This window comes from Melanerpes formicivorus, unplaced genomic scaffold (assembly GCF_026170545.1).
Source record: "Melanerpes formicivorus ecotype bairdi unplaced genomic scaffold, bMelFor1.0.p_v2 SCAF_105, whole genome shotgun sequence".
Classification (NCBI taxonomy): domain Eukaryota; kingdom Metazoa; phylum Chordata; class Aves; order Piciformes; family Picidae; genus Melanerpes; species Melanerpes formicivorus.
The window spans coordinates 831,837-975,188 of record NW_027142457.1 but is presented as its reverse complement, the minus strand read 5'-3'; the positions used below and the strand labels follow the sequence as shown (position 1 = coordinate 975,188).

Below are 143,352 nucleotides of genomic sequence, written 5' to 3'. Positions count from 1 at the left end.
TACCGCAGGTTGCTGCACGCAGAGCCTGTAAATCTCAGGAAAGAAGTGGCCTGAGACATTTACACGGCGAGCCCGGCGACCGAGCGCTGCCAGCGTGTCAGCGAGCCGCTGGAAGACGGACAGCCTGCGCGCCGCTGGGAGGACAGGAAACATCGAGAGTTTCTGCAGCGGTGGTTGGCCTGAGATAATACCATTGTATGAGGAGGCTGAGCGGCCTCTCCCAGCGCTGGGAGCCCAGGGCTTGGCGTCTGGCTGCCTGGCCCCCAGCCAGCCCGGGCCAGGGCGCTGCGGGGAGGGCGGCTGATCCTTGGCGCTCCACGCACAGCCCGGGCCACACCTCAGCTCGCAGAGGAAATCTGGCCAGGGCTCCAGACTTTATGACTTTTTCTTTACGAGGGACTGCCTTTCTTTTTTTTTTTTTCCTTTTGGTAGTGGTATTCACCCTGGGCTCGCAGGGAACTATTTAAAGTCACAAGCAGTAAATGAGCTGATGACAGGATTATTGGGGAAAGTCATATTTGCTACCCCAAAACGCACATTACGTTCCTCTCGCTTTGTCAGACGGTGGCAAACCGCTGTCACCACTGCCCAGCACAGAGATGTGCTTCAGCAGGCAAGGTCTCCAATCTTCTTTTAATTCTCAGTCCCATTTAATTCTGTATGTTCTGTTTAAACCAGACATTGTTCTTACCACACAAAGGAGTTCAAGGATGTGGCATCAGGGTGTTCCCACCCACCATTTGCTCTGGTGGAGTTAGAGTCGCTGAAAAAAGCCCCACTGAGTCTCCATGAAAAGATTATGCTGGGTATGTTTTTAAATCACACGTTCCAGGAAACCAAAGATACTCAAAGCTGAATAAAAAAATTCCCTTTAAAAAAAGCTATGTGGAAAAAAAACCCAAACAAATAAATGAAACAACAAATATAATCAAGCACAGCCACCACAGAATCACCAAGGTTGGAAGAGATTATCAAGTCCAACCCACCTTACAGAATACAGAATTAAGCAGGTTGAAAGAGACTTTCAAGATCAAGTCCAACCCACCTTACAGAATACAGAATTAAGCAGGTTGAAAGAGACCTTCAAGATCATCAAGTCCAACCTATCACCTAGCACCATCTAAGCAACTAAACCATGGCAGTAAGTGCCTCATCCAGTCTCTTTCTAAACACTTCCAGTGATGGTGACTCCACCACCTCCCTGGAAGGATGGATCTGCTGCCTTTGCTCCAGAGAAGTTAACATTTTAGAGTTCAGGCAGCTTTCCCTAGAGCACCTCTCCTATGCCTTCTAACCATACATTTGCATGCATACATAAGTGCTCATCATGCTGAATTTAAGGATCTCCTTAAGTGTTCTGTGGGAAAGGCAGCAAATGGAACAGTACTTGTAGCTAATTAGTGAGAACACCAATATTTGCCTTTCATTTGCCAACAGATGTCAGACAGTTATTAGAACCACTATTACAAATAAATAAATCTATGCTAAAAAAAAAGAGTGATGAGTAAATCTGGGCAACCTGATACATCTTAAGGTCTTAAAAAGTTGAGCTTTGGAGGTGATTGCTCGATTCACACATAAAAAGGCCACTGCTTATTTTTGAACAATTAAGAGACAAGTATACATGTTTTTTCTTGATTCCTCTAGAAGCTGAAGGAGGAATATCCCAATGAGTTAACCTCTTCCTTATCCCACATATTGTTTCTGTGCAGTGACAACGTGGAAAACCTGCCAGCAGCCTGTAGTAACCCTGCTCTGTGCACCCCCCCGATAGTCTCCTTTGGACGGATCCAACTGGTCGTCCAAAGATCCAGTAAATATTTGCATGCGTGGAGTAAGGTTCGCGGCACCTTCCGTGTAGAGCTGGTAATAAGACACAACATCTCAGCTCTGTGTCAACAGTGGAAAACAAACAACGGCTGCTAGTGGAGAACACCAACTTCCACGCAACACTCTGCGCTCAGGAACGCATGACCGTGACCTACACGCTTTATCTCGCTTCGATCTGCATTGTGAAAGCACAGACTGCAGTGGTGGCTGCCCCTAGCGTGGGCACTCTGGTCCTAGGGGGATCTCATCGATCCTCCTCTCTGGGTTTCTTTCTGATCCCTTGCACCAGTTGATGTGGCCACAATAGAAATTACATGATGGAAGATGAGGTATATCTGTGCAATTGTTGGTCTCAAAAAGACATGCCAGCTCTACAATTCAGCCTGCAGTCCAAGGGTAAACACGAGGGCTGCACCTATACTAGTGTTAGTGGTAGGAGTCAGAGGAATTAGTCAGCAAGGGGCACTATAAGCTTGGGCACTGAACACATTAAAGTGCAGTCCCATTTAATCAAATGCCTGAACACAGCCTTTCACCCTGTACACCTATTTTTCAGTCCAGGAAGAATCCAACTTAAACAATAGCGGCAATATTTTTCTGACTGAGCTCAGGCTCCTGGTCTGCCTTGCAGTCTCCCACCCATTCTGAACACCTGCAGAATAATGTGTGTTTCAATAAATTACACGACTCAAACAGTGAGAAATACTTTGCTGAAGGGAAGTAGCTCTGTACAAGAAGTTAAATTACTTAACTAATCTGAGACTGAAAAGAATTAAAACCAGGTCTTTGCAAATTCCTTAACTAAGACTAACTAAGACTAACTAAGACCCTTCTAGTGTGGGGTGTCCCTGCCCGTGGCAGGGGGGTTGGAACTAGATGATCCTTGTGGTCCCTTTCAACCCTGAATGAAACTATGAAACTATGAAACTATAATGCAGTACCCTTATTGTTATTCTTTTCTGCAGCCTCCTGCAGAAAGCACTTTGGACTCCAGCTTCTTTTTTGATCTACTCACTTTTCACCAAGGAATGTGCTGCCCAGGGAGGTGGTGGAGTCACCGTCCCGGGAGGTGTTCAAGAGGGGATTGGATGTGGCACTCGGTGCCATGGTTTAGTAGTCAGGAGGTGTTGGGTGACAGGTTGGACTTGATGATCCTTGAGGTCTTTTCCAACCTTACTGATTCTATGAGCTACACTTCTAAGTATCTTAGCACCAATATTTGAAAACCAGTAGTCCATATCTGAACTGAAATGTAAAGGAAACCGAACTATCAGAGGTCAGCCAGAAAATATTCTCCATTTCCTTGCCCACTCTATTTCATTGACATAAATCTGAGATTTTTTTTTTCATGGTTTGACAAACCCCACAACCCAGCTTTAAATGCCAAGACAGCCCAAGTTTGTGAAACTTCAATGAAACTCTTGTAGTTTTTGGCAGGTTGGGGATTTCTTCTGGAGCATCTCCAGAAAGTAATTCTATTACAATGCATTGCACAGCCCTGCTGATGATGCAGACTGTATTTGTCTAGAATTCAAAGGAATGTGAGAAGCAGATTTTGTTCTATCACTTCTACAGAAGGTATTAAGAGCAGCTTGCCAAAACATGCAGAAAGAAAACAAACAAACAAATTCCTTGATAAAATAGGTAGCTTTCCAACAGATGAGGTCTGGGATGGTGAAAGGAGGAAGTGACTAAAAAGGAGCCATGCCATGGCAAGGAACAGGTGTAAAAATAAATGTTTATCATCAGCTCAAGAAGGATTACAACAGTATGTGGTTGGAATTCTTTCATCTCTGCCCTTTCACCCACACAAGTCTCAGGCAGAGCATTACAGGGTTCAGGTATGACAGACTGAGTGATAATATTAGACCAAGGTGGTTGGCAAGGAATTTTGTGATCAATGTCTCGCAGTGCTTGGTGGCTTCAAGACTGCCAGGAAGTAACGTGCAACAGGGCAGAAATCAATATCCAGATCTGCAGCTAAAAGATCACATGGCCCTCCATCAGCAAGAAAAACTCTGCAGAGCACTGGATAGATCGGGGCAAGAACAAAGCTGGGAGCCAAAGCTTCGATGTTGTTTGTGATTACAAACCAGAGGCAGTTTATCAAGTGATTTTAAAACATATTTCTCAAACTCTTTGCAGCTGCACATCAGCATCACAACTGCAGCTTTTCCCCTCCCCTCCATGTTCCCAAGGTTCTCCTGGGTTTTCTCTTCTTGTCAGCGCTGCTTTCTGCTCCACCACCCCCCAGGTCTTTCTGTCACCTCCTCACCTATCCCTACACATTCTGGCAGCGATTTCTGCCCCAGAATTTTCTCTCCTACCTCTGCCTCTTAGACATCTGCCCACTGGTATCTTGAGCAACACCAGCATAAAGCCCAAGCTATTAAGCCCTCTTGTGGACTGTTACAAGGGGACCAAGGAGAGCTGGGTGAAGGGAAAGACTGATTGAATTTTCAAAGGAAAAAGGGTGAAAAAAGGGGGGAAAAGGAAGGAAAAGGACACAGGAAAAGAAGAACACCCCCCCCCCCCCAAAACAAAACTCCCTACCATGAGCCAGACACTCAGAGGAAATTTTCCATCCAAACAATTTAAGTAAGGAAACAGAGATGATCTTAAAGTGGGAGGTATGGACACTTGGGCTGAGGCCTGAGAAAGTGCAAAGTCTGATCCATTCCAGTATGATCACTATGATGTGATCCAAGAAGGAAATTCCAGAAGAAAATTCCAGCAGCAAAATTAAACTACAAGTTCTCTGCCCAAAGATGTGACCTGCAGGGTGATTTTTCCTCGATACTGCAGGCCAGATTGAAAATGCAGATGGTTTTGAATTTCTTTGTTCAGAACCCAACACCTTATGCCTTAGAAATAGACTCAAAGTATTGGCAATCTTACAGCTGAACAAGATCAAAGATACTTAAGAGACAGAGCCTTGAGGTAACAATAGTAGCAAAACCCATCCTGGAGTCCTAGATCATGACACCGCTCTTCCTCTCCTTTTTGACCTCATATATGTGAGGAGATGAGAGGAAGAAGCAAGGGAGGAAAAAAAAAGAGGTGGTCTGTAATATGAAGGCAGAGAAGAAAAAATTAGAGTTCTGCATTGCACTTGCTCATGTCTGTGTCTCTGTGACAGCTACCTGGAGCTGAGCAGTCCCAGAGAAGGTGCTCTTCCTCTAGGAACAGGTGAATTCTGAATGCCAGGGCATGAGGTAGGGATAGCAGGGGCAGCATTTCATTAGGAGTAATAATGGATCTCAGGACTCCTGGGCATTTAAAAATGCATCTACAAAGCCACTTTTCTCTCCTGCTTACACCTTCATAGTTTCCAAGCATGCGACAGTTGGACTTAACAATTTCTTTCCAACCAAAACAATTCTCTGATTCTACAATGTAGGACTAAACCTCCTGATCAAAGACAACCTGTTCCTTAATGACAATCAATGCTATTAATTTCATTTAATTTCCTTTAACTGCACAAGCAGTGAAGAGAGGCTGCCTGGAAGAATGTCATGAGTTTATGTAGAGAAGATGCTCATTTTGAAGCAGCAGGCACATGGCCCTCCATGTTGTTTTCATATCCCCAGCTATTCTTTACAGGAGGTGCTGCCCTGTCCAGGCAAGGGTAGTGTAGCATTACCCCCCTTGTTTGTACAGTTCTCCAACAGTAGCAACCTGTGCTAATTTTTTTGCAGAGGCTCACAGAGTCATTTTGGCACACATTTAACACAAGCAGGCCTGGTCTTGTACTCTTAGCACAGGCCAGGCTCCAACAAATCAATGAACCAGAAACTTGCCTGGCTTACAACAAGAAAATGCATGGTTTCATTACATTCTTTAATACCTACAGAAAGAAGAACTGGAAAAAAAAACTCCTCATTCAAAGGTTAGTTCTTCCATTCTCAGCTTTTTCATCCAGGTGAACAGGTCATACACCTCCATCAGCTACTCTCCCAACAGTTTTAAGATAAAAATGAGAGCACAGGTTCCAAGTGACAAAGCTACAAGAAGTTGGTTTTCAGTTTTACAAACAGAAGTGTGAGAGGGACCCAGAAAGCTTCATTCCTTAGCTTTTCTAAACTGCTATCAAAGACAACTGCAAGAAGATGACAACAGATCAGCAGCCACCACCCCCATCAAAAAAAGCCCCACAAGCCAACAACCGACTCCTCAGTCTGCTCATACCAAAGTGAGCATGCTGACATTTTCATGTGGTTGACTAACTTTTCTTTATGGCTACCATAAATTCACCTTGTTATAATTACTGTCAATAAAATTAATGAAATTACAGGCTGCTCAACAAAAGGAATATCAATCTGTAGCATTTTATTGGGTCAGTAAGACCTTCATTTATCACCGGTACATTTTGTGCGAGGCAGAGATTTGGCTCACGGTTTGTAGCTACTGTAATCTCTTAAAGCTACATTCCAGGATCTTAGGAACATCTCATACACTGATTCTGCTTCCTTGAGCAAGAAAAACCTTCTCAAATTGAGCAGAACTCCTAGAGAATTTTCTAAACATTTAGAAAACCTTTGGTCCTGAGCCAAGTGCAGAAGGAACAGCAGTTTGAGAACTAAAATGCAGCAAATTTTCAGTAGCTGCCCACTGGAAACGCATCTTCATAGTCTCATAGTGTCAGTCAGGGTTGGAAGGGACTACAAGGATCAGCTAGTTCCAACCCCCCTGCCATGGGCAGGGACACCCCACACTAGATCAGCCTGCCCAGAGCCTCATCCAGCCTGGTCTTAAACATCTCCAGGGGCGGGGCCTCGACCACCTCCCTGGACAACCCATTCCAGTGCTTCACCACTCTCATGGTGAAGAACTTCCTCCTCACATCCAGCCTGAATCATCCTCATGGCCCTTCTCTGGACACGTTCTAGCACATCCATATCCCTCTTGTAATAGGGGCTCCAGAACTGGAGGCAGTACTCCAGGTGGGGTCTCACCAGGGCTGAGTAGAGGGGGAGGATCACCTCCCTCGACCTGCTGGGCACACTTCTCCTGATGCAGCCCAGGACCTGATTGGCTTTCTGGGCTGCAAGTGCACATTGAGAGCTCCTGTTGAGCTTTTTGTCCACCAGCACCCCCAAGTCTCTCTCCTCAGGGCTGCTTTCCAGCCAGTCCCTGCCCAGCCTGGATTTGTGCCTGGGATTGCCTCAACCCAGATGCAGGACCCTGCCCTTGGTCTTGTTGAACCTCTTGACTATAACCCTTCTTAAAAGGGGGTGTAAGGTTTCCAGCTTCACAGCAGCAAGCCTGAAGAAGCCCATACCCCTCTAGTTTCCTATTTACTAAAAAAGTGAGGAGAATGAACTTTTTTTTTTTCCCATTTGTGATACATTTTCTTCCTTTTAATTAGTCACACAAAGCCCTTTCCAATATTTGAAACCCCATGAGCAGCACACATTCAAAAACTAGAGCAACACAACGACGTTTTCTCTTCCTGTGGTATGGGAAGAAAAAAGTTCTTGGTGATTCCATGAAAGGCTTTAGAGATACTCTGCCATTGACTGGCTGGTGCTCTGGTGTCAGAATCTAATTCTTGAGCCCCAAACAAAGCTGACAAGAGGACACACACTTTTGAAACTTTGGGTGATCTTACCTTCAAAACTCTCTAGGTGCTTTCATAACCTGCCTTCCATTTTCAGCCATACCCTAGGCATTGAAGAATTCAAATTTCACTGAAAGTCAGCAGGACTTGGAGTTTATATTACACAAAATCCCAGACATTACTTTAAAAGCCCAGCAAACCCCAGTCAAACACACAGCTCCACAGGTTTTATGTCTTTAGCCAGACTTCAAAATATTGTATTTACTTTCTAGTGCTTTTCCCCCCAACCTTAATGATTCTATGATTCTGCTTTGTAGATTCTTCTGACTTTGCTTTAGTCAGTTTTGGCAGGTTATAGCTAATGATCACAAGTTTCTGCCAGCAGTCTGAGCTGCTGCTCACTGAAATGACAAAGGCCTGCTCCTAGTCAGCTTTTTCTTTCTGATGCGGCAGCTTTCAGTATTCAGTATCACTAAGGTTGGAAGAGACCTCAAAGATCATCGAGTCCAACCTGTCACCACAGACCTCATGACTAGGGTAGGGAGGACACTACTGCCCACTGTAGGCTTGAACTCACAACCTTCCCATTAAGGGTCTTATGCACTACCAACTGAGCCATGTAGAGGTAGAGTAAAGCTTCCACTTCTAAGTAGGAATCAGATAGGAACTTCACTCTTGAAAGACATTATGCCAAATAAGACAATAAGCCTTATGGACAATCAGCCTCTATGGAGAGCATCCAGAACTGAAACCCAAAAGTTTATTGCAGTGGATTGGAGCAGCAGCAGTCAGTCATGCCATCTTTTTTTGTCCCCTCACTAGCAGAAACCTGCTGTGGGAAAAAAACATTTCTCAACCCAACTGTTTAAAACAAGGCAGAGGCAGACAAAATATGCTGTGCTGAGATGACACATCTACTGTACATCCTCTGGCAAGCAGGCCCCAATATTCTAGACAACACATAAACAAGTGTCTTTTTACAGAGGGACAGAATGGCTCCAGTTCCAAATCATAGCTTGCAATAACAAAGCAGGGAAGTGAAAACTCCAGTTTATTTACAAAGCCTACGTGCTACAAATGACAGAGATAAAAGCCTTTCCAAGAAGAAATTCAAGGAACCTATCAGCTTGTAGCCTTACAGTGCTCCCTTTGATATACATTAAAAGTAAAGATACATGTGTGCTGTAAAGCAGTTGTAAAACTATGCAAGTGGTACTTTTGAAACCTTACCAAAGAAAAAGAGGATATTAAGAAAAAAAACTGAAGAGTTTCTATATCTATCCTGAGAAAGTGAAAGCTGTTCCAGGGATTACAACTTCAGCCTTTAAAAGAGAGAAATCTGAAGGTTTTTCTTGGCTCAGTATTTTTGTGGGTCAACTACCAAGACAACAAAAAAGCCAAGAGGAGGAAGGAGCTTGCTGCAGCCAGCAGAAGGTGACAGGAGTGTGGAAGGGGAAAGAAAAAGTAAAAGGTTATACAAATCAGATGGTCCTGCAGAGTTTGCACCTCCTAAAAAAATCTCCTGTGCAGTTTTGCCATCCTGTTAATTTATTTTCAGCCCTTCTTAGCACATCAATCATTTGGATAGCACTCATGAGCATTCTTGTTTACAAATCCATTGAATTAAAAAGCCCCCAACAAATCATCAAAAATCCAGGATGTGTTTTATAGGTGTTCAAAGTCGACTGTCATGCTTTCTAGCTTTTTAATCCATGAGAGAATTCAGGCTATAAACCTACCTTTGTTCTGAAAAATCTGTTTTTCAAGTTCTCCTGCCAGCAGAAGGAGAAGCTCTATGAAGGTACCAATAGCTTTGTTGTCTTTTATCTGCACCACAAAGAGGTTGATCTGACACTAATTCACATCTAACCACAGGATTTAAAACATCATCATCAGATGTTCCTTGCTAGAGCATATCCCATAGCCACTTTCTTTCCCAAATCCTTATGGCACACTCTTTAGACAAGAATGTTAGTATCACCACAGTTGTATTCCCAACATCACATGGAAGCTGCCTAACACCAATTTTTGCAGCCCAGGAGCTGGCTTTAGCTGATTTGGCCTCACTTCTTTCTTGCTCACCTGTGGAGAGCAGCTGGGTGTGCTGCTGAGAAAGGATTTCATGGTGTCCTTGGGAAGAGAGCCTGTGTCCTGCCATACAAAGGTGAAGTTATTAATCCTCTCTCCCTAGCTACAACAAGAGAGACAATAAACAAAATCCTCCCTTCCCTAAAATCCACATTTTCTCTGTGGGGTCTGGAAAGGGCATGGCTGAGCACACTGGTCAGACTTGCCCTCCATGCACACCTCCTTCTGGAAGCTTCTCCAGAGCCTTCTCCCATTCTTCTTCACAGGCACCAGCCACGCAACAGGTCTTGCTGGCTTTACCAGACTTTTAGTCTCATCTTTCTCAAGAAAACCCTGTTCAAAATCAGGAAAGCAACATCAATGTGCAAAAGCCTTCCATTCTGAATCTTTCCTGGCAGCACAGAGGCACTGAGGACCATTGTCTCCTTTCACCTCCTGGACAGGGCTTGGGTCTCTCATCTCAACAGCATCCCATCACTTCTTCCCTTTGGGAATCAGTCTTCATCCTGCATTTTCCTTACTTTTCCTCCAGCACAGACCTTTCCAGAGGAGTCTTTCAGCAGAGGGTGGAAGGAGGGAGCAGCCATGCCAGCTGAGGTGCTTCCAGCTCTCTCACAACTGGACCCAGCCAGCTGCTCCTAAACACAGCCCAAGCTGGAAGCAGACAGCACTAACTGACCTCACCTTGGGCATCTTGGCCATCACAAACCACACCTCTTTGCTAGAAAACCGTGGAGCCACCATCCCTGGCTATGTGTAGACACCTCAGTGTCTAGTGTTGGGCTGAGAGTCAGACTCTTTAAAGGTCTTTTCCAGCCTTAAGGATTCTATGATTTGATGTAAAATCAACACTAAAACACAGGAAGGATTGAAGATACCCAAGTTTTGTGCTAAAACCTGGGACTTCACCTCTATTTTTTCCACCAACACTCCTCTAAACATGCTATTTGAATACAAAATAGATCTTGCTAGAAGCTTCTAACTAAATTTTGTTGTTAGAAGGAAAGAAAATCTGATGAGATAAGTACTTAAAAATTTAGCACCCAGCACCTTCTTTTTGATCATAAATATTTCAGGGGAGGGGAAAAACAGTAACAGAAATTCCTGAGATTTTTCCCAGTTGAAAAAGAAAGAAAGAAAGCGGGGGGGGGAAAAAGGATCTACAGTTTATTTTATTTCACACTTGGCTTTCAGTTAACAAAGGCACAACATAGCCCAAATCCTTTTGGATATTACGTGTGAAGCCTTCCCTTATTTTCGGACAACTGCACCTTGCCTGCAGCTGGTTTGTAGGAAACTATGTTTAAATAAAAAAAAAAAGCCAATTATATTTCAGGTATTCCAAGGGAAGTGGCCAGGGAGGTGGTTGAGTCATCGTCCCTGGAGGTGTTCAAGAGGAGATTGGACGTGGCACTTGGTGCCATGGTCTAGTCATGAGGTCTGTGTTGATAGGTTGGACTCGATGATCCTCGAGGTCCTTTCCAACCTAAGTTATACTGTGATAAATGACAAGGATATTCAGCAGCCACTGGCAGGGGCAAAAGCATGTTGTGATTGGGATTTTAACACATCTCAGAAGCCTGCTGCCTGAGATAGCTCTGTCATTACGTACTCGCGCATCTATTTCCCCTCGGTGTTTTTGTTGGAAGGATGGCACGGTATTTTGAAAGGAACGAAGAAAAAGGGTTTGCAGAGGAAACTCCAGCAGCTGGTCCTGATATGCAGCAACTGGACACCGAGACATATGAGCAAAAGGCACAGGTTGTATGTTAAAAAAGTACTGAAAGCGTGGTGCTAGTGGTTTAAAGCTTTACAAGTAGATTGTGAGAGCGTGTGTTATTGTTGTCCTGGAGGTAGTCTGAATCTCCCCCTTGACTGCCTGAATTACACCACGTGTGTTGGTCTTCCTGGTTGTTTTGGGAGGATGAAGTTTGCTTTTCTGTGTAAGGAGAAGAGAATATTCTCTTCAGATCAGAAGCTGTTTCTGCTCCCCAGCGCAGACACAGGTGAGGACGTTGCCTCTACTGGCATTTCCCACCCGCTTTCCAGTTGTGTTGTAAGAACATACATGTCATGCTCCCTTTGTTTCTTCTGATTTGGGCAACTCCTTTGGTCATCACTCAGCTGAAGCAATAAAAACATCACTGGAGCTTTTGTGACACTGCAGGGCACTCAGGACAGGGTCTATCTCCAAACAGGGAACTACAGGACAGTGTTAGACAAGAAATGCAAAGAACTCTGCCATATATCTTCTTTCTGGATGAACAAGCTTCCCACAGCATGACAGGATTTCCCCACTGACTATCAGAAACATTGGTCAACACCTTCTTTCAAGCAGTGGAGCAGTAAAGTTGCTAATAAACAGATTGAATTCTAATGTACAAGGTTAAAAAAGGAGGAACAAAATACTGAGATCTTCAATTAAGATGAACTGGGACAAATGAAGTATTACTATCCTTTGCTGCAATCTTCATAAGCTACAAGCAGGCCTGGTAACAGGGTAGATGAAGACTTAGCTAAAGAAGGCTTATAGAGAACATAAAGGCTCTGAAAGCATCTGAAATATTGTTTATATTGCTCTAATTCACACTGGAAGCTACTTCCACTCATATCTAGTGAAGAGTCATTATCATGCCAATGACAGATCACAGAATGCTAGGGGCTGGAAGGGATTTCGAGAGATCATCTAGTCCAACCCCCCTGCCAAAGCAGGATAACAACAAACAAGGATGTAACCCTAACAATCACAAGCCTGCGGCCCCCACTACCTGCTAAGACCACTGCTTACAGATAAATGCACATTTAAGATAAAAAAACACTTAAGAAAAAGATTTATCATTTGCATAACGTTGCAACACCGAGAAAATAGGACAACATCTTCCTTCGTGAGTGAGGTTCAAACATGCCATGTAAACTGCAGTGATTTTCACAGAAAATGCTGTACTTCAGCTGAAGCAGGGAAATGACACAGATGAATGAACTCCTGCAGTAAAAGGCAGGGAGAAGTCCCTGTGTTGGATGATGCTCCAAGGACAATAAATAGTTCCTGGAAGAAACCAAGGTCAGCGTTCTGCAGGGTAACTGCTCTGTAGCTAACTCTCAAGGCACCACTACAAATTGAAAGTTCATAGAATCATAGACTCAATAAGGTTGGAAAAGACCTCAGAGATCATCAAGTCCAACCTGTCACCCAACACTTCATGACTAACCAAACCATGGCTTCCAGTGCCACGTCCAATCCATTATTGAACACCTCCAGGAATGGTGACTCCACCACCTCCCTGGGCAGCACATTCCAATGGCCAGCAACTCTTTCTGGGAAGAACTTTCTCTTCACACTGAGCCTAAGCCTCCCCTGGTGCAGTTTGAGACTGTGTCCTCTTGTTCTGGTGCTGGTTGCCTGGGAGAAGAGGCCAACCCCCACCTGGCTACAACCTCCCTGCAGGTAGTTGTAGAGAGCAATAATGTCTCCCCTGAGCCTCCTCTTCTCCAGGCTAACCCCCCCCAGCTCCCTCAGCCTCTCCTCATAGGGCTTGTGCTCGAGAGTTGAGAGATGCAGGCAAGATCCCAAAGCCACTACTGCTCCTCCACTGCCTCAGAGTTACCAGCTTTCTTAAACTGGTGTGAGTGAGTCAAAAAATGAGGTTTGAGAGCCATTGTCCTTGCCCAAAGCCGAAAATAAGTCCTACTGTAAAACAAACGTAATTAGGTCTGTGCAGGAAGGAACACATCCAGAGCGATCATGGAGCTGGTTGTAATCAATGACCTTTTCTGAAATACCTTGAACTCTTTCTTTTGTTGATGGGCCTTTCTAAAAGTATACTGGGAGCCATAGGCTTCTGGCTTGTACCCATTTTAAACACGGCTTATCGCCCAGCACTACAATTTGTTATCAGATGACCCTGTGCTCGTATACAAACACAACCACTATCAGGCACAGACAGGCTATAATCTGGCAATAACTTGAAAAAAAAAAAGATAAAGAAAAAACACCACCAGAAACAAACACAATGTGTAGGGAATATTAATAAACTCAAGGGATTCTGGCACAGAGTGAGACTGCTCCTAAGGCTTTAGAGGGAGGTTCCGTGAGACATGATAAAAGTTCACACTAATTTTGGTTCTGCTCCCTGTGACAAAGTGTCCTAAATTGGTACAGCCACATTAAGTGCTCTATTTAGAGCAGCTCAAGGTCTTCTCTTGCCTTACCTAGCTTTTGCAAATGTGATGATTGCTGTGTATTATGGGATTCTGTTGTGTCTGATAAGTTAATAGACCCTTCATAGAATCATGGAATTGTTAGGGTTGGAAGGGACCTCGAGGGTCATCCAGTTCCAACCCCCCTGCCATGGACAGGGACACCTCACACTAGATCAGGTTGCTCACAGCCACATCCAGCCTGGCCTTAAAAACCTCCAGAGATGGGACTTCCACCCTATTTGTACAAACCCAGCCATTTAATTAGAACCATTATTCTTGCTTTGGAAGAAAGGAAGCATCTCCTTTAGCAGAGACCTTTCTAGCATACATTGAAGCATAAGTTTGTCACATTGAGTTCTTCAGCACCACTAACAGGATCCAGATTTTCTAAAAGCAGTCCCACATAACAAGATGTGCAGTCTAATACAGTAACTATGAGCAGCTACCACAGTTTGGGTTCAGAAGAGAATAGAATTAACCAGGTTGGAAGAGACCTTCGAGATCGTCGAGTCCAACCTACTATCCAACACCATCTAATCAACTAACCCATGGCACCAAGCACCCCATCCAGTCTCCTCCTAAACACCCCCAGTGATGGCGACTCCACCACCTCCCTGGGCAGCACATTCCAATGGGCAATCATTCTCTCTACAAAGAGCTTCTTCCTAACATCCACTCTAAAGCTCCCCTGGTGCATCTTGAGACTGTGTTCTCTTGTTCTGGTGCTGGTTGCCTGGGAGAAGAGACCAGCCCCCACCTGTCTACAACCTCCCTTCAGGCAGTTGTAGAGAACAATAAGGTCTCCCTTGAGCCTCCTCTTCTCCAGGCTAAGCAACCCCAGCTCCCTCAGCCTCTCCTCACAGAGCTGTGCTCCAAACCCCTCCCCAGCTTTGTTAATCTCTCATGACAGTACCAACTCAGAAAATACACTAGTGAATCATTGTCTGCTTACTCTAAAATGGAGATTATTTCCTTGCCTCACGAGAACATAATGAAAATAAACCCCAGGTATGACTAGGCAGGTATCAGCTACTTCAGTGACAGGTACTGAGTAACCAGCTGGATGGCAATGAAGAGGGAATCTAACTGCAATTTGTCAGCATAATCTCCAAAGGGTATGGTGACATTTCACTGATTAAAAGTGCCTGTAACAAAGAGACTCATTTATACTGTTCAGTGAAAGCCATGGCTGACTTTTCCAGGGGCACAACATGCTAAACACAAAGGCCATCAAATACTCATTTAAGCTTATGTTGATTAGTGGTTTTTTGTCTGTGTGGAAGAACAATATCTTTGCCCAATTGCAAGTTCATCTTCCTTGACCTGGGTAGACTTCAATTAATTTCTCACCCTTTTCTGCCCATTCATCTGCCACAAACCATGAGGACCACCAAGCACACAATCTCTCTTCTCATACTGTATCAAACTATGGGATCCAGAGGCCATAATAACTACAGGAGGACACAGTGAAGTGTCCAACACCTAGTCTGAGCAGACAGTACACACATTTTCCTTTATATTACTCTTTAGATTGCTTGGAATGATTATCCTATTGCCTCCTCCTACTTTTTTTAGGTCAAACCTTGCAGCACATTCAGGTTATATCCCCAAAATCCAATCCCAGAAACTTTGGCCAGTGTGTGTGGCATTAATGAGGGCCACCTAGGAATTATGCTATGGAAATAAATGGGATTCCATTTAAATGGTGCTTGTTCTTCCTAACCTTATCCCTCAAGCTGATGCAGGAGCTCCTGGAACACTTCAAGCTTTGACATTTCAGTGATAGGCTTACTTCGGAGAGCATGGAAGGTTTTAAGCCACTCAATACCATTTTTGTTTGACATGTGAGGCACATTCTGTTTAAGGGTCTCAGTAGCTTGTTTGCAAAATTGGTTGAACAGAATCAACATTGATCAGAGAAGAGTTTGATTTTTAGAGAATGCAGTCTCTGCACTAACCCTTCATCTAGGTATTTTGACAGAGAGACTCTTCTCTCATCATTACCATGACATCATTGATTATAATATTCCAACTGACTAATCAGGAAGGAGGCTATGCCTAAACTGGATGAGGTTATGACTCTAAACTATTGTTATCTTTTTCTGCTAAGGAAAGATTGGGTCAGGGAACTCCCACTCAGGAATTCTCTCTTTTGCCAGCTGAAGGGAGGCTGAAGTGCCAGTTCAAGCTGCTTTATCACAGATGGTGGTAGATTGCACCCGTGCTTAGGCTGTGAAATAAATCCACTGATTGTCTCTTACAACCATTAAATGCTTGTGCTTGAATAGTACCTACAGTTCTCATAGCACCTTTACAAATGTGGGACAACACAATCCTTCTCTAGAGATACTTATTATGTGAAACTAGCAAGAGGTGATATGGGGTGGGGGGCTGTTCAGGTTGGACATTAGGATGAAGATCTTCATAAGGGGGCCTATAAGAAAGCTGGGGAGGGATATCTTAGGGTGTCAGGTAATGGTAGGACTAGGGCGAATAGAAAAAAAATAGAAAGGGGTAGGTTCAGATTGGATGTTAGGAAGAAGTTCTTCCCCATGAGGGTGGTGAGACACTGGAACAGGTTGCTCAGGGAAGTAGTGGAAGCCTCATCCCTGGAGGTTTGGAAGGCCAGGCTGGATGTGGCTCTGAGCAAGCTGATCTAGTGTGAGGGGTCCCTGCCCCTGACAAAGGGGGGGGTTGGAAGTAGATGATCCTTGAGGTCCCTTCCAACCCTGACAATTCCATGATTCTGTGATTCTTCACCATGAGGATGGTGCTGCACTGGAACAGGCTGCTGCACGGGGAGTGCAATTACACTGGATTTTGACACATCACCTTCATTTCTTTTACCTGCTGAATTTCTCCATTATTCTCCTTCTCAAGTGTTTAGCTCAAGGAGACACATTCCTCAACTGATCTAAACTGACACAGAGCTGTTAATGTTATGGAAGTGTTGATTTCAGCATCCTGAGAGATGGCTTCTCAGATTGCAGAGAAGCAAACCTAAAGGAAAGAGGAGAGTTTTCCTTTCCCCTTCCCACCCCCGCCCTTATTTATTTCAAACAACATATTTAAAAGAAAGAAAAACAAAACAAAAAAAAGAGAGAGTATCAGAAGGAAATTACTGGGTGATGTGCAGATGATAGTTGTTTGGAGATGTAAAGGTAAGGAGATTTCCATTTACCGAATTTAAACGCATTCCAAGTGGCACAGCCAGGACAGTGTCAAGTTTTTCGCCGCGATAAGGCTCGAGGCAGGAAGCCATGAGAGGTCAGGAAGGAAGCACTATCAGGCCTGAGAGAGGACCAAACAGCAAAAGGGAGCAGCAGAGCCTCTTGCAGTTGGGCTATGTAACAACTGCAGTATTTTCCAAAGATAAACAGCTACAAGAGCAAAAGCTCAGCTGCCAGCCCCTGAAGCCTACTGGAACAGAAATCAAATCCTTTCTTTGCTCTGTTTGTCTTTTGCTTCTAGCAGCTTTGTCAGGGGAAGAGGGAAGGAGAGGAAGGCAACAAGGAAAGTAATATTTCACATAAGCTTCTCTTCTGGATGGAGACTGTTTGTTTATAGCAATTCAGCTTGACCCTGCGCACACCAAAGGAAATGCCTTTAATGCTGGTTTTGATCCACCGTGATCCAGAGCTGAACCTCAGTGGCTTAGTTTGCACTGGTACATTTCCAGACATCATAGCCAGGTGGGGGTTGGTCTCTTCTCCCAGGCAACCACCAACAGAACAAGAGGACACAGTCTCAAGCTGTGCCAGGGGAGGTTTAGGCTGGAGGTAAGGAAGAAGTTCTTCATAAGAAGAGAGATTGGCCATTGCAATGTGCTGCCCAGGGAGGTGGAAGTCACCATCACTGGAAGTGTTTAGGAAGAGACTAGATGAGGCACTTGGTGCCATGGTTTAGTTGATTAGATGGTGCTGGGGGATAGGTTGGACTTGATGATCTCAAAGGTCTTTTCCAACCTGGTGAATTCTATTCTATTACCAACATCATCTGCTTCCCATATGCTGCCTGATGGGAGAAAGCAAGATAAAGAGAAAAAGGAAAGCTCTTCCCAAGCTTGGTGTGTGAAAGAGTCACACACAGTGAGATGCCCTGTGTTGTTCCTGTGTCTACAGCACCAAAGCTTTTTAAAGCTTTTGGTTAGAGAGTCCAGCTAAACAAGGCTGGGTTTCCCATCCCATGAGATGAAGGGATTTACATTTTCTTTCAGTTCCACGTTTTATGTATTCCCTTTGAAAATGAGACAGACAAGCAGCAGGAGAGACTTGTCTGCTCAACTGGTCATTCACTTGCTGTTTCACCTGATGAGGTTGAAGTTCTTGCTCTGCTCTTCACCTATATTGGAAAGGAAACTGGAAGAAACCAGGTGACCTTGGTAGCTTTGAGATGTTGTCTCTAAGTAGACTAGAATAGACCAGACCGGGCTAGAAGAGACCTTCAAGATCGTTGCATCCAACCTATCATCCAACACCACCCAAGCAACTAAACCATGCAACCAAGCACCCTGTCAAGTCTCCTCCTGAACACCTCCACCCCAGAATAGCTGATAACTAGAAGAACAACCAGAGCAGGACCAGTGATCATGATGATGAACCAGACAGTGCTAAGATCTGTCCTAGAGCTTATTTAATATTCTTCTTGTCTTATTCAGGGGACACCAAGCAGCCTAGAGCAGGTGATTGTCTTTCTTGGCCACACTGTGAGTTTTATAGGATTCTGCACATTCCTCTGATTTTAAAAATCAGCATAAAAAAGGAAAGAAAGAAAATGTTGTATCCAGATATTCCTCAGTAGCTCTGTATTTAACTATATATCCATAGAGCCAGCTAATGCAGAAACACGTGGTGACATCCCAGTGGTGCTGTGACTCTTGGGCACAGAGAGCCTTCAGTTTTGTTGCTACTAGTTTATGCTTACACAGTTAGATGGAAGCCAAACAATTTGCTATTGTATTAAAGCCATCTGAAACATAAAGGGTGCAAGCCAGTGCCCACTGCCTTTAATGAAAGCAGGATGCCAAAAATAGTACCAGCTCCAGCAAGCTGTCTAAAAATACAATTGCTCACAAGTGAACTTGTTGCACACGCTTTGGGAGCTGGGCCCAACTGGGTGCAAAGGAGCTCATTCCCTTTTAACTGCTGGGATTGCTCTGCTGTGCTCCCTTAAGTTATGGGATAGCAATCAAGAAGATTATCTAATCTATAGGGAAAGTGAGAGCTGTATTCAGTATTCCTAAGGTTGGAAGAGACCTGTGGCCTCACGGTATTACAATTCTCCTATAGGCAAAGCAGAGCCTGCAGCCAAGAACATCAAGCCAACCTGACTCCTTCCCCCCCTGCCCCCAACCACAGGACTATCATAACTTTCTTATTTTCTTGGACCTCTCCTGGAGCAACTCAAATGAAACCCCACCACAAGTAAGAGATTTATTAAAAGGACATATGGAAACATTTGAACTTTTCAACAGGACCATGCAAGGTCTCAACCTTCTTGAGGAGGCTGCATACTCTGAGCAATTTGCTTCTTCCATTAAACCCAGGACTGTTTTCTGAGCCTGCTGGATTATTTGGTCACTGTCAGCCTGAATTTCAAAGCCCAGCAATGCAGGGGAAGGGAAAGAGCTTTTTCTGAGGAGGTTACAACTGAGCAAAGCAGAAAAAAGTTGGTCAGCAACAAGGACATGAAGGTTTGGTTCTGTTTTGGTAGGGTTTTTTCTTTTGACAACAGCTGCTTATTAGAATTTTCACTAAGGTTTCACTGATAAAGTTAAGAAACAGTCTGGAAAAGTATTTGGATTAATATAAGAACACTAATGTGAAAACAAAAACATTTCTGAAGTCTGGGGCAAAACAACAGTAAGAAGGTGGCATTGAGACATGTAGTAGGTGGCTCAGGGGAGACCTTATTGCTGTCTACAAGTACCTGAAGGGTGGCTGTGGCCAGGAGGGGGTTGGTCTCTTCTCCCAGGCAACCACCAACAGAACAAGGGGACACAGTATCAAGCTGCATCAGGGAAAGTTCAAGCTGGAGGTAGGGAGAAAGTTCTTCACTGAGAGGGTTGTTAGCCTATGGAGTGTGCTGCCCAGGGAGGTGGTGGAGTCACCATCTCTGGAGGTATTCAAGAGGGGATTGGATATGGCACTTGGTGCCATGGTTTAGTTATGAGGTCCATGGTGACAGGTTGGACTTGATCTTTGATGTCTCTTCCAGCCTTAGTGAATCAGTGATTCTATGAAACATGAAGCTGGGCTGCACTGGGGGAAGTAAAGAAGGTATTATTCCTGTAGGAAAGGTGCCTGGGGTTTTAATGTTCATGAACACATTTGTCCACATGCCTGGTTAAAATGCAGAGGAGAGATTTGTTTCATAGTCCTTTGTCAGGCTGCAGCACTCTGCCTTTCTATGCCCACTTCGAACACAAAAACGTTTAATCAGAAAAAGTCCTGCCCAGGTCAGGAGGAATATAAAGAAAGATTCAGACATCTGAAAATGCATCTCAAATACTCTGCAATTTCATCCCCTTTAAGAGTCAAAGCTCATTCCTGAGGGAGAAAGGTGAAAAGAAGTTCACTTCTGTAAAAATTACCTACCTGAGCTGCCAAGGTCAGTGAGACCTCTCCTGGGTTGAATAAGTACCTGTAGGGCAAAAGAGCCAGACAGGGAGGTAGCTTTAACTTATGAAGCTGCTAAACATCAAGGAGTGAATGTACAGAGCTAAATTCTGTATGCTTTATAATCAAGTGATTCCATTGCCTCAACTGTGTTTGTACAGAAGAATTTGCTTTGTAGCATGACACTTTGTCTAAAAGTTCTTTGTCGCTGCTGTTCACAGCAAATTTGTGCAACTCTGTGTGGCACTTCTGTAATGGGAGAGTTAGTGGAGCCTGACAAAACCTGGCCCAATTTTGCATCAGGCTTTGAGCAAAACTAGGGCAATTTCTGGCATGATCTGCAGACTGTTATTAAATCAGAACTGATGCAAAATGGGCTTGGTCCACCCAAAGCTCAGAGTGAACATTTTCACACTTAGTTGAACTTGGTCATTGAAGTAGAGCTTAAAAGCAGGCCAAAGGAAAGGAATTGGAAGTTTACCCACCAATCCTGCAAGTCAAAGCTAGCAAGGCTTTTGGAAAGCTCTGCCAGCTATCAGCTGTGATGCATATAGCTCCCTCCATATATGGAAAGTTAATGTTAATATATCATGAAAAGAACAATATTGTCTGTGGTGATATGTTCCAAGGCATCAAATTTAGCCTTTAATTTTTCTTTCCTCAAATTAAAACTGACTGCTTACCTGCCCTCTGCAAGCACTTTACTCTGTGCACAGGTAGCAGAGTCCTAGACTAGATTAGAATCTGAGACATGCTGTACAAATCCAGGCAACATCCACGTTGCCAAGCAGACAGCTCTCAGTATCATGCTCCACAAACACATCCTTTTTCCTTTCCATGCAGAGAGGCATTTTCCAGACTACATCCAGCAGCAGGTGCTCTAGAACATGTACTGTAACACCTGATTAAAAGTGGTACAGTGACATGGAATTCAGGTGACAAAGCTGGAGGCCAGAGGAGCTGAACTTCTTGTAAGGAAAAAACAGAGGAACAACACTACACTGCCTGGAGGATACTGCATGAATGTAAACAGAAATAGGTCTAACTGCATAAATTCTTCAGTCCAATGACAGGGCTCTTCCCTGATGCTCTCATCCTTATCTATGGTCTTCCTAAAAGTCAAACAAGAGTTGGTTTCCATGTTCTGAATCACCGCCACTTCATTCCTGTTGTAAAAGACGTTATCAGGCCAGATACAACGATTTTCCTGCTACCTCTGGTGTGCTGTTATAGAAATGGTTTGAAAAACATGCCTTAGTTCACTTCTGGGAGCAGAAGACATCTCAACTGAAAGTGTAATTAAAAAACCCAACCCTGAACAGCTGGATCAAACATTATCATTCCTCTGTTAAAGCCTGTGTCAAAGTGAGTACGTATCACAGAATCAATAAGGTTGGAAAAGACCTCAGAGATCATCAAGTCCAACCTGTCACCCAACACCTCATGACTACTAAACCATGGCACCAAGTGCCACATCCAATCTGCTCTTGAACACCTCCAGGGATGGTGACTCCACCACCTCCCTGGATAGCACATTCCAACAGCTGGATACAGTGGATAAAGACTGTGCTCTAGTGGAGGCACTTTAAGATATGACAACAGTTTTCCTCTCCTGTTTCTCTGTCAGAGATTGTTATCCCCAGAGCATGCACTCACTCTTTAGCAATTCCAGTTTATATCACCTTATCTGGCCCAGCTGAGCAGGCTGATGCACACCACTGTGTATTGTACTATGAACTAAGAAAGTCTGAGAAGGTGGCACACATCCCTTCGGCTGTCCTGCTGCAGGTGCTAACCTCTGCAGGTGCAGATCCACCAGACCTAGGTCTGCCATAAATCAGAGCCTGACCAGAAAGTATAACACACAATGTTATTCCACTCCTAGAATGGCTTCAACTCTACTTTACTGTAGAAGATTAAACCCCCTTTCCTTCTGCTTGAAAACAGGAGTGGGCTGAATGAGGGGCATAAAACTGTGTGGTGAAAGATTTAGTGGCTAGGCTGTTTGCCATTAGAATTTGGGTTGGAATTTTAAGGAGCTTTCAGGAGACTTCGAAGATAATGATCTGAAGCCACAAAATTCCTCCAGGCATTTCTCCATCCCACTATGCCCTGAGGCAATAACACCACCCTCTGTGTCCTTAACCTGTCCCTAAATGCTTTTGTCACCAGACTGCTTTGTAGCAAAGTGAAATTGAGGGCTTGAGAGAAGTGCAAGGTTGTTGGACACATAATGGGAAAAGGGATTATTTTCCCCAGTATTTTTAAAGATAAAAATCAGCAGGGAACTAATGATGCTGTGAGAGACAGTGACAAGTGTTCAGTAAGAGGGCAGCTGAGTTTGGAGTGTTTCTTGCAATCCTGTTGATGAAGTCACAGACAACATTTTGCCATTCATCCTCTAGCCTCAACCCCATAAAAAGGGCATTCACTCCTTTGCTATGCTTGACAGTGCAAGCCCAGAGATGTGGGTACTATAGGGTAGTACTGAATGCAGAAGACTGGTGACTTGGCCTGGAACACAAGCCCTAGAGAGGCTGAGGGAGCTGGGGTTGCTTAGCCTAGAGAAGGGGAGGCTCAGGGAAGACCTCATTGCTGTCTACAACTACCTGAAGGGAGGTTGTAGCCAGGTGGGGGTAGGTCTGTTCTCCCAGGCAACCAGCAACAGAATGAGGGGACACAGTCTCAAGTTGTGCCAGGGGAGTTTCAGGCTGGATATTAGGAAGAAGTTCTTCACAGAGAGAGTGATTTGGCATTAGAATGTTCTGCTTGGGGAGGTGTTGTGTCGCCATCCCTGGAGATCTTAAGGAAAAAAGTGGATGAGCCATTTAGTGCCATGGTCTGGTTGACAGGCTGGAGTGGATGATCTTGGAGCTCTCTTCCAACCTGGCTGATTCTATGAAATCTCTTGAAGAAATGCAGCTGTCAGTCACACCCTCCTGAGACAGTGAAGCAAACAGGTCAGTAAATAACCAAGCCACTCCTCCCTCATCCCAGCCAGCAACAACAGGCATGTGGATCGCATCTCATGATCCTGAGCATAAGAATAACAACTACCACTGTGCCCATCTTGGGAGCAATCCTACTCCATGGAAGTCACCTGTTTAACTTTTCTTAGTACATAATGAGTGAAGCTTAACTATTCCCCATTCATACCAAGATTTTCACATGGGAACCCCAGACATCATCCTTTTATTTTTGGTGTTGTTTGCTACCGAGTTATTTACTGTGCTATATTCCTGAGAACTTTCACAGGAAAGAACAGTGGCTGACATCTGGCAGAAATATAGACAGCTATGCAGATTATAAACAGTGTGATCTATCACTTTTAGCAAATATATACCAGAACAAAAGACATTAAGTTGAAGCCTAAATGGCAAAACATAGATGGCAGGAAGAGATCAAAGAAATCCTGCTCTTTGCTATGTGAATAGAATAGGTGAAATTACTATACAAGGAAGAGTCTTATATAAAATTAGCATTGATATGTTTATCCTTGTTTTGAATACAGCTTTGTTTGAACTGAGAAAAAAAATCATAAAGCAGCCAGCAGTGCTCTAGAGTGGGTATCCTTTATTGCTGTATTATGCTTTCAGGAAAGATTGATTTCCACCCTCTCCTTTTCTTACCCCCTGCCATCAAGCATAAAGGTTTCTTCTACTAGCACATTTTTGTTCATTTGAAAGCATTGAATAGAAACATTACATAGGAGCTTGCAATCAAATAGATGGAGGAAAAAAAAAACACATTTCCTTCTTCAAAATCACATTGAAGAGCACATTTTAATCAAGCACTGTATTAGAAGATAACTGAAAACTAAGGCTTTCATCTCATTAAGAGCAGAACTCTGTTTAGGCAGCTAGGAGATTCTTTAAGGGTGGCAGAGGCTGCAGTGATGGACTGCACAGTCCAGCAGCCACTCCCAACTCACACACCAGCAACCAGCACTGCAATCACAGTATCACAGTATAACTTAGGTTGGAAAGGACCTCGAGGATCATCGAGTCCAACCTATCAACACAGACCCCATGACTAGACCATGGCACCAAGTGCCACGTCCAATCTCCAGGGACGATGACTCAACCACCTCCCTGGGCAGCCTGTTCCAATGACGAATGACTCGCTTGGTGAAGAATTTCCTCCCCTAAACCTCCCCTGGCGCAGCTTGAGACTGTGTCCCCTTGTTCTGGAATAGGCAATAGGCAGGGCTGAAGGCTCCAGACTCTATGGCTCTGTTGGGAAGCCTTCACTAGGACTCCCTCTATTTTCCTCTGCTAAAATGTAGATGATTTTAAAAGCCCTGCTTATGAGTTGAAATGCCCCAAATCAGGACTTCTGTGAACATACCAGGAAAATACACAAATAGAATAGAATAAACCAGGTTGGAAGAGACCTTTGAGATCATCACATCCACCCATCATTCAACCCCATCTAGGACTGGCTTATTTCTTCTCTCCTAACAGCACACCCAGCTAGGATTTCCTCACTGTTGATGCAAGACATTATTGCTGTCTGACTGTGCCTTTGTGCTAGTGCCATAGGATCAGTAAAATAAGACCTATGCGAGTGCCTCAGATATTTCAAGAGTGGATCCAGCCCAAACCATTGGCAAATTGGGCTTTAAACAAAACTGGCTGATTTTTGTAGTGAAGTAGGTATGATGCATGTATATATCCCATTTTACACTGGGCAAGTGGTAACTTGCCAGAGTCAGAATGAGTAACAGAGCTACTAATTCTTCACCCTGATTCAGTGGAGTATCTGTCAATGTCTTAACCAAGCTTGAGTTCTGGCTTAGTTTTTCTGCATGGAATTGTTTCAACACAAAAATGCGAAATTAAGAGTAAATATCCAACTTCCCTCTCTTGCACAAAACCAGAATGTTTTTATCCTAGCCAGGTGTGTTTCAGACTATTAAATGTTTTATTGGTAAGGTCTGCTTGGCCAGCCCCAGTTTACAGGAAGTGATATGTGGAACCTAGTTCTGGTCTTGAATTCTGTTCTTGACAGCATCCTTAGGCTCCCTATGCAATAGATACCCACTGAGAACCATTCAGGCCAGGTACCTGAAAGGAGATTGCATCAAACCAATCCATTCACATGTGGCAAGTGCAAAAAGAATTGTACATACACCCAGGTACACTTAAGAAGGATATTGAGACACTTGAGAAGGGCAACGAGGCTGGGGAGAGGTCTGGAGCACAAGCCCTATGAGGAGAGGCTGAGGGAGCTGGGGTTGTTTAGCCTGGAGAAGAGGAGGCTCAGGGGAGACCTTATTGCTGTCTACAACTACCTGAAGGGAAGCAACCAGGACCAGAACAAGAGGACACAGTCTCAAGCTGCACCAGGGGAGGTTTAGGTTCGAGGTGAGGAGAAAGTTCTTCCCAGAGAGAGTTGTTAGCCATTGAAATGTGCTGCCCAGGGAGGTGGTAGAGTCACCATCGCTGGAGGTGTTCAAGAGGGGACTGGATGTGGCACTTGGTGCCATGGTTTAGTTAGTCATGAGGTGTTGGGTGACAGGTTGGACTTGATCTCTGAGGTCTTTCCCAAACTTATTGATTCTATTCTAATATCTCCTAGAGAAACCAGCTCTGGTCTCCACCTCACAAAAAGCCTTACAGTCTATGGAAGAAAATTCTGGACACTACTCTGTAGAGATAGCCAAATCTTAGCATTGTATAAGGTCTTTGGAAACTTTTCTTCTTTCTTATCTCTGTGTAAGTTCACTAACTTTTTTTTTTCCTGCAGAGGTTTTTCTGTCCTTGGCTGGCAGCCACACTGAAACAGCTGAACATCTTGATTATCAACAGCTTCAGCTGTATTTCCATCCTAGAAATAATTTCTTTCCTGACTCAGGTGGCAATTCAGCCACAGAATAACAGGAAAATGAACATATGCTTCCAAAAGAGTATAAAGCTTGTGACATTCGTGCCTTTGGCAAGAAGTCTGAGCTGAAGTTTGGAGACCTGCACTTAGTTTTCACACTGAAGGGCTCAGAAGGTGCCCAATCTAACTCACTGTGTTGATACAAAATTATATCTTTAACCTCCTGAATCCTTCTTCCTGTGTTAATGGTGATAGCAGTAGTGATCACTGTACAGCTTCCTTTTAGTGGGAATGAGTGTGACTATCAGAATATATCAGCAGTTATTAATGAAATGTAAGCCTTCTGAAGAAAAATGTTCCATTGTCCAAGCTGAGAGAAACACAATGGTTTGCATGCAAGTGTGACTGGACATTTGGCATTTAAGTAGCTCTTTGTTCATCACCACCAGCTGGTTCCTATCTTTTGAAATGTGGGGTTAATAATACACATCCAGATCAGCAAGTTTGCCCTAGAAAAAGGATCACTCTCCAGCATCCCTGAACTCAAATCATTAGTGCATCTAGAGAAAGAGGATGAGTGACTAAGGAAGAAATATTACCAAGAACTCTCCCCCAGGTTGAATGGAAAATAATATTTAAAACTAGATCCATGACTTTGGTTGCCTTTTTCAAACCCTAAAGGTGCAAACTCTGCTTAAAATGCCTATGCAGGTGCTGCTTCTGTTGCAAAAGATGCACAGATACTACCTCTGAAGAGCAGACACCAGCTTGTAAGAGATGATCTCATTACCACTTTTAATTTCAACAGTATGGCCTTCATAAGCACCAGAACAAGAGGACACAGTCTCAAGCTGCACCAGGGGAAGTTTAGGCTGGATGTTAAGAAGTAGTTCTTCCCAGAAAGATTGGTGATTGGCCATTGGAATGTGCTGCCCAGGGAGGTGGTGGAGTCACCATCACTGGAGGTGTTTAAGAAGAGACTGGCTGGGGTGCTTGGTGCCATGGTTTAGCCGATTAGATGGTGTTGGATTACAGGCTGGACTCAGAGGTCTTTTCCAACCTGGTTAATTCTATTCTAAAATAAATTAAGAGTAAAGGCTGGTTGCCTGCTGTGTAGATGTTTAATTCCATTAATCAGAGATAAATTAAGAAGAGAACTCTAATAGCAACTAAAAGCACCACACTGTTTTGAGCAAGATTCATTGACATCTCTTCCATGCAGCTGTTTTCTCCTAAAGCTTTGCTAACACTTGCAAATGTTTTGTACTGTTGCTGTTAAACCAGAAAGTTGGTATATGACTGCCCCTAAAGGACACTGCTTTAACAGCACTGAAGTACTTTGTCTTTTTAGTACAATCACTGATCCTCAAACTGCACTGAAATGTGCTCTAAAAGGAGTAGGAAGTTGTCAAATATTCCTAGATACAGGTAACTAATAAGAAAACTAAGTTACTTTTCTTCTTACTGGATGAAATTTCAACACCTCCCATAAAAGCGTTAGTGTTCAGGCTTGGGGACCTAATTGTGCTTGGGCAGAGAACAGGTATCTTGCTTCATGATTTTTTTTACTAAGCAACAAAGAAACAGAGTCACTACAGAGCCCTAGGGTCACTGAGGTGCCTGCTTTTAAACGGTGGAATTCATCCCAAAGATGTGGTTAGTTAAGGATAGTTATCTACTCCAAGGATCGTTGAACAGAGGGAGAGTCACCCTCCCAGTTTAGATACTTAGTCTCAGCCTGAGACACAAATTATCCCTGGCCATAGAAGGACTATTAAGCTTCAGAAATCTGATAAAATGGGATGATTTTTTTTCCCCCTTTACAACACAATCTTAAGACCTTTTCCCACCACCAGCCCAGGACAAAGGCTGGGCATTAGGGACATGTCTTGGTTCACTGTACTGGAAAGAATGAGCTTCACTAACCAGAGCATGGTAATTAGAAAAGAGGCAGAGAGAGAAAAGGGCTGGAGAGAAAGGAGAACTGTATCATTCCCCACAGAGTAGTGCTCCTACAAAGCTAGGCTAATAAACAGACCAATTAATGTAGCTAGAAAACAGAGAAGATATCAGGCATATATAGGAAGTTTTGTGTCTGGAAGACTGCCTGGTCTTTCAACTTCTTTAGTTGTTCTAATGAAAACCAAACAACCATCCACTATTTTTTTCCTCTTACTCCCTCAATCTGTAAATGCTGTGGAGAAGATAGTGGAACACCCCTGAGTCTTCATAAAATGGCTGTGGGGTTTGGGGTTGCTTATGTTCCTTGTTTGTTTTTCTTTGGGGTTTTGTGTGGGTTATTTGTTTTTCTTTCCCCTGTGTTATTTTATGTAGTAGCTCTAAATATAGCAGTTAAAGACAAGCTTTTGACCCCTTGAGGTCTCCAGACATTTCATTTTGTTTGATAAGCTTCTGTTTAGACAGAAAAATTCCTGGAGGATCTAAAATTGTCTTTTCATTTGTGGTTGGAAACCAGTTCATTTTGAGTCAAGCCATTGCATCTTGTCGGGTGTGGAAGCATTTACAACAAACCACTTGAAGATCTGCTGGCCACAAATTCCCTCTGCAGAAGTGGAGTGGCTGCTCTAGAGGACAATTCAGAGCCCTGCATTACAGATCCACTTGACATAATCCTGCATCAGAATGTCTCTTCCTGAGTAAAAAGCAAGGCTAAGGAGATTAGACAGCAAGTAAGAAACCTTCATGAGAGGACTGAAACTGGGTAGTGCAAGTGTTCTTCCTGCTGTCAAATAGTTGGTATGAACAGCTTTCAATACCATAAGGAAAGACATTTCACTACAGTCTAACTGGCAGTGACAATGCTGTCATCAAAGCAATAAGGCCATGAGACAGATTTAATAGCCTTATACTAAGCCATGTGACACACTTTTTAGTCAAGAGCTCTAAGTGTTGAGACTGCAAAGCTTCTTTGGGTGGAAGCCACTTAGACAAGTTCAAGGGGAATCTAAGAAAACAAGAGGAAAGGAAATCCATAAAGGGTTACTACCTGCAGAGAAACCATGCCTAGCTCAGGAAATCCCAGAGCTTCAGGCATCTGAAGGCTGGAAGAGCATTCAGGAAGAGAAGATTATACACTTGTCCTGTTCTTATAGTTCCCTGTAGGCATCTGCTCTTGGCCACTGCCAGAAGTGGGATACTGTGCTCAGCAGACCTCGCTCTGACCTAGAACAGATGTTGTTATGGACATTTATGTTCCTAAGAAGTAAACCAAAGAAATTTACAGCCTCATTTTTTTTAATAGGGCACTAGATACATTTCACAGTTGGACAACATTTCCCAGGTGGCATTGCAGAGAACTCATTGATACATAACATTGATAATGCTTCTGTCTTGGAAAGGAATGAATTTTTGCCATACCTTAAGAAATACCTGGTGGTTAAGAAGAAATAGATTTAGTTCAGGAGACTCACTAATGAGTCTCAACACTTTCTAGAGAGGGTCTGATCTGTTGTGTTTACTAACAAGTACTTCAAAGCCTTTAGAATACATCCTCACCCTAATTTAGCTTTAAAAAGTGTAGGAGATGAAAGCAAAGCTAATCCCCAGTCCACCTCTCTTCCTGGTTATACATGCAGCACCAATACAATGCCCTCTTGATTAGAGGTGAATCAGGTACAGAGTGCAAGAAGCCCTCCATAGAAAAGATGCAGATCACTATTGGTTTACTTCTGAAGGGACATCCTCTCGAGCCTAATCTATGCAGTGCTATCAGGTGCTAAAATATTTTCTCTGACAGTACAGCAGCAAGCAAACAGGGGCTTTATTGTACTGCTCCCAAGTGCCTCAGATTCACTTGTGATCACACGCTGTTAGAAGAGGACTGGGGAACAATAACATCACACCCCTGGTGAACACATTCATGAGATTTACCTGCCAAAAGGAGAGTGGACATGCTGCATTGAAAGGCAGGGATGATAGCCCATTTCCTTGTTTGCAGGAAACAGGACCATTTGAGGAGCCTCCAGCTGAAGAGAGAGGGTAGAGAAGTCCATTCCTTAAGATGTGATCTGACAATGTTGATAGAAGTCTAATGCATGACCTGTTTGGTCTGTAGGTTAGGCCAGCTGAGAGCAAGAGCTATGCAGTTATTGCCTTCTAGCTCCATATAAGCACAGTGCTGCCTGACAAATGTATTGAAGGTCTTCAGCTACTGTTAGCTGCAGAAACTAGGACAAGAGCTGTGCTCAGGGTGTCAGCTGTGGGTTTGGAATAAGAGGTTCTTCAGCCAGTGAATCTTCCTTCCTGTCAATTTAAACCATGAATCTTAAACATACAGGTAAAGTTTGATAGCCATCAGCCACCTTCTACACTACCCTCAAGAGAGGATCTTAAACATCAGAAGAGATTCTGTTCTCTCAGTGAGATCAGTCATAAAGGCTTGAGGTTTAGCTGGAGGTACCTGAAGTACCTCACATTCAGTTCTTCTGTGAAACAAAGCATCCAAGAATTCACATTAGAAAGATAGCATAAAAATGTTGAGTGAACAAACCAAAATATTATTAATTGCTTCCTGGAGATCATCTAACCCAACCCAGGTTCACCTAGAGTAGGCTGGCTGCACACAGTGGTGTCCAGGCAAGTTTTGAATGACTCCAAAGATGGAGACTCCACAGCCTCTCTGGGAAGCCTGTTCCACTGCTCTACCATCCTCAATGTAAAGAGGTTCCTCCTCACATTTAGATGGAAGTGTCTACGTTCAACTTGGTACCTGTTGCCTCTTGTCCTGTCACTGGGCACCAAATACTACATAAACTCTTTGTACTATTAAAGGGCAGAACCCAGAGAGGACAAAAATGAGTTGCCAAGCTCAGCATTAGCATGGTGGTCATGTGTTATTTGTTGCTTGTTCTTTCTAGATTTTAAGGTCACTGATAATTCAGATTAGGGACTTAGATGTCTCTTAAATATGCCACATCAGAGGCAATCATAGATCCACCCAGAAGCCTGCCTCTGAAAATGAGTGCACACCTAATTCCTCACAGTGTATACAGCAGAAATATTCCACCTAGACCTCTAAATCACAGGTAGCACATGGCAGGGTTTGCATCCCTTGTAGTAAAACCATGATCATAGCTTCTGCCTGAACATCTGATCCTATTTTATGGACATGTAGGAACAAAAAGATGAACAGAAAGTAATGATTTCTCACATTGCCCAGCCAAGATCTGCTGACTGATAAAATAAGCAGGAAGGTGGAAGGAGAAGACATGCATGCCTGCTGTTAAAGAAAAGCTTGTTTGCACATAATGCTCTGCAGAAATTATTGAACATTTCAGCCATGCAAAATACAAGCCCTGTCACTCTGCCAGGTCAGCAAGACCTGGGCTAATCTCCTGAGTCAGGTCTAGTTATGCAAGTTAAATGGTTTAGTGGTCACTTTAATTAGGAACTCTGTTTTGGTTACAAACTCTCAAAACCCCAAAAAAACCCCAAAACCCCAACACAACAACTTGTAGCAAAGAATGTTCCATGTCCATATTTGCCAGCTCCAATCCTTCTCCTGACCCTCACTCCTGCAGAAAGTTTCTTTGCCTCTGCCTTCTTGCCCAGGAAGGTGGTAGAAGCCTCATCCCTGGAGGTTTTTAAGGCCAGGCTGGATGTGGCTCTGGGCAACCTGATGTAGTGTGAAGTGTCCCTGCCCACAGAGAGGGGTTAGAACTAGAGGATCCTTGAGGTCCCTTCCAACCCTAACAATTCCATGATTTTTACCTCTTCCTGGCAAGTTGCCAGCAACACATTCCAGAGCTTAACCAACAGAGGTATTGCAGCATAAAAGTGAGGTGCAGCACAAAGCATCTCTTATGTGAGAAACTCACATCGTGCAAGGACAGGGAAGGGCAAGAAATTATTGGCACCGTAAAGAAAACAGGAATTTAAGTTAAAGGACAATTAGAAAAGAAATTATTCATATTTTCCTACATCTGTTAACAACATCACTGCAAATGTTTTCATTGTGACATCAATCATCCTTCACAGAGCACTCCTCGCTCTTTATCTCACAGACATATCCGCACCTTACTCCGTGCTGCTCTTCCTAGCAGAGAGGAATGAGCTTCCACAATCTCTTTGGTCAGTTGCACCCTTACCTGACACAAACTCTGGCCAAAGCACTTTTTTTTTTCCTCCCCCCACATAGCTTCAGTAAAGTTCTGTGTACACTGAGGACAGAAACTCAACCCAAAGGTTAAGACAGCCAAACCTAACCCCATTTCCACACCACAGCCTCATCCTCACTCTCACTGCTTGACTCTGTCTCCTGAGGCTATTTCTTCTGCTGTTTGTATGCTGGCAAGAACCTAAAGCCCCCAGACAGCTGCTGCTGAGTGTGGATGTAATTATAACTATCCTCAGTAGGGACTTGATTTTCTCCAGCTTTCTGAGTTCACTATTTATGAGCAATGTGTGCATTCAGTGGGGCTAGGATCACCTTCCACACATCCCATGACTCCTAGAGCATGTTTTTAAGCGCTGCCATCAGCAAACAGCAGTAAAGTGTAGCATCTCTCACATCAGGTGCAGGCATACAGAGCCAACTCAGTATTTCTCAGAAGCATTGTTTCTCTGTTCTGAGACATAAAGCAACATGACCATTACTGTTAAATGAAGTTGGAAAGCAGGAAGAGACACATCTAGAAGAGGCAAGAGGAGCCCTGAAGACTTCAACTGTCTGTTCTGCTTCTGTAAGAGGCCCTCTTTGCTGTCACTGCTCTGTGGACATCAAAACCTCTCTTGGGTAGAGGAACAGCAATTGTTTCACATCCAGTACAAGCAAAGCAAACACTTCATAGATGGTCACTCTTCTGCCTTACCTGTAGCCTGTCTTCACCTGCAGCTTGCTCCAGCTGTAAGTTTTTCCCCCATGCATATGAAGGAGATGGCTTTGACTTTCCACATTTTTGAACAAAGCCTGGAGAGAAACCAGGAGTTGGGTTTACTAATTTGGATATTGCTCAGTCTTCTCTCTAAAGAAAGAGTTAGACAAGTGGCAAACATCTGAGTTTTCATTTGCAGAGACCCTAGCTCAGGATAGCCTGAAGTGCACCAGAAGGTTTCCATATTCACATTGGAAAGCTCTCTCTGTATCTGGACTTTGAAGGGTTGCACTAAAAATTACTTTTTGACCCAGGTGCTCTGCCATGGGAGGTAACTACACTTAGCATTATGCCAGGTGACCATGATGAATTCATCAGCCAAAGTGCAGTTGTGACCACTTGATACCATAGCCAGCCGTGTAGTCCTGTAGTTTGTAAACATGCTTAATGGATCAGGAGAATGACCCTCCAAGATGCACTGAAATCCAAAGGAAAATACAACAGAATTTGGGCTGCAGCAGGACCAGACATCCTGTTCAGAGAAGTTGTTCTTCTGTGCAGCTTCCTTTCCCCACTTCCTCTTGGCTCCTAGTCCTGTCCTCAGGTCATTAGACCACATCACTTCCCTGTTGTTAACAGGTTATAAATACTGAGACAGATAGGTACTGACATGATACTAATAGCAGTTTGATAGCAACACATGTACATTATCAGCTGTATCACTTGCTTCAAAGATAACAGACTAGCTGGGACCCCCTTGCTTCTAAGCACCAGCTGCAAATTTACACCTCCCTTTCTGTAAGCCTTGTGATTCCCCAACCCTCCCCCCCCCACCCCGAGCTGAAGCAATGCACTGCAAGGAGCACATCAAGATCTTGTCACCCACAAAAAGGCATTTCATTAGTTTGTCTTTAAAAAGTACGTCTTACAACCACAAAGTGCAGCATGTTGTCCAGTTCTGGGACCCTCAATTTAAGAAGGACATTGAGACTCTTGAACATGTCCAGCAAAGGGCAACAAGGCTGGGGAGAGGTGTCAAGCACAAGCCCTATGAGGAGAGGCTGAGGGAGCTGGGATTGCTTAGCCTGGAGAAGAGGAGGCTCAGGGGAGACTTTTTTGTTCTCTACAACTACCTGAAGGGAGGTTGTAGCCAGGTAGGGGTTGGTCTCTTCTCCCAGGCAGCCAGCACCAGAACAAGAGGACACAGTCTCAAAATGCACCAGGGGAAGTTTAGGCTGGAGCTGAGGAGAAAGAACTTAACTGAGAGATCTGTTAGCCCTTGGAATGTGCTGCCCAGGGAGGTGGTGGAGTCACCATCCCTGGAGGTGTTCAAAAAGGGATTGGACACGGCACTTGGTGCCATGGTTTAGTAGTCATGAGGTCTTGGGTGATAGGTTGGACCTGATGATCTTTGAGGTCTTTTCCAACCTTATTGATTCTAGGATTCTATGTTTTACCTCTGATTAATGTGGGATTCTTAAGTCAAAGCACTGCCAATCAATAACAAAGTGCCTAACTCTTCACTTTATTGATTATGTCTGCACAGTCTGAATTCACAGGTTAACCATGCTGGTTCCCAGGTCCCCTCTCTGCAGAGTCTAGGCATAGCTTGCACAGAATGGAAAGGGTCTCCCTAACACATTCTTGTTCCTTGTGGTGATTAATCCAACCTAAACCCATGATTGTAAGTGCTAGATGGTTTGGTGGTGGTGCAGACAGGACAAAAATGGTTTCTCAGTCTGAACTGGGTTTGTTGGCAAATACCACAAAGCAAGAGGCTCTCATTTCTGTCACCTAAATCAATGAAGTGCTGCTGTCAGGTGTTCTCAGCTCTCCCTGTAAATTCCCTTGAATTATTTAGAGTTTTGCTCCACACAGAATCTACTCCCCTTTTTTTCCACATTGAAGACAGTAACATCAAGAAACCTTCCATCAATAAATCATGAATTTCAGACAAGTCTCTGTGTGAGGAGAAAAATATCAATGCAGGAACAGATTTCAGAGGACTCTGCTGGAACACAGCTTCTTAATTTGCAGGAGGCCAATCAGCAAGATGTCATCCAGCTGACTGAAGAAGCAAAGATGTAATCAGTGTGTTAAAAACCAGACTCCTGCCAAAGTTTTTCCTCTCTTCTCCTAGAGCATGCTCTGTAGTAGCCAGTAGGGATGTTGTCACCAATTGGAGGTAGTGAGGGAAGATTTCTGCCATGCAGAAGTCTGAGTGAAGGATTAGAGTGAAGAGGAGGAAGAGGGTGGGAACAGCCATTCAGCCATCAGTGTCTCTTTTCACAGCTGTGCCAACCAAGGCAAGGAGGGGAAAGATGAGGACAAATTTCTCCCTGCAGTTATTAAAGGACTTCGACAGGGGAAAATGCTTCTCTGTGTACTGCACAGCTCTCTGGAATAGGCTTGCTGGATGACAGAGCTGGTAGTGCTTATATATAGTGCTGATGGTGTTAGAGTTAGTGCCACTCACATGGGCATGACATCAGTTTCTACCCCATGCAGGATTATCCCAGCACCTATGTATTCACCTTTTACATGCAGCACTCAGCACCACAGCATTACAACTTCAGAACCACAGCAAAGAACACAGCAGTTACCCAACAGTACAGCTAAAGACACCAGGAGTCTGGCTGAAGCCTAAACAAGGGTGATCATAAATGAAAGCATTAACTGAAAAATCTTGAAAGCCTCACAGCCTGCCCATGTTAGGGGCCACCAACTACCCAAAGCAGCAGCACAAGGTCAACTTGCAGGCCTGTCCTGTGCCAGCACTGAGCCTCTTTTCACACATCATAATCATAGAATAGATTAGAACTAACCAGGTTGGAAAAGACCTTTGAGATCATTGAGTCCAACCTATCACCCAACACCATCTAATCAACTAAACCATGGCACCAAGCACCCCATCAAGTCTCTTCCTAAACACCTCCAGTGATGGTGACTCCCCTACCTCCCTGGGCAGCACATTCCAATGGGCAATCACAATCAACCAGGTTGGAAAAGACCTCAGAGATCAGCAAGCCCAACCTAATAGCTAACACCTCATAACTAAACCATGGCTTCAAGTGCCACATAATCACTTTGCAAACCTTGGCTCAGTCATTTCTCCTGATGCTGCCAGGCAGAGAAGAGTCCTGTTTGTTGCTTTTCCACACATCACCTTCCCTGCTCCATTATATCTTCCACCTGACCAATATTAGCTATTACTTTCACACAGAATCACCAAGGTTGGAAGAGACCTCAAAGATCATCAAGTCCAACCTGTCACCACAGACCTTTCTGTATACAATACCTTATTCAGGGTTGGCACACTGAGCTGCTGCATGAGCACTCTTCATCCCTAACAGGCAGTGACTTAAATGATTTTTTAAGATCTCAGGGAAATTCTGAATTACATTAAAAAATATCTGCCCAGGGTTAAAACTAGTTGTTGGAAGCCATCTGCAGAATTGGGAGCCTTGTTGCTCTACAAATTCAACTACTTAATCTTTTTTTCCTGGAGGTGGGGCAAGGTCTCTATTCCCAGAAGGCATTTCCCTCCTAAGGGTAGGTTGTTTCCTTAGAAGTTACACGGAGCTGAGTGGAAGAAAGTGGACAGAAAGCTGCACAGGCCAGGGATTGGCAGTCCTGCGAAGAATGGGAGAGGCAATTGTGCAAAGTAATAGCTGTGACTCCCCAAGGAGGAGGAAGATGGAGGGGAAAAGAAGGGAGGGCAAGTGAAGCCCAAGTCAGATTAAGATCTCTTTCCTTCTTTCTTCTGGGCTGCAGCTGGGTCTCACCCACTCTCCGCCTTGAAGCTGTCAGCAAGCCAACGCCTGGCACAAGGGCCAAGTCATTACTGATGACATGTGAGCAGTATTTTTTCCAGATTGGCTTTCCTGCCTTTCTGCAAGAAAAATAAATGCAAAGCTGTACCCCAACAAACATGACAGGAAAAATAACAAGATTTGTGTGGGGCTGATACTGGAAACGTGCTGCTGCTCCTCCAGCTGCAGACAGGAGAGCAGTACGACCACCCTCACCCTCCATCATCACAGCAAGGAAGGGAGAGAGATGAAAGGCAGAATGGGAGAAGGGCTCTTTCCAAAGGTCAGCACATTTCTTTCAGTCAAAACTCAGTGCCCCATCAAGAGCAGAGAGAAGGCAGCAACAGAGGAATCACCAGCAATGGCAGCAACTGCAGACACAGCACAGCCTGTATTTGATTTTACTGGGAAATTAAACAACACCCAAAACCTGTATCCTTCACTCCTCTCCTTTTAACCTAAGTTCTGACTCATCCTGTGATCTGTTAAAGACTAATAAACTCATCCTGCCTGTCACACAAGTGAGTCCCACCAACTGATAATTTCTGTAAGTCTCTCTCAACCATCAAACTCTTCAAGATGGAAAGAACAAACTCCAGAACTCCACCCCATATATAATCTGTAGAGCCCTGCCTTGCAAATATTGTATGCTGGTTTATGCAGTCTTATTTCCTCTCAAAATCCCTCCACCTGAGGAGAAGTGTGCAGACAAGATCTCATCATTCCTACCCAGAAAAATGTCTTTAAATAAAGCTTTTATTCTGTAGCCCTCAGTAGGAGCCACAGAGAACAGATTTCTAACCTTCCTCTGCTGCAGTCTGTGAGATGTTCATAATTCATCTGTGGACAACACAAACAGAAGTGTACACATTAGGTGGATAAATGGATATAAGTTATTTGGGGGCCTCATGGTTTGGGCTTTTATATTTTGCACCACAAGGACCTCATTTCTCATCCCTTCACACCTACAGAGGACAGAGTCAGCAGGGCTGTTGATCTTAAAATGCCAGTCAATTAATGATTCAGGGATAAAAATCCAAGCAATACATCACTGTCCAGGTCAGGCAAGTAAAGGAGCTGGGATGTGACTTGCCACAAGAAAACAAATTAAGGAGAAATAAAGAAAACCTCTCCTTCAAAACCTGCAGAAGCTCAATGTGAGAAAACAAATGGCTGGTTGATCTAACAGCTACACTGCCTGCTGTGGTCAATGGTGATCCTGCAAGTCTTTCTGTTCTACATCCCTGGTTTATATTCTTCTTGTTGGAAAGCTTTGCCATTTTCAGGGGAATACTTTTTTCCCCCCATCCTGTCCAAAAGTGAGGATGGTTGACATTTTTGCTAAGTTCTTACAAAGGCAGCTGTGTTGGTCAGGCAAGGATGAAGAAGTCCCATTAAAAGATTCTGCCTAGTTGCCTAGGAGGTTAATTCACAACATCCTGCTCTTAAAAGCCTTGAATCTGGGGCTTAGTGCTCAGATGAGAACAGAATTAACCAGGTTGGAAAAGACCTTTGAGATCATCAAGTCCAGCCTATAATCCAACACTACAGAAAAGGTATCAGAGTACATTAGAGGTTGTAAGGGACCTCAAGAGATCATCAAGTCCAACTCCCCTGCCAAAGGAGGATCACTTAGGGTACCACACAGGAATGCATCCAGGTGGGTTTTGAAGCTCTTCAGAGAGGGAGTCTCCACAACCTCTCTGGGCAGCCTGTTCCAGTGCTCCGTCACCCTCACTGTAAAGAAGTTTCTCCTCTCACAAAAGACCTGCTGAAACTTCATGACAGCTTATTTTTCCTTGCACAACTGATGCAAGATCTGGGCTTCCTCCTACAGAAGCAAGTTATCCAAATGGCATGCCCTAAGGTGATTTAAACTAACCCATTGTCCTTTTAACCACAATAGAGGAGAACACACACAGCTACTGTTCCTTAGCTGAAGGATAATAACTTCCTGCTAAGGGATGGTGACTTCTTGAAGTGCATTAACTCCAACCTGTGGCAGGCTCTGTACTCTCAGAGTTACATTTGTTCCATCATCTTCTATTCTACTCATGTCAGAAGCCTCCCAAAGTCTTTATTTTGCAGGCATCACATCCTCTTCCGTGAGCCATATTCAAAGGCACCGCAGAAAACTTTTTATGTTGTCACATTATCTGCAGGCTGCTTTACAGAAGACACAGAAAACTCACTGAGGAGGTCATTGTGGTCAAGATTGAAATACTGCAGCTTTTCTCTCCCCCCTCCCCCTTCCAGTTCTTATTTCCCCCCCTTTTGTAGCACTTACAAGTCAGGTTTCAGGGTGTTAATAAAGCATGGAGCAGAATTTTGGAAGGTGTCCAGCTCTTCACCCCACCCAGATGAATACCTGGAAGCACAGTGTTACCATGGCTATCCTGCCAGACTGAAATCAAGCCTGGCCTCAACTGAAACAAATGTGGAAGAGATGACAAGATGCCCTCTGGAGCAGGTAACCAGAGGGCTGGCAAAGCAATAGTTAGGTTGCAGGTTTAAACCCTTCTAGTATGTAATTTCATTTCATAAATCCTTTTGTGGTAGGACCAGACATTGCAAACAAGTCATTCAGTGTACCTTATCTTGCTGCTCTAAACTGACTTGATCAATTCCTGTCATTTTGCCTAAATTAAGCTCAGTATTTCGGATTTCACAGGGCTATCTGGTGTCATCTGTGCTGCAGTACCTGGTAAAACAATATCAAGTGGCTTTCTTTGTGTGTCACCGCTAGAGCTGGCTGAGGACTTTGTGAAATATAAGATACTACACATGTGGGGTTTTTGACTTGAAACAGCTCTCACCAAACCCAAGGCAGGCACCCAGAGAAACTCTCCAGAACCCTGAATCCAAGCACACTGTTCTAAGGCTACTCCATTACGGGCCATGGTCCTGCTCCATGATGTGAAGAGGCTGAGATTCCAGGCTCCCCCATCAACCGCTATTCGCCTTCCTAATCCACACTCAGGCCAATAGTTTCCGGGTGCCCCACCTTACTAAAAGCCATCCTTCCACACATTCTTAGGTCAATATCATAGCTGAGTGGCCAAAGAAGGGCATGAAAAGGTAAGGGAGCTTTTCATGCCCATCTGTGATGCTTTGCCAAATGTGGTTTGGATGGAAAGCACAGCAGAGAAGATGACTCACAAACCAGCACAGCTAGCCCAAAGCAAACATCAGTGCTAACTCAGAAGCTTGCTTTCTCCTTGCCTATATTTGGCCCATATCTGGAGCCAAACTACAGCAGCTGCTTTATCAGTCAAGGACAACTCCCCCCAGCCAAGAAGAGGGATCAGGGAAAGGAACCCCCAGGCAGAAATAAAAATGGGTTTAACAAAACAACCAAGCTGATACTAATGTAAATACAAAGTATGCAAAGTTAAACTCATACCTTCAGGAATGAGGAGCAGGAAAACTCCTCTACCTCAGCAAACCTCTTTATAGTGGGTGTGATGCTCATGGGCTGGGATACACCTGTAGTCAACTCCCATCAGCTGTCCCGCATGACTTGAAGCTGGCCTGGGATTCTGACCCAAACCAGGACACCTGTGCTATATGGTCCTCACCTGGACTCCTCCCCACACCTGAGGAACTGCTGTAACCTTTGCACCCTCAAGCAGAAATGTCAGGCATAATGCTGGACATTGCTCTCAGAGCTGGGCAAAAGCCCTTCCTTCCTAGCAAGGCCATTACTTACCTCATGACCTTCCTCTGCTGTCTGTGCTAGGGGACACAGCCCTTCTCCTTCAGGGTGGCAGGGTTGGCTCATTTGTCCTCTGAGACAGACTGGATTATATCTCTGGAGACAAGGTTTCTCCTGGGTCTTCCTCCTTGATGTCTGGCTCCAGGAGACCCTGCCATCAGCCTCCATGTGTCTGGCACCAAGTCTGCCTGTATTGATTTAGTAGTCTATTGTCCTGTGGGAAAAGTGCTTAGTGGCAAATACCAGAACATGATCAATAACACACAGCCTCCAGAGTCTGTGTTAGAGCTTCAATGCTGGGCCTTGGAGACCAGAAATACTTCAAGGCACCACTGCAAAGTGAGCATCAGTCTGGTGAAGTGAATGGATCAAAGACACCTTCTTTGCGTGTCACAGGTGCCTGCTGAAATGCCACAAACCATCTGAATGTAACACATTTAGACTCCCTGAAAACCCAGGAGCACAAAGGCAGGATTCTGAGCTCAGGTAACTTTTGTCCTTCAGAGAAACCACTGATTGCAGTCTAGTTGCTCCTGATTTTTAGAACTGGGAGCTCAGGCTCCAGCCCTTTAATTTTTAAATCACCAGGATCATGCTGTCACCAACCCCAAGCCTGGCAACAGCAACAGATCGTGACAGATGTGTCACATCCTCCTTCCCCTTGCTGGACCACACTCCCTGCTACCCACTACCACTCCCCACCACGGCACAAGTCGGCCCACAGCAGCCTGATGTACTCTTGTGAACCAAACCAGACGAGGTTTCAAGAACGCAAGCAGCAGCGTTACTAACCCAGTCCATCCTATGATCCCAGGCTCCAAACAAAAGGGCAAGGGTGGGGCCCACAGGCCAGTCCAAGTGTCGGGTGGGTCCATGTTTTAGGCAAGATAAGAACATGGTCTATTAAAAAAAAAAAAGAAAGTCTTTTGTGCAGTTGCTCTTTGCGACCCTGGAGGGGGAAAAAATTATCTCCGTGCACAGGCTGGAGCGGTGCGGGGCGGTGCAGGCACACACACGTCCCCTTGCAGCGGTGTTGCCAGGCACTGGGGATGTGTGCTGGTGTTCACTGGGCAGTACTGCCAAGGGAATGTCTGTGGGAATTCGATCATGGCAACAGCTTTGCTCTGCAGGATATTTTGATCTTGGTTTTGGTGGGGTGGGTTTTTTTTTGGGGGGGGGCTGTCTTTTTTTAACCTCTTTGTTTGGTTATTATTGTAAAGGAGAGGTCTGAGATGCTGTCTTTCCCTATTACCAGGATTTTCAAGGGCTAGACACTTATGGGGATGAGGATATCCACCTCAACAATCCTAGCATCAAGAAAATACTAAAGTCTTCACACTTTAGGGCACCACTGCTCAAATATCCTCCTCATGGGAAGAGCTCTACTGCTGGAATATTCTTCTGAGTGATGCCATTTGTCCCTTCTTGTTGCAAGAGGTTTGGGCTAAATGACCTTCAAAGGTCCCTTCCAACCCCAAACATTCTATGGTGCTGTGATTCACAGTTTTATGTGGGCCTTGCCAGGACTTTAGGTGTGGGGTGTCCAAAACCCCTGGGCAACTCCTGCTGGGATGGAGTGAGGAGCCCAGCACTAAAGCACAGGCCAAGACACTCTTGTTAGCAATCCAAGTAAAGCATCCTGTGGGAGCAGGTACTTCCTATTGCCTAGTATGGGATTTTTACCATTTTCAGAGGCAGAGAACAGAGAATTGATTGAAAAACAAGTATAAGCACCTTGGAAGTCTGATATTCCTTTGGTGTGATGTTGTACCCACTGCTGCTGGAACTGCAGTGTTTGGGTTCACATCTGGGCTTGAAAATACATTTCTTGAAAGTTCAGGGAAATGTTCAGGTTCTGTTTCAGTCCAGAAGATCTACCTACTGAATTCAGATTCCTCAAACTTCTGTGGCTGCTCAGATCCAAGAGCCTGAGTGCAGCCCATCTGAGGAATCATTACAAACCAAATAATATCACTGAACTAGAAGGAAATGAAGACACTCCTGTGCAACCAGAATAATAAACCTCTTCACTTTTGCCTCTTTCTTGAACAGAGAGGTTGAAAATTGATGTGACTGACTTAGGCAGTCAAGCAGTTTACTCCAACCAGCATTTTATTCCATTCAGGAAGGGTTAATTATGCCTAAACAAAATGTATGTTTCTTAGGAAGTCACTTAAAGTGTTTAGGAAGGCACATTTGGCTGTTTATCCTACAGCAAGTCAGTCAATCAAACATAATGACAAGTAATATTGTCCCTAAGAGGAGCTCTGTAATTACCCACCTATCCCTTTCTATTCTTTGTAATTATTCACATGCAATTATCTCCATCCTGCCTGATGTTTTCCTAAATCCTGCACAAATGTAAAGAAAAAGCAACAAGCAGGTCAGCCGTGCCAGCCCTTTACATTTCTGATAGGATTTCTCCAGTCAGGGAGGGGATGGCATGGAAGGGGTTACACTCTCTGCACGAGTTCCTCTTTTTGTCCCCAAGGAGAGGAAAGAAGCAGGATACCTCCAGAAGCTAATGAAATGTGGAAACAATTTGTGTACAAGCAAAAACCCCAAGGTTTGTCGTCTCTCCCTGCCAATAATAATACTTTATTTCCTATTTGTACTGTATAATGGTCAGGATGAAAAACAAGTGATACTAAGTGGTAATTCCCAAAGATGTCATTTTATAGGTACTGTGGCCATCTCCCTGAGCTTTCAGTCTAGAGAAATCATTCTACATCTGCACAAGCTGCCTGGTTTGGTTCTGCTCAAGCACATCTGAAATCTCCTTGGTGGAAAACCTCAGGAATTTTGACTTCTTTGAAGAATCAGACTTCCAAATCAAGCTGTTGTAGACCTACTTAGAGCTCCCCATCTGCAAGGTAAATTGTGTTTAAACTCCTTTACTGATAGTATTTAAAGCCTTGGTTTTGTCCTGAAACAGAGAAGGTGCAGACATGGCATAGAGCAGGGCACGAAGGTAGTTACAGATCAGCACTGATTATCACTGGCAGCTTCCTCAAGAAAGAATGAGCATCAATACCAGTTCCAGCTTAACTGGGATGCAGCCTCATTGGTATTCATGGAAATTCCCCTCTGATTTCACTAGACCTGGATGTGTCCAGGGAAGAAGCCGAAACTGCCTGCCAGAACAATGCACAAAGACGCAGCATTTGCCCCCCCCCCCCCTCCCCCCCCGAGATGACCACTCAGATAATTATAGCAGGTGTCAAAATCCCTAAGAATAGCTGAGAAACAGCACCTCCCAGCCCTGCTCTGGTGTCAGATCAGCAGAGATAAAACAACAAATGGACGAGGTCCCAGTCGGTCTCTCCACGCACCCCAGGCAGGGAGCTGAGCTCGTCGTCAGAGCTCGCCTCCCTCTGGGAGCTTGTTTGCTGCTCCCAAAAGTCAACCTTTCTGCTGGTGTCACACATCCCCTTGATGGGGAGAGCCTGCTCTACAGCCCAGGAATGCAACCTAAGGCCAACAGTTTTCCTGTAGTGTGTTTCCAGAGATTCATTGCAGCTGCTACTTGCTTCACTGTATACAGCAACCACGTTTCCAGTGACTGCCTTGGCCCATCTGCTTTTAAAGTCCTCACGAAAGCCCCAGTGGGAAGGCCTTTGACAAAATGAGGGATAAAACAGCAGTGCCACATACCCCTGCACACATACAGACATGTTTTGAGGGTTCCAAGCTCCCAGAAAACTGGGAAACTGCTGGCAGTCAGAACCTCCTGGCTTGACTGATCAGCACTGAGAGCAGCCTGGAATATCTCTGGAGGTATCTGCTAGATGTTTCATCTGCAGCAGGCTGCAGCCCCAGATCACACGCTGGTAGTGCCTGTATTTTTTTCAGAATGGTCAGCATTGTTCAGACCTGCCATGTTTAAAAAAAAATAGCCTGAGCATCATGCCATGAAACACTGCAGTCAGGCAAACAAGCAGATGCAGCCTCAGCCCTGCCACAGCTCCCCGTGCCCTTGGCGCGCTGCTGCCTTACCATCAGACACGAGCGTGTTGCATTAGCACATGCTGAGCTGTCAGGCCAAGGGCAGTCCCAGCCCAGTGCCCTGGGTTTCAGCACAGGCTGGATGCAGGTTCAGGGTGGATGGCTCACAGCAAAGGCTGGGTCACTGCTTCACCATGTGGCACAGTTTCTTTCTGGTACATGTGAAACAAAAGCAGGGCAGATCTAGACTGGATATTAGGAAGAAGTTCTTTACTATGAGGGTGGTGAGATGTTGGAATGATTTGCCCAGAGAAGCTGTGGATACCTCATCTCTGAAGGTGTTTAAGACCAGTCTCTGAGCAACCTGGTCTAGTAGGAGGTGTCCCTCCACATGGCAGGGAGGTTGGAACCAGATGATCTTCAGGGTCCCTTCCAACTCAAGCTGCTCTATGATTCTGTCTCCTGCAGCTGAAGCAGTCTTGCTGTCTCTCATGTAATTACAGCATCGACATACTCCCTAAAGTGAATTAGGAGGCTCTTTCCTGATTCATGTATAACAGGGTATAAGTTGCAAGAGGAAATAATTTCCTAACCCTCACACAGTCCAGGATTTAAAACAGGTCAGAGCAACATCACTTAGTCCTATCTATAAGCAGTCAAGATGGGGGAGCTCTGCCTGCTCCTTCCTTCCACCATGGCAATACAGCTTCAGCACATCCAGTAAATAAAGGCTTTGGAGATGGAGTTAGGGAAGCCAACTTGATAACAAAGGATGCTTCAGAAAAGAGCTCTCTGTTGTCATCTGCCTGATGCTTAAACCAGGAGACAACTCTTCAACAAAACCCCTAGAAAACCACATGAGAAAATCTGATATTGGAAGTGTCTCATTTATTCCTTGGGACCCAAGCAGCCTTAGAGTTGAAATTTAACAGTCACCAACCAGCAGCAGCAAATATGTATCCCAAATTGCTATCAAGTGCCCACTCTAGTACGTGCCTTGCTGTCATCAAGCTGTTCTGGTCATATCTACAGAAACTCTGTGGTATGAGAGAGAGAGCTCCAAGGGCAGATCCAGACTTTGCAGACCCATGCAGGGCTAGATACTATGGAAATGAATTGCTAACACTGCTGACCAGCTCCATTGTTTAAAGCAGCACCCTCTCAGACTTCAGCAATAATTCAACAGTGAAATAAACAGCTCTGATCAGATAGCTGGGGAAATTAGATAAAGAGCACAATGGCTGTGAAGACAGGAATATTTCATGACGAGCCATATATCAGTTTGGTCCTGATTTAAGCCCCTTTCAATTACTCTCTGTTAATACCTCACATCTCTATGACAAGTCAGAAAGAAAGGCAAAAATCTTTTCAGGCAGAAGGTGTTTCCCCCCAAGAGGGCATGTGCATGCTACCTTCACAGCTCAGCCATCTCCTTATGACTTCCATGTTGCTTACAAATCCTGCCTGCCTTTCAGGACATGGCTGTTTCCTTAAAGCTACTTTTTATACTTTAGTGTGCTCCCAAGTTACTAAACCATTCAAAAGTGCTCCCTTCCTCTATGTCTGTTCCCACACAAGTCCAAAGGCAACTCCTTTGAGTCTCAGGACAGCATCTTTGAACATTTTTCCTGCTAATTCTAAGGCTAATGCTTAGGTACCAGGCTTGGCACTGATTTTGTGCCATACATGCTTATTTCTTTTAAAATAAGTCATTTAGCTAAAAAGCCAATAAAAAGCCCAAGGATGGTGAGACACTGGCACAGGTTGCCCAGAAAGGTTGTGGATGCCCCCTCCCTGGAGGTGTTCAAAGTCAGGTTAGGCAGGGCCTTGGGTAACCTCATCTAGTGGAAGGTGTCCCAGCCCATCGCATGGGGGTTGGAACTGGATGATCTTTAAGGTCCCTTCCAACCCAACCCATTCTATGATTCTATGAATCTATGCATGGATATAATGGGATTAATGGAAAACCACATTGGGTTAGTACTATACTCCATAAAAATGTTACTGAGGGACTGAATGTGGCTGCTCTGGATGAAAGAAGATGTGGGCAGCAAAAGTAAGCTTTCACAACTGGGAAAGAAGCAATCTCCAGCCTTGCCAAATGAGGCTACTGTGGAATTTGGGATGCACCATGCAAACAGCTGGCTATAAACCCCTTCAGATCATCCAGCTCTGCCTCTCCCCTAGAGCAAACAATTCTCTTTGCATTTCTTGTTGCTCTTATCAAAGGTAAATAGGCTGGGTATGTCATAGTACTCCTAGGTTTTTTGAGGATGTTCTTAAAAGACCTGGTCAAGCCAGAGAGTTTCAGCCCAGGGAGGAGAGGATCTTCTCTTTACAGGTGTGGGGGGCTGCTTTTTAAGCTTTCACATTGTGAAAGGTATCTCCTCTTCTGATAGTTCTGAGAGGTAGGTTGATACCAAGCTAAAATATGCATATCTAGGTTTTATGACCACTGCAAATCATTTCAGTATCTGGCTGGTTATCATAAATTCAATATTGCATCTTTTCAAATTAGCAAGTTTAACAAAAGGGAGGGAAAAGAGGCACAGTGAGGTGATGATACCAAACTTCTGGCTTTCCTCTGCCTTTTTATGGACATGCCATGAGCTTCTGGCTAAACATTCCCACCCAGTGTCCTGCTTTGGGTTTGTTGCTACGTGTCTTAGGGAGCCACGCTTTAAAGCCATGCACAGATAATACCTAGCACTAAATAAAAAAGCCAAACATCTCCAAATTTTTAGTTAAAACTAAACACTGAACTCTAAAAAAATAACTTCCAAAGATTTTAGGTTATTTTGTCCCTGTGGATCTGAATCCAGGTACTTCAGCTCAAGCATATGGGATCTCCTTTCAATGCATCTTACCCTGCGTTGCCTGGGTTTGAGGACTTACTATTTGCAGTATTCTTACAAGCAATACTACATTTTAATCACTATGAATTATTCTCAATCCTAGTTTGCTTCAGTGAAACAGATTTAGGGAAATTACCTTAGCTTTCCCCCTCCAAGCCCCCCCCTCCCCCCCAACAGTTCTGCAGTCTACAGGAAGCAACATTCAACTGTAGTTAGGAGAGCTACAGATGGAAAGAGAAAGCTTTTCTGAAGTGATGGACAAGTATTAGGCATTGCATAGAAGTACCCCAAATTTCCTCAGGCTTAGCCTCCTTTTTCTCCAGCTCTCCAGGAGGAGATTTTCTTCCTTCTGCTGATCTGATGCTATGAGCTGGAGCAAGGTGTAAGTGGTGAGAACTCATGCAGAATTGGCAGATCATCATAGAATGGTCTGGGTTGGAAAGGACCTTCAAAGGTCATCCAGTCCAACCCCCTCTTCAGTCAGCAGGGGCATCCTCAACTAGATCAGGCTGCCCAGAGCCCTGTTGAGCCTCACTTTGAATGTCTCCAGGGCAACAAGGCTGGTGAGAGGCCTTGAACACAAGCCCTATGAGGAGAGGCTGAGGGAGCTGGGATTGTTTAGCCTGGAGAAGAGGAGGCTCAGGGGTGACCTCATTTCCCTCTACAACTACCTAAAAGGTAGTTGTAGCCAGGAAGGGGTTGGCCTCTTCTCCCAGGCAACCAGCACCAGAACAAGGGGACACACTCTCAAGCTGTGCCAGGGGAGGTTTAGACTCGAGGTGAGGAGGAAATTCTTCACCGAGCGAGTCATTCGGCATTGGAACGGGTTGCCCAGGGAGGTGGTAGAGTCATTGTCCCTGGAGGTGTTCAAGAGGAGACTGGACATGGCACTTGGTGCCATGGTCTAGTCATGGGGTCTGTGTTGAGAGGTTGGACTCGATGGTCCTCAAGGTCCTTACCAACATAAGTTATACTGTGACACTGTGATGGGGCCCCAAGAACCTCCCTGGGCAGCCTGTTCCAGTGTTCCACTGATGTCATTTTTGTGATGGATTCTCCTTCCCAACCATCATGATAGCTAGGTTGCTAATGATCTCCCTTGCTTCCACCAGTATAAATACAGACTAAATTCACTAACTGTACTGAAGTTATGCTGGAGATACACCACTGTAACAGAGGCAAGGATGTGACTCTATTTCTGGTTGACATTACATCAATTTAGAATGCCTTAGTGTGAAAAAATCTACAAACCCCACGGTATTTCTGCTCAGCTCCAGCAAATGCAAAGTTAAATGCATCTTTAAAACCCAGCACAGCGCTGCTTGAGCACTGGGGTGAAAGTCAGGGGTGTTGCTTCACATTTCTGCAGGAGCAGCAGGAATCACAACCTGTTTTGGTGTGCTTATGAAGAGGAGGCACCCACGTTAGTGACAGATGCAAATACAGCTTCTCCAAACTGCATGGCAGAGCTGTGCAGGTGAAAATCAAATCTGCAGCTAGTTTTAGTTGAAAGCTTTGCACATTCTCCACTGCTAACTACTTTTTCTTTTTCACAAGCTGCTTTACCTTGATACAAGAAACTTTTGAATGTATTTGATAAATCAGAGGCTTGTCAGGGTTGGAAGAGACCTCAAGGATCATCTAATTCCAACCCCCCTGCCACTATGGCCAAATCCTGCAACCCCTTACTTGGCTTAAGGCATTCCAGCTGGGCTAACAGGGCTCATCTCACAAACTTGTGCATCAGAGTTAGGCTCCAAATGGATTTGCAGCACAGAAGTCTTCCCCCTTTCAGAAAGCCACGGTGTGTCAACAGGAACGCAGAGCACAGCTTGGGTTGCATCATTAGCTGCAGCTTCAGGAATTACTAAAATCCCCTAAGCTACAATTTGTCATGATTCTTATTCTTGGGAAATCCTTTAAAGGGCCTGGTAAAGTAATTAAGCTAGTGTCCTCGATTTAATCTTTCAGGCCGCCTGGCCAACATTGAGTCACCGTAGTCTTCTAGGTCAGACAGGAAAAGAATTGACGTCATTGCACAACGCCACTGCGTAAGTCTCTCTGAAAAAAATGGCAGCCAAGTGTACACAGTTGGGCAATCAGAGTGCTGTGAACAACACACTGCCCAACAGGTGAGCTCAGGGAATTTGGCACTTCAGAGCTGAACCCACCCCGTCCTTTCGCGGAGGATAAAAGATCCGCCGTACACTTTCTCTGACATAAGATATTTAGCAAACTTCTCAAGATGTTTCCTCTGTCCAGCCAGTCAACCAGCCTGTTAGGAGTGATCATTTGGCACACAAAATGCTCGAGGGACAAATACCATAAGGGATGTTTCATACAAAGGGGCTTCCACTACTAGTCGGTTTTGTCAATCCGCTGCTAAAAACAGAGCGGCATAAAAATAAACTTTAACTCTTCACCCTGGGCAATTAAGCTGTTTTCTAACAAAATAAGCACAGCCTAAGCAGGCACCAGGAAAACAGCCACAGCTCTGCTGCAACACTTACTCCTGAAAAATCAAACCCGAGCGTTTGCACAGGGGGAGGACTTGGAGAGGTTTTTCCCCACTCGACGTTCAACGTTCCCAGATCGCCGGTGAAGGGGAGCAGAATCACGGAGCTCTGAGAGGGACTCCACTTTCCTCAAACCCTGGAGACCCTTCAGACCAGAGCTGTTCCCTTTTGGACTCATTTTTAGAAAAGTCACAAACAGGAAGCTCATGTTCTGCTGTCCAGGGGCAAATGGAGGGAGAAGAAAGCTGTGTTTAGGCACACACTAACCTTGAACCTTATCCCAGTGACTTGTACCTGCCCCAGCACTCATCAGAAGACTTTGCTCATGAGCAGCAAAAGCCCACATGCTTGCAGTGATTTGAATGATTCAGAAATACATCTAGCTCTGGCTGTCCAGGATCCTTACCCTAATCCCCCCCCAAATAGCCTCTCTGCAGCCCAGAAATCCTTCCTATGGCAGAAATAGAAATAGCACCTATTTGTGCTTTAAATAGGTTAGTGCTTCTGGGCTTCACTTGATCTCTAAGTCCTTTATCTGTTTAACTGTAAAGCTACCTCTCTTGGAGTTATCCTAAACTTAAGCCTAAACCCAATCCAAAGCCCATGTAACTCTTGGCTTTCACAAAGTTCTTCAGTCTGTTGTTCACCCCAGTTCTCCCAACAAGACCAACGATGCAGCATCCAGGAACAACCTCCATTCTTCATTCTTCTTTTGCAGACACTTTAAGCATAATGTAGTGGTAGCCCAAGGATTGCTCTCCACGGTAAGAAATCTTCCTCTGTCAGTGCCCAGAGGAGATGTGACTCTAGCAGGACCTAGCACAAACACACATCTTCCATACTTACTTGTGAGAAACTTTACCCAGCCCTAATTTGAACTCAAGATACATTAAAATGTGCCTTAAAATACTCTCGCCTGTCAGACTGAACTTTCATCCTAGCCCTACCAAAAAGCACAGCTGAATGCATATAGCTCTGCTAACTCCTGCCATCATTCCTATCAACATAACCAGATTACAACCTCCCCTTGGAGTTAGAGTTTGTGTCCAGGACAGAGCTAAGTTTATTACTGGACATGCAAAGCTGCAGCATAGGATGAAGGCTAAGCCAAAAAAAGAGTGAAAGTCTTCTGCTGAGCCCTGGCACAAATATGAGTTTGCTGTGCTGCACCTCACCCTGCAGTTAGTGTTCCAGCTGGGCACAACATGAGATGAAAAGATCACTTTTATCACTCAGTTTCACAATACTTGGAGGTCTATGATGAGGGCAGGCACCAAGAGAGATGCCTGACGTGGATAAGATGCAGACCGGTGTTGAAACAACCAGCACTGACAGGGCTGGGCTTAATGGGCTATAAAAGTGGGGCTAGAACCAGCTGGAGCACAAGACAGGGTGTGCAGAGCCCAGAAAAGGCTGGAGGCTGCAGCAAAGAGCTTCTGAACCACTAGAGACCTTCTGTGACCTCGTGCAGGTTTCTTCGTGCTACACAAGCACAGCAACTATCTGAAATCATAGAGAGGAACTCACTTGATTTTCTAACAAAGAAAGAATTAACAAAAGACTGTGAGGCTCTCAGGTGGAGTTGCAGGGGATGCTATAGCCATCAACCAGCCAATTTTCTTTACTTCAGTGCATAAGAACATGATTTAAATAGCCCTAACAGCTAACATACATCGATGTCAGGCTTTTCAAGCAAAGATCTGCTTTTGCAGTTTCGGGGAAGAAATGATTCAAACCACTTATGCTTGCATTTCAGATGTGACAGCTGAAAATCAGCGAGTCCTAAAGCATCTGAAATGTATTCTTTAGCCCTGCCAAGTGATTCTTTTACAGCACAGGTATCTGACAAGTTGTTGTTCACATGGGCTTGTGCTCTGGTAATTCAAACTGATTATTTACTATTATTTTTTCCCCCAGTTACCTTTAATACCCAGTTCTGGGGGAAAGCACTGTAAAATCTGGGCATGGTGAGGTTTGGGCTCCTCTTCTCCTGTTTGCACCAGGAGGGTGGAAGGCAAAGATGGTTGTGGGTGTTAGGAAGTGCCACAGAGCTGGCAAAGCCCAGCAACAGAGGGTGGCTGAGATTCATGCTCAGGGCCTTGGTGACTCTCTGCCTTAAGCTTCAGCAAACCAGGCCTGGAAACAATGTGTAAACAAAGCAATCAAAAGGCAAATTATGATGCATTTAGCTTCCTCTTTAAAAATAACCAAACATTAACATTTGGTCTCATCCTTAGCTAGATGAAACTGTGTCCTTCCTACCAATCAATAAGAGTGACATCTAAGACACAGGAGTGTTTCACAGGAAAGAATGATCTCCTAGACCTAGAAAAAGAGGTGGCCAGAGACCAAAGAGAAACAAATCCTTTTCAGTGGGACTTGGAGCCTTCCAAGCAAAGCCTATGAGTCAATGTGTCCCGTGCTGGCCGCTTGTGCCAATCCACAGCCCGTGGTCTGCCACCTCCCCAAGCACCTTATTTACATGCACAGAGTTTTCACCCTCTTCCATCACAGATAACCAGGGTGCCAGGTAACAGAAAGGCCATTTGAAAGGCTGGCCTATATTTTTCACTATCAAAACTGTAAATCCCCAGTGTCATTTTAAAGCACTGTAGGAGGGGAGGGACAAGTGACAGTTATCAAACTACTAGAAACGGCTGTAAAACTTGGGCCAGTTTGTCTCTCGACCACAGCAGCTGAATTAGCTGTGAATGTGAGCAATGAACAGGCTCCCAAGAGCTGGGAGTGAAATCTGCTCAGATTTTGAGATAAGATTCTCATTTTCATTTTCATATGGCTTAAAGGTAACAAAATTGCTTCCAACAGATCCCATTGCTTCTCCTGTTAATTTCCATCTATGCTGTTAACTGTTAGATGGAGCACAGAAGCAAATGCATTACTTCCTCCTCACATTTGCACTTGATCAAAATCACTGTCACCAAAGTGCTTTTAGATCATCTTGATGATCACTTGGCCAATCACACTGGAAATTCATTCTCCTGCTGCTTCAAGTACTGTGCCAACAGTCTGCTCAGGCTGGCAAGAACAGGCTTGTCCAAAGGACAAGCAGGAACTTGTTCTTCTACCAGTCCTTCTCTTCTCTCTTTCCCCCATTAACATTGCACTTCACAGTGGCAGACAGAAATCTGAATCCTGAAGCTCTTAGCTCCTGGGAAGAATTTGCAGCAGATGAGCTAAGTAGTGTTTACTTCTAATTAAACCCTTATTTACTACAAGGGACTGTCTGGCCAAACTATAGCTTTGCTCTTTGGAACTGAAACATCTCACCACTTCCTCTAGCTGGGAAATGTTTTTCCAGTTGAGAGCATCCAGAAACTGCCATAAGAATCTATAACTTAAACACATCATCAGGCACTGTAACAGGCTGCCCAGCAAAGTGGTGGAGTCACCCTCCCTGGAGGTGTTTAAAAGATGTTTGGATGAGGAGCTCAGGGACATGGTCTAACAGTTGTGCAGAGGCAGATATTAGGTTATGGTTGGACTCAGTGAGTCTTTTCCAACCAGGCAATTCTATGATTTCTAAAACCACCAGCATTTTCAAACTTGTCTTCAGATTTTGGAAGCAGGTAACAAACCTTCTAAAATCAGCTGAAGAAACATTTCTATAGGTTTTGGAGCCCTAGGGTTTCTGTTTCTCAGTGTATGAAGGTTTAAAAAGATGCAGCTTTTCAAGTGGTCACTTTGGTTCAGGTGCTTGTAGGAGGCACAGGCAAAATCTGGCCAGCTTATAAAAACAATTTTGCTTGCAAGGCAGGTCCAGGAAAAGAAACCAAAGCAGATCAAAGTGTTTCTGGTTAAATGCTTTGCCATTTTTTGTCACTGTCATTTCCCATCTTGCTAGAGGAATGCCAAGGGCTGGGGCTCGCTGTGGAGAGCCTCTGCTTGGCTGGCAGGGTACAACATGTACAGTCAGGGTACTGGGCCCTGGGTTCTCATACCTTTTCCAGACCTCCGAGCTTGGCTGGCAGCCTGCTGTAATAGGAGGTGCTCACCTGATTGCTAACAACAAACAGTTCCTCCAGGTCTGTAATGGCTGGTAGAAGAAGTACAGCATGTGCTGTAAACTGCATTTCTTATTCAAAAGGAGAAACTGTCCAAGCAGGGCATATAAGGTATGCACAAATGGCAACCAAGTAAAACCAGGTTATGCTCACAGAGGTCCAGGTTTCAGCTCCACCTTAACATTATTTCAGTGCCACCTGAAGCATCTGACAGTGACCATTTCAAAAGCCAGCAGCTCTCAACAGTGCTGAACACATAACCAATCTGAGCTTTACAGCAGACAGTAGGTAAGCCTGTCAGAGACCTAAATAAAGCAGATGAATGAATGCAACTGTCTGTCACATGTGCATTGTGTGCCACAAAGGTAAATTTAAGTTGAGCTAAGGATGTTTTAAGAGCAAGTGTGCAAAGCTGAGCTTCTGAATAGGTATTATGTCCTATCAAGGACTCATTGTTTAGCAGATCCTACATCTAACAATGCCTCATTGTGAAGGCTCCAAAGATCAGTGCATTAAATACCAGTTTTTCAGACCCCTTCACATTTTCAGTGTCTTCCAGGGCTGCAAACACTTGGATATTCTTGCTACACTCATACCTGTATGGGAGTCTATGGGCTGTGTCTATGCTACTCTGGGAATGGGAGCAGTAGCTCAAATCACTGGGGTTTGGTTCTTCAAGGATTTGATTCTGTGCCATTCCAAAGCAATCTCCTTTTTGGGATCTTGGAAAACTACTGCACAAGTGAGAAAAAAAAAGAAGTCAGGATTTCAGGAGTGCTTCAGCCTGAATGGCTACTTCAGATGGAGACCAGGAGAAATAGCACTGTGAAGGCCATGGATTAACATGCTCTGTGGGTGCAGCTGGAGGGAGGATATGGCCTTCTGCAGGAGGAGAGATTCCAGGCCACTGTGCTGCATGTGGGAAGTGGCTCCATGCCCTGCTGTCAGCAGCCCAGGCAGACCATCACCGCTTCCTTACCGACAGCCGATGTGAGAACCCTGCCATCTGATTGCCAAAAGTGAGTGGAAGACTGATGAGGGAATCCACATCAGAGCAGCAGCGTGGTGCAGAAGGGCCAGCTGAGAGATGTCCACACCTCTGCTGCGGAAAAGGTGAGACCCCAGCTCTGGATTTGGAAAAGCAGGGTAATGGATTGCAGCAAACCTTTAATTCTCAGCAATCCCAACGTGAGATAGGATCACAGGGCAGGTCTCTGACACAGGTGGGGGTGTGGGGTGCCAACAGCTCGCTCAGCCATTAAGGTTAATTAAAATAAGGATCTGAGTTTTCCTTCTAGCATAGCCTCCAGCAAGGGACTCCTCTGGGGGCAGGTTGGAGGTGGAGGAAGGGGGAGGAGATCTTTGAAACCATTGCTTAGAGATGTCAGGGGCATGCTTTCAGGCTCTGGCAGATTTCTGGTCCAGCCTTGTGCCAGCATCACACTGCTGTTCAATCCAGTTTTGTCACTGGATAGCAAATCAGCTGGCTGACAGTTGGATTTAACTGAACTGAGCTGGCTTTGTGAGCAGGGTATGCTGCATTCAGCATGTCCTCCATAGAGAAGGCATCTCTTTAATCAAAACCTGTACATTTTACCCAGCCTCTGTAACAGCTGAATTACCTCTATAACTAGTGAATGAAGTATCATGTGCTAGACTCACTATTTTCAAGCATCTTTAGAGAACAAGAGGAGCTAGGGTCTGTCTACACAAGGATACAATGAAGTTCCCCAGGCACACCTGTAAAGCACTATACATTAGTGTAGAACGTGGTCACATCAGCTGTGAAATCAGACATGTTATAAAGCACGGTTCAAGTTAAGGATGATTTCTTCACCTGCCTTTTCTAGTGCTCTTGTCACTGATTCACAAAGCTCCTCCCTCCCAGGGAACTTTTGCATTCCTGAAAGTCACTATAGTAGAGCTACTGCCAGCTCCCCCTTTCTCCACTCCCAGCAGCCTTACCCTAGAGGGAAAAAACAGAAGTCTGAACCTGCCTGTGTTCAAACACAGCAATCCCCAGTACTCAAAGGTTTCTGACCAGATTCTGCTTCCAGATTACTACTGGTGGGAGATCTGACTCTTAAACTGACCCCAGGGCCATGTAAGATTTAAGCTCAGCACCAGTTCTGAACTGCAGTTTTGAAATTAAGTGGCAAGCCCTTCTGAGCTGCTCAGCTCTGCAAGTCAGCCAAGGTTTTTCCAGCTTGGGCTAGCTTAGAATGGCTCTGACTGTGATTTAAACTTTGTCAACACAGAAATGCTCTCCACTATGTCTTTTCATGACATTCAGTGGCCCTGAAGTTCTGGCACCCTCTTTATTTCCCTCGAAATTGTAGGGATTTTATCTGATTAGCTCTAAGTGATCTTGATAGCTACTCAGATCTAGTTATTTCTTGAATTCATTGCTTGGAGATCAAACATTGCATCACAAAACCCTAGCTCTGTTCCAAATGAAGCCAGGGACAAAACTCCCATTGGCTTCAGTGTGTGCAGGAGGAGGCTATAAATCCTGGGAAAGCTGAGTGTCCAATTTTCCAATTAAAACATAATGAACTTAATAGTCATGGACTTAAGGGCTGCTACATCTCACATCTCCCATGAGATTCTGCAGCAGGGTTACAAACGCTTTTGAATCTCTGATGCTCTGAGGAAGGGTCATTTTCTGGGAGCTCCCATCATTATCTGTCAGGCCAGTACACAAAGCACACAATGGCAGTGATACTGCCCGGACTGCAAACAATGTCTTTGGAAAGCTTCAAACAATTTCTTTGTAAACAACTGATCGGGGTAATTACATTTTCTAATCTGAAACGGTGCTGTGGCTTTGTTTCAGGTAACACATGAATCATGCTAAAGGGTTTTCCTCTGCTTGCACTGGCCACCTTATCTAAGCAAGCCCTAGTCTAAGCATGGAGACCTAAGCCTGATGAAGTATTGTGGTGGCACTGCAGGTAGTGGCTCCACCACCTGCCCCCAAGCCCCCTCCAATCCACTGCTACCGTTGGGCAGACAGCTCGCCAGGTAATTAAAAACGTGAAGAAACGGTGGAGCTCTGCCTAATGCCTCATGATCCCAACCCATTCTCTCTGGGAGATGAGGTGTCAGATGGGACAACCTTGCTGCATATCTGAATGATGCTGAGTCCAGGTGAGAGAGCTAGGGCTTCACTCAGCAGAAGGCAAACATGGCCTTGATGACTTTGTGCTTGCTAATGAACACAAATGACCCAAAACACAATAAGTGTGTCTCCCACCACCTTTAAGCCAAGCTGTGACTTCATAATGTGGCTGTCAAATCCTCACCACTATGTGGGATTGTGTTAACAAACTAGCCTGAGTTCATTACACAAGCCATGATTCAATACTCACAGGAGAAGCAGCTCTAGCTTTCTGCTCGCTTTGGTTTTGTTTTCAGCAGCAGTTACAATAGGAAAGCTGCAGCATGACCTTGCCCCTCCAGTATTCTTTTATTCTTCAATCTCTTGTCATAGATGCAATCTGTACACTGCTTAATTTTTGTTATCATTGCCTTGGATATCTACCAGCTATGATTGTCATGATTAAATCAGGATTAACTTAATTACAAAGGGCTTTACTCAAGATAAACAGTAAAGAAGTGATCCAGAACAGTGAGAACTGCACTACTGAGGACGTCTGGCAAAGGCCCTGCAGACACTTGCCGCTTTTTCCCCTCACATAAGTTTCTTTCTTTTGCTTTACTTTGCTGTTGGTTGGTTTTTACTGTTTTTACTTCCCCTCCCCCCCCCCCCTTTTTTTTTCTTCCCTTTTTTCCTTTTTTTTTAATCCAGGTGTGTTGTTTTTGTCAAATCCCAGAAATTAGCTCAGTCTGTCACCTCCAAGTCTGACCCTTGAAGCTAGTCCCATCGGTGTCTTTGGCCGTGATTTCTCTTCACTGCCATCAGCAGCTACACTTTTCACTTTACACCAAACTTGAAGCCCCTGGTGGCCTGCCATGAGTCAGACCCTGAGGCTTTCCCTAATTTCCTCCTCACAGTGCCATCAGGATTTGGCACGCCTCCCATGCTCATCTCCTGCTCTGAGGTGATCCCTTTCTGCAGGAAGAACACACAGCCATTGATAAAATTAGGATGGAGGGAACCATTTTATCTCTGCTCACCTCTCTTCTCTGACCTTGCAGGAGTTTAGTTATGATTTAGGCACTGAACCTGCCCTAGCTGAATTCAGGAGCAGCAATCTCACAGATTCAGCCATGACTATCTTAACTAGGATACTAATCATATAGCAGGGACACAACAGGCTCTTAAACAGTCTTCTGAAAGAAAAAGCAAACATCTCCACACTTTTTGAGGGTACTGCATGGAAAATATACACAAGTTACATGGGAACAGAGAGCAAGGGACATTTCAGGTGAAAAGCTCAGTTTTCCACAAATTATGCAAGACTTGTTTAATAGTTTAGGACACAAACTAAGTTTTTCAGAGACCACGGTCTGGGTCTTCAGCTCTTTGATATACAACCTGTGCCAAACCATTATCTGTTCCGCAGGGAGAAGCCTGGAAGATCTTCCATCAGCTGTGTAAATCATAGGATCATAGAACAGTTTGGGTTGACTATGAAGCACAGAGGTTCTGCAGTGCAGAGCTGTTGTTAGAGGGCCAAAGTTAGGGGATGCAGGATAGTTTCTTGTCTGTGGGCTTCTGGCAAAAGACAGAAAGGTAGCCAGGAAGAGAGTTAGAAAAGACCTTCCTCTGGAGGAAGGGATGATGGATGTACTGATGTTACATCCACTGTACATCCTTTCTGGGTGACAGAAACTTTATAATGTCCAACAGAACAAATGCAAGGCCCTTCACACGGAACAGATGAAGCCCCTGCAACAATGCAAGCTGGAGACTGACTGAGGAGGGAGCAGCTCTGCTCTTCTCAGGTGGAGAAGTTGTTGAACATGAGTCAGCAGTGCGCCCTTGAGGCAGTGAAAGTTAAGCACAGGGCAGGCTGCATTAGCAAGAGAGCAGCTTGAGGGAAATGACTGTTCTCTTCCAGTTCCCACTTGGGGGGCCACGTTTGGAGTACTCTGTCACGTCCACGTTTGGGTTTCCCAGCAAAAGGTGCTAACAGAGTAGACCAAGACCAGCGGAGGGCAACCAAAGCTGTGGGATGTGACATTCAAGGAGGGCTGTGGAAATCAGGTCTGCCTAGCCTGGGGATAAATAAAGCTAGTGATGAAGGATGATCTGATTGTGATCTTCAACTGCCTGCTTAAAAGAGTCCTACAGCCCAAATGAAGTCAGACTTCTCTCAGAGGTGTGCAGCCAAAGGACAAGAGGCAATGGCCACAAGCTGTATCGAGGGAAACACTCAGCAAGTACAAGCTGACAAAAAAAATCAGGTAAGAGTGTTTAAACCCAGCCAGAGAGGTTGGGGAAGTTCCACCCTCAGATACTTTCAAAACTTGACTAGACAAGGCCATGAATAACCTTCATTTGGCTTTTAAGTTAACCCTGCCTGGAGCAGTGGGTTGGACTGGATGACCTCCAGGGGTCCTTTCCAAACTAAATTATTCTGTGATTCTATAAATAAGGTAGAGGTTGCAAGGAAAAGGACCTAAATCAGGTTCAGGAGTGGCATGAGCCTTTCCTGTGTTGAGAGGAGAGAACAAGCCAGCAGGCTGCTGCCACTGCTGACCTCTTAAGGGCTGGATGATTGAAAATCACTTCTGGATGCAGTGGAGCGTGTGTTCCTGGCACAGCTCTTGCATTGAGCCATTCCCAAGTTCTCTAAGCAGTGGCCTTATCTGGGTGGAGTGCTGTCAGTCAGGCATTTTTCCCTTCAATTTTGCCTCACCCCTTGTCATCGCTGTGTGTTAAACCCAGCCTGCTAAGAGGAGCTCACCAAGCTGCCACACACCATTTGTGCTTAAAAAAAAAAGGGTTATTTTCTTTCTTAATTCAATTTTCATTTCCTGGGAAAAATAGCTGTACAGAAATGGTGCACAAGTAAAATGCAAATGTACCAATTACACACAAATTCTTGTTTCTAACCTGCCTTACAACAGCAGTCAGCAAGCAGGAACTAATGGGTTTGCACTAGAAATATTCTCCTCTCTTTCTTTAAGCTAAAAATTGTTCTATTTAAGATCAATCAAGAGCCAGGATCATAGAATGGCAGGGGTTGGAAGGGACCTCTGGAGATCAAGTCCAGCCCCTCCTTGCCAATGCAGGTTCAGCTAGAGATGGTCACACAGGAGTATGCCCAGGCAGGTTTTGAATGTCTCTAGAGATGGAGACTCCACCACCTCTCTGGGCAGCCTGCTCCAGCACTCTGTCACCCTTACAGAAAAGATACCTTCCAGAGGCTGCATTACCATACCACAGTGCAAGTGTGATCAGGCTTTCCTTTTGGGACAGCACAGCTGGAACCAAGCCTATGCCCAGGGTGAATATGGGCATGCATTGCATGGATGCCTGACAAGCTGAGACTCAGGTAGGCTGCTGGAAACAGCCCTAACTGGCAGTGGAAGAAGCCACAAGCTGGTCAAAATCTCAAACATGGTTATGAAGTGTGTCCTCTCTTCAGCAGAAAACCATGCTATGAACTTGATTAAAATATTTTCTGCTCATTTTTGTTTTCACCTTGATTTGGGGTTCAGTTCCTCACTAGTCCTTACACTATTTTCTCATAGCCAAGTGCCTGCTCTCTGAGGTATATTAAGGTAAACACTTGCAGACAGAAAATTCTCCTGTCTATTTGTGACCCAACTCAGCATTTTCTTGGCCTTTAAAAGAGGGAACTCAACAAAGACATGCAAAGGTTACATGTGATAAGACATGGAAAGAAAAGACTGTTAATGTTAGCCCACATGTCCCTAGCTCTTGCCTAAGCAGACTCCAGTGTTCAGCTACCACATCCCAGTCCTTTTGCAACGCCTGGCAAAACTCACGGCGACTTCAATAGGAGCAGGTTTCAAGCCAAAGTTGGCAAGCTTGGGAAAAAGACCAAAGGAAAGAAAAAAAAACCAGAAAGGCAAAAGTATTTTTAAGTCTTCATGTTGGAACAAAAAATCATCTGAGTGGCTCTATATCAAAAGTGAAAACTGAAGCTGGAACTCAGCTCCAGCTTCAGGCGTACTGCTAACCTTTACACCAGTATACTGACCAGTTTCTTTAAATACAATAGAAACTCTGCCACTTTGAAGATAAGCCCTCACAGTTAGCTTAAAACAATAATTCTGTACTTTCTTTCCTGTTTCTAGATTTATTTTAAGTATTAGTATAAAATGTCAGAGTCCGATAGCAGCCAGATCAGTTTGTATAAAACTCGACTGCCTGTTTGCAGTATATTAGGGGCTATATTTGACACAGGAAAGCACTTAATCATGAATGCTATCAGCACACCACACCCATCTTTGTAAGTGCCTTATAAGCTAGATTTATCACCCTGAACTCCAACTGGATCCAGACAAGCAATAATGAATAATGCCAACCCCTTCAGTGGAGGTAAGGTTAAAGGTGTGTTATCCACAATCCCACTGCCAGGCTGCAGCTCAGAAGCTGTGCTCCTGTCTGTACGTGGCACAGAGAATAGGTTTTCACTGCAACTAAAAAGAATAAGTTATCTACTTGTACATTCTTCAGATCCTCATGATTCAAGGGTAAAATTGTTCTGCTGCTCTGTGTAAAGCTTCTCCTTCCAGTCTCATTCTTCACACTAAGCAGAATGGTTTTGCAAAGCAGCACTTGCAGAATTTCTGGAGTACTTGCAGAGAGGTTTTGCATTCCAAAGGCAAAAAGAAACCCCAACACAAATCATTTCTATTAAAACCTGCATAAAGAAACTCATAGAATAGAATAGAATAGAATAGAATAGAATAGAATAGAATAGAATAGAATAGAATAGAATAGACCAGGTTGGAAAAGACCTTCGAGATCATCAAGTCCAACCTATCACCCAATACCATCTAATCAACTAAACCATGGCTCCAAGTGCCTCATCCAACCTTTAATTAAACACCTCCAGGGATGGTGACTCCACCACCTCCCTGGGCAGCACATCCCAATGGGCAATCTCTCTTTCTGGGAAGAATATCTTCCTAACATCCAGCCTAAACCTCCCCTGGCACAGCTTGAGACTGTGTCTTCTTGTTCTGGTGCTGGTTGCCTGGGAGAAGAGACCAATCCCCACCTGGCTACAACCTCCCTTCAGGTAGTTGTAGAGAGCAATAAGGTCTCCCCTGAGCCTCCTCTTCTCCAGGCTAAGCAACCCCAGCTCCCTCAGCCTCTCCTCGTAGGGCTGTGCTCCAAATCCCTCCCCAGTTTTGCTGCCCTTCTCTGGACACATTCCAGCAACTGAACATCTTTTCTCAACTGAGAGGCCCAGAGGCAACAGGACCAACTCTTTTCCACTCTAGATTCATGTCCAGAGGACTATTTCCACTGGAGCCATCAAACTCATAAACAGAGTGAGATAAAAGAGAGAAGAATCTGCCTCAAACACATGTTCACTTAGTCTCTACCATTTCAGGTGTTTTATGTCTTGCCTCACACTCACTCCCTGATGTCCCTTCAAAGACTTCAATAAAACACAATCCCCTTTGCTGTGTGTTGTTTGACTTTATTTCACATCTAATGTTTGATCTCTGTTCTAGCTCTTGAGTTCTAATATGCCACATTTTGGATGTGTGCACTTCAGAAACATCCTGAATAATGCACACTCTGATGCAGAGGATGGGACCCTCCTCCTCCTCCTCTCTGTTGACTCATGCAAAGAGTACTGCTGCCTCCTACAGAGGCTGCTCCAGCAGCCAGTCCCTCCATGTTTATACAGTGCCTACCACCACACAGAAAGTTTCCCCAGACCACAATAAACTCAGCAATGGAAAAGGAGCTGAGCCAAGGAGGCCAAATAACTGCAGCTATTGCCCCAGCTGCCTTCTCTTCCCCTTCTCACCTCCCCAGCTCTGGCTGGCGTGGCCATAGGGGCTGCTGCATCTCTGGGCTGCCTGTGCCTCCCTGCCTGCTCCTTCCCTGCCACAACCATGTCAGCCCATGGGGGGACAGAGGACAGAGCAGCACCAGAGGAGGCCAGTGAGGCTGGGGCTGGACCAGAGATGAACTTCTCTTGGTAGAGCATGTCTAGAGACCAAAATCTTTGCAAGCAAAGCAAGCAAAAGATGCTTCCCTAAATTCACAGCATTTGCAAAAGCTAGCTTGGGGGTTAGCTGTGACAGTCACCTTGAGACATGCTGTGGGCATTCACATTTTTGGCACACATTCACTGCTGAAGACACACAGGAAGGAGCCTTTTTACCTATTAATGACATTTGTTCACAGCAGCCCTGTTAGGAGCCATATTTTAGAATCTGAGCCCTTGGGTATTGTTTTGATTCAATGAGAGTGAATTTCCACATTTTATTGGTCTATTAGTTAAACCTGGCTCAGTTATGTTTCTCTCTAGAGGAAGACAAAGCTTTTTACCCTGTATATCCTCACAGCTTCAATGATATTTATTGGAATAGTGCTAAACCCTCAAACACTGCAAGTAAATGCACCCACAGGAGAGTTATGCATTGGTGAGCCCCTTCAGCCTTTACAAGAGCAGGGAAGCTACTGAAGAGCATGGTGGTGTAGCCTGCAGCAGTTCAAGAGAAGCACTGAAATAGTCATTAAAATATTCCTTAAGTAAGAGCATTCCCTGAAGTTTCCAAGGATCAGTTTCTACCTCATCTGACAAATGTCTCCTCCAGCAGAAGGTGAAGGACTTCTCAGGGTGACTCAGAGGGCAGCTTGCCACCTACCACACTGAATCAACAACACTTCCCAGGTGGCCCAACATGCCATCTTGGGATGAGGTAATATGGCTGCAAACTAAATAAAGCACTGAATGGAATTTAAAGAGCTATGGCAGAGTGCTATTTTGGATTTCAATAAATTAAGGTCATTCTTATCTGGGGACAAGATTCTTCCCTCAGCACACAGAGTAGGCAACCTTCTGTTCAATTACTTCTTTACAGTGAGGGTGACACTGGCACAGGATGCTCAGGGAGGTTGTGGATGCCCCCTCCCTGGAGGTGTTGGAGGTCAGGTTGGACAAGGCCTTGAGCAACCTGGGCTGGTGGAAAGTGTCCCTGACTGAAAGTGGTTGAACTAGAGGAGCTCTGGAGGTCCCTTCTGATCCAGACCATTCTATGATTCTATGTTTCTGTGATTCTCTTAACTTCACACTTCCTTGTCCACCAGGAAATCTTTCCCATTTGGTTTCCCAGATCTCACTCCTGTGCTATTATTATTTCAGCTTAGTCAGAGTCTTCCAGAGGCAAGCAAACCCCAAATTCCTGACATTAGAAAACAAACAAACACAAGAAACACAAGCAGAGTGGGGAAAAAAAAAAACTCAGGAGGAAAACTTGCTGTCCTTTGTACACTGCAGCCCAGCCAAAGCAAAACACTCCCATGCTGGCCCCACCCTTTGTAGTTCACTTTTAAGTCACACTCTTAAGTCCAAGAGCTGGAAGCTGTCTCGCCGTTGGACTGTGCACAGGGATGTGCCAGAGATTCCCTCTTACTCCCTTGGGTGGGATGTAAAGAATTCCTCTGCTCATAGCTGTCATTCCAGCTGCACTGAGTCATTTCATAAAGGAGACAATCATGTGCAAGCCTTGGTCAAACACTCGTAGATAAACGCTCTGATGTTTTTCCAGTGCTACCAATATGAGAGAGTCCACTGGAGCTGAAGCTTCCTGGACAAAAGCTGAGTTAAAAACAGAGTATCTCATGCTCCCCACCTGCAGCTAAGAGACATACTTTGGTGTTCTTATCCCATCATCCCAAGCAGGGTTCTGCCCAATCCCCACCTGACAGCCAGGACCCTCCAAAAACTGGCTCTGCATCTAAACACTTGTCCACACAGGAATTTGAATGCTGGATGACTGGAAATAGAGCAACACATTTCACACACACAGGTAAGAGCTGTGTCTTCTGCAAGAAAACTATAGAATCATAAAATCATTTTGGTTGGACAGGACCACTAAGATCATCAAGCCCAACTGTCAACCCAGCACCACCATGGCCATTAATACATGTCCCAAAGTGGCATGGTCATGCTGGTTTTGAATGCCTCCAGGGATAGTGACTCTGCCTGAACAGCCTATTCCAATGCCTGACGACCCTTCCAGTAAAGAAAGTGTTCCTAACATCCAATCTGAACCTCCCCTAGCACAATTTCAGGCCATTTCCCTTCATTCTTATCAGCTGATACTAGGGAGAAGCAACCAACCCCACCCCATGTGCAGAGCATCTGTGTGATAAGCTTTAGGGGCTCTTTTACTACCCAAAGGTGGGTTTGCAAGTGCCCATTCAGAGACACTCCAGCAGGCTAGAAGGGTACTGGTGCACAGTCCAGGCTGATTTTCAGAGCAGGGATCATTTGTGTTCAGCATCTTTCTAGGCAAACCACTGGCTTTCAGCCAAGTTAAATGTTTCAAGCATAAGAAAAATGAAATCCCTTACTGGAACTACCCTACTGATTCACTTTTGGTCACTTTCACCTCACAGTCCAACATCCAGGCAAGAAATGACTCCTTTTCCTGAGCTGGTCAGTGTTAGGAGGTGCCAGCCAAGGCCAGGTTCTGCAGAGCTGTGTGGGAACAGGACACAAGCAGTGGGTGAGGACCTTGTTGGGAAGATGGGCAGGACCCTGCTGAAGGAGGGGTTGTTCATTTCTCCAAAACTTTGGTTACAGTGCACAGACACACAAAAGAGAAAAAGATTTTCAAGTAGCATTTACTTCCCCAGTACAAAATCACTTTTATACATATCTTCCAAAATCCATCCCTTCCTTCCTTCCTTCCTCCCTTCCTTCCTTCCTTCCTCCCTTCCTTCCTTCCTTCCTCCCTTCCTTCCTTCCTTCCTTCCTTCCTTCCTTCCTTCCTTCCTTCCTTCCTTCCTTCCTTCCTTCCTTCCTTCCTCCCTTCCTCCCTCCCTTCCTCCCTTCCTCCCTTCCTTCCTCCCTTCCTTCCTCCCTTCCTTCCTTCCTTCCTCCCTTCCTTCCTTCCTTCCTTCCTCCCTTCCTTCCTTCCTTCCTTCCTCCCTTCCTCCCTCCCTTCCTCCCTTCCTCCCTTCCTTCCTCCCTCCCTTCCTCCCTCCCTTCCTCCCTTCCTCCCTTCCTTCCTCCCTTCCTTCCTCCCTTCCTTCCTTCCTTCCTTCCTTCCTTCCTTCCTTCCTTCCTTCCTTCCTTCCTTCCTTCCTTCCTTCCTCCCTTCCTTCCTTCCTTCCTTCCTTCCTTCCTTCCTTCCTTCCTTCCTTCTTTTTCCTTTTTCTAGGAAGAAATCCCCTAAAACCAAAAGCCAATTGCACTGTAAGGAGCAGTGCTAAATACCATTACATAGTAAGGACCTGTCCTTTAAAGAAACCTTTCATGTAGCTTTAAGTAGCACAGCAACTGCAGCTCTACACCCCACTGAAGGTGTGGGTGTCATACCATGGCTGCTGCTGCTGGGTCTGGGCCATTTGCTTTCTACTACTCAGGACTTCAGGATCCATTACACAAAATCTCTGCTTTGTCACACTGCCCTCTTCACAGCCAAAAGAAGGGGAAACAAGGAATGGCCACGATATGCTTCTAACCACAGCAGCCATTGCTGCTTACTGTCATTTGAGCCATTACATAGCGCACTTGTGGCTCCAGGTTTGTCTGTAGGTAGTATCACAGAAGCATCAGTGGACTTTGCACTGATGACACACAGCAGCAGCCTCCTCCTCTGCTGATAGTGAAGATCTGACCCCTACTTTCAACATGATAGGGAAAACCAAATAAAACCTGCTCTGTGACCAGCAGGATGAAGGAAATGATTCTCTCCCTTTGCTCTGCTTTGGTGAGACTCTGCTTGGAGCACTGATTGCAGTTCTGGTGCCCCCAGTATAAGAGCGACATTGAACTGCTGGAGAGGAGGACCATGATCTGAGGGCTGGAGAACTTCCCCTGTGGGGACAGGCTCTGAGAGCTGGGGCTGTTTAGCCTGGAGATGAGAAGGCTAAGTAGTGATAGCAGGAGAGGGAATAGATTGAAGCTTGAGGAGGGAAGATTTAGGCTGGATATTAGGAAGAAATCCAGGTTGGTGAGACACTGGAGCAGCTAACCCAGGGGCGTCATGGATGCTGCTTCCCTGGAGGTGTTCAAGGCCAGGATGGTTGAGGCTTTGTGCAACCTGTTCTAGTGGAAGGTGCCCTTGCCCAGGGTAGGTGTGTTAGAACTGGATGATATTTGGGGTCCCTTCCAACCTAAAACATTCTATGAACCCATGAAATAGAAATCAAATTCTTGTGATCACCTGAAAATGCATTCACCTTTCTCTTTTCTAAAGATGATTTTTTTGGGTGAGTGTCCTTTACATGAGCATTTCAGAGACAGCTGTACCTGCAGTTTGATGTAGAGCCCTGCCATGCTCACTGCTCCCCCTTTACTGGTGCATGTGTGTGTGCTTTTGTGCTTGTATTGTGTAAGGTGCCTTGGGATATTCGCATCCTGTGCATTGTGTGGCATTGTGTTGAATAGGAGGTACAGAAATTAAAAGCAGGTCTCCTCCTACCCACATATGCCTTTTCTTTGCAGGTTTTCCTGGAAGTTTTGTGAGGGGAGGGAAGGGAAGAGGTAAAATATGACTTGGCTGAGCCTGCCGGATGCTGAATCAGCTGCAACTGCCTCACGTTTTCCTTTCTTTTAAAAGAAGGGGTACGGTTTGCAAAATGCCCATCCAACTGCTCTGCAGGCCCGACCCAGCCCATCACCTCTCAGTAAATTGCTTCTTAAAAGTGGTGTATGTGCTTCTAAGTCACATAGGCCTCTTTGGAGAACATTTTCATGGTGCCTTCCTCCTAGGTCTGGAGCCTGTGTACTCTGGGATTGCAAGAACCTGCTGCAGGTTATCGCAGCGCTCCTGGTCAGTCACAAGCAATTTTCCTCTCCTCAAACTTTCTGTGCAAACAAAGAAGAAGATAGCCACACTCATTAGCTCAAAAAAAACCCCACTACCACACCCCTAAAACACAGCATCTTGAAGTGTATGTGCTCAGGTTAAAGAAGCTGACACCTGAAGTGCTGGCTCATCGCTGCTTGTGCCTACACACAATGGCACAGATTGCTCTGATGAGGCTGGACAGCAGTGGTGTGGTAATGCAAAGGTCAGTGAACAGAGGAGAACTTCAGGAGCAGCAAATAAGAAGCATGGCACCAAATCCTATGAGCCCCAGAGAGAGCCTTTCTCAGAAGACTTACTCATCCAGAAGTTGCAGAGAGATGAAATCAGACATAGGTGGGAAAGCAACAGCAGCTCTCTGGAAGCACCACAACTGCTTTTAGGAGGCTTCAGCGTTTTGTTTCCCTATCTTTGAAAGAAAGGTGGAGCCTGATGCCTTTTAATTACAGGACACACAACCACATACATGGTGCTCACTCATTCCAAGGCTGCTCACTAACTCACACAGACAGAGGTTCATCCACTCTGTTTCTAAGACAGACACTGTGATTGAATATGTGAAGCCCTGACAGAGCAGCAGAGGAAAACGGAAAGTTAATGAGGGCTGCACCCTCCAAGGTCTACAAGAAAAAGAACTGGCACCTGGCAAGCAAGGGTCTTGCATTCAGAGGTGAGAAAATGATTGCCAGTTGCTATCTTCCTTCGTTCTCCTTTGCAGAAATGTGGATTTATTCACCTGATACAGCTGGCCTGTGAGGTGTTGATAGCTGGTTGCATATGCCCTCCTAAAGGCTAGTAATTCTTCCTTCAGTGTTCCCAGTTAGATGGAGCACCTTATAATATAACTTCCTCATTAACATCAAGAGCTGTGATTATACAGTTTTGTTACCAAGGGCTTCAAAGACACGAAGCCTAAATATAATCCTACAGTAGCTTGTTACAATACAAAGCACATCCTCTAATACATTTTTTTTTGTTTGCATAAGATGCAGCACAATAATGGTTCACTTGACCTTTGCCCCACTGTATAGTTCATTTTAACATTGTTTGAGGAGCACAGAGTTAGCATTTTGCAGGGCACAGGTGCTCTGCCCCACACTGGAGGCTGAGGCTCAGCCCGGCGCTGCGGTGCACCACTTCTCCAACCTCCCCCCCCCCCCCCCAACCTCCCCCCCTCGGCCTCAGCAGCTGGACTCAGGGGATTGCTTTTGTGGTCCACCAGGAATTTCCTGTGATAGAATATCAGAAACCTACTGGTGACTAGTAGGAGGTGACTTCACAGGGCAAAAGTTCTCTCCCTACAATAAACATTCTCAGTGCTGCTGTAGAGATTTCCTACACAGACCTGACAGCCGCCAGCTACTTGTCATCTCCACAGAGAGCGGCTCAGGGAAGGGACTGGGATTGTCTGCAGGCGTTTGCTACCTTAAAAGTGAAGCTGTGCCCCCCACTGTAAGTTTATTAATGCCTCCTGAGAACAGGGAGAATCCAAACTACCCAGGCTGGTGCCAAAAATCCCAGCAATATTCACTGCAAAGACTTGAAAATACACAAATCCACAGTCTGAAGACTGAACATCCTGGTATCTGCAGGCACCACAACACACACATGGCCCATATGTGCCATATAATCTGGTATCTATAGGCACCACAATACACATACAGTCCATATACACCCTGTATCCTTGGATCTCTAACTACCACAACAAACATACAGCCCTTCTATACCATATATCCAGGCATCTATAGGTACCATGGCACATATACAGTCAGAGAACCAAGATGACAATTAGGAGAGCACCACACTCTCTCTGCACACAAGTTTCCTTGGCAAACCCCACTCAGGGACATTCAGATCTCTATGCAGGGGACTGTACTTGGAGGATCCAAGCAGTAAACCTCACCCTGACACAATTCTCTTGGCTAAAAGTACTAAGAGGACTGTGGAGGGCACCACGTTCATTTGGCTGGCTGAAATAACGTGCAAGTGCCGGGCTGCAGAGGAGTTTACAGACTGAAATGGCTTTGGGGGAAACAATACATTAATTTCCTGTGGAAAATACATCTATTAATATGTAGACTAGCCTTGGTTGTGTCCAGCTGGGTAAAAAAAATTAAAAAGCATGCTGTAAAGCCTGTGAGAAGAGAGAATATACAGCTCAGTGTTGGATTGAAAGTAAAACCGTGCTGAGAAGTACTATTAGCCTCTGAGTCAGGGCTGTGCCAGGGTCCTTGGTAGAGGCAGTGAGAAAGGGCAAAGATTTCCAGAAGGAATCTTTAAGCTATTTCACCAACTCCTCCACAAACTCCAGCAATTCTGTGCAAAGCCTGCAGCCATGGCCTTTACCATGCACTTTCTGAGTGGGTTTGCTCTCCGCTGCACAAAATTTAACCCAAAGCAATGTTGATTTATTTTCCTTCTGAAAACTCATCAGCAGCTGGTGGCCAATTTATATAGCTGAGTCTTCCTCAGGCCTGGCCAGAACAGACCTGTCTCACACCTCACCTTGCTCTGTGACTAACAACACTATATCAAGAAAAAGAAAGCAGAAAAAGGCAGTGAGAAATCTGTAGGAATACCAAGCAGCACTGGAGATGTTTAGTCCTGCACTCCTTGTTTGCTGTTCCTGAAGTGCTCCTACATTCACTGACACTGAAATCTGACCAGGGCAGGCTGGGCAGAGCAGTCTGTGCCTGTGGGTCAGAGGACCAGGAGATCAGCACTTCAGCTCCATGAGGAAATAGCAGTGGGGAAGAACCAAGCCCTGCTTTCAAGAGTTGTTTCTCCTTATATTCTCAGACAAACTTTTCTTTCTCTCCCAGCCATGCACAACCTTTGGAACACACAACTTCTACCAGAGGAAAATTAGTTCAAGGAAACAACATCCACCTTCAGCCCACAGTCTGTTAAGCTGGGAGCTGGGGCCCCAATATTTGGCCTCAGTGCACTCACCAGACTTTTAGTGGCAAATAGATGTTTGTGCTGAGGGAAGACTAAATCCATCTGTCAAATACTTCCCTTTTGTGTGTGTGTGTGTGAGATTGGGGCTGATGCTTTTTAGTCTCAGTGACTGGATTTCCAGTCAGTCACTATGTACTCAGGAGGAAGAAACCAGTTTGGTTAGCTTTTTTCTGTTTCTCAGCAAGCAGAACACTGTATTCCATCTCTGTGGACCGTGACATCCCATGGCACATTAAAAGCCTTATTCAAACTGCAAGACAGCCATATTTTACACTCAGCAGGAGACTCTAGGAAGAAGTATGAGGCCAGGGTTATTCTGACTCTGGACAGTTTGTCAAACTGGGAGTCAGGAACAAAGCTCAGGACATTCTCTGCCAGTTCATGTGATCCTGAAATAACTAAGTAGAAGGTTGCCTCAGCAAGGATTTTCTTTATGTTATAAAAGCCTGCACAGAGGAAGGTTTAATTTCAGAAGTCGATAAACCTGCCCTCATGCTTTTGTGGTAAGCCTCCAAACCCTGTGCAGTATCACAAAACCTGTGGAAACACTGAAGATCGCTCTGAAGCAAACAGGATCTTGGCCACAATTGGACAGTAAGATCTCAGCTTGGTTCATGGACCAAGTCCACCAATATCTGGGAACTCCTAACCTGGGCCATGTCTCATGTGCTGATCCACAGTTTGGCCTCAAAACCATAACAAAATTCCTCAGGTAGTAGGAGAGCTTGGGAAGTCCTTTATTAGTTTGTCCAGATGATGACAGAAACTTCAGGAATCTCTTCTGCCTTCTGACATAATAAACTGCATTTAGTGAACTCTACCACAAACCTCTCACACATCACTCATCACAGAAAGGCAGAGCACATTATACCTCCTATGACTCTCCAGTTCTGTTATGTTGCAGAAGTGGCTTATACATTTCCACATGCCAGGAGCCCTTTCTCCTCTTTCACAGAGGTTTGAGACAAATAGGAATGGAAAATCCTCTGCAAGGTGGACACTACCCTTGCTCTTTGACTTTAATGTGTAAGGGTGGATTTAAGATGGATTTAAGGAGAAAGTTCTTTACAGAAAGAGTTGTTGGCCATTAGAATGTGCTGCCCAGGGAGGTGGTGGAGTCACTGTCCCTGGAGGTGTTCAAGAGAGGATTGGACGTGGCACTTGGAGCCATGGTTTAGTTAGTCATGAGGTCTTGTGTGTCAGGTTGGACTTGGTGATCTCTGAGGTCTTTTCCAACCTTATTGATGATTCTATGATCCTAAGCTGGGCAGAATCTGATCTTCTGAGTGTGCTGAGCAGAATCTGATCTTCTGAGTGTGCTGAGCATCATTTTCTAGCTGATATTGTTTGTGACTGTGTTGTGTAAGAGCTGTCACCCATGAGAAATAAAATCATCCAACCCTAGTTATGCACCTGAGTTTCTCAATTAAGAGGCATACAGCTCGAGGGGCTTCTTGAGCAATTTAGTTCACCTTATTCCAGAGTGCTCCAAAGATGACTTCTTGTCTCCTGAAGCTCATTGCAATTCATGGGGCACAAACTGTCAACAACCTTTTCAGTGAGTTTTGCCTTTGCACATGACAGAGACTTGAAGGACTCTGTTCCTCATGCCATGCAGGAGAGAAAACACATAGATACTGATTCCTTGCTTGCACTGGCAGAACTCAGACACAAAACTTCCACAGAAGATATAAGCTAAACTTAGGGGAAAAGCTTTCACCAAGTGAATGAGTAGGAAAGAGGTCTTAGCTTGAAGCTGGGCTCACCAATCCATGGCTGCATTACATCTTGGGAGAAAATAAAGCCATTGATTCTGGCAAATAACTATTTTGATCAAAAAGAGAAGCACAGTAGATTATATGATCCTAAACTTTTGATCCTTGCACTTACCACACTCATAGAATCACAGAATGCCAGGTTGGAAGGGACCTCAGGGATTATCTGGTCCAACTCAGTGTGTGCAGGGAGAAGGACTGAAGCCAAACAAAATGGCTCTTGCTTTTGAACATTTTCAGTAAAGCCAATCTAGTTTTGCTGTGGGTGAAAGATCTCTGTTGAGAGGTCTCTTCCAACCTTGGTGATTCTGTGTGATTCTGTCTCTGACATGTGGCAGATACTTCATTGTGTTAGATCATGGGGGGATAACAGTGGTGACTGTTTTCTGATCTTACCTAGGTTGCTTTTCTCCTTCACATTTATCTTATTTCCTTGGGGATGTAACCAGAAGAGTTAAGGACAATCAGTTTTGAAGCCCTTGCTGGAAGAACATTGAAAACTTCCCCAAGTCAGTAGCATATTTGACATCCAACAAGGTAACTGCCAGTGGTGGATTTCAGGGAAGCAGCAGAGTTCATGGAACAGCTAGGTTTCCAAAACACAGAGCCTTGTCCTCAGCAGAGCTAAACCCAAGACAGTCCTTCTCTGACACACTTATATTGAGACACTATGCTGGAAATTTCCCCAGCATAGGATATCCAAAGATCCTACTTCACCATGCATTCACATCTTGCCTGAATGTGAGCTGAAGATGAACTAGATGACTCACTGATGGTAAAAGCAAGATAGTTTGCTTCCTGTCCTACCTTCACACTGCCTACTTACAGCCAGGAGGGGGACACAGCCATACAGCAGAAACATGCTGCTCTCACTTTTGGTGACCCTTGTGCTTGGGTCCACAGAGTGGTTAATTACTTGATTTTTAGGGTGAAAAGGAGAAGAGATGCCCTTTTCCCTTTCAGTAGGACACTTACAGAACCATGGACTGGACATCACCAAACAGGCTTTCCATAGGAATAGAAATATTTATTTCTATCAGTCTGGTTCTAAAACTTGACATGAAAATGCTGGGTCTGATTTCCCAAGGCTGCTTGTTGCAGTATTTGACTGTTTGGTGCTGCTTTGCCAGCTGGAAGACTAAACCTCAGCATACATTCACTTCTTCTTAATTCACTTCTTAATTTGTAAGCAGAGCCCTGGAGGAATAAATTCACTCCCACTAAATGACTTGATAAGTAGCTCAGCGGGGCTGTTTGTTGCATGATATAGGACAATGTAATTCTGAACCCCTTGAACACTTCTCCAAACATATCATGCTTGATGAAGTCTTTCCATCACCATTTAAACCTATTAAGAGAAAGAAGGGCCTTTACAAGAGACCTTTGCTTGTTGCACTGTGAGCAATTCTTTTCCTGACAGCCTTAAAGGGTTCCCCAGCACTTCATTCTTTCAGTGTAAGGAGAGTATTCATCTTGCCACTTCTGGCTTACAGATATCCTCAAAGCTTGCAGATGCTAACACCAGGATGTGTAAAGTTAAGAGAGTAGAGCCTTCCCCATTTACCAACCATTATCTCTCAGAACTCTCCTTTCCTGCCCCCCAGAGCTGTTGCCTCATTAATCTCCACGCATGGCTGAAAGCTTTAAAAGCTTCCATGAGCAATTAATTACCAGAAGCTGTCTGGGGACATTTCCCATCACTGTGAGCAGCAAGCTCTGTTTGGTGCAAAGCACAGCTCGAAGAATCCCTGCTTTGGAACACCCCCGGGACTTCTGCTCCTAAATTAGAGACTTGAAATCTCGGTGCCTGACCCACAAATGGACCATCCAGCTGGACCAGCTGCTCGGGACCAGTTAAGTGTCCCCGGGCTAAGATCTCCCCCCAGTGGCCACCACTGCTCTGTTGTCCTTCCAAGGCTTTCTATGTTAATCTTTTTGGGGGAAAAAATCTACCTCCCACACAGTTCAGCCTTAATTCTGATCATGAAAGGTGCTGAAGGTGATGGGTGTATTTCTTGCTGGAAGCATCTTCCTGCTGGCAGCTCTGGATGATGCTGTAGTCATTACCTCTACAGGTCACCACTGCAACAGGCAGCATTATTCCAAGTGGATTATGCACAATTTCAGTCCTGGAAGTAGAATTGTTTGCACACTGTTTTGCTTCAATGTTTTACCTGTCTCTGCTTGCACCTTGTTCATTTATTTGGTTGTTTTTCTTTTTGCCACTTCTCAATAAGGGAGATGGGTTTTGCTGCTCAGTGTCAGAAGGAAACATACACCAACCACCTCACTCACTAGGAGCTTTTCAGCCTAAAGAAGACTGAGGAGAGGAGCTCATAAATGTTTATAACTACTTAAAAGGTGGATGTCAGGAAGGTGGAGCCAGTCCTTTTTCAGTGGTGCCCATGGACAGGACAAGAGCTAATGGACACAAACTTGAACATAGGAAGTTCCATCTAAACGTGAGAAATAACTTGTTTACTGTGAGGGTGGTGGAAAACTGGGGCAGGCTGCCCAGATAGCTGGTGGAGTCTCCATCTCTTGAGTCATTCAAAACCCATCTGTATGCTGTCCTATACAACTGCTCTAGGTGAACCTGCTCTGGCAGGAAGGGTGGACTAGATTGTCTCCAGACATTCCTTCCAATGCCTGTCATTCTGTGATGGCACAAAGTTCACTGGACTGAAAACCACAGCCACGGCTGCTCCCCTCCTTACCCCTGGCCTTCACAGCTGCAGGAGGCAACCAGCTCAGCCCCCAGCCCTCACAGGGCAGCCAGATGCTCCACTTTGTTGGTGTTTTAGCAACAGCACATTTTGGTGGCTCAGTCCCCCTGGGAGATGCCAGGAAGTACCAGCCAGACTCTTTCTTGGGTGGCAAAACGACCTCAGCTCTGCTAGCTCCACATGTGGCTGAGTTACCTCCTCCACTCCCACTGAGTCACACAGGCAGGTGCATTCTCCCAGCCCTAGCCAGAGTGGAAAAGGATTGGTTCCTCTCCCAAAGAAAAGCAGTAGTGAAGAAGGAAAGGTATATTCTTTGAGGCAGTTTAAAAATGGTTCACATGTGCAGCATAAGTTTACACAAAACACATTATTCTTTGTGTCTAATTGATTCAAGTCACCACCAAGCCCTGAAGAGATACCTCTCTTTAGGATGATGGTCATTGGTCATATGAGCAGGCACAGGTAGACCAGTGATTGTCCTGCCAGTGATGGCCTGGTTGCCATCATTCAAAGGAAGAAGATGTCGTTATTCCTGCATTACCAGGTGGCAGATGATAGCAGGGGCCTTGCAGGTGAGCTCTGTACAAGGAGAGAAAACCTCCTGCAAAGCCCCCTTGCTACACCAGGAGCCAGCTCCCAGCCCAGCTGCAAAGCAGTTCAGCATGCAAGCTGCTCCCGTTGTGGGTCACAGCCCTGAAGAGGATGAGGCAGCACCACACTGGGTCACAGGGCTCTTGGTGTGGCACCATTTCCAGGCTGGGACAGTGCTGGGGGACTGTGAGGGAGGTTTCTGGGGGAGTTCTGAGCACAAGGAGTTGCTCTAGGTGATTTCCTCTGGCTGTGCCTGTACGTGTTCTGACATCTGCCATGCTAGAGCTCCACACCACATGTTAGTTTGGAGCAGCTCTGGCCTAGGGCACCTGGTACTGTGGCACTACCAGTGTAAGTAGAGCAGCTGGACTGATACAGGCTGTACAAGTTGCCTGAGGCTCCTAGTAGGTTTTCCAGAGGGGATGTCAACCTATACATGGAGACACAGATGTAGCAGATGCTCTGATTTATTCCCTGTACTCCCATGTTGGACAGCTTAATTTTTCTCCACCATGTTGCTGTGAACAAAGGCAGGAATCCTGCACTTGTGATCTGAAGTAATGAAAACATTTGGCTCAGGCTGACCAATCAACAAGGCTCCCATGACTTTAAAAAGAAGTAATTCAAAAGTTAAAGAACAAGAAGGGGAATAATTATTTGCTGCATCCCTTGTAAACTCAGAAATGACATTCAAGGACTTCAGGGTCTTCAATATTTAGCTTTCACAGAATCACCAAGGTTGGAAGAGAACTCAAAGATCACCAAGTCCAACCTGTCACCACAGACCTCACGACTAAACCATGGCACCAAGTGCCACATCCAATCCCCTCTTGAACACCTCCAGGGGTGGGGACTCCACCACCTCCCTGGGCAGCACATTCCAAGGGCTAACCGCTCTCTCTGAGAAGAACTTTCTCCTTACCTCCAGCCTAAACTTCCCCTGGTGCAGCTTGATACTGTGTCCTCTTGTTCTGGTGCTGGTTGCCTGGGAGAAGAGACCAAACCCCTCCTGGCTACAACCTCCCTTCAGGTAGTTGTAGAGAGCAATAAGGTCTCCCCTGAGCCTCCCCTTCTCCAGGCTAAACAACCCCAGCTCCCTCAGCCTCTCCTCACAGGGCTGTGCTCAAGGCCTCTCCCCAGCCTCGTTGCCCTTCTCTGGACATATTCAAGAGTCTCAATGTCTTTAAACTGAGTGGCCCAGAACTGGACACAGTACTCAAGGTGTGGCCTAACCAGTGCAGAGTACAGGGGCACAATGACTTCCCTGCTCCTGCTGGCCACACTATTCTTGATGCAGGCCAGGATGACTTTGAAATGCATTTATTGTTCTCGCTGGTTAAAGTCACCTTTACCTATTCTGTGACTCCTGTTCATAACTTCTCATTATCATGCCTGATCACCAGCTTTTCAGTGTGAATGGCATGAAGTTTAGAAGCCAGGTTCAGTAACTTCAAAATAATGATTCAGATTGGTTATGCACATGAACTTTAACCTTGTTTGTCATCTCCTTCTGAAGAAACACCAATGGCAGCTGCAAACACCAGTAAGAAAATGCAGATTTCCCTCCAGCACAATGTTTTGAGACACCAAATTGCACTGCCAGTTTTTCAGACAGCTTTCAAGAACTGTGTTGGATGCATGTGTGTGTTTGGACAGTTTTGCTCTTCTCATTCCTGGTGTCATGGCTGGGTCTGGCAGGCCATCCTGTCCCACCAGCTGGGAGCACCTCCCTGAACAGGGAGGGGATGGTCAGGCAAGGGTGGTCAAACTTGGTGAGGCCCTCAGTATCCTAGAAGAGAACAGTGAAAGCTGAGATGATGGAAAGTAATAGGCCAGGATGATGCAAACTACTCTGCCTACACAAAACATTTGGGTTGGTGCAATGTCAGAGCACCTGAACCCCAGATTTAAGGAAAGGTGATGACAATGATAGAGGTTTGTGTTGCTCGGAACTGTAATCCAGTGCCTTGGACAGAGATTTTTGCCTCAGGAATTTGCTAACCCTCTCTCCAGAGGCACATCCTACCAGAGACAGTGAGCAAAAGAAAGATCAGTGGATTTTAAAAGACAGCACCTTTATTTTTTTTCCCCACAGGCTAATTAGAAACATGCCAGAGCTACAGAAGCAGAGGCAGGCATGAAGTTCTGAGTCAGATAGAAAAGATTATCAGAAGGCAAAAGGCCTGCCTTTTCCGTTCAACAACACAGGGCTTCTGCAAGTTCCTAGCTCTTTCATTCAGGAAGAATCCAAGTTTCCTTTCAGCCACAGAAAAACATTGAGCTCTGACTCTTTGTGGAGCCAGACACAGTGCCAGGAGCAAACAGTCATGCTGAATCAACAGTTTATTTCCAACATTTCGAGAAACACTTCGATGACAAATGATGTTTTAAAGACAAGAAACTCCTCCAGTGCCAAGGACTGCTCCAAGAAGGCTTCTTTGGGGCTTCAGTAATAAGGTTTTGTGTGGAACAACACTAAGAAGCTCTGAGGTCTACTTTTGGAGCCAAGGATTATTCTTCTTTGGAGCCAAGGATTATTCTTCCAAGGAGAAGACTGCTTTGGTTCACACTGAGGTGGCTGTTTCTCCCCATTTACATAGCTAATCCTTCTGGCAGAGGTCACACACAATTCTCAGGAGTGTTTTATACTCTTGAAAAGTTAATCTAGACAACCAAAAATAAAATCAGAATGTTAGCTAAGTTTTACTCTTCTTTAATGAGCAGCTCACTAAGGCACAGGACTCAAAGCACCTCCAGGAGGACCTGGACTGATGATAGAGCAAGTAGCCCCTTCCAGGTGGCAGCTTCATTGTAAGATGCAATTCCTGGGAAGCAGACATCAGTAGACAGAAAATCCTGCAAAATCTCATAGTGTTTCATTTTGGATCCTTGAAAACAGGATGATCAAAGAGATTTCAAACACCAAGGTCAGCCATGATGTGATTAAGGAAAAACCATGAGGGGACCACACTCTGAACTTACCACTGATTGCCACCAGCCATCTGAGTCAGCTCAGTGCAGATGCAATGCACAGATCCCAGGAGACCACATACAAAACCTTCATGGCCCCAGTATTAAGCTTGAATTAAGCTTTCATCTTTGGAAGAGTACACCAGGAACAATGAAAAGAAAGGCCAGAAGAGATAGGGAAATGAAGGAACTATTCCCTTGGAGGCTATAGATTTAGAAAAGAGCCAATAGTGACTGAAGCAGGCTGGATGTGAGGAGGAAGTTCTTCCCCATGAGAGTGGTGAAGCCCTGGAATGGGTTGTCCAGGGAGGTGGTTGAGGCCCCATCCCTGGAGGTGTTTAAGACCAGGCTGGACGAGGCTCTGGCCAGCCTGATCTAGTGTGGGGTGTCCCTGCCCATGGCAGGGGGGTTGGAACTAGATGACCCTTGTGGTCCCTTCCAACCCTGACTCATACTATGATACTAAGCAGACATCAGGGAACTCCCATAGGAATAAATGTGTCTGGTCACTAGGTGTCAGCCTTGCCTGTACTAGAAGGACATTGGACCTTCTCCTTATCCCAGTGAGCAGATGAGACTCAGCACTCCAAATGATCCCAGCAGTCCTGTAGTTTGAGGAAAGGAGCAGAGAGAGGCTGTTTTTTGTGTGGGATGCTCCTGTACCTGGTAATACAACATTGGTTGCCCTCAGGTTTGGGTGCTGCAAACAACAGTGTGCTTCTTCCGTGCCAAGGAGATGTGAGCTGCAGAGACAGCAGAAGAGTTACAAGCTCAAACAATGAATAAATCAGCAGGGTATAAGCAATGAATCAGTAACTGTTTTGCAAGCCTCACAATATTTGCTGTTTATTCCAAAGCACCAGTTCCTGGAGTAATGCCATCCCATGAAAATGCTGGCTCTCACTTCTTACATTTGCTTCTAGGCTCGCTGGATACAGGAACAATGCTTGGAAACAAGATCCCTGCAGGGCTGAAAACTCTAAGGACAACAAAGAAAACCTAAACTGTATTCTTTAGATAATTTCTTGAACAGTTCGTAGCACTGGAGTCAGCAAAAACAAAGAGCAGCAGAGTTCCAGTGGTGTCTGCAGAACATCTGTATGCTTCTGATTTTGAAAGCTGTTCAGATGGAGACCATCATACCAGGATTCTCATGTTCCCAAGCCTGCCCAGGTTATCCTTCCTTTTGCTAGGGCCAACTACAGTGCCAGGGCTCTGTTCCCAGTGCAGTTTGCTCATGTGCTGCAAGCAAAGCCACCCAGCAGAGAGCAACAGCTGGAACTGGCAAAACATGCACTTTGCACAAGAGGCACAAAAAGGACTTGACAACTTCATACCCTCCCTTTCCTTCTAGAGTTCTCTTACTGGACAGGTAAGCTTTTCCACAATACAGAAAATCACAGCATCTCAGTGCTTTGATTCCCTCAGAGTGGGAGTGCAGAAAGACAGACAGACCCAGGCACAACTTCCATCCTCTATGGCAGCTAATTCCATGACCACTCCACAGCAAACACCTGTCTGGAGGGATGAACCTGGAAGGGCTGGAGCCTTCCAGTAACAACAATAACAACAAAACCCAACAACAAAGCCACAATCAGCCCAGACATTGCACAAATCCTACAAGTCAGGGCGGCAGCCAGGTCACAGCAGCCAAGCCCAACATCAAACCAGTAGAATAATATTTTGGCTGGAACAGTCTCAAGCCTAGTGCATGGCCTGTGCCCAGACTGCCTGCTGGGGTGATTAGTGTGATTGCCTTGCCGAGAAGAAAAAGAAGGGATAAATTCTTGCCTGTGCACTAAAAACCCAACACAGCTATGAGGTTCCATTGAGCCAGAAATCACTGAAAACAGCAGGAACAGCAACTCCAAACCTGCAGAAGGAGCAGTCCCAAATCTGTCTTTTACACAAACAACACATCACAGCTCTTGGGAGGACCCCAAGAAACACCCTGGCTTGTGTGTTCTTAGAGAGCAGGGAGACAATATCTGTGTTTAAGTATCAGTCACCTCCTCCAACCATCAGAAGCACCACCTGCTGAAGCAGACACCTCAGAGGGGCACCATCCTCCTCCCCCATTTTCCTCTTCTGCAAATTCAGGTGATTTTAGTTTCCAAGCTTTGCTTGCAGGGTTAGGGCTAGGGGTTAGCATTAGGGGGTAGGGGTATGAGTAGGGGTGGTGGTTAGGATTCAAGATCAGGGGTAGGATTTAGGGTTGGGGTAGAGTTAGGGTTAAGGGTCACTGTTAGGTTTAGGATTAGGGGTTAGTGTGAGGATCAGGGTGAGGAGTAGGCTGAAATTTATGGCTAGGTTTGCAGAGGGAAACACATCAGAGTTAGCACAAACATCTGCAACACATTGCATAAGGACCAGATGTAGGCAGGTAAATTTTGAATGGCAATACCCATGCAGGGCTGGGTACTGGGAGTCATCTACCCAAACGCACCAGAGGCTTCCAGGCAGGGATGCCACTGATTTCTGCATCCTGGAAAAGCTGCTGTCTTTACTGGCTGATTGTCTGGCTGCCAGCATTTCTGGTTGCACTGAAACTCCCTCTGCTTTGCACATCAGCTTGCTAATTTTCAAAGACAAATTACCACCCAGTACAGCAAGCTCCAGAAGTTCCTAATCCACACTGGTGATACATGGATCCCTGAGGAGAACTTCTAAACACTAACTTAAAGCATCTTGGCTCACTGAAAACACAGAGCAGAATTCAACTCCAGATACTTACATTGTGGGTGTATAAAGTGTGTTCCCTGCCCCTGGAGGTGCTTAAGAAAGTCGTGGACATGGCACTTCAGGACATGGATTAATGGCCATGGTGGTGTTAGGCTGACAGTTGGACTCTGTGATCTCAGAAGTCTTTTCCAACTGAAACACTTCTATGATTCTATCAAAGTCAGTCAGCAGAGCCCAGAGTACAATTTACCTGCTTCAGGCTAAATGCAGGGATTCTCCAGGCTCCACTGCCTCTATCAATCAGATTACTGTCTATGAGCTTAAACCATTAAGTAAATTCAGACTTGCACTGTGAAATTAAGACAATATCCAACTATACTAAATCTATAGGGAACTTAGCTCTGAAGTGCAGCTACATCCAAAAGAGCAAAGAAAGCATTTTCCAGGGCAGATATTAAGAATGAATTCATTTAAGGTACATCAGGAGCAAGGCAAAGTAGCCAGCATCACAGAATGTTAGGGATTGGGAGGGAGCTTGAGAGATCATCTAGACCAAGCCCCCCTGCCAGAGCAGCATCAGCAGGGGGTGGGGGGGGAGGGGAAGTATCATAGAAAACTAATTTACTGTAAATTTACACAGTAATTAATTCCCCATAGCCTGCTCTAAGTACACAAACCTCTAGCTGTCATAACAATAAAACCATTAATAAATGCAGACCTTCAGGCTAACCTGCCCAGATTGTTAGACTGGGACACCAGACAGGACAGTCCTGCCAGGGGACAGATTGGATTTTACAGAGGCTGAGTTTCCCAAGTGCAAGGACAGACTAATTTGGGCATTAATAGAATGAATGTCAAATTGCCTACCCACCCAGCCCTGTCTCTACTGTGTAATTCTGAGTTCAGTGCACAGGCAACCCTCTGGAAAGCCTTCCTTGACTCAGAATAAACTCCAAATCCGTTGCTCAAAGGGCCCTCCAACCTGGTGGCCGTGTGCCTTGGAACCCACAAGGTTAACAAGTAAACAACACTGCTGTTGACATTTTTAACAACAAAAGCAACACCAGCTCAGGAAACTGAAGCCACGAAAAACCCCCTCATATAAACAGATGCAGGAATGATCAACACTTTTCCTGCTCCAGAGGCACATAAAACAAGCAGATTTTCAAACCCAGAGTGGGCCAGACAGGATGACACTGTGAGAATGATTGAGCCCTCTAGTTCCCACCACTAACAGGAGGAGTGAGAAGAGACCTTGGGAAGATACAGATGCAAGAGGCAATATTAACCAAAGGAGGTAAAAAATAGATCTGAGGATAGTTTGTTTCCACTGAGAAACCAATAACTCTTTAGACAATGCCATCTATTCTGCTATAAATGGCCAAGATGGGCACCTGAGCTGAGGAAGCTTGCACAGCTCTGTCACATCTGGACTTGCGACTCCATCTTTGCACAGCCTAAACCACAGGAATAAACCCAAGCAGAGACTGCAAATGACATAAAACTATTCCCACCTGATCAGGGAAATTGAGACCTAAATGGAGTATTGGGATGGGCAGTTTAGACACACACAGCAGCTTGATATTTTTTGAGCTCTATTTTTAGCTTTCTTTAGCTGCATGCAAACAGAACAACCCAACACTTAAACTACAGAACTTCTCCAGCAATTAAGAGACGAATTTCTCCAGAACCTGTGAGTGCTCAACAGGGCAAACTTAGCTTTGCATGAGCACTGGGAACTTTAGCAAGAAAACAAACAACAACAACAACATAATGAAAGAGCAATGGGAAGCTATCTTCATAACTGAGCACTTTTATATGACTTCCTGGAACACCACCATCAGTGCTGCATGCATGTCAAAACAACGCTGGCAGAGGGCCAGCACAGATTCAGATCAGGGCCCCTGATTTATTCATTTATTCCCTCTTCTTCTGTTTGTTTGTTTTGAAAGCAGCAGTAGCAGTAATGGTAGTTAACTTTTGGTTGTTAAACACACACCTGCAGGATGAGGTATAACTAATCAAAAGCCAGTGTGCCTTTGTTGTATATGCACTAAGTGAAAGCACTTAGTATTTTAGCTCACTTAACCTGTACGTAGAGTGCTGAGAGGCTGCTTTCAGTCTCTCCCCTAATAAATAAGCGATTTCTGATTATCAAGGTACAACAAAGCATGCAGCAATGCAGTTGCCTCTACTTTGATTTCAGCCTCATGCATGCAATTGGTTTTATCAAGGAACCACTCACAAGCATGATGTTGTTGATAAAAATTGACATGGCTTTCGGTGCTCTAGGGCACAAGGAACCTTGCTTTGCCTCAGCTACTTGATAGCACTTTTCCTGTTCCAGCAGGTTGGGTGCTTCTTGCTGTGTAATGCATTGTTGCATATGAAAGACCCCTATCAAAACAGGATATCCAAGGCAATCATTTATCTGCTGGACATGGAAACGTGGTGCGTATTGCTAAGGAAAGAGAAGGGCCTTAGATTCCAGGGCTGGCTTAGCCTCCTGCAGCAGTGAGCCTGATCCTCCTATAAACAACAGGAGACTGTTTATTACATATTTATTAGAAACCTTGTCAATAACTTGCTTGTGCTGTTGATAATTCTGCACTCAGTTGCCAGGAGATCTGTGTTCCTGATGAGATAAAATGAACAGGAAATCCTCTATAGCCTTGCCACTTTTTTCACTAGTAAATAAAAACCAGAGCAGCCCTTATAAAATACTGCCTACTGTAAACAGAACAGAGGAAAGGGGGGGTAAAAAAAAGGGACAAGCACTGCTTATTTTAAATAAAGCCACCTACAGCCCTTTTTGCCCTCTCCAATTCTGAGATGATAAAAAGATCACCTTTATGAAGCAGAATGACCGGATTTGGTGGAACGTGGCTGTTTTGGCTCCAAGGTATTTGTAGCAGGGGATCAGAGCCAGGATACAGCTGCCTTGTGACTAAGACGTCGCTCACTGAATAAGTGCTATCCAGCCCCTCAACGTCACCAGACATCTGTTTCCTGTTTTCATTCTTTCTTTCACTGCTATCATTTTCTCCACGTTAGCCTTTCACCTGAAAAACCAGCCCGGGGCTGGCAGCAGGCAGCGCGTGCAGGCGTGTGTGCCTCGAAGAAGTTGATGCAGCCCAGAAAGAAAGAAATTGCTGAGAGAAATTGCTTCATTTTCATACAAAGAGCAGCAGGAGTGGAAACAAAGTTGCCTTCCCCCCCCACCTCACCCCCCTTTACCCCCCCTTCTCCTCCCCAAAATACACAATGATACATAAACACTTTTGTCTTCTGGTCTTCACTAATATGACTAACTTCCTCCTTCACTTCCAGTTAAGTAGCTTTCCTGTTGAGCACCCACCACCTCCACAAAGTACAATTGTGAATTGATTCATAAAAACAGAAACATTATGGCACAAATAAGGGAAGGCAATAAATACTCTTCCCCCCCTCTCCAGCTCCTTCCCAAATGGAGGCAGTAGTATTGTAATAACAGAGAGAAAAAACAAAATGAAATAAGAAAGTATTGCTTGTCATGTAAGGTTCCAAAGCAACAATCGTCAGGATGCAGAACAGGATACATCTAAAGTGAGAAAGTTATTTACTTCACATTCAAGTTAACACCACCTAGGCTTTTTGCCCCCTTTTTTGGCACATGGTATTATTCTTAATGTGCCAAAGCCAAGTGTCGTGCACCGTGTAATGTATCAACGTTCACACCACGGAGAGCAGATTCCTGCTATTCAGAGTTTTATATCGGTGTTTGGGTGTGTTTCACCCACACTTCGATCACAAGTCAGGAGAAGGACCATTGCTGATAGCATCTAGCACACATTAACAATGAACAATGGAAGCTGAAGAGCAAGTTGTCAAAAAATTAGTGACTTTCCCTGGTTAATCTCTGGCTTTCAGATTCTTTAATCAGCATTAGAAGACTCGGTTTACTTTATTTGTGGTTACAGGTGTTCATATTCGTTGAGAAGGCAGTCTGTCCAGGGCAGCAAAACTCTGGGCTGGTGGAATAGAATAGGAATAGAATAGGAACAGAATAGACCAGGTTGGAAGAGACCTTCAAGATCATTGTGTCCAACCTATCATCCAACACCACCCAACCAACTAAACCATGCAACCAAGCACCCTATCAAGTCTCCTCCTGAACACCTCCAGTGATGGTGACCCCACCACCTCCTCAGGCAGCACATTCCAATGGGCAATCACTCTCTCTGTGTAAAACTTCCTCCTAACCTCCAGCCTAAACCTCCCCTGGCGCAGCCTAAGACTGTGTCCTCTTGTTCTGGTACTGGTTGCCTGGGAGAAGAGACCAACCTCTGCCTGTCTACGACAAATATCTACTTCTTGTTAGTCTCCAAAAGAAGGTATTTTCAAGTTTTGGAGGGGTTTTTTTTTAATCCTCCCTTCTGAGGCACACCAGGGAAATATAGGTGTGAAACAGGAGGAACAAGAGATTCTGGCACTCAGTGAGCTTTCCCTAGAAGCTGGCTTGGCAGCTACAGGAAATGAGTAGCATTTCCAAAGGCACATGAAAAATAGGAAAACAGGACTTCTGGTCTGGTCTTCGAGGCCTTTTCCTGCATCCTAGTAACCAAATCATGCCTATTTAAAAACTAAATATTCAGCTTCCATTAACAATCAGTTAATTCTGAAACATCTCATTAACTTCTGAAGAGTCAGAGCCATTTCTGCTAGATTACCTTAGTCTCCTCTCTCTCTCAATTTACTGCTCGGTTCACCGTCCCAAATGCTGCATCCTAAGGCTCTGCATGAAACCTGGATGACTCTTATATAGCAGGAACAGTGCTCAGGAGAGACTGATGAAACATTATTCTTCAAGACTGTATCAAGCTGTTGTGATTAAAGCATTGTTTCCCATAAAACCAGTTCCTAACTTCTCACAACATCCACGTTCATTTGTCCATTGTCACACATGCAACCCGGGGCCAAACTGAAACCTGAGTCCTTGTTGTATGCTTTGTCCATCATATCCCCACCTCTCCCTGTCTAAGGTCAGTGAACATTGGACAGTGACCCTAGATACTGCTGTGCATTCTTATTAATGACATTGTAGTTGTGTCTGGACAAGCTTTACATTCTGTTTGGATGATAGGAGACAGATTTCAAATAGCTACCTCTTGAAATGTAGACAGGAAGTTCTTTTAAGCTGCTCACCTCAACGCTACCTGAAGGAATAAGATAGATCAAGACCTCTCAGGCTCTGGTGCTACTGATGGCAATGGCAAGCCAAAATGGTCCTAGGGAATTAAAAGCCATAATGAATTCCTTCTGTACTTTATTTATGGTTAATTTTAATTTTCTCAATTAAAAAGGCAGACCAAGACACCATTTTCCACAACATCAGTTATAATGATGTGAAGTGATTTTAAACCTAGCATCAGTTTTGTACAGCCCTCTTTCTGGGGGGAAACAGAAACAAATCATTAGGTCAAAGTAACTCTTTGGAATCATCCTCTGACATAAACATTTTGTCTGAAAAAGGGAAACTGGCAAATGATAGCAAGAGAAAGTGTCCCAACAGCAACTTTGTGTCAGACTCTCCCAAGTGTTATGACTTTTCGTACACTGTATTATGGCAATAAAAAAGTTGAAGAGCTACACCAGAAGATGACAAACACAAACTTATGTTTTGTCTAGTACAACAAGAGGCTTAAAAGAAAACAACCACCACCTCTATCCATTATTTCCTACCCAGATGTTTCCTGTACACCTGCAGCTGTCTCCAGTCCTGAATTCATGAGCTGTAGTATTCTAACAGACTCTCATCAGTGGGCTTCAGAACTTTCTTGTCTGCCAGGTTTACAATCCAGCCTGGAGCAAGCCCAAAGAAGATCTGCCTGGGATCCTTGCGCATGCTTAACATTTTGAAGCGTTCATCCTTAGTGATGTCTGGTAAGGTGTAGCCATACTTCTTGGCCAGCTCAAGCCTGGCTTCTGCAACCTTGGCTGGATCTGCCAGGTACCCACGACTCGCGGCGCCTGTGTAGTAACGGACGAGGTCTTCGGGGGGAAGCATGCGCTTGGGAATGGGCTGCCCGCGCAGGAAGAACGGTACCGGCTTACACAAAATCTCTGTGGGCAAGCAGGAGAGAAGATCACTTACCACACTTCAGAACAAAGACATTAAGTAACACCTCCATGTGTAGTATTTTGTGCTAAATGAATTATTGAACTGTCATCAAAAAGCACAGTATCACAGTGTAACTAAGGTTGGAAGAGACCTCAAGGATCATCGAGTCCACCCTATAAACACAGACCCCACGACTAGACCACGGCACCAAGTGCCACGTCCAATCTCCTCTTGAACACCTCCAGGGATGGTGACTCCACCACCTCCCTGGGCAGCACATTCCAATGGCCAATCTCTCTTTCTGGGAAGAAATTTCTTCCTAACATCCAGTCTAAACCTCCCCTGGTGCAGCTTGAGACTGTGTCCTCTTGTTCTGGTGCTGATTGCCTGGGAGAAGAGACCAACCCCCTCCCGGCTACAACCACCTTTCAGCAGCACAGTGAAGAAACAAATCTCCCCAATATTCTTCTTCAGGAAGGGGACAGAGGTTTACTAATTTCACTTAAAGCAAGTGTTTTAATTAATCATGATGGATGAGTCACTGGAAGTGTTTAAGAGGAGACTGGATAAGGCTCTTGGTGCCATGGTTTAGTTGATTAGATGGTGTTGGGTGAGAGGTTGGACTTGGTGATCTCAAAGGTCTTTTCCAACCTGGTTAATTCTATTCTATAAGAGGACACAGTCTCAAGCTGCACTAGGGGAGGTTTATGCAGCATGTTAGGAGGAAGTTCTTCATAGAAAGAGTGATTGGCCATTGGAATGGGCTGCCCAGGGAGGTGGTGGAGTGACCATCACTGGAGGTGTTTAGGAAGAGACTGGATGGGGTGCTTGGTGCCATGGCTTAGTTGATTAGATAGTGTTGGGTGATGGGTTGGACTCGATCTCTGAAGTCTTTTCCAACCTGGTTAATTCTATTCTATTCTACCACATTTAGAATGCCTCCTGTGGAAAGACATAACAATTAAGATAGATGCCATCATTTACTTCAAGGGCTGACTCTTAGAAGCAAAGCATTTGCATGGTTACTTAGCCAGTGCACCAACAAATGTCAGATGGAGTGTTTCTATAAGGATTTTAAATGGAAAAAGAACTATCAATGCCCCATGCACCTATTTAATAATTTGTGAGACTCAAGTTCTACCAAATCTGGCAAATTACATTCCAGATCCTCTAAATCCTTTTTGACTATTTTCTGGGTTTGGAAAAAAAACAACCAACTAACCTCCAACAGGAACAAAACAACTTGTTACCCTGGAGTGATACATATTTTGCACAATAAAATGTCTATTCCTCTTGTTCTCAGCCTCATTCACACATGAAAGCTCCGTTATTGTCAATAAAAACTGCATGAATGAACATCAGGCAGGATGCAGCCTCAAGCAAAGCAAAGCCTCATTCTTCAGTGAAAGTGTTCTGAAAACAATAGCCATTTTGACTGGAACCATTCTGAGCTTCTGTAGCTTAGTTATTTCCTCACTCCAACGGGAAAAGAAGTTTAAGGTAAAAATATAAACATCCACAGTGGGGTTTAAATCTCATTCCCTCCCCTGAATTTTCTACCTTTCTCACGTGTTTAATAACACTAAGGTGACAGAAATTCAAAGCAACCATTTTTTATTAGTTCCTCTGGATTTCTTTAACTGGCTGATTGGTAAATGATTACCAAACACTTGCAGGGCTAAATAGTTACGGTGGAAAAAAAGAGCAAACCTGAGGCTGCATTTTGGAATGGGCTGCCCAGGGAGGTGGTGGAGTCACCATCCCTGGAGGTGTTCAAGAGGAGGTTGGACGTGGCACTTGGTGCCATGGTCTAGTCATGGGGTCTGTGGTGATAGGTTGGACTCGATGATCCTCGAGGTCTCTTCCAACCTTGGTGATACTGTGATCACAGTTCACATCTGTACAACAATGTGCTGCTGAAGCTTTTCCAAGTGGATGATTTCTCAGCAAGAATTATGTTTGAAGCTTTGCTTTGGATCATTTAACCTTTGCACATTAGAACTGAAAAGGGGTAGACATTCAAAGAGATTCTCACCCAAACTCCTTGGGTCGTAGAACGACGTGGTTATGACACCTCCATTTTTTTCTATGGCTGCAATTGCCAATTCAGATGCCCTCTGCACTTCAATATTGACCTTTGCTGAAAAAATATCAGCACCCTGTAAATTTAAACACAGTAGAGGAACATTAAACTGAGCTTTTTAGGATAGGCATTTATTATTCTCTGCAAAGCTGTATGAAACATTAACACCTGCAAAACACTATGATTTGTCTGCTCCCTGCACTAAGGTAACCAAATCTCTTTCAGCCACACGGGTTGGATGAAAAAAAACTTTGCCATTCCGATAATATTCAGACATTTCTTTCAGTCCACTCTAGTTTTCTGGTGTAAAATACTTGCTTAACCTCTGAAGTGCCCCCGAACTATCATTTCCGCTGTCCTTCACGTCCCACGAAGCCCAGCCTGGGTTTCTTTCCCTAACACACAGCGCCCTCTGGTGGATTCCTTGCCAGGAAAACCCCACAGCAAACCCCAGAGCAAAGACGCTTCTAAAACCTGGAAGGACAACCTGACAGCCCGGTATGGAAAAAAAACGAAACCCCAAGGCTTTCCAGTGCCTTGTATACATACCTCCTCCACCAGCTGGACACCATAATCCTTCTTGAGAGGTTGCACTGTGACACCTCTGCCATTGACGAGCTGTGTTAAGTCAATGGGCTCTGTGGGGTCAACTCTACCCAAATCAATCAGGTACTGCAGCCTCTGGAGACTGAGTGGCTGGTACTGGTATCTGCGACTGGGGGAGGAAAACCAAAACAAACCACCCAGTGAGAAATGTAAATACAAGCCCCAGTTACAGCCCAGGGCTTCATTATGAATTCAGGTTTCCTCACTCACTGCCACCACCAATACAGTATTGATTTTACTGTTGCTGAGCTCACTTTACTCCAGAATAGTTTAGCTACTTGCTGACTGGTTTAAGGAAGCAGCAAAAGGTAAAGAAATTCAAGCATCAGAACTTCTTGGTAAGCCAACAAGATTCTAAACAACTGGATTTGGAGTGAATTTAGCTTGGTAGCCTCACCAATACACTCAGAACATCTGAGGCACACACACACCCCCTCAACCCCACACTCACCACTCAAAACCAAATATACCCTCTCATACTACTCTAGTCAGACTATCAGCCCAACCCCACACATGCTCCTGCAAAGCCTACCTCTACCCAACATGATTTTTTGGTTCATTGTTACTGTACCTGACACTTCAGTATTGAATAGAATCATCCTCAAAACACCAAGGAAGAGAAACATTGAAAATATTAACCAATATGCCCAAAGAAAGTAGGAATATTTTGTCCATAGCCATCACCTTCAGCAGAATCTACTTTTGTGTTTCAGAACAGTTTCCCCATCCCAGTGCCTGTGGCTACTGCATCCCACTAGTGCAGATGTTCAAAACTTTCTCATACACTCAGTCTGAGCAGGGACACTGAAAATCTGTCACTGGTACAGAAAAAATAAGCAGCAGCTTATCTCTGCCTTTGGCAGCAGTAAAAAAAAGACAAGAAACAAAATTTGCTACCTCAGACAGCTAATAGAACAGGAAGTAGAGACAGGCAGAGACCACAGCAGACAGAAAGAAGAGAAAAGTGAAGATAAACAGGCAGAGACATTGCTCAGCAGGCTCCTGTTGGTTATTCATGAACTTGTGGCCACTGTTAACACAAGCTGTGCCTGTAGCATTTCCTTTGTAGGGCTGCAGAGCTACACTCTGTCTTCAGCTGTCTAAAGTGCTTCTCATTTACTCTTACAATAATTTAAACAGGAGGAAATGACAGTACCTGAAGTAGAGTTTGACTCACACTTCAGAACTAGCAATGCTCACAGAGGAGACCTTTCATAACCAGGCCAGGTCTGTAAGTTATGCTGCATGTATAAAAAATGACAATACAGAAGTGCACAGCTACTTGATGAAGCTACACCAGCACATGGAACATGAAGTCAAAGAGCAGGTTCAATGACTCATAAACCAACACAGGTCAGTCTTTTCCTTCTTGAGCTGTCTACTCAGTGTGGTGGCTGTTATTACTGCTGTGTACTATATATGTTTTAATAAAAATGTAATAATTGGCATTGCAAATGAAGGAAATTAATGAAACACTGGCATGAAGACATGCTAAAAGAGTAATTTTAGACATTAAGGAGCTGGAAGATGGACGGGGCACAAACAAGCTCAATGTGAGAAGAGGACAGGAGAGTCAAACAAGGTAGAATGCCTGAGGTGAAAGATGACTTAACAGCTTCATCCAGAAGATTTGATCTTCAAGGGCTTGCTAAGATACTACATGGAACAAAAGGAGGAGAGACAGACAAAGCCTAAAAAAGAGAACAGAGAGAGGCAGAATTATCTGGACTGCAGTTCCATGTCTAACACCCTCACTCAAGCCACTGGGACTGTTCCCAGGTTATCTGTGTGCAGACAGGCAAAGGGAGAAACAAGCATGTATGGAAGAGTGGTCTCAGAGGAGGAATGTGCTCAGCTCTAGAAGGAAGGTTAGCCTGCCATGTACAACTCATTAAAAACCCAATCTCCCATGAAATGGGAGAGCCTGCTAGTAAAGAAGCTAGCAATGTGAAAGAGTATCTCGTTTTCAGCTAGGCCTGTTTTAGACTACTAAATTCTGGCTTCAGGAGAAGGATCAAGAAAAGCTGACAATGGTTAATGTCTGGCTCAGTAACAAAACTTACCTGTGTCCCTCATTAAACCCATATTTTGGTATGGCCAAGTAAAATGGAGTTTGACCACCCTCAAAGCCTAATCTGGGGCGATTTCCTCTTTGCCTTTCTCCTTTGTGACCTCGACCACACTTCCTGCCTCCATATCTTCCACGGCCACGTCTTCTCTCCTGCAAAACAATTGACCACACATTTAGTCAACTATCTTGGAGATAAGCATCCTCAAAACAAGCTTTCAGAGAAATAAACAACTGAGCAAGATGCCAGTTCTTGTAGGCAGTTTGAGAGAGAGCTCATCTCTAAGGGGAAAAGTAGAAAAGCAGTTAATGTGATGTTAGCAGAGGAGATCAAGGCAGGCACCACAAATAGTCTGAAAGTTGACATCAACACCATGGCAATAAAAGGAATACCACAATTTAATACTGTGCAATAAAAGGAACATCAGAATCTAATCTCTTACATGTTAAGAGGATTTTCCTGACTTCATTATGGATATTTCCTCCTATTTCCTGATAAAGTTGCTCAAATGTTTCCCAACAAGTACAATGAAAAAATAAATTAAAACACAACTAAAAAACCACCACAACAAAACTCCCCAAATCCCAAAGAAACAAAAAAATCCATTCTATTTCAAAGGACATGGGAGCAGGCATACTATCTGCGCTTTGCACCCAAGTCATTCTTTTCATGGGCTCAGACTTCTGAGCCTGCAACTGTCGTGACTTCCACTACAAGTTAAACGAGATCATTGTATTTTAAACCTTCATTACTTTTACATTAAGACTCTGACACTCAGCTGTTGGTTTCCTGAAGGCTTTAAAGCAGCACTGCAGCCCTAAGCAGCAGTTCAACATTCTTCTTCCCTCTCTGTGACAGCAGAAGCACTTGCACAGCTAAACGCTGGGCAGGATCAAAGAGACGAGCAAAGGCAAAACCATTCAGCATAATCCATGAGTATGAAGCTACCCACAGAAGAACAAAACAAGCAGCAAGCAAGGGTAACTGTGAGTGATCTCTATTAAATGAAGCAGTGGCAGCTCATTCTGGCCTAATAAATCATCTTGTGTAAGGTGCACTACATCACAGTTGGTTTCTAGCCTAACACCACAAAGATGGAGAATTTGATGGTTTATGTTCTTCAGTATGCTTGTCAGTTTTCCAAGCTCTGGAGCACTTAATGTGCACTGAACTATTGGCAGAAAAACTCAGCCTAGACCATCCCTGCCACTGAAGGAAGCAGGCTTGTCCCCAGACCCTGTGAACCTTTACTCACACAGCCTCTTGGGCTGACACATGCAGTTGTGTGGCTTTGCCTTGGGCAGTTTTGGAGTCTAGATTAATTTGAAAAAAACCTTCAAAATCACCAAGAGCCACAGGAGAGGAGATTTTCCATTCTCTTGTCACAGGTTTACAACTTCACAGCACTTGCCAGCTCTGCAGTCATCTCTAGGGAGCCTTGAGCACCAACAGGAAAGTGCTGCATGGTGCACCTAGTCAGTTCTCTATTCCTGTGATTTTATCCCTTGAACCTCACCCTTTTCTTTACTGATCTTTCCTCCAAACCAAATGGGTTTCTTTTCTTTACTCCTTTACCATTTTACAAGGAGAAAGGGGGAAAACCACTTTGCTTTATTTTCGAGAAAGCAATAGCAACAAGAGTCGTAGGCTGGCATCACATTCCTTTTCTTTTCAATGCTTTTAACCTTTGCTTTTCAAATGTATTACCCCATCTCAAAGATCTGGTATTCCGTATTTCTTTTACTGTCTCCCTTCTCCCCCAGGAACGGCCAGCTCTCTGTGGGAACGGCAACATGCAGCAGCCTTAAGTCACATGAAGGACACGAACAGAGCCAAAACACACAACAGTGCCACGCGTCCCCCAGCCTTCCCACGTCTGTTTTAGTCAGACCATTATCCTGGGCCTGGAGCAGCCTCCCCAAAAGCCTTCTACCAGCCCTCAAGGCAAGCACCAGCAGGGCCGGGCGTGCCCGCTAGCGAAGGGAAATCACGCCCTCGACCCACCCGAGAAGCTACAGGCACTCACCCGCTTTTTAGAGCCTGGGCTGGGCCTTAAATTCGCCAGACAGACCCTGGGCAGCGAGCGCAGGAGCTCCAGGGCCTTGTCGCCGCCATTCCAACTCATACCGGCTCACCTCCCAAGGGCGGCCAGCAGCGCTGGCCCAGGCGAGCTGCTTTACGGCAGAGCCGTAAACCACGTCTCCCGCGCCTTCCCAACAGTGTCGCGCAGCGGGCGGGGCGGGGGCCGCGCAGGGGGCTGGACCCGGGCCCGTCAGCGCCGCTCCCTGATTGACAGACGCCCGAAGCACAGAGCTGGGAGAGCAGGGACGTGCGCCGGCGAAGGAAAGCGGTGCCGCTTCCAGAGGAATCGGCCTCACGGCCGGCCGCGGGGAAAGATGGAGCCAGGCTGGTGGCCTGGAAGAAGGATGGAGCTGCATAGAGTTACACGTTAACGTGGATCTTCATCTGTCCCGAGAAGCGTTTGACCTTGAGGTGCCTTTGATGCGACTATTCTCTGATTCTACGAGTCATGCCTTAGCCAAGAACACCGATGGATCAGGTGTCGGCGCCAAACTACCTATTTCCAGTATCACCTTTTCTATAGTTCTTACAGATCTCAGCCAGGTGTTGCAAAGCCAATCCCCTAAAGCCAGCAGGCTGCATCTAAAAGTGACTGACAGTGCGTAGAACGTGGATCTGCCAAAAGTGCAGTGCCCTGCGTCAAGCCATAAAGTCTAAAGGGAGGTTATTACTGGAAATGGGCATTAATATTAGAGGCTTGTCATGCTGCAGTACTTGATTGCTTTCAATAATTTAATCTATAACGTGAGCCTACTGGAAAATGATACAGCATTTTCAGTCAGTATATTGGTCAGGAGGGAAGATGGTTACTCTGGTGAAGGGTGGAGGCTTACCAGAGTGAGGAACTGAAATTGGGAAGCTGCTGCTGAGAATTACAGAGCAGAAAGACTGATTGCCCTTGTGAAAGTCAGCCAGTACTTCTCAGTCTAACATTCTGCGTTCGGTCCTGAAACTTCTCTATCTGGCAAAAACCTCCTTACGTGTTGAATGCCTGCTGCAAATTACATCCTGGAGAACAGGTCACACAACAGCTCTCCCAGTTTCAGTATGAAATCTCTACAGCTTCTTACTCCCCTCAGAAAAATCAATGAAAATCACAATGTAGTAAAACACATGAAATGCTGGTATAGCTTGTCCAAGTCTATTTCAGCCACTAAGAGAAAAATCTACAGTTTGGAGCACTCTTTGCCTTGGAAAGCTCTCACTATGCAGAACCTTGAAGTTAGGTAGAGAAGTATCACCAATATGATAAGATACCTCACTAAAGAGACAGCCAGCTTACAAGTTTTTGAAAGCTTCCTAATTGAGATGATCCCAGCAATTCCTTCAGGCTATCAGCAGCTCAGCTTCTTGAACAGTTGTCTGTACTGCCCCATGCCCACCCAAACTATCCTGCTAGTATGTGACTCTCCTGTGCCAAGTCCACACAGTGCTCTAGTCTCCCTACTGACCCTGAGCCATCCTAGCAGCAACTAGGAATTCAGGTAGAATCAGTCCAGCTACCCTGGCTAAAAAATTGAAACATTGGTCTAATTATGAGCAGACTACTTGGCCTCCTAGGCTGGAGGCTCATTAGCAGGCCACCTCATAGAAGTAACATTTACATGCTAAATAGCGTGGTAGACAGGAAAGACAAAGCTTTGTTCACATCCTAAAAGGATGCTCTACAGCAATAGTTGACTTCAGCATCATGGATACTCAATCTTTTAGGAATGTTTTATGAATGAACTCTTTTATTTTCTGAACAGATTGTAACTGGGTGCAGTACATGAGACAAGAACACACTCTGAAGTAGAGACAGATCAAACCAATTTTTCTCAGTAGCAGGAATTCCCTGGCATTAATACTGTGTGTGCTGTATATTTGTTACACTGTTGGTACAAAGGCTTCTCCAATAAATTCTCTCCATAAAATATATTTTATGCTGATAAAGTTATTAATGTTGTTGAACATAAGCTTAGTGGGGAAAAAAAACCAAACTTCCCTGCCTGGTATGGACGTGAAAGAACTGCAGTGTGTGGTCAGCTGCTGTTTGAGCTGCCAAAACAGCATCCATGTTAGCCAGATACCACCAGGCAAATACAATGAATAGATTGACTTTGTGGGAGATCTCTGACAAAGATGTATGGAATAGAAAACAAAGAACAAAGCATTTCATTTTGATAGAAATGTGTTTGCCATACTTACTCAGAGTTGGTCTAAGTATTCAGAATGGACTGGAATGATCCAGTGATTTCAATCCAGACTGCCTGAATAGCCTGATACATTTCAAGATGAGTAAGAATCATTGACTCCTTGGCTGTAAACCAAGAGATTTAATTTGGTAATGAAGGCATCTGATCTGATGAGGACAAATGAGTTCCGCCTAACAATGCTGCTTGCTGTATTTGTGCTGGTTTTCCTGTTTCCCATGACCTGCTATTTTCTATTTACCTATTTAAGAATACTGTAATTTCCCTTTTCCCCCAAGCCTTATAAATACAGCACAAAAAAGTTTGATTTGTGTTTTTTACAGGAAACACTCAAACCACAGACACGCACAAATTACTCTATAAAAGTGCAATAAAACCTTGCAGCTATATCTGGCTACTTGAAAGGCAGTTTTAGAGGTGACACACAAATAGTGTGGCCAGCAGGAGCAGGGAAGTCATTATGCCCCTGTACTCAGCACTGGTTAGGCCACACCTTGAGTCCTGTGTACAGTTCTGGGCCCCTCAGTTTAGGAAAGATGTTGACTTGCTGCAACATGTTCAGAGAAGAGCAACAAAGCTGGGGAGGGGTTTGGAGCACAGCCCTGTGAGGAGAGGCTGAGGGAGCTGGGGTTGCTTAGCCTGGAAAGGAGAAGGCTGAGGGGAGACCTTATTGTTCTCTACAACTCCCTGAAGGGAGGTTGTAGCCAGGTGGGGGTTGGTCTCTCCTCCCAGGCAACCAGCACCAGAACAAGAGGACACAGTCTCAAGCTGCACCAGGGGAGGTTTAGGCTGGATGTTAGGAAGTTCTTCCCAGAAAGAGAGATTGGCCATCGGAATGTGCTGCCCAGGGAGGTGGTGGAGTCACCATCACTGGAGGTGTTTAAGAGTGGACTGGATGAGGCACTTGGTGCCATGGTTTAGTTGATCAGATGGTGTTGGATGATAGGTTGGACTCGATGATCTCGGAGGTCTTTTCCAACCTGGTTTAGTCTAGTCGTTACACAGTCCAAACTCCTTGCATCTCCTGGAAACCCAAAGCCAGAGCCAGCTTTAAAGCAGCGCATACAGACCGGGCAGTCCTTAGGGCACCAGGTCTCGGCCGGGCTTCCCCGGATGGGCTTCCCCAGCAGCTGTGAGCCACTGACAATGCTCCCCCGCAGGCTGCAGCGCCCAGGCCGCACTTAGCGCCGCGGGCTCCCACCTGGGCAGCCCGGCCCAGGAAGGCCGAATCGTGAATTAAAAGCGGCAGCGGCGGCTCAGCGGAGGCCAGGGTAACCGTGCGCCTCACGGGCACACTCGCTACGAGGCGGCCCGCGGGCGGCAAAGAGCTCTCCTCAGCCGCCTCCGGGCCCGGGGGCCCTACCTGTGCCTGTACTCCGGAGACAGCCGCTAGGCCCGGGGAAAGGGACGGGGTAAGCTATCCGGGAGCGGGGCGCCGGTGCCCACGACTGCCGCGGCAGCCCCGGCTGCCGCCCGCCTGCCCGCGCCCCTCCCACCCGCCTGCCTTCCCCCGCCCTCCTGGCCCCGCGCCCGTCCCGCCTCCCCGCTGCTGGCCGCTGTCCCGCTGGCCGTCTCGCAGCCCGGTGTATGTGCGGCAACAACATGTCGGCGCCGCTCCCCGCCATCGTCCCGGCCGCTAGGAAGGCGACGGCTGCCGTGAGTGCGGGTCGTGGGGGAAAGGCGAGCACGGGGAGGCGCCGGCAGTCAGGGGGCTGCTGTGGCGGGCGGCGGCTCCCGCCCCGCTTTGTTCTCTGCCGCCGCCTGGGCTCCGGGCGAGGGACAGCCGCGGCGGCCCCGAGGTCTGGGGAAGAGGCCGCGGTCGGGCCCGGCCCCGCGGAAGGCAAGCGCGACCCCCGCTGCCGCTGGTGTGAGGGGATGGGGTGGAGTGGCCCGGGCTGGGCGGGCTGACAGGTCTCTCCCGTTACGTTCCTGCCATGAGTAGAGCTAGCCCCGGGCAGGAGAAGGTCACCGGTGTCGCCCGACGGGGGCCCCGCCGCCTTGTGTGCCGGCCCAGGGCGGGGTGCGCCCGCTGATGGCGGCGGGGAGGCCTGGGAGGGGTGGGGTGAGGTGGGCTGGGAAGTGCACGGCGCAGAGTTTGCTCTAGAGAAAGTCCTGTCGAGCTGCGGGCCGTGTGTGTGTGAGCGGGCGTGGGCGTTAAGGGGCTCTGGCCATGTGCGTTGTGCACTGATCTTACGCTACTATGTGTTTGGTTTTGTGTTTGGTTTGTTTGTTTGTTTCGTGTGTTTTGTTTTCTTTTCATTCAGGTCATTTTTCTTCATGGATTGGGAGATACCGGGTGTGTATTCTGTTCTATTCCATACTTAATAATTGTCGTTTCAGCTGTAAGGCTGCATGTTTTAAAGATGTGAGCGGCTGAAAGTTCCTTAAGGTTCTTTTTCTTTGCCCTTAGTTGGACGTGGCAGCTAACAACAGATGTAACAGTCCATGTATGCTGGAATGATGGTGACAACTGTTCATGTGAAATTTCCCTGCATAAGTCCTCAAAAGTGTTCTCTTCTATTTTTTCCAGTCTTGCCCAATTTGTTCTAAATGTGTTCTTGAAACAAACTTGGTGGAGGAAAAAAAGTCTGTGGGTTTCTGACCTTTGACTTTCCTGAGAGTGGACTCCTGTGTCTAAAGAGCTGTTTGTTGGGTTTTTTACTTCCTGGGCTTGTGGATTGCTGGTTTGCTAGTAGGTGCAGTTAGTCCATCGTTTCTTCTTTAGTATGCTGTAGTTATATTAAAATCCACACCTGATTTATCTAAGCAAACTCCTAAGCAGTCACCTAATGTCTACAGATTTCTCTATCTGAAATAAAGTCATCAGGCTCCAACCCACCAGCCCTGCCCAAACAGGCTGTGAAATACTCTTTGCCTTGTTCCTGTTATTTCCATGTTTGAGTAGGAGTAGAAAGAGTTTCCAGGAGGCATTCCAGGTGTGGTGAAATGTTTCCATCTGACCCTTGTGTGTGCCGCTATAAGGATCCGTTTGTTAAAGCCTTCGAATTAATGAGTTAGGACTATGCTGAAACTTTTTTTTGGAGGAAGACCTTAAAGGAATTGGCAATTAGATACTGACAATAAGTAGCATAAATGCTTAGTCTATTGTATTACCTTCTGGACAGCTCTGACTGTTATTACCTGGAAGATAAACTTTTTTCTGCAGAACTGAAAAAAAGAGTCAGCTATCAAAACAGGAACTTGTGCAACCTGGACACTTAATAAGTTAAAAAGAATTGAGGCTGTGCACTTGGCAGGATTCTACAAGTGGAGATGTTTGCTCTCATTTGTTATGCTGATACATCACCACCTTGTTTGCATTATCCCTCTTCCTTTCTGCTGGTAGGATGCAGCAGAGGCAGCAGTACTGCCTGCACCTTGGCACCAAACATTCAGCAACTGATTGCAGAATCTTTTCGAGTCTTGGGAATTTAGATTGTTGCAGATTGGGTTGATGTTGGGTTTGGCAAGGAGGAAAACAATACAGAGATTTCCCTTTGAGATAAATTGTATCCCTTGCACAAATGTAGTATTTGCATTTGGATGACAAAGCTAAGGCACAGTCTCAAGCTGGCAAGTGCACTGAGCATACTGGAATGTACACCTTTAACAAGTCATAACATATTTGTGGAGGGATGGTGATTTAGCTGTGTTGGTTCCTCCAGTACACTGCAGGTCAGATGAGCTAAAACTGCCTTTGACACACTGCCATGGTGGTTTAAAAAAAAAAAGCTGTAGTAGTGACCCAAAACTGCATTGTCTGAAGGGAACTAATTAACAGTTTGTGACTTCCTCCAGTTTAAACTGACCTGTTCTCCTTCACCTGACTTTTTAAATTGCTCCCTTCAGTTTACCAACTGTGGTTTTTTTCTTACTCTAAGAAGTGTCTAACAGAGGTTGTGTTCTTTTTCTCTCTTAGCTCCTTTAAAAATGGCATTTAAAGATTGATACATACTTGTCAAAATCTGAATGAAAGGTACAGCACAGAGAATTGTCCTAAGGAGTCTGTGTACATGTGTAGCCAATGTTGCTTTCCAGATCTGTCAAATTAATCTTCATAGTTAACAACAACCAAAAAATCCCCAGTTTCTCATCTAACCAGTCTTTCTCAGGCTTATTTCTCTTTGAGATTCTTATTTGGCCTTCTGTGATGCTGCAAATACTCCACAAGTAGTGTCACCCAGAATTTCTTGATAGTGTGTTTGGAAATATTCCAATATCACTAAGGTTGGAAGAGACCTCAAAGATCATCGAGTCCAACCTGTCACCACAGAGCTCATGATTAGACCATGGCACCAAGTGCCACGTCCAGTCCCCTCTTGAACACCTCCAGGGACAGCGACTCCACCACCTCCCTGGGCAGCACATTCCAATGACCAATGACTCTCTCGGTGAAGAGCTTTCTCCTCACCTCGAGCCTAAACATAGGAAGCAGACTGGGATACACAGACAGTGTTTTAGATGTCTGTGCTGTCTTTGTGTTTGAGATGTCTTTTAACTTCAAGTGGCATACATTAACTTCTCAGGATGGTACTAAAATCCAGACTAAACCAAATGTGCTTTTATAGCTTGTCTGCTGTTGCTCCAGTTAGTTCAACTGTGTGTCACTGCTGAATTTATTAAAATCATATTCTGCTTAGAATCCACTATGCAGTATCTTACTTAGTGGCTGAGGTAGGAATACTGAACAATGAGAAAAATCAGGAAATCCAGGTGCTGTTGAGTCTTCTGGAAAGCCAAGTGCAGGCATGGGCAGTGGTTCTACGCAGTGTCAGCACTGGGTCCAGCTTGGCTCATTTTCAGGTGAGCCCTGGAGTGAGTCTTTCAGAGCTGTTTATTTAAGTTAGGCTTGCCAGTTCTCTGCTTTGTAGGAAGCTTGATCACTCACATGCTGTGCAGATCTCATGTTGTTCTGTGCATCCACACAGCATGTGCTTGAGATGAAAAAGCTACCTGCAGTCTGGAGGGTTGTTGAGGGCTGCCTGAATCTGAGAGCTCTCGAGCTGAGCCAGAATTAATAGGTCTGATTGATTAGATTGGCTCCATGTGGAGTCAGCTTAGATATCAGTTGGCTGATGTCCCATGTGAAGAAATATGCTTCAGAAAAAATAAAGTTGGCCATGAAAGCTGCAGGAGCAACAAAGCACCCTCTGAGCTGGAAGCAGGATACCTGGGTTCATCTTACAGTGGAGCACTAAGGTTAATACAGCCATGCAGGTGCAGGGCAGGTTTTGCCTAAGGCCAAAGTGGTATTTCTGTGACTTTAGCACAGCTGTGATAGTTAAATGAGACAAATTTTCCTGTGCTGTGTATAGCAACAAATACTGAGACAGAACACCCCTTTTAAGTGCTATATTCACAGCACACTGCAGTTGAGGTAAAAATTGTCTAGAAGTGTGTTTATATTGATCTAATTCAGTGTTTCATACTTGCCCTGTGCTGTTGCACCCACAGAGAAATAAGAGTCAAAACAAACGCTATTTTAATGTGTTGTTTTTGTTGCCAGGCATGGATGGTCAGAAGCACTTGCAGGGATCAAAAGCCCCCACGTAAAATACATTTGCCCACACGCGTAAGTTGAACTCTTCCTGGTTTGTGTTCTTCTGTAGAGCTGCTTATTAAGGCACTTGAACAGGTGATGAAGTCGGGGGGATTTGGATAGCTGCATTTTGTGTTTGTCTAAAAAGCCACTCTGAAATAACGTTGATGCTACTTAAATACTCAGCTATTTTTAGGAGCTGCTGTGTGCAACACTGCGTTTTCAGTCGTGTTGCTGCTTCAGACTGAAAACATCCTTGGAGAGTTTGATGTACAAAGTTAGATTGTTTTGACCTTGTTTTCAATGGATTGAGTTTGTTGCTTGCCTTTTTTTCTCCCCACAGTCGTTTGTTAGAAGCCAAGGAGTGATTTTCTTGTATTTTATGGACCACTAGATGTGCTTTCTGTTAGGTACCTTTACTACTTAAACTCAGGTGCATGCAGCCTGGGTTAAACTTCCCTGTTAAGTACAGCATGTTTCAGAGAGTTACAAAATATTCCTATTTTCAGAAAATGATGCAATTTGAGCTGTCCTTGTGCAGTTTGAGAGGTGAAATACTTCTGAGCCCACTAAGCAGTCAGTAAATAAATCATGAAGTTCTATCTAGTACTCGGTTTATGATAGAAAAGCCAATTAAGTGTGACCTTAATTAACACCCAATTCAGATTGTCTTTTGCTCCAGCAGTCTTGGCAGACATAGAGCAGGGATGGTAGGGAGATAACGTAAGCAATGTTTTGGTGCATGACTGATTCCTGGGCTGTGAGTGATTTATTTTACCACATGGCCATGCCTTGCTGAGCTGCTCAAAAAAGGCTTAGCAGTATCTGCTTTGCCCTTTGTCTTCCTTCAGTCTTTCCACACAATGTTCTTCAATTTCAGTAGATTATTATGACGGCCAGATTTGATCTGTGGCATGGCTCATTGATGTTGTCCTGGTAGAGCTGAGAGGATGCCTTAGAGAAGGGTGGCAATGAGCCCTGAGGCAAAGGGAGGTGCTACTTAAGCAGATTGAGCTGCTGAGAGAGGTGTACATAGGCAGACATGGGTCCAGCACTGTGCTCCCTTGGGCTGTGTCTTTAAGCTTGCTGAGGCTGCTGTGAGCCTGTGTATGGAATGGTGATAAATGGTACTTGGAGTTAACTACAGGAGCCATATTTCAGTAAATATGTGTATATGCTGTGTATACACTCTCACACACACACATATATATATATATGTAAAAAGCAACCCATTAATGTTTTAATTGCCCTCTACTAGTGGTAATTCAACCCGGAGTATTAAATGTGTTTGGGCTGGCAGGTTTCAAGAGAGATTTCTCTTAGAGACACTACAAAGCAGTCAACGTGAGTAAGACAGAACTGGGGATATGTAGTTCCATGACAACTGCATCTGCATCATTAAATTTCAGTATATATGTCAGTGGTGTTCCTTCTCATTTCCAGGCCAGTTATGCCAGTGTCTTTGAACATGAACATGGCCATGCCATCATGGTAAGTATTTGTTCAACTGCAAACTATTCTAATCAAAAGATAGCTAGGAGGTTGAACTGGCTCTTAATTAAAAATCAGGCTGGTTTTAATCACATGTAAGTATAAAAACCTTTTAGCTTTGCTTCTTTCCTGTATAAAACAGCTCTCCTGAGTACACTCTGATTCTCCTTGTGTATCTGTGGTAATGGTTGTTCCTCAGGACTGACCTGAATGTTTTAAAATCCAAACCCTGCTTTATTTTACTAGTCTATTGTCTGTATTGCACATGAGTTCAGAAGTAGTAGAATCTTGGAGTGGAAATAGCATTGCTACTAGTGAGTAATATTTGTTGGGACATCTAGAAACTGTTCTTGAAAACATCCATTCTATTCAGGGAGCACTAAAGAGTATGGCAGATTTCAATGGTTTTAAATCAATCCTCTTGAGATCATGATTTGTTTTGTTTTTCCAAGTAACTTGTGTTTGGTCTTCCTGTATTTCATCAAGCAATATTTTAATTCTGTACATGGAACTGATAAATTGACTTTCCTGCTGAGCAAATACCAAACCTGAGCTACTTAACTTGCAGGAAATTGCAAAAGGTATCAAAACTCAGAAAAGCTCTGTGGGCTGAATCTGGCCTCTTAGCCACATTCACAGATTGTTCACCATTTCTTGTAACCTCTGGGGGTGTGGCACTAAATAATATATGTCAGCTAACATTTTCATCTGGAAAATATCCCAATTTTATGATTTGTGCTTTAAGGAGGTGGGATGAATGCTCTAATGAGTAATGCTCTTGTTGATATTTAAGGTTTGATATCCTTGGACTTTCTCCAGATTCACAGGAAGATGAAGCTGGGATCAAGCAGGCAGCAGAGAATGGTATGGTTAGGAATACTTCTGTGTCTTAGAAGTACATTTGTGTATTCTTAATAAAAATAAATCCTGAGTCTGAAACAGATTTCCCAAAGATAAAGCTGCTGGGGAAAGTGGTCTGTGTGTATTGTATTACTATTGATCAATGTTTAGCTAAGTGCATTGTTTGGTTTGTGGCTTTGTTGTCAGAACAGTATCAGTAGAGTAATTCACCAGTATAAACACTTTGTACTCTCCAATGTGAATTGTACACATTGTACTTTGAAACCAGTGTGCCTTCTAGTTATTTTTAAATTGGCTTCTGAGTAGCAGGCCACATTAGAGCTGTGTGAGCATCCAGTTGTGATGCTGGAGTTGGAAGAGGATGCTGTCTTCCTGGCAGTGGGGCTTCTGAGACTTGCATGTTTTTATCTTTGGAAATGTTGCAGTGGCACTGGAGTTTCTCATCATGCTTCAAATCTTTTGGTACATGCTAATGTCTAGCAGGCTAGATTTTCTCTCACTAGCTTTCTTTTGACATTAGGGAGAAGGTCTCTTTCCTCTTCTAGACTTTCTACAGAAGAGAGTGGTTTTTAACTGCTGGCTTTTATATATTTTGCAGTTAAAGCACTGATAGATCAAGAAGTCAAAAATGGAATTCCTTCTAATAGAATTATTCTGGGAGGCTTTTCTCAGGTAAGGTACAGTTGGAAAGAATTGCCTTTTTCTAGGGAAGTAACTTAGCTTTTCTTAGGGGGGAAATCCAGACACTTGGATTGACAACAGCTATGTTAGGTACTTCTGGAATGTTCAGGTGTCAATTTTCCTATACCTTAGCAAGTAATTTTTTGTATTCTTTACAAATAATTACCATTCACTAGAAAGTGAACCTGCACATGGGATAAAAGTACTAAGCTTAAGAGCTTAAAGTCTTTATGCACATAAAGCTGTAGATGTGGTGCTGAGGGACTTGTTGTAGTGGTTACCTAGCAGTGCTGGGTTCATGGTTGGGCTTGATGATCTTAAAGGGTCTCTTCCAAGCAAAATGATTGTGTGGTTCTGTGATAAGGTATGTAGCTTTGTTTGGAAGCCTCACTGGTATTTTCCTCTTATAGATATTTGATGGTCTGGATTCACTTGGGAAATTCTTCCCTTCATACTTTTAAGACACCTATGGTAGATTAATAGATTAATTTATCCATACACCAACTCCCCAGTCTATGTGCAAGTAAATGAAAGTATTAAAGTAGTGATAACACTGTTAGGAGCATTTGTGCTTTATTTGATGGTGTGTTTTGGTTTTTCCCCCAGCTGTTAGCTACAATAAATTTGCTGGGTTTAGTGTTGGTACTAAGAAAGAACAGCCTGTAACAGGAAAAGACTTAAAGGAGAAACCAAAGCTCTTGAAAGAAGCATTAGGAGGAGTGTGGCTATCACCATTCTAACACTTTTATCTGTTTCTCTTAGGGAGGTGCTTTGTCACTGTATACAGCTCTTACAACTCACCAAAAATTAGCAGGTGTTGTAGCCCTCAGCTGTTGGCTTCCTCTGCGGGCTTCTTTTCCTCAGGTATTTATGTATGTTCCTTTCTTGAGCTCATTTGCACTTGGGGAATGAGCAGATCTGAAGATTGTATCTTCTGCAGCAATGAGTGGTCCTCACTATGGCTGAATATTGGTGGTTGGTTGGGAGCTCAGAAGGTTTTAAAATAGGGCCCTGGATTTTAGAATTTGGCAAACAGAGAAACTGTGGAAATCCAGAGTAGCTCTCTGTGCCTAAAGTGATGTTCCTAGGAAACTTAAAGGAGACAGCACATTTTCCTTGAAGGTGGATTTTCTCCTTGCCATTTGTTCCATCTGCCAACGCACTAGCCTATTAGAAACTAGGTATTTAAACAACGGTTCAGATTTTGACTTGGCCAGAAATCATGTTCTGAAATTTGTGCCAAAACGTTACTTGTAAGTTTTTGAACTCGATGTGTTGTCAGGCACAGAGCTTATTTCATAAGGAGCTTGTAGACTTACACATTGTGTTTTTTCCCCTCCAGAATTCAACTTATTTGGCATGCCAAAAGACATAATGGCAGGGTTTTAATCACAAAGATTGTACTTAACCTCTACTTACAGTCTCTTTGTTCTCTTCCCTCCTCCAATTTCACCCCTGACAGGGCCCTATCAGTGGTGTCAACAAGGACATCGCTGTTCTTCAGTGCCATGGGGACTGTGACCCGTTGGTTCCTCTAATGTTTGGCTCTCTTACTGTTGAGAAACTAAAGAGTATGATAAATCCAGCCAATGTAACCTTCAGGACTTACTCTGGCATGATGCATAGCTCGTGTATTGAGGTAACTTTCTTAATAAGCAAAGTTTTAGCTGGGTATGGTTAACTTTTTTGCCCTTAAAACAAATGCATATTTGTTTGGGGGTTGGGTTGGTTTGTTTGTTTTGTGGGATTTTTGTTTGATTGGTAGATTTATTTTTTTACTTATTTTTTTGTCTGTGTTTTAGTTTGTTTGGGGGTTTTTAGTAACAAGTGGTTGATGCTACTGAGTAACTGAATAGCAAGCTGCAAAAGCCTCCAAGACAAGTTTGTGACTAGTAGGAAGTCATAAGGTTGTATACTTTGGGACTAGGCTATTTGATCTATAAAAAACTACTACTTCTCCTAGTTTTTATTAATTGCTTACTAAAAAGTAATAACTGAATTAGGAGGCAGATTCTCACTGCATAAATCCAACTTGGTATTTTAGAGGGAAGAATCTTAATGGTTCTGTGGATGGAGACATTGAAGGAATGGAGTGGGAAGGTTGATGCTAGAGAAGAGGCAGCCTCACAACCTGTATTTATGGTTCTGGGTCAGCAGGAAGCTGTGCTGATGGTAGTGGCTTGCTGCTGCCAGAAAGGGGTGGACTAGTTACCTCTACTCATGACCTCGTGGCCCTCTCAGATCAGCTCCAGAGCTGCTGCAAGAAGAAACTTCCTTGAATCATCTGAACTTGCTAAAATGGCAAAAATCTGCTAGCTTCAGTTTTGCAGCTGTAATGAGTTGAAGCATCAGAAGTCAATGTGAATGGTGGGAGCAAGAATCAGGAGAGGAGGGAAGGGAACAGATGTGCCAGTTAGCAGCAAGAGTAGCTTTCTTAACTTGGGTTGCTGTGTCTTATGGGAACTGTGTCTTTGGACAACCTCTTTGAGACATTTACAGAGTGGTATTGAGTTGTGTTTAGGTAATGATAACCCTAAGTGCTCTTTTTCCCAACCTGGACATAAGCCTTTATTTTTCATGTGGCTTGGTTTCCCAGTCTAGTTGCTTCTCTTTAAGGAAGGAAGCATGATGAGGGTGAAACTCTGAATGGTTAGAAGGAGCTACTAGCTTGTCACTGCTGCTAACTTCTTGGAGTATACTCAAAGCCATAGCATTAGCTACATTCAGCTCCTGTCCATATTCACATCACTTGGTGATTAGTCTGTAGCTTGTCTGCTCTACTTCTGGGAGAGAAATAGTCTTTGCTGTTTTTGCTTGTATTTTAGTCTCTTGTGAGTGCACAGTGCCTTGAAGAGTCCTCAGCCTTGACTTGTTGTGTGCAGTTGTATGATTTTAATCAAGGAACTAATTTACTCAACGTTTGTAGCCCAGCTGCTTGTTGTAACTGAAAAGTTTAAACATAGTGTAGCTGAGTATATGTTAGTAGGGAGCTTCAACTAATTCATACTTTTGTCTTTCAACAGGAGATGATGGATGTAAAACAGTTCATAGACAAACACCTACCTCCTGTAGACTGAAATGATAAGTGAGAAGCCTTCTCTATACACACACCAGCATCAACTGTGGTAGAGTGTTAATCTTTTCATATGCCTGATAAGGAAGCATTACTTCTGTACCTGCAGTGTTGCTACTGTGTTGCAAATTTATACTTAGGATGAGGATTAAATAATACACATGTACAAGGAAAGATAATCTTTTTTTAGTATTAAGCATCCACTGATGGGACTATGTGCATGAGGCAGCTGGTGACAGTGACAGACTGTAAGCTGAGCATACTGATTGAAGACATCTCATGGGTTTTGATGGCAGAACTAAATCGAAGCGAGCAGCATAAATGTGACCAATTTAGTTCTACTCTAGACATGATTTGTTCTTAATACTCACTTTGAAAGCATATTAAAATACTTGCTTTATGTAGGAGATGCATAAAGTACACAACATGTAACCTAATGGGCATGTGATAGGAGAGGAAATGCTATCAAGGACAGAGCTTTAAATATTAAATGTTAATTGTTACTCCAGGTAAGGAGAGTTGTTCTTCTGAAATGGCTGGAAATCAGTGAAGGTATTTTTTATGTTTAAACCACCTCACTTTTTAACTGTGTTCATCTAGGTAGATATTGTGGAAACTCTAAAGGGACTCATTCTGTGGTAGACCATCATTTGTCACTTAACTGTCTTTGTTTTGATTCCTGTAAACTCTTGCCAAATGCTGACTTGGAATAGAATGCTGAAAAAGTGCAAAGGATTCATTGGAGTTTCATTAAAAAAAAATCCTGGTTTCATACTGAATGTTCCTCTTGTGCTTTGGTCTTTGTAGCTTGCCTTTGTGTAGAAATGTTGATGTACTTCATGGGAGCAATTCCAGCGTATAGCTGTGATTTGTCTGTGTGCTTGGAGTAACTGAAAACAACGTAGCTTGTGTAGCTTTGTGTATTGTTGAAGTCTGATCTGTAGCAGTCATTGACTGATTTGATCTTTTTTTAACAGCAATTACAAAGGCAGTTGGGATATAACCTCAACTTTCAGTTGATACCATCTAATGCTTTCTTTTAACTGCATGTTGAGACTTGATTGTTTTCTGAAAAAAGGAACAACATAATTCTATTTTCAGATAATTGGCTCTACATTACTCTAGATCAATATAGCCTAGGAACATGATGAAGACCTACTAGGGGGAAAAAAACAAACCTACAAGGTACAGAATGTCCCTTCTTTAAGAAGCATAAAATTGTGGAGCACACTGGGTCACAGAAATTGATGCACACTCAAGCCTTTTACAGTTAAGAGCCGTAATTTACTTCTGGAAACAGCTGTTCTTTTGTGGAGCTGGTAGGCTGTCATCACACTAGGAGTGTTTACAAAACACTACAGTTTTTAACAGAATATGCTGCATAACAATGTCCTGTACTATGTTTGTAAGCAAAGAATATTCCTGTTTTGGATCCATCTGTCCTGTCAGCTCTGTGTTTCATACAGGCATTTAAGGTACTTTCTCCTCTCCCAGCTTAATCAGGTGGTTCTCTTACAGTTTAGATGGATTTACATCCAAGCCAGCTGCCAGTAGAAGGAATTAGACCTTTATATCCCTTCAGTAACAGAGCTGCTGTCAGAGATCTGACTTTTTAACCTAGTGCAAGTTCTGAGTTTTCAGGGTTTTTTTCCATATGTATTGCACTTCAATTTTAGGAAGCTGTTAGGTTTTTTCCTAATTCATCTTCTTTGGATTATTAAACATCTCTTAATATGTAAAATTGCAAAGGGGGTTTTATCTCAGTGGTGTTGAAGCACTTCTAGCTCTTCCATCTGGTGGAGAGGGCATGTCTATTAACTTTGAAGTTTAATTAGCATTTTCCCTCAGCCACTCTGTTCTATAGATCTGCCAATTTGTCTTTCAGTTAATTTAGTGCACAGAAGAAACCATAATATTCTTACTGTAGTTGTGCCAAGATTCTGCTGCAAAAACAATATGTACTAGCTTGGAGTCATTCCCAAATTGCATTAGCTAACTTTGTAGTCCTGCTGAATTGCAAACTTGGTAAGCAAACCCTCTGTTACTCTCCTAGTTCTTAGTTTTATCCTCCTTCCTCTCTTGCCTAAACAATGGTCTGTATCCCATCTTCTTGCACAGGCTTCGAGTTTTTCCCTCATTTTATCTGTTTGTAAACTATTTGATAATGCTGTTCAGCTCTCTTGTTCAACTCCTGATCCACTGTGCTCATTTTTACATAATCTTTAAACTCTTTCTAACAGAGATTATTTCCAAGATCTTGAAATGAGATCAGCCCCAGTTTATTCTGTTAGCTTCCTAACACTGTCTTCAGCTTGGTGAACTGTGCTTGCAGCTTGTCAGTTTCTAGTACTTGAGCATTTTAGTCCGAGTCAGCTACAGTTGTCACCTCCACAGTGTTGTCAGATGTTTTTCTAGGAATGCTTTGTGTGCTTTGTTCAAATTCCCAGATTTTTGTACTTACTTTCTTTTATACTGCTGCTTTGCTGCTTGCTTTGTCTACCAAGAGCTGTCTTGCCAAAGGAAATAAATGTGACTTGGAATTTCTCTAGGAAGAATTCACCTCATGGTTCTTTTTGCAGGAGTGTGTGTATGTTGTAGTTGGGGGATGCTAAAGAGCCCAGAAGGCAGAGGAAACCTGAAGGACAACTGTCTTCTCCTATATCACAATGTGTATCTTGAGCTCTTGTAACTTTCCAGCTGGTTGGGAAGCTCTGTGTGTCATCTTGAAGCCAAACTTCTTCACAACCTGAAGTGATTTGATACTGGGATTGTTATTGTAATTGCATTCGTTTTTGGGTTGAGTGATAGCTCAGTGTGATGTAGTGGCCTTCATCATAATTCCATGACAGTGGAGAAGTTGGACTGTCAGTGTTCTAAATGTCAGTGTCCTGTCCTCATAAACTACAGTTTGAAACTGTATTCAAGACCAGGTTGGATGAGTCCTTGAGCAGCTGAGTCTAGTGGAGAGGCATCCCTTCCCGTAGCAGGGAAGTTGATGATCTCTTCCAACCTAAGCCATTCTATGAGAAAAGTTAATTTTCTGTAATGTTAGACTTTCCCCCAAAAGGGATGATGTCTGTCAAGCCTGCAAAAGCATTGGTACCAAAATACCTTGCTTGCAGGTTGCTTCATTTCGATAGGTATCTAACTGCCTAATGTTGTTGATTCCAAACTGGTCCTTAAACTTGACTGCAGTGCTGTGCAGTCACAAGTCTGACTTCTTGGAATATGTTGTCCCCTTATTTTAAGTAAATATATTGAGTGATGTATCACAAGCCAAATCTTCCAGCCATTCTTGAGGCCAACCTGTAGTGGAGTCTGCACTGTGGTGAGTGCTGTGTGATTTGTCCCTTCCTCTTACTTTGTATAATTACAACACAGTAGATTGGTAGAAGTCCTGTACACTGTAACTGGTCTTGGAACTGGTAATTAAAATGTCCTCTCTCTAAGGGTGTATACTGCACTTAATTGAAGTCATTTGGATGCACCTTCTGTGTAGAGGTGCTCTTTGTGCTGATGGACATGACTGGGAGCAAACTGTAAGATGTTACTGAAGCCATATGTACAAGGCCTGTGTATCTTAAATTTTATAAAGAAATACTGAATGCCTAACTCTTTCTGTTATGACATACAAGCCATTTGTATTAAATGTAAACATCTAAGATGTCATTTACTTAGTTTGCTCATTTTATTTATGATAAGGAATCCTATCTTGGGAAATTATTTCTGTACTAGGGAAACTCTTCTCATTTTTTTTACCATTGTGAAATAAATGTCAGTCAGTGTCTGGGCAAATACTGAAGATGTTTTCCATACTTAACCTGGAAAAAAAGGCAGTTTTCATGTCCTATGTAACAGTCACCTAGAGGCTTCTTGTAACTATGTTGTATGCTAATGTATGCACGCTGCCATAATACAACAGAATGATGGTTTGTAGTTGCTGAAAAGAAAGGAGAACATCACCAAGGCATGCTTTGCCACCTTGTTGAGAGAATGGTAAGTATGGCTTGAACTTGAATTTAGTGTCTTTCAAACTTCTGGGTTCATGTGATTTAAACTTCTTTTCTTGGAATTTTCAGTAATTTTGAAAGGTAGAGGAAATGAAAATGTTTTCTAGTAGCCTTTGTGTAGGACAGGAAAGAGCTTATTCTAGCCTTGTTTTAGAACAGTAAAGTCTTCTCACTGTGTATTGTTGCACCTTTCTCTGGGGGTTCTGGGCTGTCAGGGGGCCTTTGAAGTTACATTGGGTTTGTAAAACTGAGTTCTTGGCATATTTGTTAAAGAAGCAGTTTTTGGGTCAAGGGCTACACGTGCTCTTTAGATGAATGTAACACTTGAGGCTGCTCAGTGGTATGTGTGGTGTGGGGCACTTTAAACTTGAGATTATCTGGGAAGAAGTGCTGAAGACAGTTGAATGGGGAGGGAGTGTACACATAGTAAAAGGAGACTCCCTCAAACAGCTTCAAGCAACTGTGAAAGGCTGCTTGTCTCCATGGACTGTGAGCTGGGAAGCTCAGGAATGTGTGGGAATGCAGGTCAGTTGCGATGCTGGATGGGAATACGCTGTGGCAACTGAAGGGTATAAGAAGAGTTAGAATGAGGGGGGAAAACTGTACAGAATAATTTGTCAGTAGAGATTTTATGCTGAGCTTCTGTTTACTTTCAGCCCTGACATTCCTGAGGAGTTAATTGTGAGGATAAACATTGCCTGGAATTAATCAGAGTAAAAAAGGGCCACATCCTATTGTGTTAAACTTTATCAAATGCAGTATGAGAACAGTGATGCAACTGAGGGAGGTGACTCTCAAGAAGTTTTCATCAAGTCTGTGAGTTAGCTTGGAAATGGGATTCTTTGAAGAATAATAGCTGTAAAATTTCCTCCCCCCCCTTTTCATTGCTTTCCACTCTCATGTTACCAGCCTTTGCCTTTGGGATAGCAGGTTTTATTAATTCTCTTTGAGTGAAACAAGTACCTTTTGATGTAGCTGATTAAAGCTGATTTCAATGAAGTACTTGGCTAATTTAATGGACATCCACACAGTGAATCAGTAGATAATGGTTTTCTCTTAGCTCCAGTTAAAAAAAAAAAAGAAAGGCAACACATTACCTCCTCTTTATTGCTGCAAAACTTGTGAAACTTAAAACTTTTGACCAGTTTGCTGAGGTGTAGTAAACTTTCCTTCAGGCTTCTAAGTGGGAGGTTTACCTTCTCCCTGGGAAGGGGGACTTCCCTCAAGGGCTGGCCAAGGTTCTTAAAAGGTTGCTTGTGTCATTAAGAGATGAAGTCTAAAAGTGGGAGTCCTAATGTTCCCTGGTTGTGAATACAAACAAACTCTTAAAAGTACCTTCTGCTTGGAATAATTTACTAGCTAGGTTACAGGTTTTGAAATCATTTGGTGGGATCTTTAAATGGCTTAAATATTTTCAGTCTATGTAAAAAGAAGTAGAGGCTGCCCTGGAAGAGAGAAGTCTAATAATGCCACCTTAAACCCAAAGCAAAACATTTTCTTCAATATGTTATGTATTTAAATGCCTCCAGTTACTGCTTCTAAGCTGCAACAAACCCCAAGATGCTTTGAAGATGAACCTACTAACATACTGCAAACACCAGAACTTGAAAATGATACTTGGCCACACCATTATAATTTGAAATCTTCACTCCCTTGAATGCAAAAGTAACTCTTTAGGGATAGACTTTAAGAAAAACATCTGTTACAGGGAAGATGTGGGGTTTTCCCATCCATGTGAAGCCAACAAACTCAACTGTCTGCTGTAATTCTGAGCCTTCTGACAGCCAAAGAAAATCTTGAACATGGGAAATGCATTGCTAGTGCCATGTTCTGTGGTGTCTTATGCACAGAAGGCACACTTTGACTGTCTGGCCATGCTGGAGTCCCCCCTAAAAGGGTCTTCCACCTGGCGTGTAAAGCCAGTCAACACACAGGAGAGGCATTTGCTTAGTTTCAGTTTCTGCAGTGCTGGATACCTTGCTGGTTTAATCTTTGTCCAAATCTGTCACTGTTTTATGTGAAGAAGCCAGAATAGGGCCTTAGCTACACAAGCTATTACTGGTTTAAGTTCTTCACTGTGAAGTTGGTGAGACACTGGGATGTGTTGTCCGGAGAAGTTGTGGGCGCCTCGTCCCTGGAGGACTAGGCTACATCGACTGTTTGCGCAACCTGGTCTAGAGGGAGGTTGGAAGGAGATGCTTTTAAGGTCCCTTCCACCTCCAGCCATTCTATGAATATTTTAAACTTTCTCTAGTCCCGAGGGACCTCCGCTCTTGTTATCATGCTTTCAGCTCTGTCCCTTGACGCCAGTGCTTGTAACCACGCTGTGAGCTGGAGAGAACGAGGCATTGTAAGATCCTGGAGCACGCACTTTTCCTGCTGTTGGGTTTCTTGGAGGGGGGCAGGCTGGGCTACGTGACACAGCGCCGCCCAGCCCCGCAGCCCCGGCTGCCACGCTCCTGGCCTCGGCCTTCGGCAGCGCTGCCTGGCTCCTGCCGGCGGTGCTCGATGCGCGCTGCCTGGCGCCGCCGCTCTGGCTGCTGGGTCGGGGCGCTGCGCCGCGGCCTGCCCCCGGTTCTTCCCCTGCCCGCACAGCTTGGCGGCGACTCCGGCTGCTTCTCGCGCCCCGAGGGGAGCAGAGTGGTCGGCTCTGCAACCTTCGGCTCCTAGGCGCTGCGCCGGGCCTCGCTCGGGCTGCCGCAGCCATGACCACGGAGGACGAGATCATCCGCATTGCCAAGAAGATGGACAAGATGGTGCAGAAGAAGAACGCGGTGAGCGGGGGCGGGACGGGAGGCGGCTGGCCCGTGGGGAGCTGTGTTGGCCGCGGCGCGGCCCCGCCGAGCTCCGCGCTCCCTTGTTCTGGCGGCCCCGGGGCTTTTCCCCCTTCCCACCGCGCGGCGCCGGGGGCCCTTCACTCGCCTCCGTTTCCCTCCCCGCTGTCTGGCGGCCTTGGAGTGGCTGCGACTTCTCCCCCCTTCTCCGCTCCGCTGCAGGAGGACGTGGAGCCGCCGGCCGGCGCGCCTTGCCCGCAGCCGGAGGGCCCTGGGCTGTCAGCCGGTTCTCATTCTCCTGCTACTCTCCGGCCGATCACCGCCGGCCGCCCTCCGCAGCGGCGGCGGCAGGAAGCGGTGCCCTCCCCTCTCCTGTTCCAGCGCGGCGGCGAGCCCGGCGCCTTCGGCCGGGAGGAGATTCCCGACCTAAAATAACTCTAAACAGCGTTTCTTTCCTTTCCCCATTCATTGAGATGAGAGTGTTGGCCCCGCTGGAGGCAGAGTGGGATGCGAAGTGGCGCGGGAAGCGCAGGCGGCTGGAGGAGAAGGCCCGCAGAGGGGGTCGGGCTCCTTTGGATGGGTGGTTTCGCTTCCAGGCACGAAGGCTGGAGTCTTGTGTGGGATGTGCAAACTAAAATATCAATGAGGAGCCCTAACGCAGCTTTGGCAGGGGTGGGAGGAGTTGCGTGGGCAAACTTCTGAAGCAGGTGGGGGGGGATCTGAGCCACTTTTCGTTGCTTAGCCTGAAACAAAAGCATGAGTATCATTTCTTTTAACTGCAATTATTAATTCAGAGAATAGCTTCTGCTTCAGGGTGGAGGTGGAACTCGTGTAGAATTCAGTTAGCTTATTTCGAGCTAACATTATACCCCTGATACAGAACGTAGAGACAGTGTAACATTTATCCCATCCCTGCAAAACCAGCAACAGCAGCTGCACACCTTACTGTGGTTACACATGAAGTAGCATATAATAAACTCTTTGCTACTTGTTTATCAGGTGGATGCATTGCTATTCTCTTGTAATTTGTGTATTTGTGATTGCTGCTCTTCCTGCAAGCTACTGTTTTAACAGATAAAGTTAATTTCCCCCCCTCAATATGTTATGGTTGTGCATTAAGTGCTCAGTGTTACTCATAGTTCAGAAGTGAGTGATGTGGAATTTCAGTTTAGAAAAGGTTTTTACTGTTGAAGGTAATGGGATAAACTTTATTTTAGTAATGTTTGAATGTTTTTAGAAGTACTGATTGCACTAAACCAGGGGAGTTTATTTTTGTTCAGAATGCAGACAAATTCATTGCAAGTAGGCACAGGCCATGCTGTGCTATGTGTCAGAATCCCTGATGTTCTATAATGTGTAGTTTAGCTCTGATGTGTTGGAGCCCTCTAATGATACAACGTGGAGACAGGAGCCTTGTCTACTGCAAAGAAGTTTTTCCAACTGATTATTTTTTCCCCTCCTTATTTCTGTTCCCCATGATTTTCAGCACAAAAGAATCCACTGCCTCACTTTCCTGATTCTCAAACTGAACTAGTGGTTCTTTCCTGTGAAGCATGGGAAGGGTGAGAACATACAGACTGTGAAGTGTTTAAATATTGTGGTAATGAGAATGATAAAGTGCAATCAATTCAGTTTTATTTGGACAAATTCTGGCAATTAAAGGGAAATGGCAACTCCCAGGTAAAACAGGAATGTATGCAGTGTTGCAGCAGCACCAGAGATGCACCTGGTGACCACAGTAGGTTTCTCTGTGGTCTGGAGGAGAGGCTGAGGAGTCCAAACTGTAGTTGGACTTCAGGTATAATTCCCAGCAGCAGCAATACATCTTCAAGCTCTAATGTGTGTAACCTCCTTAACTTTCATAGCTCCAGGGAGCAGCACAGTGCCTTTACTGGGCTCAGCCTAGGTGTGATGTGGCCCAGCAGAACAGACATGGCTGGGCTGGGGCTGGAGCGAGTAGCTGGGTCTCCATCTTCACCCTTGCCCCAGGAGCAAGCACCAGAAGCAGTTGGGTTTTGGTGCTTTTTGGGAACAGAACTCCTTCATTCCAGCTCATGACCATGAACAAGTGGGTTGTTGTTTTGAGGGTGTCTCCAAAACTTGCTGAGGCCTTGATTAGATGGTGTTGGATGATGGGTTGGACACAATGATCTCGAAGGTGTCTTCCAGCCTATTCTATTCTATTCTATTCTATTCTATTCTATTCTATTCTATTCTATTCTATTCTATTCTATTCTATTCTATTCTATTCTATTCTATTCTATTCTATTCTATTCTATTCGATAGTGGAGATGTGAGAGTTTATCCCAAGAGCGTTTGTGTTCTATGATAAACCCTTAGTTGTTTGACAGGAGAGGAAGTGCATCAGTATCTGACACAGGAGATGTCTCTGTTTTTCTTTCTACTCTCTGTCATCTATAAGGTATTCTTGAACTGCACAATGTCATTGTGTACCTAATCCTGCCCTGCAGGTAGAACACCACCTTTAGCAGTATTACTAAGATCATTTCTGTGAAGGGGTTCTTCATTGCCTCACAGAGATGAGGCTGAATTGTGAAATGCATTCTTACCAAAGCACCTGCTGGATAATGATGCTCCTGACAGCCCCTTGTGTTCCTTTCTCCATGTTTACTTCCTAAGAAGAGGTGTTTGGTATGGCTAAATAAGAAAGATTGGATGAAACTCATCCATAACAGGGGAAAAAAAATAATCTTGGAAACCTTTTCCCTTTGAAGCAGTCAGGACTCAGATGGGAAGAGATGGGCTGACTCCATGGCTTGTGGCAAAGTTTGGTGGTTTTTTTTTAGCTGAGTTGGAAAGGCAGACACTCTTCTTGAGTCAGACTCCTGATGATTTGTGTTGACTGAGGATTTAATTGTAGCTGTACAGATTTCATAACTACTTCAGTGATGTGATCTATGCAATTCTTTTGAAGGGTAAAATAATGTCGTGTTGCATTAAGGTTGGACTTGGTGATCTCAGAGGTCTTTTCCAACTTAAATGATTTAATATGCTGTGAGATACATGTTGCTGCTGCTGCTTCAAATATTAGTTATGTGTTTGAAATAGCTATTCTGAAGGAGGAGTAATATCTTAAAGCACACATACTGCCTTTCCTTCCCAGCTTTCTTTGTACACAAGTACACTTCTCTTTCATTAAGCTGCTCTAATGAATAGGTGTGGAAAATATGCTTGCACCCAGGAACAGCTGAGTGAGTTTGAGGAAGAAAATGAGAAATTGCTCATGTTGTTGAACAGAACAGAATGAAGAGAGCAGAGCTGTCCAGTTAGAGGTGTGCTCCATTTTCTGTTGCCTGAAGCATAGCTTTAAAACATGAATATAGAACATAAGACTGATCAACTGAGAGAATCTGAGAGCAGGGATCTGCTAAATCTGTATGCAGGTAACTTCTGTTAATTCAAACCAGGTAAACTGGAAGCCAACCAGCCAAGCAGGATGGGGTATTGCTTTTCATCTTCTATGAAATCACAGAAATGCCTTTTAAAGAAGGTTTATAATAATGTTCTTAATTCTTGGGCTCTTTTGAAAGGGGAACTCTTCCATTAGAAATAGAGGAACTGCAAGTTTTATTGTGCCTCTCTGATTTTGAGGAAGAGAGGGCATTTGGCTTGATGCTACAAAGTGATGACAACAAAAAACCTTTTAGTTGCTGTAAGTTTAAACTTAAATGTAATTTATAAGTGTCTAGTTCCTGGGACACTTAATATAATTGATTAGTGAAGAGTGAAGGCTTAGAAGGCATTAGTGCTTTAAACAGCATGAAATGTAGATACCATCTGTGTAGTGAGTACCTGAGATTGTTTGCTCATTTCATGGTTTGTTTATATATCATGTTACTAGAATAGAATAGAATAAACCAAACCAGGTTGGAAGAGACCTTCAAGATCATCGTGTCCAACCCATCAACCAACCCACCCAAACAACTAACCCATGGCACCAAGTACCCCATCAAGTCTCCTCCTGAACACCTCCAATGACGGCGACTCCACCACCTCCTTGGGCAGCCCATTCCAATGGGCAATCACTGTTTCTGTATAGAACTTCTTCCTAACATCCAACCTGAACCTCCCCTGGCGCAGCCTGAGACTGTGTCCTCTTGTTCTGGTACTGGCTGCCTGGGAGAAGAGACCATCATCCGCCTCTCTACAACCCCCCTTCAAGTAGTTGTAGAGAGTGATAAAGTCACCCCTGAGTCTCCTCTTCTCCAGGCTGAGCAATCCCAGCTCCCTCAGTCTTTCCTCATAGGGCTTGTGCTCCAAACCCCTCACCAACTTCGTTGCCCTTCTCTGGACTCGTTCCAGCAAGTCAACCTCCTTCCTAAACTGACGGGCCCAGAACTAGTTTTGGAAAATGTTTAAACTGGGAATAATAAAGCTGTTTTGACACATGTGGAAACAATTGGAAGGGTTTGGAAAGGGATTTTTCCAGAGGCAAAGAAATTTCGGCATGGACGCCTAAGATGAGGGGAAGAGAGGGGTAGGGGTACTTTGCGTCGGCAGTATCACTGCTGTGCTGCAATTGCAGATCGCAAAGGTCTGTGTTTGTTTTTCAAGTCATGTGCTGCGTACAGCTTGCTGATAGCTCTGTTGGTTTGGAGTTAAGTGTTACCAAGTTATATTTTTGGAAATGGCACGTTGACTTTTGCCCTTACTTTTGGTTTTGGCTAAGAATCTTCCCGAACTCGATTTTCCTTCTGCAGCAGTGAAGATAAATTGACTTGCTTTACATGGATCTGTGCTTGCTCAGAAGAAACCATGCTGATGGCTGTTTAAAGAAATATGTTAGTGTACTAGCTTGATTTAGCACTTGAAAACAGCATCACATTTCCCAGTCTTGCATCGCTGCTACTGAAATTCTATGGTCCTAACTGGAGAAGTTTGGAATATCACAGTACGCTAGAGGTTGGAAGGGGAAGAGATCATCGGATCCAACCCCCTTGCCAAAGCAGGGTCACATTCATATCATGAATAAAAGTTAAAGAAGACTTTTTGCTCTCATGACAAAACTGTAAAACTTCAGTTTTGTAGGTGGTTTACTGTTGTTATCTGGCTTGTTTTTGATGCTAAGTGAAGTACCCTTGAGGCTGTTGTCTAAGGAAGATGTGTGTTGGTTAAGTAGTAACTGACAAAAAGTTTTAACTGGCATTTGAATTACATGGGGTAGAACCTCCCTGGTCTTTAAGTGAATATTTTGATTTCTGTTAATCCTTGGAGTCTGTGAAACAGAACATGCCTGGAGTTGCTCTGGGGGTAGCTCGGGAGCTGACGTTTTTAATCCAGTCTGAGACCTTGAAGGTAGATAAGAGCATGGTGTTGGTATTGTATTTGCAGTACCTGATGGTCACTATATTCATTTGGTTTTATTATTATTTTTTCCTTCTTTGTCTTTCTTTCTTGGCAGGCTGGAGCTCTTGATTTATTGAAGGAGCTTAAGAATATTCCCATGACCCTTGAGCTGTTGCAGGTATGATTTTCCTGTTGTGGTTATGCTGCAAATGTTAACTCCATAATGATGAAGGTGAAGCCAGCAAATTTGTAAGAAGTTTGCACTGTTAAAGTGGGTTCCTGTGTAGTAAACCCTTGGAAGAATCAGCATTGTTGCAGGGTAACTAGTCTTTATTTCACTCTGATTTAGGGCACTTAGATTGTTTTCTTCCAGCAGCAAGCTCTTAAAGCTTGTCTAAGTGGAAAAGCATTAGTTTCATCATGGACAAAGGGGGAAAGCTGCTTGTAAACCTATCTTGCATGTTATCTTAGGTTCTGTTTCCTTCCTTCTGAAGGAGAATGCACCTGATTACAGCTGTTACCTTCTTAGGTAGGTAGTTCAGGTTTGGGATTTCAAGTGAAGAAAAGCAGAGTTCATACCTTCAGGCAAGTTGTATTTGACTATTTCCTTCCCCCTCCCAACTCTGCGTGGTGTATTTCATAAGGAGTGATGATGTAGTACAGCCTCTCTCACTTGCAGGCATACTCTCTCTTGTTTTGCATCTCTCTACCTCTCTGACATAGTATTTGATATATTATTTATAAATTATTTAAAAAAGTACCTCTGAACTTCATTTGCAGGTCAGGTTTCAGAGGTTGTCATGTAATTGAGCAAACAACTTCAGTGTTCAGAGATAGGAATTGAGGCAAATGCAAGAATTGATTTGCTGTGGCACCCACTTAAATTGAAGGAGACTGAGAAGTCACTTTTGTCCAAATGACAATTAATGGTCACAGATAGGGAAGTAGCTATGAGGTTAAAGTTTTAAGTGTCAGCTTCAGGATCATTCTTGACATGCATCCTATACATTTGCAGAATGCACTTGGTATGTTATTATTGATACAGAAGAGGAATTTGCAAGTGTCACCTTCATGCACAAGTGAGCATGGCTGCTGTGACACTGCAGCTTGCTTCCCTATCACCAACCTCCTTCCTTAAAGAAAGCTCAAAATAAAACCCAGCAGCCCTCAAGCCCTCCCTAAAACAACAAAGCATAGAAACCCTCTCTGTTAACCTGATTCTCTTGAGTTTCTTTGTGCAGGTTTTAATAGAAATGATTTGTGTTGGGGTTTCTTTTTGCCTTTGGAATGCAAAACCTCTCTGCAAGTACTCCAGAAATGCTGCAAGTGCTGCTTTGCAAAACCATTCTGCTTAGTGTGAAGAATGAGACTGGAAGGAGAAGCTTTACACAGAACAGCAGAACAATTTTACCCTTGAATCATGAGGATCTGAAGAATGTACAAGTAGATAACTTACTCTTTTTAGTTGCAGTGAAAACCTTAGTAGTGTTATTATCAACAGAGGATGGCCCTTAGTCTTGCTGAGTATAAACAAGCTCAACACTCTGCCTTGTCAAGCACTTGTGTGACCCTGACTTTATCTTCATGGGGTTGTATGTTAATTCTGTCCCAATTTTCTCTCCTACTTGGAAGAAGCATGTTTATTCCCATCCATACAACAGATACCCAGTTTTGAAGTGAGATATTTGCAGTAAAAGGTTGGTTTTAATCTGTATTGGAGCGAGCACCATGGGAGCTTGTAAAGATTTTTCTGTGTTACAGTAGGTCTAAAGGGTTCAGGTATTTCAGCATGCTCATGCATTGTAGATTGACTGGAACTTAGTTAAAGTTTTAAGTATCCATTGCTGTATTTAAAGCAGTTCTGCATTTAGCAATGTGTGTTTAGTCTCAAATTTACCTCATTTCTGATCAGAGGTTTATAACTTTGTAAAGTCTGCTGTCAGTTTTGTGTTAGCTTCCTAAATATGCTCAGGGAATGGAGGACTGCAAGCAACTTTGTCTTCTCCAAGCTGAACAGCCCCAATTCCCTCAGCCTGTCCCCATATAGGGGAGGTTCTCCAGCCCTCAGATTATCTTTGTGGCCTCCTCTGGAACTGCTCCAGCATTTCTATGTCCTTCTTGTTCTGGGCACACACCAGTAGCCTGAACTTGCGCTTGTGTTTTGGGTCTTTCTCCTGGATTTTTGCCTCAGAAAGGTGAGGGGTTACAGACAGTGCAACTGTGTCATATCTAATGAGTTTTATGTAAGCAAGCCAATCCCTCTCAGCTAGGCAGGGAGCCAGGAGCCCTCCTCACACGTGATGTATCTGGTGGTCAGAACTGCAAATCTGTTTAGCAGCCAGCCAGCATTAAAGGCATCGTGTCCCTGTGCTAATTGTGGGCTGTGCACAGCTGAACAGTGAGTGAGACAGACAGCCTTTATTTTAGCAAACAGGTTCTACTGGAAACTGCACACACTTACGCAGAGCTAGGCTGTGGTTTACAGTCCTTGCTGAGGATTTCTTGCCACCTCTTTGGTGAGCAGGGGAGACCTGGGAGCCTGGAGGTGGTTCTTCCTTAGGGGTTAATTTGGCTCTGCTGTGGTCTGTGTTCATCAATTCTCTGCCTTCATACTCTTACAGTTTAAAGTTGGCAGCACCTCTGCTTCTTTCAGTGGTTGTTTTTCTTCCCTACCTGTGTTCCTTCCATTTTTGATCTGCTCTAGGGAAGAGCAGCTGCCACTGTAGGCTTTGTTTTGGTTCAGTCATAGGTTACTTATGCTCACTGTTGCTTGTGCCAACAGAAGGTTGCTTCACCTACAGCGTGAATGCTTTAGGGGTAAAAGCAGCTGTTTTGTGCTGTCTCCGAGCCTTTTACTCTCAGAAAGCAGACAAAAATGCTCTAGAACTTGGGATGTGGTAGAATGGTCCATTAAAAATGCATTTTGAACAAGATGAGGAAAGTGTTCATGTATCTGCCCCTTATAAATTGGCACAGAGATCAAAGCATTTCCACAGGTTGCACTGGGCTAGGAAAAAACACCAGAGTTTTCCACTTCAAATGGCTCTTACAAGGTCAGTTCCATAGATAGGCTGGAAAACTGAAGAAATTCCAATAGCTGACAGCTGGCTTATCATTAAAGCACAGTTATTTTGAACAGGTAGCACTGATCACTTGCAATCACCTGTAAGTCAGTGTCTTTTCTTTTGCTGCTGAGAACAGGCTGTGGTTGTGCCCAGTTACCAACGGAGGGTTTTGTTGTTGTAGGTTTTTTCTCATTCAGGTATGGTGAATATGTTATGGAGTTCCAGGCACAGAATCACAGAATGATAGGTGTTGTAAAGGACTTCTGGAGGTCATCCAGTCCAACTCCCCTGCCAGAACAGGTTCACCCAGAGTAGGTTGCACAGGACAGTGTCCAGGTGAGCTTGCTTTGAATGGAGACAACCACCTCTCTGGGTTGCCTGGTCCAGTGCTCCATGACCCTCAATTAAAGCTAAGCTCCTCCTCATGTTTAGGTGGAACTTCCTATGTTCAATAGGAAATTACTTCTTGTCTGAGCATAACCTTGAGAGTATGTATTGCAAATATCAAGAGAGTTAGTCTTGAGTGAGCAGAGTCCATCCCGAAACAATTTAGTTACAGGTGAGTAATCGTCTGTTTGTTGGTTGGTTTTTTTTAATCCAAAGCATATGTTTAGAGCTGTTGTCAGACTTGAGGCTATTTGATGTGTTTCCTTTGCTAAAATAGCTGCTGAATAATTCAGTACATTTCCAGTCATTTAGTACATCAGTGGTGCCCCAAAAAGTGTTGTGTGGGTTGCAAGGAGTAATTTACGGGAACAAATCATTTCCATTTTTAGCGAGCCACAGAGTTCTCCTTTAAAGGAGAAGGAAATTTGTGATGAACTGCTGGAAAAGTAAGTAGAATAGTTTATATTTAGTGAGTGCCATAAATGGCAAATGCAGAAAACCTGAGCATGTTAAGAACAAGTAGGAAAATGTAGTTAGCAAAATACCAAATGATGCTAAAACACTGGTCTGTATTGGTAAATCGTTCTCTCACGAAACTAAAAGCTTGGAACGCTTCTGCTTGTTAGACTAATATGGCAGAGTTCTTCTAAAATGAAACCTTTGTTGCTCTTGAGGTAAATTTATGTCCTCATCTTCCCAATCCTAACAGGAGTGGATTGCAGGTGTATCTCATTCTCGCTCTATAGATGGCAGTAGTGCCAAAGGTTTCAAGCCTCTCTTGCTCTTTTCAGTGTTTCCCTCTAAAAGCAGAACCCTCTAGGCTTAAGATTTTAAAGAATCTCAGTATTGGCAAAATTTTTAGGAGCAAAAAATGTGGTCCTTCCTAACTGCTGTTGTAGCTGCTTCCACAGCCAACAAATGAGATTCTATGAGTATGAAGTCACTGAATCAGTTGGCTTGAGTTTGAAGTCACTGATTCTGATGATGCCAAGATAAAATTACTCTCATTGCTGCATAGAAAGATAAAGCTTTGAGGCTAGAACCTTTGCTGCAAATTTATATAACATGAAGAGCTCTATATGATTTTCATCCAACTTTCTGTGATGGAGACAAGTGGTGATGTTGTTGTGTTGCTTTTCAGAATGTCCATGTTGTTAAAAGAAGTTTTGTAAAGGCTTGCAGTATTTCATCCGGATAGTCTTCAAACAAACCCCTCACAAAGCTAAAGAAACATACTTACATGAAGTTGTGTTTTGGCTTTCCCCCCCTTGATCTTTACTGTTTGAATTGTCTTTATGGCACTTTTTATAGTCTACCTTTTTATTTCTGTTGCAGTCTACCAGAATTGGAATGTCAGTGAATGCGATACGCAAGCAAAGCACAGATGAAGAAGTTACATCTTTAGCAAAATCTCTGATCAAGTCATGGAAGAAACTATTAGGTATGGCCACACAGACTGCTTTTTTTCCCCTGCTCCTGCATGTTTCAACTGTATGCAGTCTTGACTGCACAGCCTTGGCACTGCCTTGCTTTAGAGATATTTGTGCTCCCGTGTAAGCGTTGAAACTTTCTGCGCTGTTGTAGTTGGTTTTCACTCGTTGACTCTCACCAGTGCATTACTGTGAAAAACCTATGCAGGAAAAAAAAGTTACTGTGTCTTCACTGAAGCTGGCAAGCAGTAGGAAGCCAGCTTCTGTGACATGACTCATTTCTGAAGTCTTGCTGCCTGCTGTTGGGCTAGAGTGACTGTACTGCAGTACTAAACACTAACGATCCTGCTCTTGACTATTTCCTTTGTCAAATGTAACAGGAACCCTGAAGAACTTCTGCAGACTCTTGCATGAGAATGTGGAGGCTTTGAAGTTTGCTTGTAAAGTGGTTTGTGAAGAGGAAAAAAAAAAAGGGTTTAAAAACTGAGGTTAAAAATCTCTCAGATTTGCACATTCTCAAACCTTCGGAGTTTTAAACAATTTATTAATTAGAATAGAATAGAATTAACCAGGTTGGTAAAGACCTTTGAGATCATGGAGTCCAACCTATCACCCAACACCATCTAAGCAACTAAACCATGGCACCAAGTGCCTCATCCAGTCTCTTCCTAAACACCTCCAGTGATGGTGACTCCATCACCTTCCTGGGCAGCCCATTCCAATGGCCAATCTCTCTTTAGTGAGTTACTATTTCTCTCTTTAGTGAGTTAATATTTCTTGTTTTAATTTCCCTTAAAGCAACAAACATAATTCATGAGACCTTTCTCTTAGCAGGGTTTCATTCAAGGCTGTTTTGTAGCACTTAATGTATTTGAAACAATCAAATCTCAGACTGTCCAGGCATGTTTATTCATACACTGTGCTGTACTCAGGGTGGTTTTTTTTACCTTTATCTAATTTTAGGCAAACCAGAATTAAAATTCTGAAATAGAAAACAGTTTGCATGTAAATATTTGGCAATCAGGTAGTAGCTGTATGCAGTTGTAAAAGGAATTGCCCTTCTTTAAGCAACTTGTGATTCGTGTACTAGAGTCCTGTGTCCAGTTCTGGGCCCCTCAGTTTAAGAAGGACATCGAAACACTTGAACATGTCCAGAGAAGGGCAACGAGGCTGGGGAGAGGCCTTGAACACAGCCCTGTGAGGAGAGGCTGAGGGAGCTGGGATTGTTTAGCCTGGAGAAGAGGAGGCTCAGGGGTGACCTCATTGCCCTCTACAACTACCTGAAAGGTGGTTGTAGCCAGGAGGGGGTTGGTCTCTTCTCCCAGGCAACCAGCACCAGAACAAGAGGACACAGTCTCAAGCTGTGCCAGGGGAGGTTTGGACTCAAGGTGAGGAGGAAGTTCTTCACCGAGCGAGTCATTCGTCGTCGGAATGTGCTGCCCAGGGAGGTGGTGGAGTCACCGTCCCTGGAGGCATTCAAGAGGAGATTGGACCTGGCACTTTGTGCCGTGGTCTAGTCGTGGGGTCTGTGTTTGTAGATTGGACTCGATGATCCTCGAGGTCTCTTCCAACCTTAGTTATACTGTGATACTGTGAAATATCATGATGCTCTGTAGCCCTTGTAATGTGAATCCTTTGCTTTTTGGCATCTTTAAATACCTCACCAAAAGGCCATTTTTTTTACCTCTTTCTTTGTTAGAGTTTCTGTGGTTGGTTGTGGTTCCCATTAGCTGTCATTCTCCCTTTGCATTAGAGTCTGGCTGTTGAATATACAATAAGTTAATTAGCAGAGACTGTTAGTTTCTCAAGGATAACTTTTTTTATCCCTTCCCTGGAGGACAGCTGAAATGTTGTCTGGCAGGCTGTTAGTTGCATTCTTTTCTTTTGTCAATACAGTGTTTTAATAAAACAAGAAATCCTTCGTAATGTGTGAGCCTAAGAGTAAATACTGCTTGCCACTGGATGGTAGGCTTTCCTGGGTGCTTTCCAATTTGTGATCCATAGAGAGAATGATTTAAACAGGAGACTGTTTCAAGCCAACAGAGAGTATTTGTAATTTGATTGCTGAAACTGGGTTAAACAAAATATCTATAAACTCTTTTCTAAATGATTAAAGAGGTTTGAAGACCTATTTCTTGACCACGGTCCAGCTGTCCCAGGTGCTGAAGTCTGACCTTGGTTTGAGACATGCTTGCACAGACTGATCTGCAGGTGTAGGAAGAGTTGTGCTTTTCCCTCTTGCTTTACCCCTCTGCCTCACATGTGCCCTACCCTCTGTAAGTGGGAGAACCAATGGAGGGTGTTGGGAGGTGTTCTCAGGGTCCTGCCTTCTCTGATGAATGGTGCTGGACACGTTGGATGAACTAAAACTAGATGCCAGCTATACCACAGCTGTGTGTTTGATGCAAAAGAAGCAGGAGATACCTAGGTCAGCTCTGAAACTGACTACTTGTGTGCCAGGAAAAATACCTGGGGGTTAATGAGCTGCACCAGAGCTCAGCTCTAAGGCAGCTCTGCTGCTTGCTCTGCAGAACCTCAGCTGCCCCCCCAAGATACCTCTTTGACCTGTCAGTTTGTTTTCAGGCACCTGACAAAGGTGATCATGTGCAGTTGGCTGCTGGAAGGATGAGGACAAATGAGATTACATGCATATCTAGAATAGCTTTTTTAAATTCCATATCCTGTAAGCTATTTGTTGCCATAGAGAGAAGTCACATGAACATGTCACAAATGGGATTTGTTTTCTTTCTCTCAGTCTTGTGCACTTTGGGTGTCACAGCAAGGAATTTCTGTGATCCATTCAGCTTCCAGCCTCGTTTGCTTGCCTGGTGAAATCAATTTATCTCACAGAGAACAGTTGATTAATTAATCTCTTTATTGTGATTTGTTGAAGTGACATCTTTGGCTTACTAGAGACAATCAGTCCAAGTGCATCATCTGCTGTGCTTAATAGTCCTTTTTTTTTCTCATTTCTGCTGTGTTTGGTTATTTTGTTTTAATTTATTTTTATTAAGTGGTGAAATTTACCAAGGCTTGGCTGTTAAGGCATAAACAATGAGGGAATCACTGAAATTCTAGGCCCTTGAAGGCTGGGGAAATACTCTGCTGGAGAAGGATTTTTGTGTGCTTGCCTGCTTTCTGTACTGTTTTGTAGGCATCTATTTGAAGGTGCAGCTGGAGACAGAATAGTAGATGGGTGCTTGGTCTGATCTTTGGTCTCCTTTTATTGTGATGGTGGTTTGGTGTTGGTTTTCTTTAGTGCTACTTGATTTGACCCGTTCTTTAACTGAGAAGTTAAGGGGAGGATTTAAATCCTGTTCAATTTACTATCTCTTCTCTGTAGCTTTAAATGCAAATTGTTCCTATTAAAAATAAACCAGTACAGTAATCTGCTGCTCTCTAGGAAAGGAAAAAAAGAAGCTTAGTACTTGAAAAAGGGACCTGAATTGGTCTGTTCCATAACACAAAGGTCTTGTGAGAGAAGTGGGGATGGGGGCTTCTCAGGAAATGAGGGTACTTGTAGATGCTTCAACATCTTAGGGCATCTCTGTGGGAAAGCCCTTAGTCTGACTAGATTACCCTCCCTTTCTTGATCTGCTTTTAGTTCTTTTTCAAGTTCTTTTGTGCATGCTTGTGCCAGTAATATAGTCTGTGGATTCAGAAGTGTAATGGCAGCTTTGTGAGGACTTGGAGAGGGGAATTCACAAAATCTGGCAGTGAGTGGTGCCAACTCTCTAGGCTTCCTCTGCAGGCAGTGGTGAGAGTCAGCCTTTCTAGCAAGCATGTCAAAGCAGAAGCTCAATTTAGCCACCTTGAATTCCTCTTTGCAAGAGAAGGGTGTATGTGTCCTCACTAGGCTAAAGTTTCATGTTGTGACTGCTGGGCTTTTTTTAACAAAGACTTTCATCTTTTTATCCTTTAGAACATCATAATTAAACATACCTTGTATGGATACAGTAAAATCAAGTGTTTTTCAACACTAAGGCAAATAATGTAAGAGCTCTCCCAGAAAACACCATGTGCACATCTGGAAAAACTCTTTCCAAAGCACAGGAACATAATCCTTATATGGTTTGGCAGCCATGGCAGCTTTCACACCATATTTTCTTTTGGTTCAGTCCTTTGGTAGAAATCCTGTGAATGTAATTAAAAAGGGCATGCATGTAGTAGAAGCTTGCATTTAAAACATGGAGGACAAACTTCGGGGACCTGATGCAGTAGTTGAAGAAGTTTTGTACCTCGTGCAGCAGCGTTGGCAAAACTAAGTCATCAGACTGCATTTTCACCCTGTAGACTTTTCATCATGTTTCATGCATTACATTTTCTCTGCCAGTTTAAGCAGATGCTGGACTTGAAGGATCTGAAGTGCTGTCATATTCTCCATTTGCTAGGTTGGGGAGGGTGTTGGGGAGTGGAAGGCTGTACTGAAGAGAAGGTCGAAGCAGAGAGTGGGAGCTGATAGCGTTTCCAGCTGGTTCAGGAGAAATCATCAAAGATACTTTACCACTGCTTTAAATCAGTTCCTGTTTCTAGGTAAAAGTGTTTCTCACGTTTTGTAATTCCAGATGGACCTTCAACTGACAAAGATTCTGAAGAAAAGAAAAAGGAGCCTGCCTCTTCCTCACAAAACAGCCCTGAGGCAAGAGAAGAAAGGTGCTTAGTTCTTCATGACTACACAAATCATCTCACTCAGGATAAATTACCATGAAGCAATTTGATCCAAATTTGTCATATTGGAGACAACTTGCATGTTCTTCTCTGAAACATGTGGAGTGGTACAAGAAGTGATGTGTTGTGAGGGAAGTAAATCCTGCTACTGCTGACATGAGAAAAGCATGGAAGCCACAGATCTAGATGTGGCCAGACTAGTTATTGTTTGTTCCATCTGTCTCATCTGTCAGATGCTTCTTCCACTCTCAATACCAACCCTGAGCTTTGAGAACTGTGAAACAGCTTCCAGTCACAGCTCTGTGATAATTGCATCTGCTAGAGGTTTAGAATGCTAATGCTGTCTCTTAGCTTTTCTGTTTAATAAACAATTTCATTCAGCACTTCTTTGTTTTGGGGCTGAACACCAAATACCTGTTAGCAGAAAAATGAGTCCGTGTTCATCTGCAAAACACTGTCTCCAAGCCCATTCCTTCTCCACTTTTCTGGGCTTAGTGAATCTGCTTCCAGCAGCCATTTTCAAATGGGAATTTAACCTCCAATTTAACCAAGCTGGAAACATTATTTTGTTTGTTTCCAGTTTGCAAAGCTGGATGAATTGTTTGTGACCATGCTGCTGCTTCAGTGCAGTAAGCAGACTGAATCCAATGTGTTCCCTGCAGACTGAGTGGCAGTCTGATGTTCTCTGGTCCTTTAAGTTCCATGGGAGAAAAGATTTTATGTTAAATGTAGAGAACTGAGAATGAAAACTCACATGCCACATAATGGAATGAAATACCTGCTGTGTCTCTATTGTGTGGAATACCCTGGTGAATATTCTATAGACACTTCAAATTGTATTGACTCTGGAGCTTTAAAGAGGGAGGCTGCCTCTCTTCTTTCTTTGGCATACCATCAAATGGATATAGCAAAAGACCTATGTTTTGCCCTGGAACAAAGTTACTTGAAGAGAGGGAAAAGATACTAATATTGGTTTTGTCTTTATTTTTTTTCAGCAGTTCAAGTAGCAATTCCAGCAGCAGGAAGGAGGAGGCTAGTGCTCCCTCCAATTCTTTCATCCCTTCTTTTCCCCGGGCTCCAAGCACTTCGGATTCTGTACGAATGAAATGTAGAGAAATGCTCTCTGCAGCTCTCAGAACAGGAGGTGAGCTTTGTAGACTGCATTTTTCAAGCTTAACTGTTTCTTTCTTCTCTGTTTCAGTCCTTCCCACTCTTTCTCCTGCCCCATAGGGAAGAATAAACCCTGTTTATGTCCATTGGTATGGATATAGAATCATAGAATCAATAAGGTTGGAAAAGACCTCAGAGATCATCAAGTCCAACCTGTCACCCAACACTTCATGACTACTAAACTGGATGTGAGGAGGAGGTTCTTCACCATGAGAGTGGTGAAACCCTGGAATGGGTTGTCCAGGGAGGTGGTCGAGGCCCCGTCCCTGAGGGTGTTTAAGAGCAGGCTGGATGAGGCTCTGTCCAGCCTGATCTAGTGTGGGGTGTCCCTGCCCATGGCAGGGGGGTTGGAACTAGATGATCCTTGTGGTCCCTTCCAACCCTGAATGAAACTATGAAACTATGAAACTAAACTATAAACCATGGCTTCAAATGCCACATCCAATTCCTTTTTGAACACCTCCAGGGATGGTGACTCTACCACCTCCCTGGGCAGCACATTCCAATGGCTAACAACTCTCTCTGGGAAGAACTTTCACCTCACCTTCAGCCTAAACTTCCCCTGGCACAGCTTGAGACTGTGTCCTCTTGTCCCAGTGCTGGTTGCCTGGGAGAAGAGACCAACCCCCTCCTGGCTACAACCTCCCTCAGGTAGTTGTAGAGAGCAATGAGGTCTCCCCTGAGCCTCCTCTTTTCCAGGCTAAACAATCCCAGCTCCCTCAGCCTCTCCTCACAGGGCTGTGCTTGAGGCCTCTCCCCAGCCTTGTGGCCCTTCTCTGGATGTGTTCAAATGTCTCAATATATACCTATAGGGTTCACTAAAGTTGCAAGTAATGAGTAATTCTCAACAGGAATGTGTTGACATACATTTTTGCTGCTGGTGATACAGGACATCTTGTGGCATCTCTTCATTTGATACCTTGCTCAGAGTGGAGCTGCTTTTCAGGAAGGTTATTGACTTCTTAATATCTAATTAAAACCTTCCTTGTGGAAGCTGCTGTTTGTTTTTGTCACCTCTGAGGTTGCCACACCTGAAAATTCCTGCACCAGATGCACTCTGGGCCTTCAGATTTTGGTTTTGGAGGCTGCTTTTCTGTTCTGATTTAGTCTGGATGTCTCATTGAAATACTTGCAACGAGGGAGTCTTGCATTGCTCTACTTCTGTGCCTCTTAGCTATCTGAGAGTTCCTTGTTTGGGTTATTTTTTTCTCTCTCATGTACACTTGGCTGTCTTTAAAGTGACAAATTCTATTCTACATGAGGAGCAAACTAGAAGAATAACCTTGTTTGTTCCCTTGTGTGTGCTTTTCTTGTGCCTGAACTTAGGACCCAAATCCTGTTCCTCTGTTCTTATCTTAGTGTAACCTGACCCAGTGTAAACAGACTTCTGAATGGTCAATTTTAATGTTGGTTGTTGTTTTTTTTCACCCTCCCCACTCCTTTATTCTTTTCCTTAGTTCACATAAATTCAGATACAGAGAGTAATCAAAACTGACTGAAGCATATGAATTGGTGGCCCAATGAGTATGTAGTTCATAGGCTTCTCAAATGATTTGGAACCAGAAAGTTGCATCTAAGCATTCAGAGTTCTATTGTATTTTAGCTGTTGTTTTTTTTCTCCCCAAACCTTTTCTTGCTGTGTAACTTTCTACAGCACAAACATCTGTGGGTTTAATGTAAGTCCCAAAACATGAGTTTATTTTCTAGCTCTGGGGGCCTTCTGCACGAGGTGGAAGGGAGAAATGGTGGTTGGATTACTCAGTGAAGTACAGCCATGTTGAAGTGAGGGGGAGGAAAATGTGTAGTGGATGTAATTTGTCCTAAGCTATCTCAGCAATGAGAGTAAATGTTTTGGTCAGAAGCAGTAAACAATCATCTGGAGACATTTTGGGCCAAGTGTTGCATTGTCTTCAGGATTGCTGTGGTTTGTGTCTTGTAATTTGCATGGTTTATGACATGCCTTTGCTCTGCATTGTTGAAGTATCATCCAATAATATTGATTCTGTTACTTAATTGCTGTATTTCTAATGCATGCAGAACATGAATTGCTTGTGCTGATATTGTGGGTACTGAAAGGATTGATGAAACAATACAACATGTTTTCTTTTTATAATAGTCAGTTCTACCCACAGATATTCTGTGGAGATGGGTGTGTGCCAAGCCCATTAGAACATTGGAAGTCTTTCTGTACACTGTTTTGCTACTCTTTTGTGTTTGCAACTAGATGTCAGGAGTTTTCTTCATGTGAACAACAAAGGAATAATAAACTGCACCAGTACAGGTTAGGAGGTGATCTGCTAGACAGCAGCCCTGTGGAGAAGGATCTGGGAGTCCTGCTGGACAACAAGTTCTCCATGGGACAGCAGTGTGCCCTTGTGGCCAAGAAGGCCAATGGGATCCTGGGGTGTATTAAGAAGAGTGTGTCCAGCAGATCGAGGAAGGTTCTCCTCCCCCTCTACTCTGCCCTAGTGAGGCCCCACCTGGAATATTGCATCCAGTTCAAGAGGGACAGGGATCTGCTGGAGAGAGTCCAAGGGAGGGCTACAAGGATGATGAAGGGACTGCAGCACTGGCTGCTGAGGAAAGGCTGAGACCCCTGGGGCTGTTTAGTCTGAAGAGTAGACTGAGAGGGGATCTAATAAATATCTATAAATATCTGAGGGTTGGGGGTCAGGAAGGAAGGGACAGGGACATCCTCTGCTCACTTCTGCCCTGTGATAGGACAAGGGAGAATGGATGTAAACAACAGCACAGGAAGTTTTCAACATGAGGAGGAACTTCTTCACTGTAAGGGTCACAGAGCACTGGAGCAGGCTCTCCAGAGAGGTGGAGTCTCCTCCTCTGGAGACTTTCAAGACCCATCTGGATGTGTTCCTGTGCAACCTATGCTGGATTCTATGGTCCTGCTCTGGCAGGAGGGTTGGGCTTGATGATGGCTGGAGGTCCCTTCCAACTCCTAACATCCTGTGAAAGATTCAAGGTTGTTCTGTAAACTTGCCTTTTAGCTGGTTTTTTGTTCTCCCAAGTGATCAGTTAACAAAGTGTTGGGAAGGAAAAGTGCACAGCAAATGGAACTTTCCTATTCGAAAGGAAAATTCTCTGCAGCTGTTTGGTAATTTGCTGGGTTTCAGAGTTTCAGGAGGGCTTTCAGGGATCTGGAGCAGGCTGCTAATATTTTCACATTTGTCTTCCTCAGATGATTACATTGCTATTGGTGCTGATGAGGAGGAGCTGGGTTCTCAGATTGAAGAAGATATCCTTTGTCGCGCAGCTGCGTGCTGTGGGAGAGAAGTATTGATAGTGTTAAAAATCATCACCTTGCCCTACACACTGAAACCAAAGTTAGCAAACTGTGTTCAAAACACCAGTGCCAAAACACAGTGCTTAAAACAACCAGTCCAACCTAGATGGTTTGCCTTAAGACCTGTAGGAATGTGTGTAGGTGAGTGTGTGTGGGTTTCTTCCAGTGCAGTATGTTTTCCTTGCAGCAGCAATATTACCTCTTGCTGAAGCTGTTTGACATAAAATCCTAGGCTCTTCTGTCTTGTTTTTAAATCTCATCTTGTGGACAGTTTTAATCTCTTTCTAATGTCTTTTTATTCTCCCCCCCTCCCAGCTTTTGTTTCTAAATCAATTGGGATTTCCAAAATGGTTGTTCTGGTAGCAGCATTTCAATAGTTACAGAGCAGAGATCTGGGATTCTTATAAGGTTGGAGGTTTTATTTGATAGGGGTCTTCCTAAGCAGAGAAATAGTCTCAACTTCATGGTTCTAACGTTGATAATTGCAGTCAGTCACCATTCCTGCTAAGGAATTTCCTCTTTCTGTTGAAAAGCTGCTTTGAAGTTCTGTTAGTGAGCTGCCAGTGTTTGACTGTTTGGGTTAGAAATTTAGGCACTAGGAAGAAATTCTTTGCAGTGAGGGTGGTGAGACACTGGAACAGGTTGTCCAGGGAGGTTGGGGGTGGCCCCTCCCTGGAGGTGTTCAAGGCCAGGTTGGCTGAGGCCTTGAGCATCCTGGTGTAGGGGAAGGTGTCCTTGCCCATTGCAGAGGGGCTGGAACTAGATAGAATAGAACTAACCAAGTTGGAAAAGATCTTTGAGATCATCGAGTCCAACCTGTCACCCAACTCCATCTAATCAACTAAACCATGGCAGCAAGCACCCCATCCAGTCTCTTCCTAAACATCTCCAGGGATGGTGACTCCACCACCTCCCTGGGCAGCACATTCCAATGGCAAATCTCTCTTTCTGGGAAGAACTTCTTCCTAACATCTAGCCTAAACCTCCCCTGGCACAGCTTGAGACTGTGTCCTTTTGTTCTGGTGCTGGATCTTCAAGGATCCTTCCAGCCTAGACAGTTCTATGGATCGAGTTAATCCTCCAGATGAAGTGAAGGAACTGGATGTAAGTATATGGATGACTCTTCACCATTTCAGTTGAGATCCTACTGCCCAAAAATTCACATTTCATGGACCATGAGCCAAGCTGTGATTAAGCTTCAGAGGGATGTGAAGTCTCCTGTTGTTGAACAGGACAGTAGCCGCTGGCTGGGATAAAGGGCAGGACGTTAATCACTGTAGAGAAGTACATTGCTTTAGAAAAGTTACCCCAGAGGAAGAATCTTCTGTAGTGCTCTGTTGTACTTGCTCTCATGTTTTGTTCCTTAAATCCAAAGCACCTATTTTTCAGGAATTAAAAAACACTGATATGAAATACAAGAACAGAGTACGAAGTAGGATAGCAAACCTCAAGGATGCAAAGAATCCTAACCTAAGGAAAAACGTCTTGTGTGGGAACATTCCTCCTGACAAGTTTGCCAAGATGACAGCAGAGGTAAGTAAAGACAGCTCTGGAACTAGTTCTCTGGGACTTAATGTAACATAAGGTGGGGGAAAAAGAACAAACAAAATCCCCCAACGTTTTAAACTTTCTGTAGCTTCTGTGCTGTGAAATATCCCAGCTGAAGTCTTGAAACATGCAAAATGTGTCAAATGACTTTGCCTTTCAAGAGAGTGCTGGGTTCTGCACATTGGCCACAACAACCCCATGCAGTGCTACAGGCCGGGGTCAGAGTGGCTGGAGAGCAGCCAGGCAGAGAGGGACCTGGGGGTACTGGTCGATGGTAGGCTGAACATGAGCCTGCAGTGTGCCCAGGCAGCCAAGAGGGCCAATGGCATCCTGGCCTGCATCAGGAACAGTGTGGCCAGCAGGAGCAGGGAGGTCATTCTGCCCCTGTACACTGCACTGGTTAGGCCACACCTCGAGTACTGTGTCCAGTTCTGGGCCCCTCAGTTTAGGAAGGAGGTTGACTTGCTGGAACGAGTCCAGAGAAGGGCAACGAAGTCAGTGAGGGGCTTGGAACACAGCCCTGTGAGGAGAGGCTGAGGGAGCTGGGGCTGCTTAGCCTGGAGAGGAGGAGACTCAGGGGTGACCTCATTGCTGTCCACTACTACCTGAAGGGAGGTTGTAGACAGGTGGATGATGGTCTCTCCTCCCAGGCAGCCAGCACCAGAACAAGAGGACACAGTCTCAGGCTGTGCCAGGGGAGGTTTAGGTTGGATGTTAGGAAGAAGTTCTATATAGAGTGAGTGATTGCCCATTGGAATGGGCTGCCTAGGGAGGTGGTAGAGTCACCATCACTGGAGGTGTTCAGGAGGAGACTTGATGGGGTGCTTGGTGCCATGGGTTAGTTGTTCAGGTGGGTTGGATTGGTTGATGGGTTGGACATGATGATCTCGAAGGTCTCTTCCAACCTGGTTTATTATTATTATTATAGTTAAAACATGCCCCAGGCTCACACAGTGGCAACAGCCTGCTTGAAACCAAACCTCTCTAGTAAACTCTCTGCTCTTTGTCCGGAACAGGAGATGGCAAGTGATGAGCTGAAAGAAATGCGCAAAAACCTGACCAAAGAAGCTATCCGAGAGCACCAGATGGCCAAGACAGGAGGCACCCAAACCGATCTGTTCACGTGTGGCAAGTGCAAAAAGAAGAACTGTACATACACCCAGGTACATTTGAGAAGGATATTGAGACATTAAACGTGTCCAGAGAAGGGCAACAAGGCTGGGGAGAGGTCTGGAGCACAGCCCTGTGAGGAGAGGCTGAGGGAGCTGGGGGTGTTTAGCCTGGAGAAGAGGAGGCTCAGGGGAGACTCTACAACTCTACAACTACCTGAAGAGAGATTGTAGACAGGTGGGGTTGGTCTCTTCTCCCAGGCAACCAGCACCAGAACAAGAGGACACAGTCTCAAGCTGCACCAGGGGAAGTTTAGGCTGGAGTTGAGGAGAAAGTTCTTCATAGAGAGAGTAATTGGCCATTGAGTTGTGCTGTCCAGGGAGGTGGTGGAGACACCATCCCTGGAGGTGTTCAAAAAGGGATTGGACATGGCACTTGGTGCCATGGTTTAGTTAGTCATGAGGTCTTGGGTGCCAGGTTGGACTTGATGATTTTTGAGGTCTTTTCCAACCTTGTTGATTCTGTGATTATCCAGGGTCCTCCTTTTCCTCCTTCAGAGGGCAGGTCCTGTGTAAAGATTGTCAGAGAAGAAAGGTTTTCATTACACACCCACCTTTAAACAACATGCTATCAAATGACAAAACATGTGAGGGCATGTTGATGTGTGCTTGTGTGGGGAATGTTTGTTGTGTTCATTTGCCAAAGGCTTTATGGAAATCCAAGCTTTATAGCCTGAAATGTCAGGTTCTTGGCAATGCTCAGTTTTGCTGATTCTTCCTACTACATCTTACTTGTATTGTTTTATGTGGGGGACAGCTAATTGCTGTTTTTCATGTGGGTAAGTGTTCTTGCACAGAGGGAATAAATACCAGAAAATGAGATGTACATGGAGAATAGATGTATGTAGATGCCTGCAAGAAAGCCAAGGAGGGATTTTTCACAAGTGTTTGTAGGGATAGGACCAAAGGGAATGGATTGAAACTTGGGGTGTGGGTAGGGTTAGGCCTGAGATTAGGAAGAAATTGTTTACAGTGAGAGTGGTGAGACCCTGGAACAGGTTGCCCAGGGAGGTTGTGGATGCTCCCTCCCTGGAGGCATTCAGGGTCAGGTTGGATGAGGCTTTGAGCAGCCTGGGTAGTGGAAGGCGTCCTTGCCCACGGCAGAGGGTTGGAGCTAGATGTTCTTTAAGATCTTTTCCAACCTAAACCATTCTATCAGTATGAATATTTTTTAAATATATAATCTACTATTTGACTAACTCTAGACCCTGATTTCCTCCAACCCTTTCCTGTTTTACTTAGGAAATGCAAGAAGGGCTTTAGTTTGTTTAACAGTTCTTGAGTGCATGTGATTTTGATCATAGGATCAGCTGCATTTGTAATTTGATGCTGTGCATCAGATGCTTTAGGTAGAAAGATGTTCTTCAGTCATGAGACTTTGAAGCCCTTGCATCTGTAAATATACCAAACAATTCTGGTTCTGTATGTAAAGCTGAGCTGAACCTGCAGTTCTATTGCAGAGTCTTTGCCTAGAAGTATGTGCACAGTTTCTGTGCTGGAATTGATGGTTTAGTGCTACAAGTTTATGATCACTTTAGTGTCTAGACAAAAGGAGGTTTCAAGTGAGGTGGGCAGTTAACTTGCATTTTTATCCAGCTGTTTCCTTAATGTTATACTTTGATTTTAAGCCTTTGCATTGAGCACACATTGAACAAAAGTTGAAAATCCTAATTTGCCTTTTTCCCCTCTGGCTCTTGCCTTTGCCAAAGGTTCAGACCCGCAGTGCTGATGAACCCATGACAACCTTTGTTGTCTGCAATGAATGTGGAAACAGATGGAAGGTAAGACTGAGAGACTGCTCTGTGTGTTTGATAGCTGCCAGCCAGGCTCTGTGCTTCATTTTGGTTTGCAGGAAAGGGCAAGTGAGTTTCTGTTAACCTTTGGTGGTTTCTGAGGCCATTAATGATTCTGTGTGTTGGTGTTGCAAAACAGCTTTAGATTGGAAAACTATTTTTGACTGGAGGTGTGAGGTCACAGTGGCAAAGGGGAAGAGAAGTCAGGACACCAAGAGGCCTTGTGCCATTTAGTTACAACACTGCTTTGCTATACAAATGAGTGGCAAGTTAATCACTGTGTTTTCACTTACAGATATTGGAGCTATTTTTAATCACTGCTTCAATGAGAATAAGCCTTTTTAGACATCATATTGCTTTTGCCTCTTCTGTAAAGAAAGAGTTTCCCCTTTTATCCCCTTTAAATTCTCCTCTGCCATGTCTCTGTGCTACATTTCTGACCCTCAGAAATGCATTTGCAAAAAAATCAGATGACTGCTGCCACATTCCTGTGTCAGGAGAAGTCTTTTGTTTTTTTTCCTTTATTTTTGTTAAGCTGAGGAAATAGGAAGGATAAAAGCATCTGAGGAGCACTGGTAGCCCAATAAAGTGAAGAAGCATGTAAAATTTACAACCTGAGATGTGATAGCAGGCAAGCTGAAGCATAATATCCTCATTCTGCTGTTTTCTTCTGCTGTGTTCAGACTGCTGCAGCTCAGCATGTTGCACAGCATACATTAAGATTACTGCAGAAAAAGAGTGGTCCCCCTTGTTTTTCATGCCTTATTCCTGCCTGTTGTTCCAATTTGCACTACAAGATGCCTAAATAATTTGTGAGTCTTGGAAATGGCTTGGTGCAGTACTTGGGGAAAGTTGCTTTGTTCTTCACACCTCTCCTATATAAGGTGGTGGTTACAAAAGTGCCCTCGCAGAGCTGCTCGGGCGAGGGAGTGGCTGTGACAGAAGCAAAGGCTTTAGCTGCTGATTTGCATATCTTAACTCTGCTGCCATGTTTCTGTTTCCTCCTGCAAAGATTTAGGAAGAAACTGCACGAAGATCTCATAAAAAATGCTTTTCTTTTTGACAGTTCTGTTAAGAAGAAGAAGAAGAAGAAATTGCCGAGACATCTGGACCAGTATGAAAGAGGATTTTGTAATTAGCTTTAAAAACTAGGCTGAGCATCTAGCTTCCTGCAACTGAGAAGGGGGTTTGGGGTTGGTTTGGGGTGGGTTTGTTTTTTTTCTCCTTTTTATTTTAATTGGGTTTTTTTTTTTCCAGAGCAGCATCCATGCCTGAATTTAGCCCTTTGTTTTGACACAATCATCATTTCTTTTAATGCCTTCCTCTAGCTGGTAGTCAGTAGAGCAGGTTTGCTCAATTGTATGGTGAATGTTTAAACTATTTTTTCATTTTTATAAGTGAGTTGACATGAAACTTTTACCAATAAACATTTTTGCTAACTGGCTTGGGTGTTTGTTTTGTTTTTTTTCCCCCCCTCTAACTCTTGTGAACATTGGACTGTATTTGTGTGAGGTCGAGACACTTGAACGTGTCCAGAGAAGGGCAACAAGGCTGGGGAGAGGCCTTGAGCACAGCCCTGTGAGGAGAGGCTGAGGGAGCTGGGATTGTTTAGCCTGGAGAAGAGGAGGCTCAGGGGAGACCTCATTGCTCTGAAAGGTGGTGGTAGCCCGGAAGGGGTTGGTCTCTTCTCTCTAGCAGCCAGCACCAGAACAAGAGGACACAGTCTCAAGCTGCGCCAGGGGAGGTTTAGACTCGAGGTGAGGAGAAAGTTCTTCATTGAGAGAGTCATTCATCATTGGAATGTGCTGCCCAGGGAGGTGGTGGAGTCACCATCCTTGGAGGTGTTCAAGAGGAGATTGAACGTGGCACTTGGTCCCATGGTTTAGTAGTCATGAGGTGTTGGGTGACAGGTTGGACTCGATGATCTTTGAGGTCTCTTCCAACCTTAGTGATACTGTGAGACTGAACGTACATGCTCCTCCCATCTGTATTTTACCACTCACATTTGTTCAGTTGTAAGCATGAAGTTTTGTTTCTTGCATCTGTGTTATTTACTTCTGCAAAGAGAAAAGGTATTTAACTTCACCTAACTACATTAGCTGTTGGCAAAATCAGCATTTAGTTAACTCTAGTTTGTCTGTGCTGTTTCTGAATTAGGACTGAATCTGTGGTCATGGGGGTTGGAATTCTATTTAGTGGATATGATGACAAGCTTCTTTCTGTAACCAGCTTTGATCAATGCATAGTAGTGTCAGTCAGGGTTGGAAGGGACCACAAGGATCATCTAGTTCCAATGCCCCCCTGCCATGGGCAGGGACACCTCACACTAGATCAGGCTGGCTAGAGCCTCATCCAGCCTGGTCTTAAACACCTCCAGGGATGGGGCCTCGACCACCTCCCTGGACAGCCCATTCCAGGGCTTCACCACTCATGGTGAAGAACTTCCTCCTCACGTCCAGCCTGAATCTCCCCACCTCCAGCTTCATTCCATTCATATATTTTATTGCTCAATGCATGAAGTTCACATTCTACCACTAGCTGGTATTTCTAGGAATGTCTTAAGATAGTTGGTCAAATCTCAGTGTTCAGTTTTGCTTTATGTGCTGGACAACCAAGTTAGGGTTAGACTTTGTAAATGAGCAAAGGCATTGTGTTGCAGCTGTGCCAATAACACGAGCTGACCAACTCACCACAGGAGAAACTGGCTGGGGAGGAAATAGTCAATTCACTTCACATAAATGCCATAATTTTGTTCATCAACTGAATGTTGAGGAGTATCCAATGTGAATCAGACCTGCAGGTGAGAATAAGTTGCCAAAGTTTCAGGCTTTTCCTTATGTGGACTGATAGCAAAACTGCTTTGCTGGAGCCTGCTTTTTAACAGTGCACAGGTTTAGAAGTGTTTTCAAAGGAGCTTTCAAGGAAAACCATGTCAACATCTTCTGTCATTGCACCCAAGGTCATATTGTTTAATTTGTTGAAGCCCAGAACTGAGGAAGTCTGTCCTGGAACTATATAAAGGATTCATGGTGGGATGGGAAGAATGGCTGTGGTTCCTGGAGAACAAATTCCTTCAGTGTAAAGCAAAGACGATTTTCTATGTTCAATGCTTTTTGTGTGATGGTAGCAATGATAACAAATGAGTTGGAAATAGAATCATAGGAAGGTTTGGGTTGGAAGGGACCTCCAAAGGTCATCTAGCCCAACCCCACTGCAGTGACCAGGGAATATCCTCCACTAGATAGGCTTGCTGAGAATCTTGTTGAGCCTGATCTTGAACATCTCCAGGGATGGGGCCTCAACTACCTCTCTGGGCAACCTGTTCCAGTGTTCCATCACCCTCATGGTACAGAATTTGTTCTAACCTCCAATCTAAATCTGCCCTTCTCTAATTTCATACCATTGCCCCTCATCCTGTCACTCCAGCCCTTTGTAAACAGTCCCTCTTCAGCCTTCTTTCAGGTACAATTAGGTCTACCCACAGCCTTCTCTTCTCCAGGCTGAACAACTTCATCACTCCTCATGAATTGTTTTACCATTCCAAAAGGTTTGGAATCAGTTTAGTTACAACATTAGCACAGAGCATCTTTCATTAATGTAGTTTTAAATTATTTGATGCCTTTCCTGGCAGAAAACAACAGTCTGAAGTACTGCTTAGAGCAGGGCTTGTTTAAAAATTCCTTCACATTGTCTTTCTCAGCCCTTTTTTTTCAGCTCTCCTTTGTGCATAAGTGGATGATGGTGGTGTGATAGATCTTGAAAGAGCAGAGCCCTTCAGGATATGTAGATATAGATACAGATACACTTTTTTTTTCATCCTTTGTTTGTATCTTGCTAATGACTTTGGAATTTAAAGGTCAGAGTACAGCACAATGTGTTGGCTGATGGAGCCCATGCAATTTTAATAGTGCTTAGCAGGCTGGGGGAAAGAGCAATCTTCAGCAGTGTGGGAGTTACTGGTTTGTGAAGTGGAGGCGCTGAAGGAAGAGTAGCAGTGGACTGGAAAGTTGTTAGAGCTTAATGATATCCTGCAGTTCCATAAATGCCAAGACAAACCACCCAGGCTTATTTCCCAAGCTAAGATAAATTGATTTTGTGCTAATTTCTTACTTGATGAATTATAAATAATATCTTGTGTCAATATGGTTCTTTTTCTCCTGCTATTCATGCAACACAGGGCCTACAGCAACTTTTCAGTGCATCTTGCTTTTGGCCTGAGCGGGGTTTGTGCATGTTGAACAGACAGTAAGGGAATGTGGTTAAAAGTTGTCTTCTCTGATGGTGGGGACTTGTTTTCTCTTTTGTTTCGGTCTCCCAGTTTTCCTTCCTGTTGTTCTCACCTTCCCCCCCCCCCCCTTTTTTTGTTCCTTCTGGTTTTCCTTTTGTTGTTTTGTTCTTCCTTCCCCCTTCAATTACAGTATCGCAGTATAACTAAGGTTGGAAGAGACCTCGAGGATCATCGAGTCCAACCTATCA

General features: G+C 44.4%; 3 protein-coding genes across 4 annotated transcripts; 2 read left to right on the top strand and 1 right to left on the bottom strand.

Annotated features, from left to right (window-relative positions):
* Positions 1-86,765: 86,765 nt before the first annotated feature.
* On the bottom strand, positions 86,766-94,518 carry MRPL15 (mitochondrial ribosomal protein L15). Its single transcript, XM_068166756.1, has 5 exons — positions 94,362-94,518; positions 92,330-92,487; positions 90,210-90,375; positions 89,613-89,736; positions 86,766-87,579 (listed from the first exon to the last, which is right to left on the bottom strand). The coding sequence occupies exons 1-5, from the start codon at positions 94,458-94,460 to the stop codon at positions 87,242-87,244; spliced, it is 885 nt and encodes a 294-aa protein (XP_068022857.1). The 5' UTR covers positions 94,461-94,518; the 3' UTR covers positions 86,766-87,241.
* A 3,642-nt stretch (positions 94,519-98,160) lies between these two features.
* LYPLA1 (lysophospholipase 1) lies at positions 98,161-109,033 on the top strand. Its single transcript, XM_068166714.1, has 9 exons — positions 98,161-98,265; positions 98,874-98,905; positions 102,116-102,181; positions 103,592-103,639; positions 104,433-104,503; positions 105,099-105,172; positions 105,944-106,045; positions 106,644-106,820; positions 108,205-109,033. Exons 1-9 carry the CDS (start codon positions 98,197-98,199, stop codon positions 108,256-108,258), a joined length of 693 nt encoding a protein of 230 aa, XP_068022815.1. The 5' UTR covers positions 98,161-98,196; the 3' UTR covers positions 108,259-109,033.
* A 5,788-nt stretch (positions 109,034-114,821) lies between these two features.
* Positions 114,822-140,319, top strand: LOC137455686 (transcription elongation factor A protein 1). 2 transcript variants are annotated; one of them, XM_068166713.1, is made up of 10 exons: positions 114,822-115,038; positions 120,461-120,523; positions 125,133-125,238; positions 129,793-129,880; positions 130,894-131,039; positions 134,262-134,318; positions 135,745-135,899; positions 136,931-137,077; positions 138,793-138,864; positions 139,943-140,319. In XM_068166713.1, exons 1-10 carry the CDS (start codon positions 114,970-114,972, stop codon positions 139,949-139,951), a joined length of 912 nt encoding a protein of 303 aa, XP_068022814.1. In that variant the 5' UTR covers positions 114,822-114,969; the 3' UTR covers positions 139,952-140,319. The 2 variants fall into 2 exon arrangements, with proteins under 2 accessions (XP_068022814.1, XP_068022812.1); XM_068166711.1 differs by having other exon boundaries at positions 114,823-115,038; positions 130,891-131,039.
* Positions 140,320-143,352: the final 3,033 nt, after the last annotated feature.

Coding starts and splice junctions, on each gene's coding strand:
- LYPLA1 (XM_068166714.1), top strand. CDS start 98,197: ATGTGCGGCAACAACATGTCGGCGCCGCTCCCCGCCATCGTCCCGGCC. Junction 104,504..105,098: donor CAAGCAGGCAGCAGAGAATG/GTATGGTTAGGA, acceptor TATATTTTGCAG/TTAAAGCACTGATAGATCAA. Junction 105,173..105,943: donor TTCTGGGAGGCTTTTCTCAG/GTAAGGTACAGT, acceptor TGTTTCTCTTAG/GGAGGTGCTTTGTCACTGTA.
- MRPL15 (XM_068166756.1), bottom strand. CDS start 94,460: ATGAGTTGGAATGGCGGCGACAAGGCCCTGGAGCTCCTGCGCTCGCTG. Junction 89,737..90,209: donor GTGTCCAGCTGGTGGAGGAG/GTATGTATACAA, acceptor TTAAATTTACAG/GGTGCTGATATTTTTTCAGC. Junction 87,580..89,612: donor CTACGACCCAAGGAGTTTGG/GTGAGAATCTCT, acceptor GCTTGCCCACAG/AGATTTTGTGTAAGCCGGTA.
- LOC137455686 (XM_068166711.1), top strand. CDS start 114,970: ATGACCACGGAGGACGAGATCATCCGCATTGCCAAGAAGATGGACAAG. Junction 129,881..130,890: donor CCTGAGGCAAGAGAAGAAAG/GTGCTTAGTTCT, acceptor ATTTTTTTTCAG/CAGTTCAAGTAGCAATTCCA. Junction 135,900..136,930: donor TTGCCAAGATGACAGCAGAG/GTAAGTAAAGAC, acceptor TGTCCGGAACAG/GAGATGGCAAGTGATGAGCT.